The 136,065-nt window shown below is 36.9% G+C and overlaps 2 protein-coding genes, 1 non-coding gene and 1 pseudogene across 6 annotated transcripts; 1 reads left to right on the top strand and 3 right to left on the bottom strand.

The window, feature by feature from the left end:
- Nucleotides 1-5,832: 5,832 nt before the first annotated feature.
- LOC143655117 (integral membrane protein GPR180-like) lies at nucleotides 5,833-7,636 on the bottom strand (annotated as a pseudogene).
- Nucleotides 7,637-20,646: 13,010 nt separating this feature from the next.
- Nucleotides 20,647-119,612, bottom strand: KNL1 (kinetochore scaffold 1). 4 transcript variants are annotated; one of them, XM_077127463.1, is made up of 26 exons: nucleotides 119,455-119,612; nucleotides 105,022-105,075; nucleotides 103,998-104,037; nucleotides 102,984-103,043; nucleotides 100,839-100,900; nucleotides 73,427-73,479; nucleotides 72,965-72,995; nucleotides 67,349-67,386; nucleotides 64,525-64,577; nucleotides 59,772-63,677; nucleotides 56,379-56,517; nucleotides 55,919-55,986; nucleotides 55,508-55,606; nucleotides 39,177-39,292; nucleotides 37,766-37,856; nucleotides 37,085-37,201; nucleotides 35,347-35,434; nucleotides 30,835-30,912; nucleotides 30,602-30,641; nucleotides 29,472-29,573; nucleotides 26,009-26,109; nucleotides 23,073-23,141; nucleotides 22,294-22,403; nucleotides 21,967-22,085; nucleotides 21,612-21,734; nucleotides 20,647-20,890 (listed from the first exon to the last, which is right to left on the bottom strand). In XM_077127463.1, the coding sequence occupies exons 2-26, from the start codon at nucleotides 105,054-105,056 to the stop codon at nucleotides 20,776-20,778; spliced, it is 5,853 nt and encodes a 1,950-aa protein (XP_076983578.1). In that variant the 5' UTR covers nucleotides 105,057-105,075; nucleotides 119,455-119,612; the 3' UTR covers nucleotides 20,647-20,775. The 4 variants fall into 4 exon arrangements, with proteins under 4 accessions (XP_076983578.1, XP_076983577.1, XP_076983575.1 ...); XM_077127462.1 differs by lacking the exon at nucleotides 119,455-119,612 and adding an exon at nucleotides 110,322-110,703; XM_077127460.1 differs by lacking the exon at nucleotides 119,455-119,612 and adding an exon at nucleotides 110,326-110,703.
- Nucleotides 110,776-110,857, top strand: TRNAS-GCU (transfer RNA serine (anticodon GCU)). The gene has a single exon. It is a non-coding gene; the product is annotated as a tRNA-Ser (tRNA).
- Nucleotides 119,613-128,513: 8,901 nt separating the features above from the next.
- On the bottom strand, nucleotides 128,514-132,327 carry RPUSD2 (RNA pseudouridine synthase domain containing 2). The gene is made up of 3 exons (XM_077127459.1): nucleotides 131,709-132,327; nucleotides 130,131-130,427; nucleotides 128,514-129,447 (listed from the first exon to the last, which is right to left on the bottom strand). Exons 1-3 carry the CDS (start codon nucleotides 132,303-132,305, stop codon nucleotides 128,713-128,715), a joined length of 1,629 nt encoding a protein of 542 aa, XP_076983574.1. The 5' UTR covers nucleotides 132,306-132,327; the 3' UTR covers nucleotides 128,514-128,712.
- Between the last annotated feature and the right edge of the window lie 3,738 nt (nucleotides 132,328-136,065).

The following is a 136,065-nucleotide window of genomic DNA, read 5'->3' as shown; positions in this document are numbered from 1 at the left end:
TCTAGTGGTTTTAATTTAAAAATTCTTTACTGGTTAATGATGTTGAGTATCTGTTCAAATATTTTGCCTATTTTAAAAGAGTTGTTAATCTCATTATTAAATGGTAAGAGTTTTTCATTTATTCTGAATACAAGTCCTTTATCAGGTAAATGTTTTGTAAATATTTTCTCCCAGACTGTGGTTTGTCTTTACATTTTCTTAGCAGTGTCATTTGAAGGACAAAAGCACATTTGATAATTTAAATTTTTTTAAAATAGATAACATCAATTTTTGAGGAATTTTACTTTTTCTTTCCTTCTTAAAAAATCTTTGCCTAACCAAAGATCACTGAGATTTTTCTCCTACTTTTTCTTCTAGAAGTCTTATACATTTGGTTTATACATTTAAGTCTATGATCTATTTCAAGTTAATTTTTTTTTCAAGTTAATTTTTTATGATGTGTGAGGGGAAAGATCAACGTACAATTCTTTACATATATATCTCCAGTTGTTTCAGCACATTTGCTGAAAAGATTATTCTTTTCTATTGGAAATGTCTTGCCACCTTTGTTGAAAATTTATTAGTCATATAACTGTGGGTCTATTTTTGGAACCTTTATTCTGTTCCTTTGGTCCATAAGTTTATTTTCATGGCAATTTCATACTGTCTTGATTATCAAGGCTTTATAGTAAGTCCTGAGATCAGATAGTGTAAATTCTCCAACCTTGTTCTTTATAATTGCTTTGGCTATTCTAAGTTCGTTGCATTTCTATATAAATTTTAAAATTAGTTTGTAGGTTCTACAGAAAAGTGCCAGGGAATTTGATTTGGCTTTTGTATAATCTATAGATCAATTTGGGGAGAACTGACTTTAAAAAAAAACATTTTATTTAGAAACGGTTACAGACTCACAGGAAGTTGCAAAAATGAGAGAGTCCTTTGAACGTTCACCCAGCTCCCTCCAGTGGTAATATCTTATATAACTTTAGTACGGTGTCAAAACCAGGAAATTAACATCAATGCAACACTGTCAACTGGAATACAGACCTTATTCAGTTTCACCATTTTACATGCATTCATTTGTGTGTGTGTATATCCCATGTATAGATTAGTGTAACCACAACCACAATCAAGATACAGGACTCTTAGATAACCACAGAGTGATGATTCCATTGTGCTACAGCTTTACAGGCTTGTGCAGCCCACTGTTCCTTTCCCCTCACAAACAGCAGTCTGTTCTCCACCTCTATAATTTTGTCATATTTAGAACGTTATATAAATGGAATTATAAGGCATGTAAACTTTTTATATTGGCTTTTTTTTCACTCAGCATAATGCCCTTGAGACCCATCTGTGCTGCTGGATCGTAATTCCTTCCTTTTGATTGCTGAATAGTATTCCATTCTACGATGTACCACCACATTAAAGAAAAATTGAGCTGTTTTCAGTTTTTGGTCTTTTAAGAATAAAGCTACTATGAACATTTTTGTACTGATTTTTGTATGAACATCAATTTTTATTTCTCCGGGATATATGCCTAAGAGTGCATTTGCCGGATCAAATGACAAATGTTATATTTACTTTTATAAAAACCCACCAAACTATTTTCCAGAGTGGCTGGACCATTTTACATTCCAACCAGCAATGCATGAGAGACCCAGTTTCTCTGTAGCATCATCAACATTTGGCTTTAGCATTGTTTCTCATTTTACCCACTCTCATAGATGATAGTGATAGTTACGGTTTAATTTGCATTTCTCAACCAACTAATGGTGTTGAACATCTTTTCATGTGCTTATTTGACATCTGTATATCTTTGATAAAATGTCTGCTCATACTTTTTGCCAATTTTCTAATTGGATTGTTGTTTTTTTAACTGTTGAGTTTTAAGAACACTTCATATATCATAGATACAAGTTCTCTGTAAGATATGTGGTTTGCAAATATTTTTCTCCCAATCTGTAGCTTATCTTTTTATCCTCTTAACAGTGTCTTTTGCAGAATATACTTTCAAAATTTTGATGAAGTCTAATTTATCAAATTTTTTTCTTTTATGGATCTTGCTTTTGGTGTCATGTCTAAGAATTCTTCACTTAGCTCTGGTTCTCAAAGATTTTCTCCTATATTTTCTTCTAAATGTTTTATATTGCTATGCTTTACATTTAAATCTATAATCAACTTTGAATTATTTTATGTATAAGGTGTGAAGTTTAGGTTGAGATTCTTTTTTTTTTTTTTGCCTATGCCTGTCCAATTGCTGCAGCACCTTTTGCTGAAAAGACTATCTTTCTTCCATTGAATTACTTTTTTATTCCTTTGCAGAAAAAATAGTTGACTGTACTAGGGAGGGGGTAGTTTTATTTCTAGATTCTCTACTCTATCTCTCCACCAATAACGTGATCACTGTAACCATTTAGTAAGTTGGTTTTTGTTTGTTTGGTTTTTTTTGGTGCATGGTCTGTAAATTCAACCTGGGTCTCCCACATGGTTATAGTAAGTCTTAAAATTGGGTAGAGTGATTCCTCCAACTTTTTTTTTTTTTATTAGCTTTAGCTATTCTAGTTCCTTTGTCTTTCCATATAAATTTTAGAGTGAGCTTGCATGCATCTACAAAAAAACAATAGCGGGGCTAGATAAAGGGTATGGGGGAGTTTGGGTTTTATTTTTTACTCTTATTTCTGTTTTGGAGTAATGAAAATTTTCTAAAATGGATTATGGGGGTGTATGCACAACTGTGTGATGATACTGTGAGCTAGTGATTGTGTACTTTTGATGACTTGTGTGTTGTGTGAATATATTTCAATAAAATTGGGCAAAGATGTAAAGAACCTTAGGTAGGAATTGTATTAAACCTATAGATCTATTTGGGGAAAACTGACACCTTTACTTAATTGGGTATTCCGATCCATGAGCACATAATGACCCTCCATTTATTTAGATCTTATTTATTTCATCAACATTTTGTAATTTTCACCATATAGAGCCTATACAGGTTTTGTTAGGTTTATGTCTAAGTATTTTATTTTGGGGGAGCAATTGTAAATGGTATTATCTTAAATATTTGGTTTCCAGTTTTGTTGCTTCTGTATAGAAATATAATTGATCATATATGTTGATCTTGTATCCTGCAGCCTTGCCAATCTCACATATTAGTCCTAGAAGGATTTTTTTTGGATTTCTTGGGATTTTCTACATAGACATTATGTCATCTGTAAAAGGGAAAGTTTTTTTTGGGGGGGAATTTTTAAAAAATTTATTTATTAATTAAAAAAATAAAAAAACAAAATAAAACAACATATATAATCAGTAATTCACAATAGCATCACTTAGTTGCATATTCATCATTTCTTAGAACATTTGCATTAATTCAGAAAAAGAAATAAAAAGACAACAGAAAAAGAAATAAAATGAACACAGGAAAGAAAAAAAAAAGATTATACCTACCATACCCCTTACCCCTTGCTTTTATTGATCATTAGCATTTAAACTAAATTTATTTTAGCATTTGTTCCCCCTATTATTTATTTTTATTCCATATGTTCTACTCCTTTGTTGACAAGGAAGATAAAAGGAGCATCAGACGCAAGGTTTTCACAATCACACAGTCACTTCGTGACAGCTGTATCATTATTCGATCATCCTCAAGAAACATGGCTACTGGAACACAGCTCTACATTTTCAGGCAGTTCCTTCCAGCTTCTCCATAACATCTTGAATAACAAGATGATATCTACTTGATGCATAAAAAAGGGAAAGTTTTATTTCTTGTTTTCTAGTGCCTTTTATTTCCTTTTCTTGCTTTATTGTGCTGAGTTGTCTAGTACTATGTTGAATAAGACTGGCTAGAGCAGACATACTTGTCTTCTTCATTTTAAGAGGAAAGCATTCAATACTTCACCATTAAGTAAGATGCATTCTTTGGCTTTTTGGAGATACTCTTTGTCAACTTGAAATACTCCTTGTTTGCTGAGAGTTTTTAATCATAAATGGGTATTGAATGTTTTTCTGCATCAATTGACATGATCATATAATTTTTCATCTTTTCCGTATTGACATATTAGAATATATTGATTTATTTTCAAATATTGAACTAGCAATATCACAAATACTGTAGTTCTTACATAAATTTTGCTTTGCTGTGGTGTATAATTCTTTTCATAAATTACTGAATTCAATTTGCTAACATTTTGTGGAGGATATTTACATTTATGCTCATGAGGTATATTGGTCTATACTCTTGTATTTTAGATGTCATTGTCTTTGGAATCAGGATAAAACTAGCCTCGTAAAATGAATTGACAAATGTCCTAATTTCTGGAGGAGATTGTATAGAATTGGTGGTAATTCTTTAAATGTTTGGTAGAATTCTCTAGTGAAAACTTTTGGGCCTTTTTTGGGGGAAGTTTTAAACTATGAATAAACATCTCTAATAATTATGACTATTCAGAATATCTGTTTCACTTGGGATATTGGATAGCGTGCTAGTTTGAAATTGTTATGTACATCAAAAAGCCATGCTTTAACTAGGACTCAGTCTTGGGGGCGGGGGAGCAAACATTTCTTTTCAATCCTGATTCAATATAGAGTGGAAACCCTGATTAGATTATCTCCAGAGAGATGTGGCACACCCAATTGTGGGTGTGACATTTTATTAGATAGAGATGTGACTCTGCCCATTTAAGGTGGGCCTTGATTAATTTAATAGAGTCCTTTAAAATGGAAAAATTTTGGAGAAAGCTCAGAGCTGATGCAGACACTTGGAGAACAGTTGCTTCAGAGCTGACAGAGCCAACAAGAGACCCAGATGTTTGGAGATGCAGGGCCTAATGGACATCTCCATGTGTCTTCCCATGAGATACTAAGCAAGCCAGAACCCAGAGTTGTGTCTCGGAGGAGCTAAGTGAAGGCCCACAGATGCCAAGTGAGGAACCCTCACAGGATTAGGAGGCTGAAAGCAACAAAGCTTAGGAGCAAGGGACCAGCAGATGAAGCCACATGACTACCAGATTGACAGAGGTGTTCCAGATGGCATCAGACTTTCTTGAGTAAAGGTAACCTCTTGTTGGTACCTTAATTTGGATGTTTTCAGGACCTTAAAACTGCAAACTGGCAACTTAATAAATTTCCCTTGTAAAAGCCATTCTATTTCTGGTATATTGCATTTCAGCAGCTTTAACAAGTAGTTTGTGGGCTCTGAGGAATTGGTCCATTTACTCTAAGTTGTCAAATTTATGTATATAGAGTTGTTCATTGTATTCCCTTAATATCCGCTAATGTCTATAAGATCTGTAGCGATATCTCCTGTTTAATTCCTGATATTTGTAATTTGTGTGTGTCTGATTTTGTAAATCCTGCTAGAAGTTTATCAAATTTATTGATAAATTTGATATCAAACTGATTATTTGGAAGTGTATTTTGTTTCCTTGATTTTCTCCATTTTATTTTCAATTTCCTTGATTTATTCTCTTTATTATTTTTCTGTCTTTGCTTTGGGTTTATTTTGCATTTCTCTTTCTAGTTTCTTGAGGTGGGAACTTAGATTATTGAGAACTTTCCTCTTTTTTAAACAATTAGTGCTATAAACTTCCCTCACAGCACTGCTTTAAGTACATTCCATTTATTTTAGATATGCTGTATTTAAGATTCATTCTGATTAATGTATTTTTATTGTAATAAGTATATTTCAAAACATTTCATTTATTACCTTTCTTCAGTTTGGTACTTCTTAAATGCAATTATATTAAAAACATGCTCTTCTTTCTCTGTTCAATTTCATACAAATGTATGGAAAAGTCTATATTTGGTTCTTATTGTACTCTATTAATTCACTTTTCCTTGAAACAAAATCAAGTATCAGAAATAAGGCTGACTTTTATGTCCAGATGATATGGTCAGTGGTAGTGTGACTGAGGAAAGTGAAGAAACTTCCCAGTACAGACTGTGGGGTAGAAAGTCTGTAGAGAATAACCATGGAAACAGACGGGTAATGGATAACACCTATTATAATAACCTTATCTCTTCTGTAGTCACTAAAGATGAAGGAAAAAACCCAAAAACTAGAGAAATGCATGCAAGATCTAGATGGTATAAAACCGACAAGATACAGCCTCTGGCAAATGTGATGTAGAACTCCCTTTTTAGTGTACTTCTTTCCACTATGATGATCTGGTGGAGCCTACAGCCCAGTGATAATGCTAGGCTGTTTTAGTCTGCCAAAGCTGCCAGAATGCAACATACCAGAGATGGATTGGCTTTTAATAAAAGGGGATTTATTTAGTTAAAAACATATAGTTCTTCAGAGGAAAGGCAGTTAACTTTCAATTAAGGTTCTTTCTTACATGGGAAGGCACAGGGCGATCTTTGCTGACCTTCTCTCCAGGCCTCTGGGTTCCAACAACTTTCCCTGAGCTAATTCCTTTCTGCATCTCCAAAGGCCTGGGCTGAGCTGCGAGTGCTGAGATGAGGTATGCTGAGCTGCTTGGGCTGTGCTACGTAGACATCACTCATTTAGGCTTCCAGCCAATTAAATCTAACATTATTCATTACAGCAGGCACGCCCCCTAGCCAACTGCAGATGTAATCAGCAACAGATGAGCTTCACATGCCATTGGTTCATGTCCACAACACAAAACTAGACATCTTCACCTGGCCAAGTTGACACCTGAACCTAACTACCATATAGGCAAATTCTTAAAACAATTAGAAGGATCCCTGTTAAGTTGTTGTGTGAATAGTAGGTGTGATGACTACTATCTTCAAACTGTTCCCAAAGCAACAAAATACTGTGTTAGGACAATGAATACAGAAATGCTAATGGATGCAGTAGAATCCCACTGGAGAAGTCTTCTCTGAGACTTTTTTATTCTATTGTCCAACCCCATGCATAGACTCAGAAGTAGGTAAAGCATTTGAATTTGGGAAACAATGTCAAAAAATTCTGCCAAACTTCCTATAAAATTTACCCCTATTCCATCTTTGGAGTAACTGGTGAAACGAATGTAATTCGCTAAGGCTAAACCACCCCATAATAGCAATGCAATTGTCAGAACCTTTAAAACCATGTGCATGGGTTCTCCTTTCTTAATAGCCTGCTAAATTGATTGAGCATAAATGCAAGCAATCACAAAGTACAGTAGGACTAAAGGAAAAAAGAACTCATGTAACCCAGATTCTCCAACACTAAAATGATCAAATGGATTCTCTTCAGCATCTGGATTTAGTAACATCAGTTCAAATGAAATAGCTTCCACCTGAGAATTTTCAGTCGTCTTTGCATGTATATTTTTGTGCATAAAACATGTGCCATGTTTGTGGATATGGAATCTGGGACACTGTTAGATAATGTTTAGTGTGATTCATGGTCATTGCCAATTGAGTTTTGGATATTTTTTGCTACAACTATAGCCAGGACTACTTTCCTGCAGCTGTAGCCATTCCTGGGATGGAACAGGAAGAGTTTCACTCTTTTCCAACTGCTGCTGCTATGTTCTTGATTCTGACACACATGGTCACTGTGGAACTCGAAGAGGCCAATACTCCAGCTACGAGCAATTCGGACCTCAGTGCTGCTGAAGCTGCCCAGCAGGGATTTACCCTGGCAGCCTTGCAGCCACCAGCAGCACATGAGGGCCACAGCCAGCAACCGCAGTACCCCCATCCCGACCTCCCACCCCGCACCCATGCACCACCTCCAACCGCCTTCAGCCTCCAGACGGGCGCCAGTGACAGCAAAGGGTGATTAATGTATTTTTAAAAATTTCCCTTGAAACTTCTTCTTTGACCTATGGGTTACTTTGAAGAGTGTTGTTTAATATCCAAGTGTTTGGAGATTTTTTGTTTTTTTCTGTGCTTGATCTCTAGTTTGATTTCATTATAGTCAGAGAACAACTTGTCGTGGTTTTGCTTTATGGCCTAGGATATGCTTTCTGTTGGTACATGTTCCATGGGTACTTCAAAAGAATATTATTGGGTGGAATGCTTTATAAATGTCATTAGATCCTTTTGTTTGATGGTGTTGCTCAGTTCAGTTAGTAGTTGTGTTAATTGCTGAGAGGGATGTTGAAATCCCCAACTATAATCGTAGATTTATGTATTTCTTTTTTATAGTTCTATCAGTTTTTGCTTCGTGTACTTTTCAGCTCTGTTGTTACATATACATTTAATTTGGGATTGTCAACTTCTTGGTGGATTGATTTTTTTTTTTTTTTTTTTGCATGGGCAGGTACCGGGAAATGAACCCGGTTCTCCGGCTTGGCAGGCGAGAACTCTGCCTGCTGAGCCACCGTGGCCCGCCCTGGATTTTTAAAAAAATATATCATTGTAGAGAAATCTTCACACACATACATCCCACACGTGGTGTACAATCAGTGACTCACAGTATCATCACATAGTTGTGCATTCATCACCTGATATCTTTTGCATCACTCCAGAAAAAGAAATAAAAAAAGAAAAAACTCATACACACATCTTACCCCTGCCTCTCATTGACCAGTAGTATTTCCATCTACCCAGTTTATTTTACCCTTTATCCCCCCTATTATTTATATGTGTTTTTTCACTCATCTGTCCATACCCTGGATAAAAGGAGCATCAAATACAAGGTTTTCACAATCACACAGTGACACTGTAAAAGCTATATTTTTATTCAATCATCTTCAAAAATCAAGGCTACTGGAACACAGCCTGTTTCAGGTACTTCCCTCCAGCCACTCTAATACACTGTAAAGTAAAAAGGGATATCTGTATAATGTGTAAGAATAACCTCCAGGATAACCTCTCTACTGTCTGAAATTTCTCAGCCACTGAAACTTAATTCTACCTCATTTCTCTGTTCTTTTGGTCAAGAAGGCTTTTTCCAGTCCCCTGATGCCTGGTCCCGGCTCATCCCAGGATTTCTGTCCCATGTTGCCAAGTTGATTTACACTCCTGGGAGTCATATCCCATGTAGTGGAGAGGGCAGTGAGTTCACCTGCTGAGTTGGCTTAGAGAGAGAGGCCACCTCTAAGCAACAAAATACGTTCTCTGGGGGTGACTCTTAGGCCTAATTTTTTTTTCCCTTAGAATTCTTTCTTCTTTTTAATCACTGAATTTCCATTTTTACAAATACTCTTAGAACAATTCAGGTAACTAAGGTTTTTTTTTTTTGTGAGGGAATGTTCTAGTTTGCTGGCTGCCAGAATGCAATATACCAGAAACAGAATGGCTTTTAAAAAAGGGAATTTAATCAGATGCTAGTTTACAGTTCCAAGGCTGAGAAAATGTCCCAATTAAAACAAGTCTATAGAAATGTCTAGTTTAAGGCATCTTGGGAAAGATGCCTTGTTTCAAGAAGGCCGACGACATTCAACATTCTCTCTCAGCTGGAAGGGCACATGGCGAACATGGTGGCATCTGCTGGCTTTTTCTGGCTCTACCAAAAGGGTACTCTCTACAAAATTTTTCCTCTTTTAAAGGATTCCGGTAAGCAACTCCACCTTCAGTGGGTGGAGACACACCTCCATGGAAATCATCTAATCAAAAGTTACCACCCACAATTGGGCGGGCCATATCTTCATGGAAACAATCAAAATGTTCCCATCCAGCAATATTGAATGAGGATTAAAGAGCATGCCTTTTCTGGGGTCCACCACAGATTCAAACCAGCACAGGGAACAGTTCTTGTACATGAAGAACTCTATTACATACTCCATATTCCTGTAAATAATTCTATTGGCTAGATTAACAAATACTGCCAAAGAAAGTGTTTTTTGTTGTTAAGCCGTACATCAATGCATTTACATTTACAAAAAGCCATAAACAAACATACATTTCTTTTATTGGGAGGTCTTAGATGTTAGACTAATGTCTAACTAATGTTAGACTAATGTTAGAGGTCTTAAACATTAAGGCAGTGATGATTTACAATCATAATGAAATTCTAAGGCTTTGTTTTGAAACCCATATTAACAGGCAACTGTGATCAAAGCAGACTCTCTCCTATTTGGTTGAGTTCATCTAACCAGGATATATGCTATTTACTCACTGCCAATATGTCCTCTGCATCTGATGTATGGAATATGAATTATTAGCAATGCTGTTATTTTTAAGGAATTATTAGTCCTCTTGCAAGGTTTTCCTTTGAGGATAGCCTTCAGTAGCACGAGTGTGTATGATAGAAGAGACCAAGCATTTCTCTGTAAACTTAGAACACTTAACAGACTGCACCGATTCTTACTTTTCTGAAAGTTAGCCAACAATTAAGCAGGATCTCCTAAATACAGAAAACCCCAAAAGCACACATGACCATGCTCCCAACTCAAAACAAAAAAAAATGTTCTTGTTGATTGAAATAGGTCTTTGCCTTCTTTATTCTCTTTGAAGTAGACTGTTTGATATAACTTTCTAAAAAAGAAAGAAAAAGAAAAATGCAGACTACCATATTTTAGGTGGTTCTATTCTGTAATTGCTACCCTCAAGGCACAAATAATATCTTTGTTAGACTGATGTCTTTGAGAAATCATTCAAGGAAAAAAGATGAGTGGTGGATGAAGGAAGGTGGGTTACTTTAAAATAATTGTAGATTGCATTCTTGCCCTAGTAATCTTACTAGAAGTGTTACACATTGAAATTTAGGGGAAAGTATCCTTTTCTCCCCTCTCCCTTCTTTTTTAAACATATAACATGATAAAGCTCAGAGCCAGCTTGTGGGTGCACTTTGGGAAACAGCTCTGGGGCAGCACTCTGAACTATTGCTACTTGACAGCAGGGTGTGAGTAGGGCACACCCCAGTGTTTCCATGCTGTGGATGACTCACTGCTATTTCAATTGGGAGTATCACAATTTACACATAAGCCCTCACAATTATTCCTTTACACAGAATTTTACAGCCAAGAGCCTCTTGTGAATAAAATACTGTACACTTAACAATAGTATAGATAATAGCTCATGTAGAGAAGTTGACTGCATAAAACTATTTCAAAAGAGACAATTATAGTTTTCCTTCGTGTCTTCAAGTCAGAAGAGTAAGATGGCAAAGCAGATGAAGCTGTAGGTGGTATGAGTCTCAAGCCATGTAAGGGTTGTGGTTTAAATCCTCTTTACAGGTTACTATCAGGAAATAGAAACTTCTAACAAGCACTGTTAAAAATATATTGCAGCTGCAATTTAAGTATGTTACACTCCAACATACAACATTTAAAGATTTGGAAAGTTTGTACTTTTTTTTTCCCATTAGTTTGTACCTGCTAAGCTTGGCTTCAGCTAAATGGCTAACATGTTTTAAAGGCGTGAAATACGTTTATTTTTAAGAAGGAAAGATTAGCCTTGAAGGGACAATGGTAAGCAACACAAAAACAATCACTTTAAGAGCAGCGTCACACACTTTATAACACACTCACATTTATACACAAATTTCATGTTTACAAGTATAAAAGGCAAAGAACTGCAAAGAATCTAGACAACTGCAATCAATAGTTAATCCTGTTGTCCCCAATCCCCATTTTCTAAATCCAGAAAAAAACTAAATGCCACCCTGTACGCGGACTTCACTTTTAGAAGTTGGAGACTGGGTAGTTTTGCACATGTCTGGGTTTCCCCAGAACTGAACTGAGACTCCATCATGTTCCAGGCCAAATCAGCCAGAAGGAAATCATCCATGGCTGTTTGAGTTTTATTGCTGGTGTAAAACAAACTCCCCAGGGTTTCAAAACCAGAATTCAGGGTCTGTGTTTCTGTACTGTTCAACTGAACTTTGCTTTCTAGAGCAGGTAGGTTTAGAGTGGGCTGAGGAGTAGACTGTAGTAGGCACAAAGACAAACAAAGGAGAAAACTGCCTAACAGTTTAATCAAAGCCATTTTGGGCTTTGATGAAAGCAACTTTTGAGGATATCTTGGAGGTGTTGTAAGAGTCTGTTTTCTGGCATTAGAGCTGCAAGAGTCTTCAAAAGAAGCTGCTAGCTTTATTTCTGAAGTTTCTAGTTCTTGTGTGTCTGGTTATTGAGCAATGATTCAATGGTCTTTTTTGACAACTTCTGGTTGTTCATGGAGTTCTCCATTTTCTTTCTTACTAAATGAATCCCCGTGCTCAGCAGGGATCTCATGGCCACATGTGCATTGGAAGGTCTTGACACAATCATCTGCACATTTTTTCAAATCCCATTCAAGACCATAAGAATTGCTGCACTGACTACATTTATGATTCCTTTCAGCATGCATTTTCATAAAGTGCTGTTTTACAAAAGAGAATTGAGAACATGGTCTATCGGGGCCTCTAGGGCATCCTTCAAGTGGACAACAGTAGAATTTCAGTACAGTTTTCAAATCTTTCCTTATAATTGAATTTACTATGCCATCCTGCAGGCCATGGTCGGCTGCCCCTCAGGCGTCCCAGGGGACCCCACTGGCTGCCATGGCTCCTGCATTTTAAGAAGGCTTAGCCTACCCCTTGCAGGATTAAGTTTCATAGGGGCAACCCCCAAGGTTGAGAGCTCACCACCTATTGGGTTGTCCCCACTGCTTGAGAGAATATCAGAAATTCTCCAAATGGGGAAGTTAATATTTCCTCCTTTCTCCCCAGTCCCCCAAGGGGACTTTGCAAATACTTCTTTATTCACTACCCAATTACTCTGGGATAGATCAGGGCATTACACTAACCTGGACAAACCAACAAAATTTCATGCTCTATTCAAGATTACATGTATTTATGGTGTTCAACAAAACTGACCATACAAACGAAATTAGGAAATGCACTACCCACCAAATAAACATCTCTCCCTTAATCTCACACAGAAGTTGAAATTTTAAAATATGGACAATATCATCCTTTACTCAGTCTTCTGATATACCTTAGCCCTATCCAGATCAGCTTCATTCGTATCTCTACTCGATGTCTGATCACTTTTTCAACAGTTCATGTATGGGGTGTTGCTGACTTTCATAGTGTCAAAGCTCTAAATGACTCTTTCTGCTGTAAAGAGCTTACAATCTAGGACCAACCTGATAAGCCATGTTCTTGACTTCAATTCACTGAGTTTTTATATTATAGTTAGTCCATATGATTGAGGCATATTTGTTTTTGTTCCTAACAGTTCATTCACCTAGTTGTATATCTCACTTCATTCCTTCTTGAGGTTGCTCAGTAGTCCATTGTATGTATACACCATAGTTTTCCCTTCCATTTCTCAGTCATTGAACCTTTAGGCTGGGAACACTGCCGCCATAAACACCTGTGTGCAAATGTCCATTCCTGTCCCCACACTCTCTTCAGGTATATACTGGAGTTTCAGGATCATATGGCAATCCCACCCCTAGCTTCCTGTGGAACCACCACACCTCTGTTTCCCTACCGACAAAATATCAAAAATGGTTATTTTCATAAACTTTTAACCCAAATATATACCATTTCTGTTGCTCTTCAATCCTTTGTGTAAACCCCAAATCTATTCATATCATTTTTCTTCTACTTGAAACTTAGTATTTTTTTCTAACACAGGTCTACCAGTGACCAATTTTCTTACGTTTAAAAAAATACTACTTTTGCCTTAATTTAAAATATACATATTTTAATTACAGAAGTTGTACGATTCCCAGAAAATCATGCAGGAATACAGAGCTCCGAAATGCCCTGCCCCCATTAACAACTTGCAGAAGTAATACCCTTGTTACAATTGATGAGAGAATATTACTATAACTGTAGTAACTTTAGTCTATAGTCTACATTAGGGTTCACTGTGTTGTACAGTCCTATGTTGTTGTTTTTTAAAAAACCTTTATTCTAGTAATCTAAATTTTCCTTTTATCCACTTTCAAATACATAATTATGTGGTGTTAATTACATTCATAATGTTGTGCCATAATCACCACCGTCTATCACCAAAACTGTTCCATCACTCCAAACAGAAATTCTGTATTTACTAAGCATCATCTCCCTATTCCCTATTCCCACCCCAGCCTGTGGTACCCTATCTTCTAGTTCCTGACTCTGTGAATTTGGTTTTACTAATTATTTCATATGAATGAGAGCATACAATATTTGTCCTCTTGTGTCTGGTTTATTTCACTCAACATGATGTCTTCAAGGTTCATATATGTTGTCACATGTATAAGAACTTCATTCCTTTTTTTTTTTAACTTTTTTTTTTCTTTTTCCTCCAGTGACCTGCTAACCCCCTACCTGCCCCCCCCCCACCCCCATCCTGACTCTATAACCTTTGTGGGCAAAGCTGATCAATCATTAAGCCTCAACACAATCTGTTATGACAGCTTTTAAGGCATTCTTTCCACTATCATTCCTTCAGCAAATGTTTAATGAGTTCCTTCTGTAGGTCAGGCCCCACACCTATGACCACCCCTTCTAGGGACTCATCCTCCCTTGTGACCCACCACTGACCCTGGGACAATCTACAGACAATTTCTAATCTGGGTCCATCTTTCCAGACTTATTAACTTTTTTATTATATAGTATAACATATATACAAACCAAAGAAATAAAAAATGCAAGTTTTCAAAGCACTCTTCAACAAGTAGTTACAGGATAGATCCCAGAGTTTGCAATGGACTACCATACGATCCTCTCAGATTTTTTTTTTCTAGCTGTTCCAGAATATAGGAGGCTAGACAATCGACACTTTTTCCTTCTTTTTTTGTGAAAAATAACATATACACAAAAAAACAACAAATTTCAATGTACTGCAGCACAGTTAGTTGTAGAACATATATCAGAGTTTGACATGGGTTACAATTCCACAATTTTAGATTTTCACTTCTAATTGCACTAAGATATTGGAGACTATAAGACATGTCAATTTAATGATTCAACATTCATATTCATTTGTTAAATCCCATCTTCACTGTATAACTCCACCAACACCTTTGATCTTTCCATCCCTCTTTAGGGGTTCATTCTTTTTTATTGCTGAATATTCCATTATATGTATATACCACATTTTACCTATTTTTCTGTTGATGGGCATGTGGGCTGCTTCTATCTTTAGGCAATCGTGAATAATGCCACTATGAACATTAGTGCGCAGATATGTTTGAGTCCCTGCTTTCAATTATTTTGGGTATATACCTAAAAGTGGGATTGATGGGTCCTATTAGTAGTTCTATTGTTAACTTTCCGAGCAACTGCCAAATTGTCTTCCACAGGCTGCACCATTTTATATTCCCAGCAACAATGGATGAGTGGTCCTACTTCTAAAACCCACTCCAACGCTTTTTTTTTTTTTAATAGTAGCCATTCTAGTGGATGTGAAATGGTGTCTCGTGATTTTGATTTGCATTTCCCTGATGGCTAATTATGTAGGGTATCTTTTCATGTGTTTTCTGGAAATGTGTATATCTTCTTTTCAAGTCTTTTGCCCACAACTTTTTTTCAAAGCTAACATTATGTTTATTGAAATAGAATCACTATTATTTCTCAAGTACCTTTATTGTCAAATGAAATCTCATAACTCTTTCAACCTGTCTACTATAATCATTTGTGTTAGTATGTATCTTTCCAATATCAGTCTCTGGGAATTAGGACCTCACAAGAGGTGAACCCCACTCTACCCCATGCCCTAGGACTTAGGTAGAATTACCACACATGCGTTTGTGTTTTGTGCACAATTTAATTGGGGTGTTTGTCTTTAAATAATTGAATTGGATTTATTTATGCTGGATATTAAATCCTTATCAGAGCTTAGCTCTCCTATCAAGATCAGCCATAAGTGAATGTGAAAGGCAGGGTTCTTTCCACCTTATCTGAGCCTGAGTGGATGCTGCTTCTTGTCCTGTGTTTGTGTTTACATATGGCCTTAGGAATTTCCATTACAGAAATTCAAATGGCCCATCAACTCCCTATGAAGTAGGAACTCTATTGTTTGACTTAATGCAGGTAGTCCTTTTGTCCCAGACTGCTTTGGCTTATTTCTTACAGTGCTCTTAGCTGTTGGCAAGCTGCGTCTTTGCTTATTAGGGGAGTTTCCTTGTGCAGTAGTTATATTAGCACTAACATCCAGACAACCCAGTTTGCACACAGAGGTGTTTTAGTTTCTTAGGCTGCTCAAGGCAGATATCTTGAAATGGGTTTGTTTCTAACAATGGGAATTAATTTACTGTTTAGGCCATGAAACGTCATCAAAGCAATGCTTTCTTCCCAAAGACTGGCAGATAGTGATCCTTGGCTCCTGCCACATGGCAAGGCACATGGCGCATCTGCTGGTCTCTCCCTTCCCTTCTGGGTTTCGTTGATTTCAACTTCTTGTTCTTGCCTCATGGCTTTCTCTCTCTCTCTCTCTCTCTCTCTCTCTATATATATATATATATTCATTTTGTTTATAAAGGACTCTAGTAAGGATTAAGACCTATCCTGAATGAGGCAGGTCACACCTTAACTAAAGTAGTCACATCACAAGATCCTACTTACAATGGGTTTACACCCACAGAAAATGATTAAATTTAAGAACATCTTTTTGTGGGGTACATACAGCTTCAAACTACCACAGGGGTTACTCTGCTCCCTCTGGAACAAGACCAAGGACCCACAATGGAAGCACAGGCTGGCTTTGCATTGGACTGAGGAGAGGTTAGCAAGGGTGCCATGAACTTCACATGCCATTTGTGAAGTTGCATTTTCTTGATTTGATACTTGCCCAGTTACTGCAACTCTTTAATGATCTTCCAAGGTTTTGAGGAAGATGTGTCTGATAGTCTTTGCCAGTTGTTCAAAGATCATGTTGGGGAATGGCACCTTGGAGAATATTTCGTTGCCATCTTGGCTGACTGGAAGTCCCTTTGTTTTTGAAAGACATTGGTGTGGGTATAGAGTTGTAGGTTGACTTTATTGGTATTTCAAAGATCCTGCTCCACTATCACATGGATTGAAAGGTTTCTGATGAAAAGTCTGCTGCTGTTTTATCTTTGGTCCTCTGTACAGAATGTATCTCTTTTTTCTATGACTATTTTTCTCTTTATCACTGGTTTTCAGCAGTTTGATTATGATAGGTATTGGTAGATTTTCTTTGTGTTCCTTTTGCTTGAGTTTTGTTGACTATTTCATCAAATTTGGAAAAATTCTGGTCCTTTTTCAAATATCTTTTGTCTTTGTCTCTTTTCTCTAGGGGTCCTCCATGACATGTTAGATCACTTGAGATTGCCTTGTAATCCAATGATGCTCTGTTCATATTTTTGGTCTTTCTACTGTTTTTCATTTTTTAGGTAATTTATATCCCATGGGTGTTAAGTGGGTATTAAATTCTATATCCATTAAGCATGTACTCTAAATTCACTCCTATCCAGAGTCCCTGGCAACCACCAATCTGCTTTCTGTCCCCATGGATTTTCATTTAAGTAGAACCACACAATATGTGGCCTTTTGTGTTTGGTTCCTTCACTTACGGCATATTTTCAAGGCCCATCCATGTAGTAGCATTTTTATTTTTATGGCTGAAAAATACTACATTGTATGTATATAAGACAATTTTTTTTATCCATTCATTTCTTGATGGGTATTTGATTTTCACCCTTTGGCTATCATGAATAGTGTTGCTGTGAACATCTGTGTATGAGTTTTTGAGTACCTGTTTTAGAATCTTTTGTGTATATATCTAAGAGTGGAATTGCTGCATCATATAGTAATTCTGTTTAACTTTTTGAAAAACTATAAAACTTTTCCATAGCAGGTGCACCATTTACATTCTTACCAGCAACGTACAGCAGGTTCAATTTTTCTATATCCTTGCCAACAATTTTTTTTTTGAATTTATTATGTTCATCCGGGTGGGCATTAAATGGCCTCTCATGATGGTTTTGATTTGCATTTTTGCATTGGAAAACAGTCTGGCCATTCCTTAAAATGGTTAAATATAGAGTTATTATATGATCCAGCAATTCTACTCCTAGGTATAACCCCCAAATAAATTGTGATAGTTAGATTCAGTTGTCAACTTGGCCAGGTGAAGACACCTAGTTCTGTTGCTGTGGACATGAGCCAAAGGTATGTGAACCTCATCTGTTGCTGATTTACATCTGCAGTTGACTATGAGGCTTGCCTACTGCAATGAATGACGTTTGGCTTAACTGGCTGGTGCTTAAATGAGAGAGCACAACGTAGCACAGCCTAAGCAGCTCAGCATTCCTCATCTCAGCACTTGCAGCTCAGCCCAGGCCTTTGGAGATGCAGAAAGAAGTCACCCCAGGGAAAGTTGTTGGAACACAAGGGCCTGGAGAGAAGGCCAGCAGAGAGCATCCTGTGCCTTCCCATGTAAGAAAGAACCTCAGGGAAAGTTAGCTGCCTTTCCTCTGAAGAACTAACAAAATAAATCCCCTTTTATTAAAAGCCAATCCGTTTCTGGTGTGTTGCATTCCGGCAGCTAGCAAACTAGAACATAAATGAAAACCTATGTCTACATAAAAACTGGTATGCAGATGTTTATAGCAGCTTTATTTATAACAGCCAAAAAGTAGAAACCCAGATGTTCATCAACTGATGAATGTATAAACAAATGTGGTATAGCTATACAATGCAATATTATTTGGCCATCAAGAGGAATGAAGTACTTCATATGTGCTACAAAATGGAGGGAACTTGAAAACATTAAGTTAATGAGTCCAGTCACCAAAAGATCACATATAATTTGATTCTACTTACATGAAATGTCCAGACTTGGCTGATTTATAGAGACAGAAAGCAGACTGGTGGTTACTTTGGGATTGGAGTTAGGGAGGATAATGGAGTGATAACCAAAATGTGTGAGGTTTCTTTAAGACATGATGAAAATATTCTAAAATTGATTTTGGTGATTTGGTTTGTTCATATCTGAGTATATTAAAATCATCTAACTGTACAGTTTACATGGGTGACTTGTATGATATGCAAACTATGTATTACTAAATCTGTTAAATGAAAAAAAGAAAGTAAAACAAAAATAGATTGATACTCCCCATCCCTAGCATTTCTGATTCACAGCTTGGAAGTGAGACACCAGAATTCCTATTTCTAACCCAGGTGAGGGTGAAGCTGCTAGTCTCGAAACAATACTTTGAGAACCACTGCTAGAGTTCACAGAAATGATGGCTTCCTGAGGGATTTCAAAACAATTTTCTTTTACAGTTTTTCAGAAACATAGGGATAACTCTAATTTGCACACTCAGGTCCTCCCATAATTAAACTTATTTGTTTTCAAATAGGTGTTCCCAGAGGAAACGTTCTTTAGTATATTTTCAAAAGTCTACTGGATACATGGTAAAAACATTCTTTATCTCATAAAGAGACACTGCCTATCAAAGATTTCATGTAATAAACACATTTCAATAGTGCAAAAAATAAACTGCTTTCCAATCATTGAAGGGAAAACATCCAAATAATTTTAGTAAAAAATTTGAACAAATGCAAATAAAATAAGCCAGGTAAATATTACAATTATGTATTCCAAACACAAGAAAGGAGAGACCAACATTACAAGCCAAATCACTGAGAGCTAGTCATTCTAGATTACCAAAATGCATATGACAAAACACCTATTTTTTAGGTGTATAGAAAAGAGATAAATCTAATAAGCTAATTTTAGTCTCATTGTAAACAGATCATACTGATGACTAAAACTTTTTCAAGTAGTTCATGGAAATAGGGAACCTCTTGATTTTTAGGGCAAATGAGTCTTCCATTTACCTCTGAAGCTTAAAAGACCATGTGATCTTTTGACCTGTATCTCAGAAGTAAAAGCCAATCAAGAGGGAAGATAACTTTTCATGGAACCCACAGGACCTTAACCTGATCCTAAAGCATAAAACAAATTCTTAAGATGAATTCATTTAAAACTGCAAGTATATTTTAGTTTAGAATTAAGTATAAAATAATTTTAAAAATTATCATGATTAGGATTGACTAAGCAAAAGTTTTTTCGTATTTAAATACATCACAGATAATACTGGTAATTCGACACATAACGGATGTGCTTATTTTTGTGTATGAAGAGGATGTAGTTTCAGGAACTGATACTTAAATTAAGTTCATTACTTCTGTTGGAAATTGACAAAACTTGGATTTTATATGTGATATTTGTTATTATTTAATAAAAGGAGATTGAAAATCTTGTTGTAAAGCATCCTTCAGAAAGATGGCAACTTCCTAGGCAGAGGTCTATACATCTATGAATTTCTATATACATCTCTTTACTACATCATAAACACCAAAAATAACTTTAATATATTTACATATAGTATAATGGGCCAAAGTGAATTACCTTTTCCTAGAAGAAAAATACTTAGTATCTTAGAATACACTGATAGACACCGTTTAATAAAAGATGGCAAGACCCTAAAGTAAAGATGGCAACCATTCCAATAGCTGAAGGCTACTGCTTTCTCTAAATAGTCTTTCTGGATTGGAGAATAGGGAGGATGAATTGTTTGTAGACAGACATGTTTCTACTCTAGAAATACCTGCCAGGCAAAAACCAGGCTACCTAAAATCATAGCTTTATATATGAGGAAGTGGCTAATGTTTCTGTCAGTGGTAGCATCCTCTCTTACACTTAAATGTTGGTCCTTAGGGCTTATACTAAAGCAGAGAACAGAACTTTAGTTAGGAGAAATGTTCCCTAAATGACCTACCTTTAAAACCTTTGGTAGAAAGATTAGCAAGTTGACAGCAGGCTATTTGAGGCCTTTCCTCTGTTCTGACTGTGGAGATTTAAAAACTAAGCATCACCAGAAGGAATTTTATTAGGCTTCTTTTTTTCATACCTAAAGACAAACGGTTAAATGGCAATGGAGATCCTGACAGAATATCATTAAGCGCATCCTGCTTGGTTGTTACGGCTACTGTCCATGGGTCTAGTGATGGAAACAGCAGTCCTGAAGCAGATCTCGATGAATTTTCTTGACTATATTCTTCAGGTAGCTATTCTCCCGTGGCACATTAGACAGAATGTTAGCAATTTCACCTTGGCTGTAAGAATAAAAGGTTAGTTAATTTTTTCTGGAAACTTAAACTTGCCTCCAATTCAATGGAATTCTTTTGGGATACAGTTACTCAGTTTCTTAGGAAGCACAAATGATCATTTCTGGAAATAAAAGACTGTCAGTTTGAAATGAGATTCCAAAACAAAGCTTAAGAAACAGTTCTGTATGTAACCATAAATTATCTTGTCCTAGTTGCCTTCTGTAGCTCTACAAATCTAAACTATTGGTATTTAGCAGATGGATTTGAGGTGGGCAAATTCTAAGTTTTACCATCTCCCAATTTATTGGCAGTGCACCTAAAAAGTCACATAACATGTCATAGCCCTGTAGAATGAGATATTTTTAGGTCTGGTTTCACAGACTAATGGGAAAAAAGTATTATGACTGCAGTTTTTTAACATAATTATTCTGTTTTTAGGGCTATAAAAGTTGTTTAGATGTGATCTGGGCTAATCTTATACAGGATTTTTTCCTTTCTGTTTTAGATAGGAGTATTCAAAATGTGGACAAAGTATGAGTACAACAATGGTCCCCAGCAGCTACTGGAGAAAACAATGGAGGATACTGACTTTAAGAGATTAAACTTCAAGATAAAGTCAGAGAGAAGTGACCCAAAAGTATTTAGCTCTCACTACAGTTCATTAGTTTGTTGATTACTTTGAGAGAGCCTCCAAATGAAATAACAAACATGCTGGCCCTTCACTCACCTAATGTTTCCAAGATGATTCTGAATGGCGAAAGGTAATGGGACAGAGAGGTAATGGGCTGACAGAGAAAAAGTTATCTCAAACTTTGCAAATGCTGCAGAACTGGAAAATAAAAGCCTCAATCTGTAAAAGACAAGATCCGTAATTAAAAATACAAAACAAAAATAAACTGAAACACAAACATGTTTCCCTTTCACTCTGGCATGTAAAACCTAGGTACACATTATTTCTTGTTATCAAAAAAACAGAGGGCAAAATATCTGAAACAGTTATTATTAAAACTGTTCTTATACTATTAATCACAAAACACATTAATAAAATAATTATTTTAATAAGTTTTCAATTATGTACTTACTCAGTATTATTTATATCTAGGTTCATAAGATTATAATTTGGTCCCCATCTTTTCAAGAATTCAATTTCCTCTCCAAGGAGTCTGCAATGGCTCACCACTACTGAGATTTCTTGAAGCATCTGGGAAAAATAGGAAAAAAAAAAAAGCTGAAATTATGAAAACATATCAGTATATAGGGGTTCTTTTTATAAAGAACCTAAAGAAAGTTAAACAATAGAATGTATTTAATGTATTTATCATTTCAGGATCCATTGCTATAAAATTTCAGTTCTGTTTTTTGGGACAAAGAACAGAAATTTTCCTTTAAATATTTTTATCAGACTTTACCTTAGGTATCTGATGTTGTGTTGTACATTTTTTCTTCCAGTACTCCTGTTCCTCAACATACTGGAAAATAAGCTTATGAACCAAAAGGGAGGAAGGAGGAGCTTTATCCTCTGGGGAAGAAAAAAATAATCAAAGGAGGGTATTATTTATTGTTCACATTTTAAGCTAGATATACTATCCTATATAAGCTAGAAATATCCTCAAGCTACTAGGTGCATAAATATACTCATTTTTATTTTTAAATATACAAATCAACATATACGGTGAACATAACATATTCTTACAAGAACTCAAGTCCTTATCACATATGGAATTCAACTTGGTTAAGAGCTTGGGCTTAAATGTAACACAAACCTGAGTTTAAATTCTGTTTCCCTTACTAAACAAGCATAACACTTGTTTTTTTTAACCTGTAATTTCCTAATTTGCAAAACAGGGAATATGTCCTAGTATTTGTACAAATAATGTGCATCTTGCTACAGAATAACTACTCATAGTGGTAATTTTAAAATTATGGAAATACTGTTTTAGTCATTACTCAGGACCTAGTAATAATAATAAAAAAAGATAATTTCTTTTAAAACATATTCTTTTTAAAAGTCTACTATTTGGAGACTTTTCCTACTATTTAGACCCAAGGAATTTTATGTCTAACACACATTTCTAAGGACAAATTATTATTGTTTATATTTTACTTAATATGTAAAAGAGTTCTTAGGGAGCAATTTACACTTTAAATTATAAACAAATTTTTAGATGCTTAAATGTTTTGAACTTACCATCCAACAGAGACTGAAAATTCAGGTCAACAATCTTCCTAACAGCTTTGTTCAAGAAAGGTAGACCAACTAGGAAGAACCGAAATAGGACAGTATTTCTTTTACTATCTGATTTTAAGACACATAAAACTCAGTACTTCAGAATCCTACTCATTCTGGGTAGTGAGGGTTTTCACAGGTAGTTGAAAGTTTATCCTTGAATCTTTTGAGAATATCATTCTGTGCATGCAGTAAAGGCTTCCCTTTGTCTGAACTTTTAAAGAAATATAAGGCGTCTTATACAGCTATATATTTTAAGGCTTCCTAATGTGACTCCTATTTTGTGTGCAAAGATAATTTTATTTTCAGGAACCATATAAGGGAAATATAGATGGCTATGACCTCCCACCTCTACTATCCTTGTACAAATACAAATACAGCAAAGATGATTTATGCTTTTAGCAATAATATAGTACTGAGCAAGACAGCTGCTTGCTTATGTAGTCTATAGAATTATCTCCTATCTCTCAAATTCTGCTTTTTCTTTGTTGAATATTTTCTATGTTAGGCACTGTAGATACACCACTGAGAAAAACAGATGTGACTGACCTATATGTCCTTAAGCAGCTTATAGCTTAGAGGGACACTCAGATAATTGCACTAATAAGCCCACAGAAAACTACAAAGTATGAAAGTCCTATTAAGGAAAACTGGCAGAAGCAATGAGAATATATATCAGGAGCGCAAATAGCAGAGGGAGTGAGTAACAGGTAAACTCAAGGGAGATATTACTGAGAAAGTAATACTTGAGTTGAGCTTTAAAGGATTATTAGTAGGAATTTATTTAGTGAAGAGAGGGAAAGAGCTTCTAGGCATAAGAAACATCAGTATGAAGGTCCTGAGGTAGGATGGAATATGACTGAGTATGAAAGATCATAGTCATGTAAAGAATGAAAGAAATTGTGGCCAAGAACAAATGAGAACATAGAATAAGATGAGGAAGGAAAGGAAGGGAGACTTCAATTTATGGAGGGCTTTACAGGCTTTATTAAATATTTTGATCAGTAGTCTCAGAGCAGTAGGTCCATGATCAGATTTTCAATGATTCCTTTAGCTACAGGTGGAGAATGAAGTGGAGAGGGAAAGGAGAAAATCCAGACTAGTAAGAATGCCATTGTAGTCAAACAAATTAGAGATCACTCTTGATGGCAGAAAAGACAGAGAATAGTGGATGAATATTAAGAAATTAAAAATCAGTAAGTCTTACAATGAGATATCACCTCACACCTATAAAAAATGGCTGCTATTAGCGTTATTTACAATTGCAAAGAGATGGAAACAGCCAAAATGTCCATCAACAGACGAGTGGCTAAACAAACTGTGGTATATACATACGATGGAATATTATGCAGCTTTAAGACAGAATAAACTTATGAAGCATGTAATAACATGGATGGACCTAGAGAACATTATGCTGAGTGAGTCTAGCCAAAAACTAAAGGACAAATACTGTATGGTCCCACTGATGTGAACCGACATTCGAGAATAAACTTGGAATATGTCATTCGTAACAGAGACCAGCAGGAGTTAGAAACAGGGTAAGATAATGGGTAATTGGAGCTGAGGGGATACAGACTGTGCAACAGGACTAGATACAAAAACTCAAAAATGGAGAGCACAATAATACCTAATTGTAAAGTAATCATGTTAAAACACTGAATGAAGCTGCATCTGAGCTATAGGTTTTTTTTTTGTTTGTCTGTTTGTTTGTTTGTCTTTTTTTTTCTTTTTCCTTTTCTTTTTTTTTTACTATTATTATTATTTTTATTTTTTTCTCTATATTAACATTCTATATCTTTTTCTGTTGTTTTGCTAGTTCTTTTCCTAAATCGATGCAAATGAACTAAGAAATGATGATCATGCATCTATGTGATGATGTTAAGAATTACTGATTGCATATGTAGAATGGAATAATTTCTAAATGTTGTGTTAATTTCTTTTTTTTCTTTAATTAATAAAAAATGGCTGCTATTAAACAAACATGAAACTACAAATGTTGGAGAGGATGAGGAGAAATTGGGACACGTATGCACTGTTGGTGGGGATGTACAATGGTGCAGCTGCTATGGAAGATAGTTTGGTGGTTCCTTAGAAAACTAAATATTGAGTTGCCCTATGACCCAGCAATAGTGCTATTCGGTATATCCCAGAAGAACTGAAAGCAGTAACACAAACAGACATTTGCACACCGATGTTCATAGCAGCATCATTCACAATTGGCAAAAGATGGAAATAATCCAAGTGACCATCAACAAACATTAGGGACACCCAAATCAACAGATCAAGCCCTTGATCTTGAGGCTTGCTCTTGTGAAGCTTATGTAGGTAGTGGAGAAGCTTAGCCTATCTATAGGTATGACTAAGAGTTACTTCTGGAGGACCTCTTTTGTTGCTCAGATGTGGGCTCTCTCCTTCTAAGCCCAACTCTGTAAGTGAAATCATTGCTCTCCCCCCTGTGTGGGACATGACATCCAGGGGTGAATGTCTCCCTGGTGACGTGGGAGATGACGTGGGAGATGACATCCAGGGGTGAATGTCTCCCTGGTGACGTGGCCAGATGTGGGAGTCTGGCCCTGGTGCTGTGGGATCAACAATGCCATCCTGACCAAAAGGGGGAAAAGAAGTTTAACAAATAAGGTATCAGTGGCTGAGAGAGTTCTAAAATTCTATCATCTAATGTAATTTCTGTCATCCAATGCTATTCAACAATGGGCAGCTTTCATGCTCTCTAATAAAATAAAATTCTATAATCACTAAAGTGATCACCTCTTTTAAGATCTTCAGCAGTGCTTTCATTATGTCAATAGTGATTACTGTATTAAAATAAAGATTTGAATCTGTAGTTAGTTCAGCCATACATTTTTCTGCTCAGGAATTATTTTACTTTTGCAACTCACCTACTGGCTCTCCAAAGGTGATGGTGACTTCTATTGTGTCATAAAGAAAGGTGAATATGGCTTGATCATCACTCCATTCAATAACATCCCATTCAGATAAGCTGGAAAGGGAAAATAAGACAAGTATTTCTTTAGATAAAAAAGAGAGATAACCTCTGATCCCAGCCGGAGAGTATCAGCAACAACTGATAGCATTTTCTCGCTGGTTTGAGAGACAGTACTTCAATTCGTATATTGTGAATGTACAATCTTACGCTTTAAAAAATTTTTTTTAATTATAAAATATAATATATATACAAAGCAAAGAAAGAAAAAACAATAATTTTCAAAGCACACTTCAACAAGTAGTTACAGGACAGATCCAGAGTTTGAAACAGGCTACCATTCTGCCATCTCAGATTTTTCCTTCTTGATGCTCCAAAACACTGGAGGCTAGAAGGAATGTTAATATAGTGATTAAGCAGCCATATACATTTGTTAAATCCCATTTTCTCTGTTATACCTCCTCCTCTTCCTCCTTTAAGCCTTCTCCCAATCTATAGGGGATCTTTTGGCAGTGCCCTTTCTGACTTTTTCATGTTGAGGTGTCCACACTAAAGGACAGGGGGATGAAATTAATGGATAATCTTGGAGAGGCTGGCCCCTCTGAGTTTCAGGGTTTACCTGACTTAGGAATCCTCCAGGAATCAGAGGTTCCAGGAAACAAAACCCAGTGCATGAAACCTTTATAGAGTCTCTGTTCATACCCTAGATGTTCTTAAGAGTCAAAAGGAGTGATGTTGATCGGGGTTTAGCAAACCATGGCAATATCGGCACTATTTAACCAAAGCTTGCAATAGAGTAGGCTCCAGAATAGCTTCTTGACTCTGTTTGATCTCTCTTAGCCACTGATGCCTTATTTCATTACATATTCTTTCCTTCTTCTGGTCCAAAAGGTGCTGTCTATCCCACAGTGCCAGGGTCAATCTTCTGCTTTTGAAAGAAATAACTCTTTCAATTGAGCATTTTATATCTGGGAAAACCCAAATTAAGCAATAAAAACTGTTATATGTTTAAAGATTATAATTCCACAGTGTGCTGATGTGAAACTATTAAGAACCTGAGAAAAGCCATGTTTTCTGACTCAATCTTGGGGGATGGGGGGTAGCCATTTCTTTTAATCCTGATCTAATAACAGAGTTGAAACGTTTGATTAGATTATCCTTGACAGAGATGTGGCATACCCAATTATGGGTGTGACTTTTAATAAGATGTAGATGTGAGTCTGCGCATTCAAGGTGGGTCTTGATTAGTTTCCTAGAGTCCTTTAAAAGGGGAGACATTAAAAAAATTTTTTTTATTAATAAAACATACAAACATGCAAACATTCTTAACATACAAACATTCCACACATAATACAATCAATGGTTACAATATCATCACATGGTTGTGTATTCATCACCATGATCATTTTCTTGAACATTTGCATCACTCCAGAAAAAGAAGTAAAAAAGAAAAACCTCATATACACCATAATCCACACCCCTTCCTCTTATTGACCACTAGTATTTCCATCTACCCAATTTATTTTAATCTTTGTTCTGCCTATTATTTATTTTTATCCATATTTTTTTACTCATCTGTCCATACTCTGGATAAAAGGAGCATCAGACACAAGGTTTTCACAATCTCATAGTCACATTATAGAAGCTGTATCATTATACAATTATCTTCAAGAAACAAGGCTATTGAAACACAGCTCTACAGTTCAGGTACTTCCCTCCAACCACTCCAATACATCATAAACTAAAAAGGGGACATCTATATAAGATTAACATCATAAACTAAAAAGGGGATATCTATATAAGATTAACCTCCAGGATAATCTCTCAACTGTTTGAAATCTCTCAGCCACCGACACTTTGTCTTATTTCTCCCTTTCCCCTTTTGGTCAAAAGGTTTTCTCAATCCCCTGATGCCAGGTTCCCTCTCATCCTGGGATTTCTATCTCACGTGGCCAGGGAGGTTTCAATCCCTGGGAGTCATCTCCCATGTAGAGGGGGAAGGCAATGAGTTCACTTGCCATGTTGGCTTAGAGAGAGAGGCCACATCTGAGCAACAAAAGAGATTCTCTGAGGGTGACCCTTAGGTCTAATTTTAAGTAGGCTTGGCTTATCCTTTGCAGGAATAAGTTTCATAGGGGTGAACCCCAAGATTGAGGGCTTGGCCTATTGATTTGGTTGTCTCCACTGCTTGTTAGAATATCAGAAATTCTCCAAATGGGGAAGTTGAATATTGCCCCCTTTCTCCTCATTTTCCCAAGGACACTTTGCAAACACTTCTTTATTCACTGTCTAAATCTCTCTGGGATTTATCAGGGCATCACAGTAATCTGGACAAACCAGCAAAAGCTCATGCCCTAGTTAATAGTCAATGTACTTATGGTATTAACTAAACTGACCATACAAGTCAGAAAATGCACTACCCAAAATATAAATTTTGCACCAAATAAACATCTCTCTTTTTAGTTTCCCACAGAAGTTGAAGTTTTAAAACATGGATATCATTCTCTCTAGCACTTGTCATTTTCTTTTTGTTTTATTTTTATAACGGCCATTCTAGTGGGTGCCAGATGAACCTCTTTGTGGTTTTGATTTGTATTTCGCTAATAGCCAGTGAAGTTGAGCATCTTTTCATGTGCCTTTTAGCCATCTGTATTTCCTCTTCTAAGAAGTGTCTGTTCATGTCTTTTGCCCATTTTGTAAATGGGTTGTTTGTCTTTTTGTTGTTGAGTTCAAGAATCTCTTTGTATAATATTCTGGGTTCTAAACCAAAAGGGAAAATATTTTGAAGAAAGCTCAGAGCAGATGCAGATGCCTAGAGAACAGTTGTTTCAGAGCTGACAGAGCCAACACGAGATCCAGATGTTTGGAGATGCAGGGTGCAGCAGATGTCACCATGTGCCTTCCCATGCCAGAGCAAGCAAGCCAGAACCCAGAGTTGTGTCCCAGAGGAGCTAAGTGAAGGCTTACAGATGCCAAATGAGGAACTCCCACAGGAAACAGAGGTTGAAAGTAATGGAGCCCAAGAGCAAGGGACCAGAAGATACCAGTCATATGCCTTCCCAGCTGACAGAGGTATTCTGAACAGCATCCGCCTTTCATGAGTGAAGGTACCCTACATTGGCGCCTTAATTCGGACATTTTCAGGGTCTTAAAACTGTAAACTGGCAACTTAATAAATTCCTCTTTTAAAAGCTGTTCAATTTCTGGTATACTGCTTTCTGGCAGCTTTAGAAAACTAATACACATAGCTTTCCCACTATGAATATTTTCAGCTTAGTTTGGAGTACATTGACTCTTTTGTAGCTATACTGTACTATAGGTTAAAAAGTGGCACACAAAACCACATCAACAGCTCTAGGAGGGTCAGAAAACCATGAAAGCAGAGGATAAAACAAACTAATGAACTTGATTTTCTTTACCTCAACTGATCCAAGAGCTCTTCGGTTCTATTTGTTTGTTTTTGCACACAAGCTATTTGAGCAAGGGTTTGCTCTTTCTGTACCTCCAGTTCTAAGAGAGTCCTATAAATAAAGCCAGACATTCACAGAAAAGTAAGTCCTTTGTCAGAGAACTCAGACTCTATCAATATAAAACGTCTATGACAAGAATTCACATACTAGACAGCTCTCAAGTGAGGTAATAATACATGAATGATATCCATTTGTGCATTCTCAGGTTGTTGTTTTTAAAGCATTAATCTAGAATTGTGGGTCTACGCAGGAAAGTCCTAAATTAGTATCTCTCAAATTAGGATTCAAGAAAAAATTCTTGGGCATTCACTTATAATTTAAACATTATCACTAAGATTATTTTTAATCAGTTTTTCTTTTTTTTTTTTTTTGAGTGCATGGTCTGGGAATTGAACCTTCCACCACGCAGAAGGCGCACATTCTACCACTGAACTACCTGTGCACCCAGATTATTTTTAAATATTAAACTTTTATTTTGATGATAAAAATATTAATATGAGCATATTGGAGATCATATGATGCTCACCTCAATATGAGACATATCATACTTCCACTGCCAGCATTTGGTTTTGTATCTACTTTGTTATAGATTAAGAGAACCTATGCTTTGTACTCATTTTGCTAACATCAACTTAATTTTAGTCAAGATATTATCACCTGTGAAATTAATGTTGTTAATTGGAATATTTTTTATCATTATTTGTATTTAATGGTTTAGTCTTATAGTTGAATAAGATCCCTAAGTATAAAAAATATATATCTCATTTTATACATATTAAACACAATACAAAAACAGTTCAATCCTAGGTTTATTTTCTTTAAAAAGATCCTGATACATTATTCAAGCCTGAGAAATACTGTCTTGAATTAATGTCCTGTAAACAATACATATATATACTTAGAAAATAATGTTAACTTAGATGGCCTCCAGGGTCCAGTTCATAGTGGAACATAAGTCCTGAGTCAGCCTTAATCATGACTCACATCCCTAAACTGGTCAGTCTTTAGAGATAGGGCGTCATTTTCCTGGTAGAGTTTAGCATTATTTTCTATAATTTTTACTCAGATTGAAGGCTGACCTTTGAAGCTTTTCTTCTTCAGTTTTTAACTGTTCCAATTCTTAGAAAAGAAAAGAAAATCACAAAATTATAAGAATGAACACATTAGAATGTTGCCACAAAAATCATGCTTTATTGAAAATTCTATTTAATTTACTCTCACCTAAATAAAAAAGTATACATGTATATATCCCAGAACAGAAGGTTATACTCTTTTTTTTCAATCACTTTATCACTTTAATTAATTCAGTTACCTTTCTCTGCAGCTCTCATTTCAGAATCCCATTCTTCCATAGGATTGCTTTTTTCTTTATCCTCCAAATTCTTAGTTTCTAAAATAGACAAAATGCATTAGAATAACTTAGTCAAAAAATAAAACTTATTAAATAACCAGAGATCAAAAGAATACAGTCCAAAGTGAAATGTCAGTAATATTTCACAAACGCCTGCCTTTCCTTGCCAATAGAACACTGCAGTATAATTATAATTTCATACAGAGACTTGTTTCTAGTGGCATAAAGTTAGCTTTGAGCCATAGAGCAGTGATCTTCACTAGCATTTGTCTACTTTTGAGATGAACACTATTAACATATCGCTTACATATATCAAATAGTTATTGTTAGATAACTCCCATGGGTTACTAGGAACAGATACACAATTAAAAACACATGCACATGCATTTTAAATTTTAATTTGTTTTCAAAACATAGGAGTAATTCTTAAAACTGCCTGCTCTGCCCATATCCAAATCAGCAAGAAGTTTAAATTTTACCTCAAAGATACCTTTTGAATCCACTTCTTTTTTTTTTTACCACCACCATCCCTTGATACAATCAACTCTCCGTTCTTAACCGTCTCAGTCTAGTAACTACCTGACTTTTCAGGTTTATTCTTGATCTACTCAAATCAAATCTTTACATGGCAGCCAGTGTTTAACTCCTTTCAAATGGCTGTTTACTGTTCTTAGAAATGGTCACTAGTGGTCATCCTATGTCTGGTTCCCAAGGACATCTCTAGCTTCATCTCAGATCACATTCCCTTTGCTCTATTCCAGCCACATTGGCCTTATTGGTATATTCTCTCCCATAGCAAAGCTTCTGCATGTGTTTCTTCATACTGAACATTTTGCTCTCCCCTCCCTTTTCCCCTCCATTTTACCTCCTATTCATTCTTCTGATCTGACCTTAAATACCAATGCCTTGGAGGGAAGTCTCTTGATTGGGTCAAATTTCTGTTATGGGACCTCATCACACTCTCTTCTAGAGCACTCACCAGAAAATTATTTATAGTCTATATTCTCTCCTAGACTGGAAGGTCCAAAAGGATACAAATAGTGTTTATTTTATTTTATTTTTTTATATGCTGTGCAATAGGGGTCACACTTCATTCTTTTCCATGTGATTATCCTGTTATCACAGCACCATCTGTTTAATGTGTTTTTTTAAAGATCACATAGTTGTGTATTGATCACCATGATCATTTTTTTGAACATTTACATCTCTCCAGCAAAAGAAAGAAAAAAGAAAAAACTTATACATGCTATACCCCTTACCACTCCCTTTCATTGACCACTAGTATTTCAATCTACTTAGTTTATTTTAACTTTGTTCCCGCTATTATCTGTTTATTTATGATTTTTTTCCCATGGAAACATCAAGGAAATTTTATTTTTAAGGGAAACCCCAAAAAATCAAAAGATATGATCCATTAATCCACATATCCAAGTAGAATTCTTCCTGCTTCACTCTGGAACTATCCCTTCTGGCTGACTGCCTTTCTTCTTTCTTTCTTTTTTTTTTTTTAGTTTATTTTTTATTTTCAAACCTAAACAACATACAAACATGAACATTCTTAACACACAAACACTCCATGCATAGTATACAATCTATGGCTCACAATATCATCACATTGTAGTATATTCATGGCCATGATCATTTCTTAGAACATTTGCATCACTCCAGAAAAAGAAATAAAAAGAAAAAGGAAAAAGCTCATACATACCATGCCCCTTACCCCTCCCTCTCCTTGACCACTAGTATTTCCAATACTCAGTAGATTTTAACCTTTGTTCCCCCATTTTATTCTATACTCCTTACCACTCCTTTTCATTGTTCACTAGTATTTCAATCTACTCAATTTATTTTAACATTTGTTCCCCCTATTACTTATTTTTAATCCATATATTTTACTCATCAGTCAATATCATAGATAAAAGGAGCATCAGACACAAGGTTTTCACAATCGTACAGTCACATTACAAAACCTATATCATCTGTTCAATGTTTTTGGACTGCATGAGTCAGAAATCGAACCCGGGTCTCCTACATGGCAGGCAAGAATTCTACCACTGAACTACCCATGCACCTCCTGTAGTGTTTATTTTTGATGATCACTGTACTCACAGCATTGTAGGTACTCAGCAAATTTTCCCAACGAATAATGAAGGAACAAGAAATAAACTGGGAGCTGTTCAGTAGTAGTCAGAAAAGGAAGTGTGGTTGCTGGTATTTTGAAACTACTTTCATTCATGGAAGAAATGAATATATTCAGTGGTGGTAAGGAGGATGAATATACCAAAGAAAAGGGAAAATTAGTGGTATAAGATTCCTGAGAAACCAGAAGGTACGGAATTCAAAGTTTAGGTGAAAAGATATGGCATAGGCCCATATCAATAACTATATTCTAGTATTACTCAAGATGTCAGAATTTGTCACTTTTGATCAATTGAATCCTATTTCTCATGACCAATTGCAAGTTTTTGCCCAAATCTCATTAAATTTTCCTTACCCAAGAGGGTAAGGAAAGGAAGGAGGAAAAATGTATGTAGATACATGAAAATGTGGTTTGCTTGGCAGTAAGACATTCCATGGTAATGGCTTCCATTTTTTTCTGTTAAGTAAAAGTATTGTAATGAACAAAGGGGCTGGTGGTCTAAGAATTCATATATTCTTTGACATTTCAATGCAGAAAACATGTATTAAGCACCTATTCTATGCAAAGCATGGTGCCAAGGGCTTTGAAGGTTATGGAGAAATGAGAGCTGATATTTGCCCCCACAGAGCTTATAATTTAGTTAGGAAGATAAAACTGCACAAAAATAACTACAAAACAAGTAGATGGGATAGGTTCTATAAGAAGTAACAATAAACCAATCATGGTAGCTTAAGAGAGGTAAAGATTACTTCTTATTGGTGGAAAATAGCAGGAGAATGCATTAGCAAAGATAAAAGTGGCAGGGCTGAAGAGTGACAAGATTTGGCTTAAATATGTGATGTGTAAAGTAGTGGCACATCACGCAAGAAAGAAAACTCTGTGTATGATTGCAGAGAACGTTAAATACCAAGATGAAGAGGTTGGATTTTATTTTATACTAAATGGAGAGACTTAAAACTTTTTTTTCAAGGGAGTAAAATAATTAAAACTGTCTTTCATAATATTAATCTGGCAGCAATACGCACGCTGGACTGGAAGGAGATAGAACGAAGGTAAGCACGGAGAAAGATGAATTAGAAGATTTGAAATAGCACATTTCAGAATTAATAAGAATCTTAATAGGAATGGAAAAGAATATAAGAGATCTGAAGAAGCAGATATTCATGACAAAAACAATGACAGTTTTACAATATATAAGAAGGTTGATGTGATTAGAGACGAGAAATATAAGGGAGAACAAGCTTTTGGATTTTATTTTGGAGATGGGTGAAGATAATAAATTCTATTTTATTTACACCAAGTTTCAGGTACTTAAAGATATTTACGCAGAGATGTGCAGCATGCAGCTAGAAATATAAATTTGCAATGTAAGAGATAGAGGTTAAAGATGCCCTCACTCAAAAATGATTATAAGTTGCTTAAGGGCAAGATCTGTGTCTTTATATCTTTATGATTTTTCCAATGCTAAGCACACTATCTAGCATGTAGAAGTTGCTCAACAAATGCTGATGAATTTTATTGAATCTGGGAATCATTAACATAAACATGGCAAGGCTTGGGGTGCAAGGATAGCTCAGTGGCAGAATTCTTGCTGACATGCAGGAGACCTAGGTTTGATTTCCGGTACATACACTACCCCAACAAACAAACAAACAAGATTCAACAAATGGTGCTACAAAAACGGGTCACTCACACAGAAAAACAATGAACTGTGACCTCGCCATAAGCATACAAAAAACAAAACAAAATATGTCAAGGCAGATGGAAGCATTGGGGGGAGAACACAGAAAAAGAAAAGAGCAGATAATAAAATCTAAATGCATATACTAGGGCTTAGTTAGTGAAAGAGAGGCCAACAGGGGAGATGGAAGGAATAGCTAGGAGAAAATGAGAGGGTCAGGGTAGTGCAGTCTCATAAAGATTAAGGGAGAAAAAAATTTCAGGAGCAAATAATCAGCAATGTCAAATGCTAAAAAGAGGCCAAGATGACTAAGGACTAAGAAGTACTAAATTTTATGATTATGTTGAATTCTGAGATCTTTGAGAAAGCAGTTTTAGGACAGCAATACTAGCAAGTCAAGATTGTGGGAGGCCAAATTGAAAGGACAGACAATTTTTAGATGGAGATAAATGAAAAATACAAGATTATGGTCTAGGTAAAGAGGAGCTTTCTAAAGAGACTCATGGATTAGTAGAGGTGATTTAATTTGCTCTAATTTTATGTCTGAAGCTTCTAATACAATTCTCAAGCATAGAGAAACTAGCAATCTCTACTGTAGGGAAATATTTACATAAAATTAAATTTTGTTTTGAAACTTATTCGAGATACCTACCTATTTCCATCTCAGTGAGACAGTTTTTGATTTTCTTAAGTATGCTGTTCAACTCATCCATCCTTATCTGAAGTTTCTCTCTCTCACTCTAAACACAAAACATTACAGACTGTCAAGTTAACCTCCCCCAAATATCATAAATTGTTCAAAGTGCTGATTTAATAGCTATGTCTAAACATAAACAAACTTTAAAATCAAAGTCAAAGCTTCAAGCCTGGACTTAAAAAAAAAATTAAAAAACATAAATTTCGGTACTTTCTTTTATTCCACGTTTTCATGTATTCCATGAAATACTGATTGAATGGGCTCTTACTACGTATTACTTTTTTAAAAAAAAGAGCTCTTAAAAAATGTCTATGGTCAAATAAATATGGGAAACAATGGTCAAACAGAATTACAGTTTTTTTTTCCTTCAAAGACTTTATTTTAAAGGAGACTTTGACTTTATATTTTATATCCTAGATACTATATTTCTCCAAAAGTATGACAGCGCATGTAGTATTTCCCAGACTTATTTGCCAATGGAAATTTTTTTATGCAGAACATTTTATTAGAGCAGTTGTAGATTTAAAGAAAAATCATGCAGAAAGTACAGAGTTCCCATATATTCCCCCTGCACACATACAGTTCTACCTATTGACATTTTGCACTAGTGTGGTACTTTTGTTATAACTAATGAAAAAATATTATTATAATTATACTATTAACTATAGTCTATAGTTTACATTAGGGTTCACTGTATGTTGTACAGGTCTATGGTTTTAATTTTTTATTCAGGTGACATACAATCTCTTTCGGAGTGGTGGAAAATTTTCAGTAATGGGTAGTGTAATGGTTAAACTTATGTGTATGTGTCAACTTGGTTATGGCTTTCAGTTGTTTGGTCAAGCAAATGCTGTCTAATTGTTACTGTGAAGGTATTTCATGGATTCAAATCATTAGTCAGCTAATTGCATCTATGGCTGATTATATTCAAAACCAAAAAAAGAGACTGCCTTCAGTGAAGAGAGAAATCTCATCCAATCAGTTGAAGGCCTCAAAGGAAGAACTGATGATTTCAGCAGTCAGAAAGAATTCCTATCTCTACTTCAGCCAGTCAGCTTCTCCCAAGGAATTCATCAAAACCTTCACTGGAGTTCCCAACTTGAGGCATGAGCTACAAAATTCAGACTTGCCAACCCATGATCATGTGAGCCAATTCCTATAATAAATGTCATAATATTAATATACATACAATATATACATGTATGTGAGTGAGTGTGTATATATTTCCTGTCCGCTCTGTTTCCCTGGAGAACACTGACTAACACAGATGGTGGTGATGGTGGCTCAACATTGTGAATATAATTAACACCATTGTTGTGTATTTGAAAGTAGATAATATGTAGAGCATTTTAAACATACTGCTTTAAACATTCACTTTTGAACTATGAGAAAGATAACATTACAATATAGTCCTTAGCAATGGGAGGCCAGGAATCTTATATTGCTTCAATTCAAAATTGTAATGGATAACAAAATTTGCAATGAGACACATCATATCAGTAACTATATTCTAGTATTACTCAAGATGTCAGGATTTGTCACTTTTGATAAATTGAACCCCACTTCTTTTGATCAATTGTAAGTTTTTGCTCAAATTTCATTCGCATGCCCTCTAAGGAATATTCTTCATAGTATACAATTGCTACAAATTCATTTTATTGTTCTCTCTTTCTATGCTGTTGACTCAAATTACCTGAGCTGACTTTACAAGCTTACTGTAGAGAGCCACCTTTCCTTGATGAGTGAAGACTTTAGTCATCTTGGTAAAATGCGATTTTATTTTGTTCAGGTAAATTCCAAAGGCCTTCAGCTGTAAGGAGAATCAAAGTGTACACTGTACCAAAACACATGAGTCAGAAAAGGTAAGTGGTCTGGGAAGACTGGCTCAGCTGCCACATACTACGCTTTGCCCATATTAGACTCTGATTATCATCTGCAAATTTAATTACATATGATTGTTTAAGAACAGAACCAAAGATTTCAGTTTTGACTCCTGTCTTTAATTTACATACTCATCTGATGAATTAGAAAACAATTAGGCTCTTAATTTATATAAAAGCACATGTAAAATATTCTGTTTATTATTTAATTAATTAAAGGTAATCTTTTCCTCATCGAAATCTAAAAAAACAAACAAGAAAGATGGAACACTAAATAAATGTTAAATATATTTCATATATTAAATTGATCATTTGTTTTGAAAAGATTATATATTAACAATTACTTTGTTTAATTAAATAAAACCTTGGTAACATATTATACTGAGAAGTAAAAGAACTCATCACTAATTATTATGTAAGAGTTACTTATTTCATATTCAACACTGTTCAAAATGTTTGTACTGATTCCCATTCAGAAAATGAGATAAAAGTACCTCCTCATCAGAGCAGTGTCTCATTTTTTCCCACAGGTTCCTATTCACATCAGTCAGCAGTTTATCTTGGTTTACTGCAGAAAGCTTTAATCTAAAATATGGTTAAGTTAAATAGCAAAGTTTCAGAAGCCAGTTTGAATGAACCATCTCAGATCCACAAGCATACTTAATTTCAATTTACTGACAAATAGTGTCCAGGCTGATAATTTCAACACTTGAAGAAAAGTTCAAGAATGTAATCAATCTAAAAACTTCCCTCACAAATAAAATTCTAATCTTAGTGCATCGCCTTGTTCCAACATGAAAACATGTTGCTTAGAAAGAATCTTTAGGGCTTATCAATGCATAATTGCTGTGAAGTTGTAGGTATTATTTTAAATAGCTCCCAATTCAATTCAAAGTCATACCTCACCCTTACAGTATAGCAATTATAATAGTAGCAAAGTTATTATAATTTTAAGTTTTAGTCTCGGTTAATAAATTGGGAAAATAAATTTTTATCAAAGGTGGAAAAAGATAGGTAGGAATATAGGCACAAAATCAAATAATAGAGCACATCTAAAACAGACTGCTCTTGCGTACAAGATCCCATTTCTTTCAAAGTACAACGATTTCACACAGTTTAAACATTCTCAGAAAAACCCTGAAAAACATTAGGTAAGGACCCTGTCTGTTTTTCAGTGCTGTACATACTTAATACAGTGCCTGACACATAGTAGGTGCTCAGTAAATATTTGTTGAATGAACAAATTTGAATCAGGCAAATTCTGTTGGATAATCCTAGATAAGTATAACACAAACACTATTTGAGTTGTAAATCTGTATTAACTGGAAGGAATCTAGATATACATAATTTGTAAATGTCTGCAGCACTGATATATCCCAAGGTATTGAACTATATTCTGAGAAAAACCATGTTCTTTATGTTAATCAACACAAATTTATGATGTAAATCAAGGGCAAATGTGATAACATTATAAAACCAAAGATAATATTGATTTTAGCCATTACATATAAATCACTAAATCATATCTTTGAAGATGTTCTCTTAATCAACTCATATTAGAATCTAATAACTGCTATTTATCAAGGACCTACTTTTTGCTAAGAATAACAAAAAAACGCACTTTATATACACTATTTCTATTGCTCATTTCTTATCTGAGTATTATACCCATCTTTTAGACATGGGAATGATGATTAAATGACCTATCAAAGCTTACACCGCTGGTGTTGTAGCCAGCATTGAGCTTCAATCCAACTACAAAGCTGAAACTCTTTCCTCATATCACATTGCAGATTCATGTCATCAACTTTTTCCTGAAACGATATTATTCTAATCAAAACAGTACCACACAAACTACTGACCCACCCAACAACAAAACATGGAAAAAAATTAAAGCGTTAATACTCTTCAATTTTGTGGCGAAGAGCCTCACAATCTTCTTTGTAAATCTGTATCTTGGGTCGGTAAACATACTGACTTAACATCACGCCTTCTGGATTAGGTGGTGTGTTTACAGCAAACTGAAAAAAAAACCAACATTGGTATTTTGTGGACAAAACCATGTTCAAGAATCAATTCAGGTTTCAGTGTGCCTAATTTTAAAAGTTCGGTAGACTTCATATATTATGACTATCCTTTATCTGCTATGCATTTAAAAAAATCTTTCCGCTGTGACTTGTATTTTAACTTTGCTTTGCATTTTTAATGTGATCAAATCTCTTGGTGTTTTTCCTCTAAAGTTGTGTGTCTTGTTTAGGAATACCTTCTCTACTTAAACTCAATGGAAATATTTTTCTGTATTTTCTAATTTATTGTTATGATTTAATTAAATATATTTCTTTTTGTCATAGATGTATTTATAGATATCACAGATGATACTTATTTAGACTAAACAGAAAAACATGAAAGTTTACTTTTCTCTTCCTATCCCCTGCTCCCTACACACACACACACACACACACACACACACACACACACACACACACACACACACACACACACACACACACACTTCTACCACCCCCACCTCAAAACCAAAGTTTGTTTTCAATATCAGGCATCCAGGCTAATTATCTATGCATGTGCATCTCTGTATCTCATTGTAAGAACATAAATGAAATAATGATATATAGCTGGTTATTTTAATTGCTTTTTTCATGCAACAGTAGATCATGGAAATTTCAAATGTCAGTACAGATGAGTTTACCTTGTTCTTTCTAGTATCTGAAAGCTGTTGGATGATGTGTATGTTACAATTTATTTTACTATTCCTATCGTAGCAAACATACAGGCTTTTTCCAAAAAAAAAAAAAATTTCTGTAGAGAAGTTGGAATTTGAATTTAAGTCTGATTTCAAGGTCTATTTTATACAGGTGTAGAGGGGAACTGCAGATGTTCCACTCAAATGGGACTGAAAATGGTTGTGCATTCTTCTAAGAAAATCAATGCCTGAAAATTCAAATGTACCAGGAATGCAAGTTTTCCAGTTTATCCTTTTCCATTTCCATTGTCTAGCCCTGATACTTCTATCCCAAATTGAATTTAAACTTTACTGAACATTCCCTCCATTTGTAAAATAAGGCAGTGAAAATTTAGTTATTTTAAAATATTTTATAGATCTAATCCTATGACTTTTGGATATGCTTGACAGAGTTTTAGAAAAATAGTCAGTGCCTTACTTCACATTACTTATAAAAACAAAGCAAAACAAAACCCCACAACTGTCCAATATTCACAGGCAGTATGGCACTGATTAAATTATTTTAATACCCTGAGCTTGGCTCTCCTTATCTATAAAACAGGGCTAATACTAGCCAGTCTCTTTAGATTATAGAGTTTTTTACACTAAAGTAATCCAACAAATGTTAGTTTCTCTCATACTCCCTTTTTTAGTCTATTAAAAGTAATGAATGAGTTTTAATCTCCTTTTCCTGTTCCTAACACATCCTCTAGCAGATGTGCTGAGAAAGTGTAGGAAGGTGTTAATTACAATTCAAAGTTGATTCTCTTTCTTAAAAAATATTTTTAAGGCTAGAATTATAAATAAAAATCAAAGCTATATGTACTAACTCAAAAAGAAGTGGCAACACTAGAAACCAGATCGTGTTTTTTAAACACCATTTTCTCACTAAAAGAAATCAGGGTTCCCTGGAAAATGGTTGACTGCCCTTCATATGGTAACCAAATAGTTAATGAAGGAATATTTATCTTTATAGAAGTATAATATATCAATTATTTTTATAGAAGTATTTCAACAATAAATGAAGAATAAATGAAGAGGTAAGAGGGTTCCAGTGAGAAGGGACAGATGAGGTGATAAGAATAATGAGGTTGGGATATGACACTCCACTGCCACTGCTACTGGGACTTGGTCTGTGCACCAGCACCCCACCCGCTGCTGGCAACTCCTCCACCAATGGAAGACATGAATGAGTACAGCAATACACAGGAATTCATAGGGGGATCCAAAATTGACACAAGTAAGAATCAGCAGGATGACAATAAAACATTTATTGGAGGCTTGAGCTGGGACACAAGCAAGAAACAGATCTAGTCATTAGAAGATCAAGAGGATATGGATTTGTACTTTTCAAAGATGCTGCTAGTGTTGATAAGGGTTTGGAACTGAAAGAACACAAACTGGATGGCAAATTGATAGACTCCAAGAGTGAAGCCTTTAAAAAGAAAGAACCTTCCCCAAAAGTTTTTGTGGGTAGACCGAGCCCAGATACTTCTGAAGAGCAAATAAAAGAATATTTTGGTGCATTTGGAGAGACTGAAAATACCGAACTTCTCATGGATACAAAAACAAATGAAAGAGGATTTTGTTTTATCACATACACAGATGAAGAGCCAGTGAAGAAATTATTAGGAAGCAGATATCATCAAATTGGTTCTGGGAAGTACAAAATCAAAGTCACACAACCCAAAGAGGTATATAGACAGCAACAGCAACAAGAAAGGAGAAAAAGGAGCTACAGCTGCTAGATGAGGTGGTACTAGGAGTTGTGGACAAGGTCAGAGTCAAAATCGGAACCAAGGATTTAAATATTATGATCAAGGATATGGAAATTACAATAGGGCCTATGGTGGTGATCAGAACTATAGTAGCTATGGAGAATATCATTATACTGGTTATTAATATGGGAACTTTGGATATGGACAGGGATATGCAGACTACAATGGCCAACAGATCACATATGGAAAGGCATCTCTAGAGAGTGGCAGTCACCAAAACATTTACCTGCCATATTAAAGGAGGACCTTGGAAAAAACAGGAGGAAATGCTAAAGTAACCCATCTTGCAGGACAATGTTAAAGACTGGCCTTCTGTTGATTTAAGATGATTATTTTGTAGACTTTCTAGAGTACTAGACACAACTGTCCCACTGTATATAGCTGCCAATTGTTTTCTTTGCTTTTACTTTGTCCTTTGCTTTCTGCATTATGCTGCGATGTGGATTTGTGTTTATTCAAATTTTATTTGTATGATTTCATATTAAACCTTAAATAAATGTGTCCTTATATGAAAAACAAACAGACAAACAATAGTGAGGTTGGGAGCCCAAAGAGGTGTGTCCCTCTTCCTTCCATCTTGATTTACCTTTCACATTTAGGTATACAATCCTCCTGGAATTTCTTTTTTGTTTTTAACAATGGGGATTTATTAACTTAAAATTTACAGTTCCTAGGCCATGAAAATGCCCAATCAAGGTATCAACAAGATGATACCTGGACTCTGAAGAAAGGCAGCTGACATCTGGGATACCACTGTCACAGGGAAGGCACATGGCAGGCATGTGCTCGTCCTTCACTCCTGGGTTCCGCTGCTTTTAGCTTCTGATTCCAGTGGCTCTATCTTTTAGCTCCTCTAGGCACCTCTCTCTGTGCTTTCTCTGAGCTCTGTCTTTCATCCTCATCAAGGACTCAAGGAAAGGATCAAAGAGCCACCTTGAGATGGGTTACATCTCAATCAAAACAACCTAATCAAAAAGGTCCTACCCACACCCACAATAGGAATAACCTTTTCAGGGATACGTGATAGCTTCAAACCAGCACAGCATGAATGGCATAATCAAAGAAATCTTTCCTCAAATGATAGCTACTTTGATGGCTGCATCTATTTTGAGCCATTACAACATTGACATGAAAATCGTCATTTGGATTTACTTGTGAGAGGATATCTCTGGGGCATAATCCCAGGAATAAGAGAAGCATTGTGAGATGTATATACGCTTATTCATGGTGACAGTTAAAAATTACATCAATTCTCTATTTGTAGGAATTCATCCAAACTGTTGGTGTCCATAGTTTTTTTTACATGGACAGGCACTGGAAATCGAACCCAGGTCCTCTGGCATGGCAGGCAAGCGTTCTTGCCTGCTGAGCCACCGTGGCCCACCCTCCATAGTTTTTTTTTTTTTTTTTTAGGATATTTACATTTTTTATTATTTTAAATATTTCCTAAATTTTCTTCAATGTTTGCATATACTTTCTTCCATAATTTAATTCTATCATAATATTTTACTTTGCTCTCAGCCCAAATATTGAACTTCTCTTTTTCCTTTTTAGCTGTCAGCATATTTATGAATAAGATTAGCTAAAATTTATGAAACACCAGTGAATATTTTCATAACAAAATATAATCACATTTAAAATTTGCAAGAATGTAAACATTCTGATGATTTTAGTCAAAATTATTAACATTGCACTACATTCTTTCTAATTATCTTATTTTATCTGTAATGTAACTATAATTTTAGAATTATTATTCTTTTGCAGTTGAGGAGACTAGAACTAAATTTTCAGTGTCTTATAAACAGATATACAGCTATAAAGCTGGCAAATCTAGAATCAACAATTTAGATTAATCATTCCAAAGCAGCACTCTTTAAGACTCCTGCTATATTTCTGGTTGTGTTTTCCAAAATAAAATTCTCTGAAATCGAAATATGACTGGGGATTTCTACGATAGAACTTAGAGGATAGCACCATGTTTTTTGTTGTTTTTGCTGCTTTTTGTACATTAGTTGTCCTTAAAATCATATGTACTTAAATCACAGGTTTAAAACATATTTCATGGCTTACAATTACTATATGGATTTCTAAAAGCATATTCTTGGAAATGTTCCAGATCATGTGTGGTCTAATAGAGGAGTCCTCAGTAGAAGTTCAAACTAATTAAAGGATGTTACTCTATGGAGAGACCAAGTAAATACCTAAATAGGACAGAAATATGCCCTTAAACTTTCAGCATTACTGTTATTTCAACTGCCTACCTCTCTCTCTCTTCGGCATGACTCTAATGAGAGCAGTTTCACTTATTTGTTCCTAAGGCTATAAATGAGTGGATTCACCATGGGAACCACCATAGTATAAAACACAGAGGCCACTTGCTCCCTTTTCAAGAAGTAGGATTACTTTGGTTTTTAATAAATAAAAGATCATGGTGCCATTAAAGGTGGTGACACTCAGGAGGTGGGAACCACATGTAGAGAAGGTTTTGCACTTTCCTGATGTAGAATTAATTTTCAGTATAGTACACAGATGGATCTGTAGGACACAGAGATTATGATAAGAGACATTATTACATTTAAACTAATGAAAATGAATATTGCAATTTCAATGTTTTTGAGTTTCAGAATTAAATCTTGGAATGTTTGGTAGAATTCCCCTGTGAATCCTTCTGGTCCTGAGTTTTCATTTGTTGGGAGGTTTTGATGACTCATCCAAACTCTTACTAGTAATTATTTCATTGAGATCTTCCATTTCCTCTCAAGTCAATGTAGGTAGGTGCTGTGTTTCTAACAATCTGTCTGTTTCATCTCAGTTATCTAATTTATTAGCATATTGTTGTTCATAATATCATCATACACTTCCTTTTATTTCACCAGGGACAGTATTAATGCTTCTTTTTCATTTTGAATTCTAATTATTTGTGTCCTATCTTTGCTTCTGTATCAATGTAGTTATAGGTTTGTAAATTTTATTGATTTTCACAAAGAACCATATTTGGTTTTGTTGATTCTACTTTCTTTTTGCATTCTACTTCATTTTTCTCCATTCTAAACTTTGTTATTGTCTTTCCTTTGCCAACTATGGGTTTAGTTTGCTTTTCTTTTCTTGTACATCCAGTTTTGAGCTTATTTCTTTGATTTGAAGTCCGTTTTTCTTTTATCATGTATACATTTAGAGCTACAAATTTCCTTCTCAGCACTGACTTCAATGTATCACATAATAATTCTGATACTTTGTATTTTGATTTTCATTCATCTCAACATAATTCTTAATTTTACTTCCAATCTCCTCTTCAACTCTTTGTTTGTTTACATATATGTTGTTTAATTTGCACATATTGTTAATTTTCCATTTCTCCCCTGGATTTTTTTTTTTGCATTTAGAAGGGGGAATTTAATAAGTTGCAATTTTACAGTTCTAAGACCATGAAAATGTTCCAATTAAAGTAAGTCTATAAAAATGTCCACATGACATTGTTTTATGGTCTTAGACCTAATGTTTAGATCTTTGATCCATTTAGAGTTAACTTTTGTGTAGGGTGTGAGATATGAGTCTTCTTTCATTCTTTTGCATATGGATATCCAGTTCTCTAGGCACCATTTATTGAAGAGACTGTTCTGTCCCAGGTGAATTGGCTTGACTGCCTTATCAAAGATCAAACGTCCATAGATGAGAGGGTCTATATCTGAGCACTCTATTCAATTCCATTGGTCGATATATCTATCTTTATGCCAATACCATGCTGTTTTGACCACTGTGGCTTCATAATATGCCTTAAAGTCCGGCAGCTTGAGACCTCCAGCTTTGTTTTTTTTCCTCGAGATACTTTTAGTAATTCGGGGCACCCTGCCCTTCCAGGTAAATTTGCTTATTGGTTTTTCTAGTTCTGAAAAATAAGTTGTTGGGATTTTGATTGGTATTGCATTGAATCTGTAAATCAATTTAGGTAGGATTGACATCTTAACTATATTTAGTCTTCCAGTCCATGAACACAGTATGCCCTTCCATCTATTTAGGTCTTCTGTGATTTCTTTTAACAGTTTTTTGTAGTTTTCTTTGTATAGGTCTTTTGTCTCTTTAGTTAAATTTATTCCTAAGTACTTTATTCTTTTACTTGCAATTGTAAATGGGATTTGTTTCTTGATTTCCCCCTCAGCTTGTTCATTGCTAGTGTATAGAAACGTTACAGATTTTTGAATGTTGATCTTGTAACCTGCTACTTTGCTGTACACATTTATTAGCTCTAGTAGTTTTGTTGTGGATTTTTCCGGGTTTTCGACATATAGTATCATATCGTCTGCAAACAGTGATAGTTTTACTTCTTCCTTTCCAATTTTGATGCCTTGTATTTCTTTTTCTTGTCTAATTGCTCTGGATAGAACCTCCAACACGATGTTGAATAATAGTGGTGATAATGGACATCCTTGTCTTGTTCCTGATCTTAGGGGGAAAGTTTTCAATTTTTCCCCATTGAGGATGATATTAGCTGTGGGTTTTTCATATATTCCCTCTATCGTTTTAAGGAAGTTCCCTTGTATTCCTATCCTTTGAAGTGTTTTCAACAGGAAAGGATGTTGAATCTTGTCAAATGCCTTCTCTGCATCAATTGAGATGATCATGTGATTTTTCTGCTTTGATTTGTTCATATGGTGTATTACATTAATTGATTTTCTTATGTTGAACCATCCTTGCATACCTGGGATGAATCCTACTTGGTCATGATGTATAATTCTTTTAATGTGTTGCTGGATTCGATTTGCTAGAATTTTGTTGAGGATTTTTGCATCTATATTCATTAGAGAGATTGGACTGTACTTTTCTTTTTTTGTAATATCTTTGTCTGGTTTTGGTATGAGGGAATGTTGGCATCATAGAATGAATTAGGTAGCTTTCCCTCCATTTCGATTTTTTTGAAGAGTTTGAGCAGAGTTGGTACTAATTCTTTCTGGAATGCTTGGTAGAATTCACATGTGAAGCCGTCTGGTCCTGGACTTTTCGGGAAGCTTTTTAATGACTGATTCAATTTCTTTACTTGTGATTGGTTTGTTGAGGTCATCTATTTCTTCTTGAGTCAAAGTTGGTTGTTCATGTCTTTCTAGGAACCCGTCCATTTTATCTAAATTGTTTTATTTATTGGCATAAAGTTGTTCATAGCATCCTGTTATACCTCCTTTATTTCTGTGGGGTCAGTGGTTATGTATCCTCTTCCACTTCTGATCTTATTTATTTGTGTCCTCTCTCTTCTTCTTTTTGTCAATCTTGCTAAGGGCCCATCAATCTTATTGATTTTCTCATAGAACCAACTTCTGGTCTTATTGATTTTCTCTATTGTTTTCATGTTCTCAATTTCATTTATTTCTGCTGTGATCTTTGTTATTTCTTTCCTTTTGCTTGCTTTGGGTTCAGTTTGCTGTTCTTTCTCCAGTTCTTCCAAGTGGACAGTTAATTCCTGAATTTTTGCGTTTCTTCTTTTCTGATATAGGCATTTAGGGCAATAAATTTCCCTCTTAGCACTGCCTTTGCTGCGTCCCATAGGTTTTGATATGTTGTGTTTTCGTTTTCATTCGCCTTGAGATATTTACTAATTTCTCTTGTAATTTCTTCCTTGACCCACTCGTTGTTTAAGAGTGTGTTGTTGAAAAAAATGGGAGCTCCTCAAAATTAAACACTTTTGTGCAACAAAGAACTTCATCAAGAAAGTAGAAAGACAGCCTACACAATGGGAATCAATATTTGGAAATGACATATCAGATAAAAGTCTAGTATCCAGAATTTATAAAGAGATTGTCCAACTCAACAGTAAAAAGACAGCCAACCCAATTACAAAATGGGAAAAAGACTTGAACAGACACCTCTCAGAAGAGGAAATACAAATGGCCAAAAGGCACATGAAGAGATGCTCAATGTCCCTGGCCATTAGAGAAATGCAAATCAAAACCACAATGAGATATCATCTCACACCCACCAGAATGGCCATTATCAACAAAACAGAAAATGACAAGTGCTGGAGAGGATGCGGAGAAAGAGGCACACTTATCCACTGTTGGTGGGAATGTCAAATGGTACAACCACTGTGTAAGACAGTTTGGCGGTTCCTCAAAAAGCTGAATATAGAACTGCCATATGACCCAGCAATACCATTGCTGGGAATCTACTCAAAGGACTTAAAGGCAAAAACACAAACAGACATTTGCACACCTACGTTTATAGAAGCGTTATTTATAATTGCAAAGAGATGGAAACAGCCAAAATGTCCATCAACAGACGAGTGGCTAAACAAACTGTGGTATATACATACGATGGAATATTATGCAGCTTTAAGACAGAATAAACTTATGAAGCATGTAATAACATGGATGGACCTAGAGAACATTATGCTGAGTGAGTCTAGCCAAAAACTAAAGGACAAATACTGTACGGTCCCACTGATGTGAACCGACATTCGACAATAAACTTGTCATTGATAACAGAGTCTAGCAGGAGTTAGAAACAGAGTAAGATAATGCGTAATTGGAGCTGAAGGGATACAGACTGTGCAACAGGACTAGATACAAAAACTCAAAAATGGACAGCACAATAATACCTAAACTGTAAAGTGATCATGTTAAAACAATGAATGAAGCTGCATCTGAGCAACAGGTGTTTTTTTTTTGTCTGTCTGTTTGTTTGTTTGTCTTTTTTTTCTTTTTCCTCTTCTTTTTTTTTTACTATTATTATTTTTATTTTTTTCTCTATATTAACATTCTATATCTTTTTCTGTTGTTTTGCTAGTTCTTTTCCTAAATCGATGCAAATGTACTAAGAAATGATGATCATGCATCTATGTAATGATGTTAAGAATTACTGATTGCATATGTAGAATGGAATGATTTCTAAATGTTGTGCTAATTTATTTTTTTCTTTAATTAAAAAAAAAAGAAAAAGAGTGTGTTGTTGAGCCTCCACGTATTTGTGAATTTTCTGGCACTCTGCCTATTATTGATTTCCAACTTCATTCCTTTATGATCTGAGAAAGTGTTGTGTATGATTTTAATCTTTTTAAATTTGTTGAGACTTGCTTTGTGACCCAGCATATGGTCTACCTTTGAGAATGATCCATGAGCACTTGAGAAAAAGGTGTATCCTGCTGTTGTGGGGTGTAATGTCCTATAAATGTTTGTTAAGTCTAGCTCAGTTATTGTAATATTCAAATTCTCTGTTTCTTTATTGATCCTCTGTCTAGATATTCTGTCCATTGATGAGAGTGGCGAATTGAAGTCTCCAACTATTATGGTAGATGTGTCTATTTCCCTTTTCAGTGATTACAGTGTATTCCTCACGTATTTTGGGGCATTTTGATTCGGTGCATAAATATTTATGATTGTTATGTCTTCTTGTTTAATTGTTCCTTTTATTAGTAGATAGTATCCTTCTTTGTCTCTTTTAACTGTTTTACATTTGAAGTCTAATTTGTTGGATATTAGTATAGCTACTCCAGCTCTTTTCTGGTTGTTATTTGCATGAAATATCTTTTCCCAACCTTTCACTTTCAACCTATGTTTATCTTTGGGTCTAAGATGTTGTTCTAGTTTGCTAGCTGCTGGAATGCAATATACCAGAAACGGAATGGCTTTTAACAAGGGGAATTTAATAAGTTGCAAGTTTACAGTTCTAAGGCCGAGAAAATGTCCCCATTGCAACAAGTCTATAGTAATGTCCAACCAAAGGCATCCAGGGAAAGATACCTTGGTTCAAGAAGGCCGATGAAGTTCAGGGTTTCTCTCTCCTCTGGAAAGGCACATGGTGAACACAGTCAGGGCTCCTCTCTCAGCTGGAAGGGGACATGGCAAATACAGCATCATCTGCTAGCTTTCTCTCCTGGCTTCCTATTTCATGAATCTCCCTGGGAGGCACTTTCCTTCTTCATCTCCAAAGGTTGCTGGCTCGTGGACTCTGCATTGTGGTGCTGCAGCATTCTCTGCTCTCTCTGAGTCTCTCATTCTCCAAAATGTTTCCTCTTTTATAGGACTTCAGAAACTAATCAAGACCCACTCAGATGGGTGGAGACATGTCATCCCCTAATCCAGTTTAACAACCGTTCTTAACTAAATCTCATCAACCAGGGAGATGATCCCATCACAGTCCCAAATACACAGCATTGAATAGAGACTATTCTACCTTTAAGAAATGGGATCCATATTAAAACATGGCTTTTCTTAGGGGGCATACTTCCCTTCAAACCAGCACAGATGTGTTTCCTGTACACAGCATATAGAAGGATCCTGTTTTTTAATCCATTCGGCCAGTCTATGTCTTTTGATTGGGGAGTTCAATCCATTAACATTTAGTGTTATTACTGTTTGGGTAATACTTTCCTCTACTATTTTGCCTTTTGTATTATATATATCATATCTGATTTTCCTTCTTTCTACACTCTTCTCCACACCTCTCTCTTCTGTCTTTTTGTTTCTGACTCTAGTGCTCCCTTTAGTATTTCTTGCAGAGCTCGTCTCTTGGTCACAAATTCTCTCAGTGACTTTTGTTTGAAAATGTTTTAATTTCTCCCTGATTTTTGAAGGACAATTTTGCTGGATATAGAATTCTTGGTTGGCAGTTTTTCTGTTTTAGTAATTTAAATATATCATCCCACTGTCTTCTCGCCTCCATGGTTTCTGCTGAGAAATCTCTTAGTCTTATTGGGTTTCCCTTGTATGTGATGGATTTTTTTTCTCTTGCTGCTTTCAAGATCCTCTCTTTCTCTTTGACCTCTGACATTCTAACTGGTAAGTGTCTTGGAGAACGCCTATTTGGGTCTAATCTCTTTGGGGTACGCTGCACTTCTTGGATCTGTAATTTTAGGTCTTTCATAAGAGTTGGGAAATTTTCAGTGATAATTTCTTCCATTAGTTTTTCTCCTCCTTTTCCCTTCTCTTCTCCTTCTGGGACACCCACAACACGTATATTTGTGCCCTTCATATTATCATTCAATTCCCTGAGCCCCTGCTCAAATTTTTCCATTCTTTTCCCTATAGTTTCTATTTCTTTTTGGATTTCAGATGTTCCATCCTCCGGTTCACTAATTCTATCCTCTGTCTCTTTAAATCTACCATTGTAGGTTTCCATTGTTTTTTTCATCTCTTCTACTGTGTTTTTCAATCCCATAAGTTCTGTGATTTGTTTTTTCAGACTTTCCATTTCTTATTTTTGTTGATCCCATGCCTTCTTCATGTCCTCCCGCAATTTATTGATTTGGTTTTTGAAGAGGTTTTCCATTTCTGTTCGTATATTCCGAATTAGTTGTCTCAGCTCCTGTATCTCATTTGAGCTATTGGTTTGTTCCTTTGACTGGGCCGTATCTTCAATTTTCCTGGTGTGATTTGTTATTTTTTGCTGGCATCTGGGCATTTAATCAGATTTCCCTGAGTGTGGGAGCCAGCAGGTTGAAAGACTTTCCTGTGAAGTCTCTGGGCTCTGTTTTTCTTATCCTGCCCAGTATGTGGTGCTTGTCTGTCTGCGGGTCCCACCAGCAAAAGATGTTGCGGCTCCGTTAACTTTGGAAGACTCTCGCTGCTGGGTGTGTGGTGGAGACAGAGGAAAGGTTGTAGGTTGGTTTCAATGGCTTCAAATTGTGAAGCCCTGGGATCTGAATTCCTTGAGAGAGGGATTCCACCTCAGTTGCGTTTCACCCCTCCCGCGGGGAAGGTTCAGGTGGTAGAGAGCCCTGAAAGCAGTCTGTTTCTGCGTTCAGGGCAGTTGTAACCTATGTAATCCCAGCGCTGAGCCCAGAGGCAATGAAGCCTCCGTAGAAACAGCCACAGAAGGCTCTGTTTCGCCCCCTTTCCTCTTTTTCAGTTAGCCCAATCGGCGACTTCTGCCATGATCAGTTTCGCCTGAGCTGAGGGCCTATTTTTAGTAGTCAGAAGTTGTTCCTTAATGCCACTATTGGTGTTAGGTTGGGCTCAGTCTCTACTACTGTTGGAGACTCTTTCCTTTCCCTCCGGGAAGTCGCCTGTGGGGGAGGGTCGCCAGCCGCCGCGGCTTGGGGAACCGCTGTTCCGATGCTCCCAGCCGGCCAGGGAAGCCGCGTGTGTGGAAGGGGCTGTGGTCGCCGGCCACCGCGGCTTGGGGGACCGCTGTTCCGAGGCTACCAGCCGTCCCGGGAAGCCACGCGTGGGGGAGGGTCATCGGCCGCCGCTGCTTGGGGAACCGCCAATCCAAAGCTCCCAGCCGGCCCGGGAAGCCGCGTGTGGGAGGGCCGCCGCGGCTTGGGGAACTGCCGATCGAAGGTTCCCAGCCGGCCCGGGAAGCCACGTGTGTGGAAGGGGCTCCGGTCGCTGCGGCTTGGGGAACCCGATCCAGAGCTCCCAGCCGGCCCGGGGAAGGAGGGAGGGAGGGGCTCTGGCCGTCAGCCGCCGTGGCCCGGGGAAGCGCACGCCTCTCGGGGACCTCACCGCAGCAGAGTCTCTTAGCTGGTCCAGCCGTTTCGGAATGGGGTACGCTGTGTGTATGGTCTCTGTCGTGGCTCCGGGAGCTGTTCTGTACTGTTTCTAGTTCTTTAGTAGTTGTTCTGGAGGAGGAACTAAGACCCGCACGCCTTACTAAGCCGCAATCTTCTCCGCCTCCATAGTTTTTTTAACGCTTTTTTTAAACTGTGAAAAATAACAATAAATTTCCAAGTACATTTTAATAAGTAGTTATACAATAGATTTTAAGTTTGGTATGGGTTACAGTTCCACGATATTCTAGTTTGATAGCTGCCAGAATGCAACACACCAGATTGGCTTTTAATAAAAGGGGATTTGTTTAGTTAAAAACGTATAGTTCTTCAGAGGAAAGCTGCCAACTTTCAACTGAGGTTCTATCTTACGTGGAAGGCACAGGATGGTCTCTGCTGGCCTTCTCTCCAGGCCTCTGGGTTCCAACAACTTTCCCTAGGGTGATTCCTTTCTGCATCTCCAAAAGCCTGGGCTGAGCTGCCAGTGCTGAGATGAGGTATGCTCAGCTGCTTTAGCTGTGCTAGGTTGATCTCTCTCATTTAAGCACCAGACAATTAAATCAAACATCATTCATTGTAGCAGGCACGCCTCCTAGCCGACCACAGATGCAATCAGCAACAGATGAGGTTCACATGCCATAGGCTAGTGACCACAGCAACAGAACTAGGCACCTTCACCTAGCCAAGTTGACACCTGAATCTAACTACCACACATGATTTTTCATTTTTTCTTCTAGCTGCTGCAAGACACTGGAGACCAAAAGAAATATCAATATATTGATTCAGCAGTCATGTTCATTTGTTAAATCCTATCTTCTCTATTATATTCTTCCTTTTTATTCTTTTTTGTGAAAAACAACATATACAAAAAGTAATACATTTCAAAGTACACCGCAACAATGAGTTGTAGAACAGATTTCAGAGTCCAACATGGCTCACAATTCCAGAACTCCAAGCTCTTATTTCTAGCTGCTCTAAAGTACTGGAGACTATAAGAAACATCAATACACTGATTCAGCACTCATACTCCTTTGTTAAACCCAATCTTCTCTGTATATCACCCCTGTGGAATTTTTTTAAGTGGATTCATTGGTACATAATTCACATGTCATATAATTCACCCATTTAAGTAAATAAATGTTTTCTTTAGTATACTCACAGGGTTGTACAACTATCACCACAATCTAACTTTAGAACATTTTTGTCTCCCCAAAAGAAACATTAAACCTACTAGCTGCCATTCTCCATCTGTTCCACCTCCATCCCAGCCCTAAGTAAGTACAAATAGTCTATTCTGCTATGAACATTTTGCATCCAAGTTTTTGTGTGGACCTATGTATTTCTTTTGGGTATATAATCTAGGAGTACATTGCTGGGTCATATAATTCTATGTTTAAATATTTTTATTTTTTATTTTTGACTTTTTTTTTTTAGAGGGGGGGCAGTAATGGTCTAGGAATCAAACCCAGGTCTCCGGCGTGACAGGCAAGCATTCTACTACTGAACCACCCGTGCACCCTATTTTTTTATTTTTTATTTTTTTCCATGGGTAGGCACCAGGAATTGAACCCAGGTCTCTGGCCAGGCAGGCAAGAATTCTGCCACTGAGCCACCATTGCACCACCCTCTATGTTTAAATTTTTGAGGATCTGCCAAAATGCTTTACACAGCAGTGGCACTATTTTACATTTATACCAACAACGTATGATGGTTCCAATTTTTCAACATCTTTGCCAACACTTGCTATTTTCTACCTTTTTTCATTGTAGCTATCTAGTGAGTATGGTTTCAATTTGTATTTTTCTAATGACTAATCACACTGAGCATCTTTTCATGTGCTTACTGGCTGTTTGCACATCTTCTTTGGAAAAATGTTTATTTAAGTCCTTTGCCATTTTAAAAATATTTGTCTTTTCATTATTGAATTGTAAGAGTTCTTTATATATTCTGGATATAAGTCCCTTATCAGATGTATGACTTGAAAATGTTTCCTCCCATTTTGTAGTTTGTCTTTTCACTTTCATGATGGTATCATTTGTAGCACCTGTTTTTAATTTTGATGACTTTAACATATAGCTATTTTGAATTTTGTCACTGGTGCTTTCGGTATTTCATGGAATTGAATTTGTGTATGGTGTGAGGTAAGAGTCAAGGTCCACTTTTTTCCTATGGGTATTCAACTGATACAACAATCTTTTATAGATAAGATGCTCTTTCTCCACTGTTTCACAGTGGCACCTTTCTCATAATCAAATGTCCATATCCATTCTTTAAAAGTTAGACAGAACTCTTTGGTCCTAGTGAAAATTTTAATGGTAAATTTATAAACAAATTTTTCAATGGTAATTTAAGTTTTTGAAATATTAGCTTAATTTTGGTAATTTGTATTTTGCTAAAAATATCAGCTGTTCTTAAAATCTATTGTCAAGAGCTGATGGATTTTAAAAAATTCTTGTGGGTACAGACCTATTATGGGCAGGACTGTTTGATTAGGTTGTTCCCAAGGAGATGTGAGCCACCCAATTCAAGGCAGGTCTTAATCCTTTACTGGAGCCCTTTAGGAGAGGACACAGATTGCTCAGAAAGATCTGGAGACAGCGAAAGAAACACCCTGGGAGAAACAAGCAGGGACCCACAGGAACGTAGAGAGAAAACACCCAGAGAGTCATTGAAACCAGGACCGAGAAAAAAAGGACCAGCAAACATTGTCATGTGTCTTTCTATGTGACAGAGGAAACCAGATGCCATCAGCCTTTCTTCAGAATGATGATGGTATCTTTCCCTGGATGCCTTAATTTGGGCAATTTCATGGCCTTAGAATTGTACACTTGTAACCTAATAAATCCCCTTTGAAAAAGCCCCCCTCCCCACCAAAAACGGGCATGTTACTTTGGTAATCAGGAAAAAATATCAAAAACAAATAGATTACAGGGCGGCCACAGTGGCTCAGCAGGCAAGAGTGCTCGCCTGCCATGCCAGAGGACCCAGGTTCGATTCCTGGTGCCTGCCCATGTGAAAAAAAAAAAAATAGATTACAAAGAAAGAGAAAAAGCAAATTTCACCTTATCAAAATCCATGATTTTATGCTAACTACAAATGTACCTGCTATAAGAAAACTTTCTACAGAAAAATTTGGTTCTTGATTCTTTTTCTGCTTTGGATAAATGCTTGCTTTGATACAGTTCAGTAAAAAAGTATAATACTTCTTACTAAGATAACTACTTTGCTAAGAAATTTTACTTACTTTGGCTGGAAGACTGCTTTGTCTGGGTTTCTGTATCAAGATGTGGACCTGAAGAAGTATAAAAAACTCCCTTACTGTTATTCTCCCAACCTTGAGTTTCTGAGGAAAGAAAAAAAGTTTGCATGATCACTCAAAGGGAGCTCAGTCTTTCATTGTAACTACTTCATTTGTTTCTAAATAGCTTAAAGTTGTTGGTAAATCATATGCAGATTTTTCTTAGGGTTTTCTTTAATAGTAGAGTTAGAAGAAAGATAAGTTTCAAAATGACTTCTCCTCAGTATAGTTAATTGTCATGTTGGATCCTTAAAGAAAACAAGTCTTCTGTATTTTTTTTAAACATTTCATAATTTTTAAAGGATTGAAAAAAGCACACATGGTAATTAGTTACATTAGAAAGAAATATTCATATACCTCTCTTAAGCTCTCTTCACAAATTGTGTCTCTGAGAAACTGTGATTCCATTTGACTATTGCGGTGTGCTAGAAATAAAGCAAAATTAGATGATGAACAATTCAAAACTAAGTTGTAAACTTAATTTTAGTTATCTTTCAGGTTTATGTGTAGTTCATATTCCTGAAGATATCCATTGGGATCTTTCTGAGAAAAAAGTAATTTGGCAGGGCAAAGTTTATTATTGTTTTAAAATTCCATTCAACTCTTTTAATGCTTCTTTAATTACAGATCTCTGAAGGAAATTGCTCTATTCCTCTATGGTATATCACTTTCAATTCATTAAAATAACTAAGAATTTTTAAAAACCTGAAAATTACTTATCAACTATTAACAACATTCAAATATCTCCTAAACCGAAATACATTTATTTTCAAGTAAGCAGATTACTGCTATTATTTAGCCTTTATGAAGCTCTTACTGCTGAAGTCCAGAGAAGTCCCATCAGCCTTGATCGAATCGAGAGAGCTGCTGCAACTAGATGGGCTCCTGCTCAGGCTTTTCATCAGTTCACTGTTAGCATTTTTACCTATATCTCCTTCAGTCTGATGATCAAAAAGCTGAAATTATTAATTAAGTAATATCAGGATAAAGTTATGACATTGTATACTTACGATGATTAAATATTTGTTGAACACTAACAGAAATACTACTTCTAACATAAAATTTATCTAAAATTCATATGAAATATCTTAGAAAAGAAATAGAATACATTAAAGACTTTAGGCCTTTAATGAGACTTATAACAAAAGTCATTTTATTTAAAAATACATAGAAACAACTTTATGCATTTTATTAAGCTAATTGGTTTTCAGCTGTATCTAAGTTATAGGCATATTTTATGTACTACCAAATTTTGACCTGTCCAGTTATTCAACTACTGGCCGCCAGGGTCACAGCCACCATAATACACAAAACCAGGGTTCCATTTATGTAGAATATTGGCTACAAATGGTGGCCCTGGCTAGAGTGCAGAGAATAAATTTATTTCCAGGCTTTAGTACTTCTTTCCCCAGCTGATCAAGTCTCCTTTAGCTGAAGCCAAGTAAGTGATATGGTCTTGCCTTTACCATTTTGTTTTTTTGTATGCTGTATAGCGGGGTCACATTTCATTCTTTTTCCATGTGAGTATCGCATTATTGCAGCACCATTTGTTGAATTTTTATTTGCTTTTGTTGGTTTATTTGTTCGTTTTTTGGGAAGCGCATGGGCCGGTGATCAAACCTGGGTCTCCTGCATGGCAGACAAGAATTCTACTACTGAATTACCCTCGCACCCCTCAATCTTTATCATTTTAAACTTTTGACTTCACAGCTTTAAATCTCATCATTATCTATGTACTTACATGTTTTTGTTTTTTAAAACTTTTTTATTGTATATTATAACATATATATAAAGCAAAGAAATAAAAAAGCAATAGTTTTCAAAGCATTCTTCAAAAAGTAGTTATAGGATAGATCCTACAGTTTGTCATGGGTTACCATACAATCCTCTCATATTTTTCATTCTAGCTGCTTCAGAGTATAGGAGGCTAGAGGGCTTAAATACTTTTTTATCATCACAATCGCCTTTTTTTTTTGTGAATAACATATATAATAAATTTCCAAGCACAACACCACAATTAGTTGTAGAACATATTTCAGACTTTGACATGGGTTACAATTTCACAATTTTAAGTTTTTACTTCTAGTTGCTCTAAAATATTGGAGACTAAAAGATATATCAATTTAATGATTCAGAATTCATATTCATTTGTTAAGTCCTATCTTCTACATATATTTCCACCATCACCTTTGATCTTTCCATACCTGTCACTGGGGTTGTTTGGGCTATGGCAATTCTATGTACTTACATGTTTTTGAGGACAACATATTCTTGGTCTAAATCCAAGAATGTAAGCTCTATGAGAGCAGACTTTTGACTACATATTTTCACTGATGCATTCCCAGCACCTAAAACAGTGGCTGGGGCAGGCCACAGTGGCTCAGCAGGCAAGAACGCTCCCCTGCCATGCCAGAGGACCTGGGTTAGTTTCCCGGTGCCTGCCCATGTAAAAAAAAAAAAAAAAACAGTGCCTGGGACACAACAGACATTCAATGAATATTTATTGAACAAATTAATGAAATACTAATTTTCAGAGACTGTACTGTTAGATTTAAATTTTATGGGTGGGCCACGGTGGCTCAGCAGGCAAGAATGCTTGCCTGCCATGCCAGAGGACCGGGGTTTAATTCCCGGTGCCTGCCCATGTTAAAAAAAAAAAATTTATATTACTATTACTACTTTCTCTAAAGCTTCATAGACTAATAAATTATTTTCTAATGACTCCACTTTATAAAACCACTGTGAACATTTCATCAGAACCTCATCTTATATGAACCACTGAAATCATCTACTAAGCTTATTTAGATTTCTTAACAGTTTAACGTTTGTTTTCCATTTGTTTTTCATGAACCTGATACTTTCTAATATTTTTCTACTAACAAAACTTCGGTTTGAGTGACAGGTTTTGTTACCCAAGTCAGTGTTTCTCAACTTTAAAAAAAAAATCTATGACCTCTGTCGATAAGTTCAAAATATTACTCACTTCGAGATACTAGCCTTGTTTTAGGCATTCTCCTACCCACCACAAAGATGGACCCTCAGCTTCTACATATGCTCATTAGCCAAGAAAATTAAGTCAGGCTTTTCTTTATACAGTTTGCGTAACAGAAAGGCTTTTGTCCCACCCACTCTCCCCAAAATATTTATGATACTGAAGATGACTTTTCAAACTACATTTATTCTGCCTGAAGATTCTCAAATGCAAATTCACTTAAGAATCACCAGAGGTAACATATATTACAGAGTAAATTATATAATTTTAACATTGGTGAATTTTTAAACTTCTTTCCATTTCAGTTTTGTACGACTGTCACTTCAAGTTGGTTTTTTTTCTTAAAGGGAAACAAGCTTTCCTTATTATTCTGTAATGTTTACTTTTATTTAACAATATGTTGAGGATATTCTCTGAGATTAAATGTACATATTTACTCCCCCCCTTTTTAAACTTTTTTTATTGTGAAATATAACATATATACAAAAAAGCAATAAATATCCAAGTATGGAGGGTGCACAGGTACTTCAGTGGTAAAATTCTCGCCTGCCGTGCAGGAGACCTGGGTTCGATTTCTGGTCCATGTACTCCCCAAAAACAAACAAGCAAGCAAACAAAGAAAAAACCAAACAAACAAAAATTTGCCAAATGGTGCTGTAATAACGGGATACTCACATGGAAAAAGAATGAAATGTGACCCCTGCCATACAGCATCCAAAAAAAACCGACAGTTTCCAAGTATGTTTAACAAGTAGTTACAGAACAGATTTTAAAGTTTCGTATGGGTTACAGTTCCATGATTTTTCGTTTTTTAATTCTAGCTTCTCCAAGACACTGGAGACCAAAAGAAATATCAATATAATGATTCAGCAGTCATACTCATTTGTTAAATCCTGGTTTCTCTGTTACACTCCTCCTTCTCTTTTTATTTCTTTTTTTGTGAAAAATTACATATATACAAAAAAAAGGGAATAAATTTCAAAATACATCACAACACTTAGTTGTAGAACAGATTTCAGATTTTGATTTGGGTTACAATTTCACAATTTTAGGTTTTTACTTCTAGTTGCTCTATTCAAATAGTTTTTAAGAATAGCTATTTAGTCAATTAATTCCTGAAGGTTCTATATGGGAACATTTCTCTAATCCTTTAATTGGAAATAATTTGTTTACCCCAGAATAAAATTAAGAACCTTCCTTGTTTCAAACAGAGCTCACCTGCTGATCTTGTGCACTAAGCCGCGTCTCGTTTTTCCTGATTTTTTTCTCATTCTGAATATCATCATCTTCTTGTACCCAAGTTCTTTTTTGGCTACTGCAGGTGTCTTCCACCTTATTTTCAGACTGGGAAATCTCTCTTTGGGATGTTTCAGTCAGAGCTGGTCCATCAGTTTCTATGCTAATAGAGTCTGAGGAATTAATCTCACCAGGATATATGGGAAGATTTTCCTCATTTATATACTGAGATGGACTTAAATCTAGCTTAGCAGCAACAAATCCAACACCTGAATCCTTGCTGCAAACTGGTTGAGTTTCTAAGTAATTTAAATCAGTTGTGTCTGTTGAAATCTGCTCCTGGTCATCTATACCAGTTACACTGCAATTTCTCTTGTTTGGCAATCTGGGCAAAAAGATTCCCAAAGAACATCTCCTCGCTTTGTTTTTATCTCTTATGACTGTCATTAATGGAATGGAATTGGTTTCACCTCCATTATGAGACTTTCTTTCTTCATCATCTCTATTGTCTTTAACACTATTGGACTCCATATTGATATTATTTATTTCTGTGGCTTGGACTACACTCATATCATCATGTGCCTTATTTGCTTTAAGTAGGTGTTTTGGAAGAGATGGTATATGAACAATTTGAAAACCTAAAAAATCTTTAGTTTTTCCATTCAAATTATTCAGATTTGGTTTCATACTACTTAAAACTGGAGCATTAGAAGCAATCACAGGATCTGTTGGTTCTCCAGGATGAACCTGATTGGCTTGCTTAGTTAAGTCTAAGTTACTGTAGCTATCTCCAACTGTACCACATCGAGATATTTGCATAGTTTCCTTCAGTTCTTTTTTAGAGGCTACAGTAATCTGTTTATTAAGCATTTTTGACTCATTTTCATATGTGGGTATAGAAGAATTTCCTACAAAAATATTTAAATTCCTATTTCCAGCTTTAGACAATATTGTTTCATCTTTATTGACAATATTTTGTTCTTTTTGAGGTAGTTCAATCGAGAGATGAGGCTGAGAAGCAACAAAATCATCAAGAAAGGTCTTCTTTAAACTGTATTCTCCATTATTTCCAGAGGCCTCCACTGGACCTTCTGGAAGCTTAGAAGATACTCTCTTTAAATTAAGTTTAGTCATCTCCCCCATGTCTTGACTATATACTAAAGTTTGATTAGCTAATGGATTTTGGGGTTCTTTAATCAGATTATCTTGATCTTTGAGAAGTGTTATGACATACTCTAACTGCCCTTTGGTATTGGTTTGAATGTTTTCTGCTTTCTCTAACAAAGGACAAGGAGCAGACATAGGCCGTCCCTCAGGTTTCAAGTAGTATACACTGGCTAAATCATTTGCAGAAGCAAGATCATTTTGCTTTGGGTAATTACTGGTTTTTTCCTTATCTTTATCATATAAGGACATGATATTCCCCTCCAAATTATCAAAACAGGAAATTACATTTGGTAAACAGGAATATTTATTATTGGATCCGCAAATATCAGTTGCATGACTGCTTGCAAAATCCTCATTTCTTCTACCGGTACAATTTAACTGACAGCTTTCGATTTTTGCTTTTTCTAACATATAGGACTGATCCACAACTTTCTCCATGACCTCTTCATCCATAGCAGTACTATGGAATTTACTGATTTCCATCTCATCTTGATCCCTAGACAATGTGTTAGTAGGAACAAAAGGTATCATATGATGCTGTTGCTCAGTGTGAAGAACAATTTTGTTTTCTATGGTCATTGCTTGTTTTTTAGTGACTTCTTTAGCAGAGCCACCATCCACAGAAAAAGAAACACCCAAGTTTTTTCCTTTTGCTATTCCAAATTCAGGGTCCTTTTCAAGTACTTTCTCCATGACTTGACAATCAATGAAAACAGTATGGGACTTGGTAACTTCTAGATCATTGTGATTATCTACAAACATTACAGTTTTATCCACAGACTTAGTAGTTACTTCATCTGGTAAGACAGTTTTACATTCTAAAGCAACTGTGTGACTCCTAGTGATTTCCATGTCATCTTGCCCAGAGGTATACAAAACTGTTTTAGAAGTTTCTGCCAAAGGCATCAAATGGGAGTCCTCTCTATCTTCTAGGACACTTTTGTTATTTATTTCTACAGTACAACTCTGGGTGATATCCATACCATTTTTTTCATTTTTCCAATTGGTCAATTGGGATACTTCCATGTTATCAGGAGTTATATATGCTACAGCTTTCTCTATAGGACCCCTATTAGACCATCCCCTCTGTAGTGTTAGCTGGCTGTCTTTTGCTGCTGGATGGTCACTTTTACTATCTTCTGGAAAGAAAATACTCTCTGCATCAGTAGTAGATGTTATTTTTGGTTTTCCTAGGATGTTTTTAGATACCACCTTTTGTCGTGGGGATGGCTCAATGTGACTTTTGGTAATTTCTTCCCATACACCTGAAGGGCCTTTACTGTGAAAGTGAGATTTACTGGTATTCTCAGGTACAAGACTAGAAGCTGAAAGAGGAGGATGACTTCCTAAGTTACTCATGTGACTTTTGGTCAAATCCATATCTTCATCTGCGAAAAGTTCAGTCTTTTTATCACTCGATGAAATAGAAAAAGAATTTGTCAGGCTCTGCTGCAGTCTTTCCTTAGATACATGAATAATTGAGCTATAATTTACATCCATTTTCCCATCCTCTGACACAGTTATGTGGTTTTGCAGCACCATTTCTTTTTCAGCTATTGGTGAAGCTGCTATTTTTACATCTATCTGATCGTGTTTAAAAATTTGATGATCTATGGCAACTGTGTGACTCTTGGTAATGTCCATGCTATCCTCTCCTGAATAAGTAGTTTTCTCTATGAGAGAAGTGATATCATCTGGATTGGGATATATTTTAGAAGAATTATTGTATTGTTTTAGAAAATTTTTCTCCTCTTTCATACTTGAGAGACAATTGGTCAGTTCCATGGCATCATGACAATCAGGATAGAAAATTGTCCTACAATCTTGAGCAGTTGGACTGGCACAAATAGAATCTGGGATCATGGGCAATGTTTTGCCATCCTGGTCAGAAGTCTCTGTGACTGTGTGTGTTTCTGTCCCTATAATATGACTTCTGGTAAAGTATATTTTGTCTTTGGGATTTAAAACAGAGTCTTGAAATGCAGCATTTGGTTTATTGTTGAAGATTTTCTTCTTTCCTGAAACTTCAGTCACAGAATCTCTTGTAATATCCATCACGATATTCTGAGTTTGATTTTCTAATCCAGGTGAATTATCTGCTGAGGGTAAAATCTGACTAGTGTGGTTAATGGTCAAGTCCATAAAGTCATTGCCACAGATTATAGTATCACCACCTTTAAATTCTCTAAAGCTGGACTCACAGGATGTGGGAATCAAAGTCTGAATATTGGCTGTATGACACTGGGTGAAATTCATCTCATCATCTTGTTCTCTGAAGATTCTAGTCATATTACCGTTATTCTCATCTGCATTAAGAGATACATGCATCTGATGTATAGCAGGAGCATTATTTAATTCTTCAGAATGAACTGGTATTTCACAATTTTCTTTATCCAGCTCTTCAGGAGAAGCATTGGATTTTTCCATTTTTAATCTTTTTATGAAATCATTAAAATTTATTTTCTTTTCTGGAGAAGTATTTTGATCCATGGAAAAATTTAATTCTTTTTTCATTCTTGAATCTTCAGTGTGGAGCTTTAAGTTAGCCAGAAATGATTTAGTATCTATTTTGACGGACTTTTCACTTTTGGTACAATCTAAAAGGCCTTTGGTAATCATCACAGTATGACTTGCTGTTAGGTCCATCTGATTTTCATCTGAAAAGATGATTGTCTGGTCATGTCCATGTTTCCTTTCATGGCTATGCTCTATAATTGAAAACTATAATGAAAGCAAAAAATAAGAGATCAGATCAAGGCATATTTTTTTTAAAGATATTTTAAGACATGTACTATATAGAGAGTAGTATTTAAATAAACAATCTTCAATGATGGTTTCACGGTACATTAGTTTGTTTCAATCAGTGGTGTGGTTTGTAGAAGTAATTTGTTATTAGTAAATTTGCTAAAGTCTGTGAATAAATTACTTTTTAGTGTTTTTAGACAAATTAAAAATTCAATGTTAATTACTTACATACCCACTAGAATGACTAAAAATAAAAAAGACTATGAACACCAAATGAAGCCATACTGAAAATTCTAATTACTGTATAGACTAGAAGGTTATTTTCAACTTACATAAAAAAGACTTGGAAAGGGATAAGTGCATGATGGCTACTTCATATTATACTCTATTTTGGGGAGTTAGGTTGTCTTTGAGCCTTAATGCAATGGTTTTATTTGTAAGGACATACACTAAATCCTTGCTTATCAAAGTGTGGTCCATGGACTAGTCTGGCACACCAGTATCACATAGCAGATTAGATATATAGGCTCAGAAATCCTGGATAAGAATCTGTATTTTAAAAGAAGTCCTCAGGTGATTCATATGCTCACTAAAGTTTGAGAAATCCTAATATGACTAATACATGCCATAATGTCTAATTGGTAGTGAGTGATTAAACTCTCCTTAACTAAAGGATAGGAAATTTTCCAGTCCATACTGGTCCGTTTTGGTAGGTCACCCTAAATCATGTCATTACCATTAAATTTGTTGTGTTTTTTTAAACTACATTTTGATTCTCAAGAGAGTTTAAAATATAAATGAAGTCACTTCCATGAACTCATACCTCTCTCTGTTGCATCTGAGTCTGAATGGGAGCACAAAGCAATGTGTTCATCCCTATTGAGAAAAAAAGATAAAAACTTTAGTCAATGACTTAAATATTAGAATCACCAAGGGCCCTTGATTTTCCTTTTCTTGGATTCCTCACCAATTATAAGTATTTACTGAGGTTTTACCACTTACTAAGCCCTTCATACAGAGATGCACTACAGTTCATTAAGACTTTTAATGGTCCTAGTTTAGTGTCAGAGTTATCAGCGATAATTGTATCCTCTGTATGACTGAAATCTTTTTGATTGTGGTGAAGACTTTAAAGGCTGTGGCTGGTAGAAAACTCAGACTAATTATTTTTCATTTCATTTTTATTTCATAGATAATGGAGATTACATGGTAAACAATATCAATTAATGAGACTGAAAGGTTAGGTTCAAGATTTTAAAGGTCTATTACTGTATGTATGTTAAAGAATCTAAACATTCCCATTATGCTATATGCATTTTATAAAAATAATTCCAGAGAAGGAGAAGACAGTAGACACAAGAAAGGATGAACCAATAAGGAAATTACTACGATATGCAGATAAACATGGTGAGAATTTATGTTAGGGCAATAAACAATGAAAACGGCAATAAGGGCTTAGACTCAAGATGTTTTAGAATTCAAATAAAGATTTAGGTAACAAACTGAACTTTGGAATTAAGGAAGAAATTGAAAATGCTTAGGTTTAAAGGTAACTCTTTAGAACATTTTAAAAAGTATATGGAACCCTCAAGTGCACTAAATTAAAGACTTTTTTACTAAATGTCTTGTTTATATATAAGATTTCTATTTGTTTACTCAACAAATATATATTCAGAACTTATCATGAGTCAAAAACTTAACTACTAAGGCACAATGAAAAACAAAACAAGATAAAATTTCTGGCCTCAAAGAGAGCAAAAAGTAAACATCTAAAATATAATGCATTCTCTAAAACTCTATGATCATCTCCTTCAAACTCATTCTAACTGGACTTCCCTTTTGGCAATACTCAGTGACTTACACAACCACACGAAGATAGCTTTGACAACCTCTCCCTGACATAACAGTGATCTTTTATTATCGATAAAGATAATAAAGGCATTAAACCTTTTCTATTTGTGAATAAACTGTAGGTTGTTTCAGTTAGCATATACTCTGCCTTCATTTCTAAACTACTGCAAGAGTCTTCAAAGGCTTCCTTACACAAAATGTGAATATTTTCTGCTCAATAGGTTCCACTGGAGGCCCCCTGTTTTTAAAAGGAAAAAAAAAGGCTAAAACCTTAACCTGGCATTCAAATACTCCACAGTTTGTCTACTACACATCTCTATAACCTAACCAATTATCAGATTAATTCTATTCACTGCTACCAGAAAATATTATGTATCCCTATGTCTCTACTTTTGATTATAATATCCCTGTCTTTATCTTTAAAACTTGCCATTCTTTCAAGATTTCTTTGTATTTCCGTTTCTCTAGTATGCCTTCCTGATTGATACAGTGCAGAGTGATCCTTCCTCCTATTTTCAAATCTTATTGGTTAATCACATATATCAACAAAACCTTAAATTGTTATTTGTTTTTGAGCAGTACATTTTCTCATCCATACTACGACAAACTTTGAGGACATGAAACATGTTCATTTGCCTGGCATAATAGCTCATACTTTCAGTGTACAATTGAAGCTTGTTGTTAAAACAATAAAAAAAAAGCCTAGTATAAAAAAAAATACAGTGTGATAAATTCCTTGAGAAAAAAAATGAGAAATAAAAGGGGTGCTGCAGGAGCACAGAACAATGGCTAACTCACTCCTTAGTTTTGTTACCGAAGGCTCCATTTAAGCCAGTGCTATTTAAATATGGTGCCAGTTTGTAAGCTACTTGTTATCAATTTATGATGAGATAAAAAGCTTGTAGCAATTATAAATCACGTACTTTTTCCTTCATCAAGAAAGCCTTGCTAAGAAATGTCAGCTGAATTAAACAGTGACTTAGTGCCATAGTAGTGTTACATTTTGGTGTGGACTGTAAGCTTGTGGACTGGCTACTTTAAGAGCACTGAAAATGAACCTGGAAAACTCAGAAGACTACGAGGCAAATTAGAGTAGGAAGAGCACCTTAGGTAGAGGAACTAGCTTTTACAAATGCATAGCAGAAAAAAAAAATGCTCATATGAAGAACTGCAATAGTTCATCGTGAGCTAGAGCATACAATACCTATAAAGGGCAGAAGATAAGGCCAGAAAAGAAGATAGACCAAATTGTAAAGGGATTTCTAAGTCAGTGCTAAGAAGTGTGGGCTTTATCCTGCAAGCCAAAAAGTGCCATTAACCAATTTTAAGCTGGGAAGTAATATGATCAAAATTTGAAATATGTAAAATGGAATGAAAGAGTAAGAAACTAAATACAATAGTACAACAAAGAATATACTACGGACTTGAATTAAAACAGTGACAAAAGGATTAGAATATAGGTAACAGATTTGCAAAATATTTAGGTTATTTAGGATATCTAAAAATAAGGGCCAAACAGATGTGAGGAATAAAGAGTTCAAAATGACTCCTTGCTTCCTGATTTGGGGGAATGACTGAGAATGGGTGGGAATCTAAGATAAGGAAAAGGAACATCGAGTTTGAGAGAAATAATAGTGTATTTTGGAAATTTTAATTTAAAGACTTTATGCAAAGAACAAAGCTCTCTTCAAATACTTTATTATTTTCATGGTTGTTTTATATACTGCTTTACTAATAAAGGTATCTGGATGAAGAGAAAGGTATATAGTAAGAAAAGTATTCTGGTTCATACTCACCAGTAATCTCACAGGAATTTTCTTCTGAATTTTTATCCCTAAAAATTAAAAGCTGTTTTCATAAACTATACCTTAAACAATTATCATGAATCAGAATAGTTGAAAGAATACAGAAGGTGAAGGATATTTAGGGTGACTAGCGGAAAATACAAAGACATCTTTTTAAAAATACTCATCTAATACTGGCAGCAAAAATTATGAGGCAATTAAAAAAATCCTTTTCAAACTGATTTTAGTGGTTTCTTAATTCAAGATTATTGTTAAAAAATCTGGACAGTCTTTATTTTTATAGTCTTTTAAAAAAATGTAAAAAAAAAAAACCAACCCAGTTCCCTTCCTTGTGGGTAATCAATCTTACCAGTTTCTTTGATCCTTCCAGAGGTATTTTATGCATCTATTAAGTTAATACATATATACACATGCATACACATATATACACTATTAAGCCAATACACATGTGTAATTATAAACATACAAACACACACTTTTCTTCTTTCCCCCTTTTTTTCACAGGAGGTAATATCCACGTACCTGAACCCCATCATCTGCCCCTCCTCCCTGTGTTACAAGTGCCCCCGCCTGGCCACTGCCCCCCCCATGCATACCTACCCCACACCTCCATCCCAAGTGCACGCACACCTGCTCCAACCCAACCGACATCTCCTGTGAAGAGCCCCACCCCTCCCAAGACCCACCTCCCCCTCCCTGCTCACCAGTGCACAAAGGCAGCGGGCACGTACCTTCACACCCAGGCTACACCCTCCTCCAGCCCATACAGTCGTGCAAGCTCACTCTCCCCCGCCCCTGAGCCCTGCGCATGTGTACATCACTTTACGGCCCTCCCAGATCCTCACATGCCTATGACCCCTAGTCACACAGCCCCAGCTCTGGGCAAGTACTGACCTGCACATCCGGGCCACCCCACAGACACGACCCCAGCCTGCTGCCACTGAGCTCTGTGCACCGGCACATAAGAATTCTGCCCCCTAGACCAGTGCACACCTAGACCCCGCCTCCCAGATCCACACACCCACATAGCCACATTCTCCCCATCGCCAGGCACCCACGTATTTGTGCATGGATTTCTTGACCTCTGCACCCCAACCTCCTGTCCTACAAATGTGCACATCTGCCTCACCCCCCAGCAAAAGCACCCTGCTCCTACGCTTGGCAGGTGTTTCCATGAGCATCTATGCTACACAGCCCTGCCCTGCACACATGCACAACTGCTCCAACCCCCTCTACACCTGCGCATCCATGCCATGGCACAGCCCACCCAACACCACCCCCCATGTCCCTCAACCCCTGTGTCCTGTGCCCGCCCCTACACACTCCCACATCTGCATCCAGAGATCTCTGGATCCTCCCCCCATGCACAAGGCACACCCACATCCTGTCCCCCCATGCCCCGACCTCTGAGTCAACTACTCTATGCTCTGATACCCACGAACCCCATGCTACATGCACCAACCCACATCCTACTTGCACACCAGCTCCCGTGCATCCACACAGCCTCCCCATCCGCCTCCCACAGTGCTCTATGTCTGTGTTCCCCACGCTGCACCCTGCTCCTATGCTACAAGGATTGCCTGAGCTGTACCACATACCCACAGCCCCCACACAGCACCTCTACAACCTCGCAACCAAACCTCATGCTCATAAGCACAAACATAGAGTCCCCAACCTGTGTCTATACCTGCGCTGAAACACATCACTACACTGTTGTCCCGCACCATGAGCCCTGCATCCTGCTCCACATCCATCCTGCAAATACAAAGCTTTAGACTACTGAAGGAAATCAACTTCCAAAGTAAAATTATCAAGGTATTTACATGCCATAAGACAATCAAAGATCATTGAACAGACCAAAATGCAGACAGATACAGCCCAGCCTTATGACCAAATTAAAACATCAGAGGAGACACAGACTTTGGGATAATTAATCAAAGATGTTCATATAATTCTACTAAATAAAGTAAATGGGATGGCTAATGATATAAAAGGAGATCAAGAAGACACTAGAAGAGCATATAGAGGAATTTGAAAGAATAAATTAAAAAATAGCAGATATCACAGAGATTAAAGATGCTGTAGACCAAATAAAAAATATACTCAAGACACACAACAGCATATTTGAAGAGGCAGAAGAAAGAATAAGTGAACTAGAAGACAGGACAACTGATTTTGAATACTCAAAACAACAAATGGCAAAAACATGGAAAATTTTGAACTGGATATCAGGGAAATGATGGACAAAACAAAGTGTACAAATATAAGAATCATTGGTGTCCCAGAAAGAGAAGAGAAGAGTAAAGGGCTCTGAAGATTAATTGGGGAAAACTTCCCAGCCCTTATAAAGGACACAAAAATGCAAATCAAAGAAGCCCAACGAACTACAAATAGGCTAACTCCAAGACACATACTAATCAGTCTGTCAAAAGTTGAAGAGAAGCAGAAAATCCTGAAAGCAGCAAGAGAAAAACAATCTACTACATACAAGGGAAACCACATAAGACTGAGTTCAGACTACTCAACAGGCACTATGGAGGCAAGAAGGCAGTGGTATGATTTATTTAAGATCCTGAAAGAGAAAGACTTCCAGCCAAGAATTCTGTACCCAGCCAAACCGTCCTTCAAAACCAAGAAAGAGATTAAAATTTTCACAGACAAACAAATCCTGAAAACATCTGTCAATAAGAGACCAGCCCTACAAGAAATACTAAAGGGAGTTCTGTCAGTTGAAAAAAAAAAAAGTCAGGAGAGGGAGGTCTGGAGGAGGGCACAAAATTGAAGAGTACCAGTAAGGGTAATTTAAAGGATAAAAAGAGATAAAAGGAAAAGAATATATAGATCTGACAAACAAAACCTAAAGTATAAGATGGTGAATTCAGAAACACCTTTTCAGTAATAATTTTGAATGTTAATGGACTAAACTTACCAACTAAAAGATAAAGATTGGCAGACTGGATTAAGAAATATGATCCAGCTACATGCTGCTTACAAGAGACTCATCTTAGACATGAGGATACAAATAGACTGAAAGTAAAAGGATGGAAAAAGATGTTCCACACAAATTATAATAAAAAGCAGGAGTAGCTATACTAATATTGGACAAAATAGACTAAAAATGCCAAGAATCATAAGAGACTTGACATTATATATTAATAAAAGGGACAATTCACCAAGAAGAAATAGCAATCATAAATGTTTATGCTCCCAATCAAGGAGCTCCAAAGTACATGAGATAGACTAAAGGGAGTGATACATGTTTCAACAATAATAGAGGAGACTTCAATACACCGCTCTCCTCTACAGATAGAACAACTAGACAGAGATCAACAAGGAAATAGAGAAGTTAAACAACTTGATAAATGAATTAGACCTAACAGACAGACATAAATCAATACACCCCCAAAGACCAGGATATAGATTCTTCTCTAGTGCTCTTGGAACATTCTCCAGGACAGATCATATGTTGGGGCACAAAACAGGTCATTATAAATTTAAAAACATTGAAATTACTCAAAGCACCTTCTCTGATCGCAAAGGAATGAAGATGGATTTCAATAACCAAATAATTAGAACTTTCACAAATATATGGAAATTAAATAGCACACTCTTAAACAATCAATGGGTCAATGAAAAAATTGCTAAAGAAACCAGTAGCCATCTGGAGATGAATGAAAACAAGGATATAACATTTCAGCACTTATGGAATGCAGCAAAGGCCGTGTGCTGAGAGGGAAATTTATCCTAAATGTCTATATTAACAAACAAGAAAGAGCAAAAATCAAGGACTTAACTGCTTACTTGGAGGAACTTGAGAAAGAACAGCAAAGTAACGCCAAAACAAACAGAAGAGAAGAAATAACAAAGATTAAAGCAGAGTTAAATGAATGGAAGAATAAAAGAATAGAAAGAATCAATAAAACCAAAAGTTGGTTCTTTGAGAAAATCAATAAAATCAATGGGCCACTAGTAAGGATGACAAAGAAAAAAAGAGAGAGGACGCAAATAAACAAAATCTGAAATGACAGGGGGGTCATTACCACAGACCTTGAAGAAACAAAAGAAAAAAAAAGAAAAAAGAAAAAAAGAAAAAAAGAAATTATAAGGTGATAATATGAACAGCTATTTGTCAATAAACTAGAAAATTTAGATAAAATGGACAAACTTCTGGAAGCACACAAACAAGTTACACTGACTGAGGAAGATACAGAAGATCTCAACAAACCAAATACAGGTTAAAAGATTCAATCAGGCATCAAAAGTATTCCTATGGGTGTGGACCTTCCTGGCAACGTGGGACAGAGATCCTGGAATGAGCTGAGAAATAACATCAAGGGATTGAGAGAACCTTCTCGACCAAAAGGGGGAAGAGTGAAACAAGACTAAATGTCAATGGCTGAGAGATTCCAAACAGAGTTGAGAGGTTATCCTGGAGGTTATTCTTACGCATTAAGTAGATATCACCTTGTTGTTCAAGATGTAGTGGAGAGGCTGGAGGGAACTGCCTGAAAATGTAGAGCTGTGTTCCAGTAGCCATGTTTCTTGATGATGATTGAACAATGATATAGCTTTCACAATGTGATTCTGTGAATGTGAAAACCTTGTGTCTGATGCTTCTTTTATCTACCATATCAACAAAAGAGTACAACATATGGAATAAAAATAAATAATAGGGGGAACAAATGTTAAAATAAATTTAGTTTGAAATGCTAGTGGTAAATGAAAGCAAGGGGTAAGCAGTATGGTATGTATAACTTTTTTTCTCTATTATCGTTTTATTTCTTTTTCTGTAGTCTTTTTATTTCTTTTTCTAAATTGATGCAAGTGTTCTAAGAAATGATGAATATGCAACTATGTGATGATATTAAGAATTACTGATTATATATGTAGAATGGAATGATATCTTATTGTTTTGTTTGTTGTTAATTTTTTTAATTAATAAAAAATATATACATATATATATATATATATTCCTACGAAGAAAAGCTCAGGACCAGATGGTTTCACAAGGGAATTTTATTAAACAATCCAAAAAGAACTAACACCTATCCTGCTCAAAACCCACTACCTAACTCATTTTATGAAGCTAACGTCACTTTAATACCAAAACCAGATAAAGATGCTACAAGAAAGGAAAACTGCAGGCCAATCTCCCTAATGCCAAAATTCTCAACAAAATACTAGCAAATAGAATCAAAAACACATTAAAAGAATTATACACCATGACCAAGTGGGGTTTATACCAGGAATCCAAGGATGGTTCAACATAAAGACAAGCATCTTTTCATTTCATAAGGAGCTACCGGTATTTACTTTTCTATGTATTAATATTATAATAAAGATTAACGAAAGCATCTAAAGGCTTTGGTGTTTATTGTTTTGTACTAGCTAAGGTATATTAAGGACGAATGTTTCACCACTTTTAAAACTATGAGTGGTACAATACAACTATTTATCAGACAAAGTAGTATTCCAAATTCTGCAAAAATTGGTTTTCTGAATTAATCCCAAGTAACCACAAAAGTGGCATAAAAATTTTTAAAAAATAATGTAAAAAGTTTAAGAGGAATAAACAACTTAATATATCTTGAACATTTTCTTACTTACAACATAAGCAAAACATTTTCTTCTCCCGTATCTAAAAATAAAAATTAAATGTGTTTAAGCAAAGACTGATAAAGCATTAGAAAAATTACATAAAGATACTAACAATTTAAGAAAAGAAATCGAGCAACTAGTAGTAAAAACCTAAAAATGTGGAAATGTAACCCATACCAAACTCTAAAATCTGTTCTACAACTAATTGTTGCAATCTGCTTTGAAATTTATTGCTTTTTTGTATATACATTATTTTTCACAAAAAGATGAAAAAGTTGACTGTGATGATAAAAAAATAAAATTTAATTTAAAAATTTTAAAATAAGAAAAGAAATTACTCTCTCCTTTCTGCCCTTATAACTCATTTTAAGCAATAAGATAAATAATAAGTTACATCAATTATCTGGGAAGATAGCCACAGTAAGTTTTAAAAGAAAACAGGTTTAGCTGGTATGGCAGTGACATATTTACCTGTAATGTCTGACTTTCTCACTGTTTTCATATGAGATTCTGTCTGGAATACCCTAGAAAAGAAAATAAAGATTATGGGAAATCTGCAATTTCTAATGATAACCATTTGATGTTAATTTACAGTCTGTTTCGTTAGGTAAAAATACACTTTGATTTCAGTTTCCTGTTTGTTGTATCATGTACTATTTTCAAATATCAATTAGTTTACCACATTAAATCTGTAATGGTTTTCTAATGAACTCTGACCTAATTATACTTTTATCTTTGTCAATAATTTAAAATATTCATTTTATTGTACATTTATTATTAAGCACCCACTGTATGTCTGGTTCTATATATCAGTGTTATAGATGAGACAACCACATAATCCTTGACTTCAAAGGGTTTCCACTGTACAAAGAAAGCTGGGATAAGAACATGATATTAAATCATTATCTCATTGTTTTTATTAGAATAGCCGTAAGTTAACAGAAAAAATCCTGAATAAAATAGAGTTCCCTTACCCTACCCTATTATTAACATATTGCATTAGTGTGGTACATTTGCTGCAATTATTAAAAGAACCTATATTTCAGTGCTGTTAATTATGTTCACAATACTATGCTATCACCACCACCATCCATTTCCAAAACTTTTCCATCATCCCAAACAGAAATTATGTAATTTAAGCTTTAACTCTCCATTCCCTAACCCCACCACACCCCTTGGTAACCTGTATTCTAGTTTCTGACTCTAAAAGCTATTAGGAAAACAGTGAATGAACAATATGAGACTCTCAATAAAGAGACAGAAATTTTACAAAGGAGCCAAACAGAACTATGGGAATTGAAGACAACAATAAGAGAAATGAAAATTCCCAGATGGTTTTCAATAGTAGATTGGAGACAACAGAAGAAAGTGCACTTGAAACCAAGACAAGTGAAATGGACTCCGGCTGAGGAGCAGACAGAAAAAAGAATAAAAAAAGCAAACAGATCCTAAGAGACCTGTGGTACTTCATCAAACGTATCAATATACTCATTATGGGAGCCCCGGAAAGAGGAAAAGAGAAAGGGGTAGAAGGAATATTCAAAGAAATAATGATAGAAAACTTTTCAAACTGAGCAAAAGATGTGAATATGATCATGCAAAAAGCCCAGAGATCATCAAACAGGCTAAACTCGGAGAAATACACTCTAATATATTGGTCAAATAGTCAAATGCATAGGACGAGGAGAGAGTTCTGAAAGCTGCAAGAGAAAAGCAATGTTTTAGGTACAAGGGAGTACCAATCAGGCTGTTGATTGCTCATAGAGAACTACGTAAGCAAGAAGGCAATGGGCTAAAGTACTCAATGTGCAGAGAGAAAACTATTGCTATCTAGGAATTTCATATTCAGTGAAACTTTCAAAAGCAAGATATTAAGACATTCCCAAATAAATAAAAGCTGAGAGAGACCGTTACCACTAGACAGGCCTCCTCTAAGAGCAATGCTAAAGGGGTTCTTCAAACTGAGGGAAAGGACACTAGACTGTGGTTCAAAGGAGCATAAATAAAGACCTCTGTAAAGGTAATGATATGGGCAATTATTGTATAAATGCTAGTATTGTATTTTGTGGTATATATAACTCCACTTCTCAATTCTTAATTCAAGTGCTGCAAGAACTCTTACAGGTGCTGTTTCCCGATATCCTTTAGAGTCAGAAACTAGAACGCATAAAAAATAATGATAAATCTATGGTTTGGATATATAATGTACAAAAAATTTAATTTGTAACAAGTACAAAAAATGGGGAGAAGGAAGGTTATAGAAACAGTGTATGTGTGTGCTCTTGAAGTCAAGGTAGTATCTAATCAAATATGATTACTATATATATTTAGGATGTTACATTTTTGTGGCAATTTTATTGAGATATATCCACATACCGTATGAACTATCCAAAGTATACAATCAATGGCTCACAGTATCATCACATAGTTGTGCATACATCCCCATGATCAATTTTAGAACATTTTCATTACTCCAGAAAAAAAAAAGAAAAAAGAAAAACCAAAACCTCCTATACCCCTTTATCAGCCCCTACTAATGATCCATAGCATTGATATATTTATTATTGTTAACTGCAGTCCATAGTTTGCAATAGGTACTGTGCTAGTTTCAAACCTTACATACCCCAGAAAAGCCTTGTTCTTCTAATCTGGAGTCAATATCGTAGAGTGGGACCTTTTGATTAGGTTGTTTCCATGAAGACGTGACGCACCCAATTGCAGGTGTGAACTTTTGATTAAATTTGATTAAATTACTTCCATGGAGATGTGGCACACCCAATTGAGGGTGTGATCTTTTGATTAGATGGAGATGTGACTCTGCTCATTCAAGATGGATCTTTATTAGTTTATTGGGGTCCTTAAAAGAGCTGACACAGGGAAACATTTAGGAGAAAGCTTAAATGCAGAAACCCCAGGAGATGCCAGAAGCTGAGACAGCACACAGAAGCTATGCAGGAACCACAGCAGAGCAGATGTCACCATGTGTCTTTCCATGGGATGCTAAGCCAAGAGGTACAACCCAGAATTTTACCCTGGAGCAGCTAAGTCAGGACTCACAGACGCCTAAAGAGAAAGCTGCTGGAATCAGAAGCTTAGAAGCAACAGAACTGGGAACAAGGATCTTCCCATGTGACATAGGCCTTTCTTTGGATGCCTTAGTTTGGGCATTTGTAAGGCTTTAGAACTGTAAACTTGCAACAACAAATCCCCTTTATAAAAGCCAGTCCATTTCTGCTATATTGCATTCCAGCAGCTTTAGCAAACTAAAACAGGTGTATTTTTCCCCCATATATCTCTCTACTATCAACTCTCTGTAATAGTATTGCACATTTGCTCTAGTTCATGAAATAACTTTTTAAAATATTTGTACAATTAATCGCACTCACTGTCTACCACAAGGTTCCCAGCATTATACACTGCCATACTTTAACCTCCAGCTTTCCTTCTGGTGACACACAAGACTCTAAACTTCCCCTTTCCACCGAAGTCGCCCACTAATCAGCACTATTAATTATTCTCACAATAATATGCTACCATCACCTCTAACCATTTCCAAATGTTTAAGTTTGACCTAAACATGTAACAGTTATTCACCAACTGCTCCCCATTTTCTAGCCTCATCCTATATCCCAGTAACCCATATTCTCTATTTTATGTCTATGAGTTTACATGTTATAATTAGTTCATATTAGTGACACCATACAATATTTGTCCTTTTTGTTACTTATTTCACTTAACATAATGCCCTCAAGTTTCATCCACGTTGTTGCATGATTCAGGACTCCATTTCTTCTAACTGGTGAATAACATTCCATTGACTGTCTATACCAGATTTTGTTTATCCATTCATCTGTTGATAGACACCTCAGTTGTTTCCATCTCTTGGCAACTATGAATAACGTTGCTATTAAAACCAGTGTTCAAATGCTGAGCATGTTTTCATGAGCTTTTTAGCCATTTGTATTTCCCCTTTGGAAAATGCCTATTCATGTCTTTTGTTCATTTTTAAATTCAGTTGTTCACCTTTTTATTGTTCAGTTGTAGAATTATATATACTTTGGATATTGTTTTAGTTTGCTAATGCTGCTGGAATGCAATACACCAGAAATGGTGTATTCAAGCTTACTACTCTTCAGAGAAAGGTAGCTGGCTTTCCTCTGGCATTTTCTGTCACATGGGAAGGCACATGGCAATATCTGCTGGCCTTTCCTCCCAGCTTCTGGGTTCAAATGGCTTTCCTGGGTGATTACTTTCTGTTCTCCAAACATGTGGGTCTGAGCTGGCTCTGAGCTCCTCTCTTCTGACCACTCCTTTAAAACCTCATTCACTGCAGAAAGTACTCTGCTTAGCCCATGGCAGATGTAATAAGCCATAGATGAAATTCACATGCTGATGATTTAAGTCCACAGCAACAGAACTGGGTACCATCATCTGGCCAAGTTGACAACCTGAACCTAAAAGATATCAAACTCTTATCAGATATGTGTTTTCCAAATATTTCCTCCCTTTGAGTCAGTTGCCTTTTCACCCTCTTGACAAAATCCTTTGCAGCACTGAAGTATTTGATTTTGAGGAGGTCCCATTTATTGTTTTATTTTTCTTTTGTTGTTCGTGCTTTGGATGTACAGTCTTAGAAACTACTGCATATCACTAGATCTTGAAGATGTTACCCTACATTTTCTTCTAGGAGTTTTATGGCACTGGTTCTTATATTTAGGTGTCTGATCCATTTTGAGTGAATTTTTGTATAGGATGTGAGAAAGGGGTCCTCATTCATTCTTTTGGTAATGGATATCCAGTTCATCCAACACCAATTATTAAAGAGACTGTTCTGTCCCAGTTGAGTGTACTTGGGAGCCCTGTCAAAAATCAAATGACCAAAGATCTGAGGGTCTATTTCTGAACTCTCAATTCAATTCCATTGATGGATATGTCTGTCTTTATGCCAGTACCATACCGTGTTGACAACTGTGGCTTTATCATATCCTTTAAATTCAGGAAGCATGAGTCCTACCACTTCATTCTTCTCTGTCACGATGTTTCTGGCTATTCGAGGCACCTTTACAAATAAATTTGATAATTAGCTTTTCCATTTACACAAAGTAGGTTGCTGGTATTTCGGATGGCACTGCATTGAATCTATAGATCAATTTAACTTTTAAAAATAACTTAAAAGTTAAAAGGTAAAAATTTAACTTTTAAAAGTTAAAAGGTAAAAAGTTAAAAGGTAGAAATTTTATATCCTAATGACATTTAGCCTTCCAATTCATGAGCATGGGATGTCTTTCCATTTATTTAGGTCATCTTTGATTTCTTTTAGCAATGTTTTGTAGTTTTCTGTGTACAAGACCTTTACATCTTTGGTTAAGTTTATTCCTAGATATTTGCTTATTTCAATTACTATTGTAAATGGAACTTCTATTTCTGATTAGCTCCTCAGATAGCCATTTACTAGTGTATTGAAACACCACTGAGTTTTCATGTTGATCTTGTAACCTGCCACTTTGCTGAACTGGTTTATTAACTCAAGTAGCTTTATTACGATTTTTTTTAAGGAAATTTCTAAATATAGGATCATATTGTCTGCAAACAGTGAAAAAAATTTTTACTTCTTCCTTTCCAATTTGGATGGCTTTTATTTCTTTTTCTTGTCTACTTGCTTAAGCTAGTACTTCTAGCACAATGGTAAATAAGAGTGGTGACAGTAGGCATCCTTGTCTTGTTCCCAGTCACAGTGGGAAAGCTTTCAGTATCTCACCATTGAATAGATGTTAGCTGTGGGTTTTTCATATGTGCCCTTTATCATGTTGAGGACGTTTCCTTTAATTTCTACCTTTTGAAGTGTTTCTATCATGAAAGATGCTGAACTTTGTGAAATATCTTTTCTGAGTCAATCAAGAGGATCATGTGGTTTTTCCCTTTTGATTTATTTATGTAGTGCATTACATTGATTTCCATGTGTTGAAACACCCTTGCATATCTGGAATAAAACCTCCTTCATCAAAATACACCTGGCCTTCTTCTGGGAAGATGGCTGAGTAGGGTAGGCTGGATTCTCCCCCACTCAGTAGAACAAAATAGGGGATGGGGAAAAAAATGACTGGAACTGCAGGTCAAGGCATGAGTGATTGAAGAGGGTCTTCAATATTTCATACTGAGGACAGCAGCAGGGAGATTGGGGGGTGGAGGGCAGGGTGGGTCTACCACAGCCATGACCCTCACCAGGAGCACGCGGTAGTATACGGGGAAGTGCAGATTCAAGGAATTTGATCATCCTTGCATTCCAGCCTGCCCTAAGTGCTGACTGGGGAAATCTCCCTGCATGGGGTCTACAGCCAGCAGTGCCTATGGGGAGCCCAGGGGGTGCCCAACAATCCACAATGAAAAGCCATGCCATTGGATGCTGGGATCAATTACCCAGATGGGCACCTCAAATAGCTGTCCTGTTCGGTGCAGTGAATGGGTAGATCTATCAGGTGCTGCAATCAGCTGTTACCCCAGGTGTGGTGATCGGCTACCCTGTACTGCATGTTGGGTGCAGCTGTCCCATCACATATGCCAGGAGCAGCCCTCCAGCCATGCCCATAATATTTTTAGTGGGGCCTCTGCAGTTGGGGAGAAGTAGGTTTAAGTGGAGGAGGTACCTGCTGGGAAGAAGCAGGAAGTGCAGTATGGCAAATTCCCTATCAGCCTAGGTTTTGAAATATATATATATATATTTTTTCTATATTTTAAAATTAGCATTATTTTTATTTTATTTAAATATCTATATTTAGTGATTTAATTATTATTATTATTTTTTCTCACCATTCTGTGGACACAAGTCTGAATTTATTTCCAATATATCTTGGGGTGTCTCCTTTTGATTTCGGGGCCTACTATTGCTGAGCTATGTTGTTTTTGTTTTTGTTTTAAGGATGCCTACCCCAAAACTTTAATTCAAGAATATGGAAGCCACAACAGTAGACAGGTATATTCCCCCTCTTAAAAATCTAGATGGCTATTTGGTTCACAAGCTCTACATAAAAACTTTTAAAGCATTAGTTGCTTAGTACAGTACACATGTTAAGTAGCCTTGAAAAGAGACCCAACATCTTAAATGGGATAAGCAATCATTTATAACTATCTTCACAGAACATGGTCAATACTGGGTTTTCTGTGATATCTGAGGTTAAACATGGTACCAAATTGTACATTTCACTCAACACAAAACCAAATTGCAAGTATGTCCATAGGTTTAGGCAAAAGCCCTGATATAGCTATTTTTGACCCTTCAGTGAAAGTACTTAGGGCCACTGGCTCAGCCTGTATATTCCAAAAGGACAAAAGCAGCAACTTTTCTATTTCAGTAAAAATACAGGCAAAAATCATATGACGTGAAATAGAGGTCCTTCCATAAAGTTTAAGAAGCAAGACAAAAACATAGAATTCCCATGAACCCAAAATAATTGCACGTTGGTCTTGAACTCCGTGAAACCCTGAGATGACTGTAGCCCCTAAACATGTGTACTCGAAGCCAGGTTCACCAAGGCACTTCAGCATGCTTCAAACAGACTCATCATCAACTTCCTGCTGTATTCATAGGCCAAAAACTGAGCCCCATTGGCCAGGAACGCATGAACCACAGTTGGCTTCAGTCCAGAATACAGGGCTGCTATTCCTTCATTCTTCACAACACTCACAAAGGTTCCCAGAACTGTTTGCCAGCCATGGAAAGAACCTGAATTCTGGATTTGATACAATCCACTGGGTATATGACCAGCCAGAGGCAAATTCCACCAACTCCACCACTCAACATCAAAGGAACAGGACCTAGTTCATCTTTCGATCTCCCTGATGCGAAAATGACCAGCTCAATTCATAGCCACCAAAGAAGCAGAAATAGCCCGGTACTTCTCGTAGTAAAGTGCTGGTTTTTGTTTGTTTTAATTATTGTTATTTTTTCTTGGGTGTATAGGCTGGGAATCAAGCTCAGGCTTCCCACATGGTGGGTGGGCATTCTTCAACAGAACTACCAGTGAACCCTTGCCTAGCTTAAAAGAAACGCTCATGTAGAACTATATCCCCTACATGAGCTCTGGGCCTTGGTTTGGTAGGGAATTACTGACAACCCAGGTGCAAAAGGGAACTTTCAACACAAAACCAAGTAAACACAAAACTTTGGATGAGTAGGGTAACCAACTTCCAAATAACCTTATTAAGATAACCCAAACACAACAGAAAATCACAAAGAACGTGAAAATACAGGCAGAAATGGCCCAGCCAAATGATGAAATAAAAACACTGGACGGAAAACAGAATACGGAACAACTGCTCAAGAATATTTATAAAGAAATAAAAGATATCAAGAAGACCTAGATGAGCATAAAGAAGAATTTGAAAGACTTAATAGAAAAAATAGCAGATCCTACAGAGATGAAAGATACAGTAGACCAAATAAGAATATATTAGAGACACACAAAAACAGAGAGATTTCAGAGTCACGAGGTTATCCTAGACCAAATAAGAATATACAAGAGACACACAAAAACAGAGCAATTTTAGAGTCAAGAACTTATGCACTGTGTGTTGAAAATAGATGGCAATTAATATTTTAAAATTTTAACTTATGTGTGAGACTAAAGCAAAAAAATGTTTATTTGGTACAAAATTCATATTTTGACTAGTGCAGTTCCTGATATAATTTATGAGGACAGCTTAACTGAACACCATAAGTACATGGAACCTTGAGCAGAACATAAGATTTTGTAGGTTTGTCCAGAGTGATGCCCCAATAAATCCCAGAGTGATCTGAACAGTGAATAAAAAAGTATTTGCAAAGTCCACTTGAGGGAATGGTGAGAAAAGAGGAAAACTCAACAAGCAGTGGAGACAATACAAAGCAATAGGCTGGGCCCCCAATCCTGGGGTTTGTGCATATGAAATTTAATCCCACAAAGCATAGGTTAAGCCTACTTAAAACTAAGCCTAAGAGTCACCCTGAAGAGAACCTCTTTTGTTGCTCAGATGTGGCCTCTATCTCCCAGCCAACACAACAAGCAAACTCACTGCCCTCCCCGCTGTCTACATGGGACATGACTCCCAAGGGTGTGGACCTTCCTCGCAACATGGGAGAGAAATCCTAGAATGAGCTGGGACTCAACATCAAGGGACTGAGAAAATCTTCTTGACCAAAAGGGGGAAGAGCAAAATGAGAAAAGTAAAGTGTCAATGACTGAGAGATTCCAAACAGAGCTGAGAGGTTATCCTGGAAGTTATTTTTATGCATTAAATAGATATCACCTTGTTAGTCAAGATGTAATGGAGAGGCTGGAGGGAAGCACCTGAAAATGTAGAGCTGTGTTCCAGTAGCCATGTTTCTCAAAGATAATTGTATAATGACATAGCTTTCGCAATATGACTGTGTGATTGTGAAAACCTTGTATCTGATGCTCCTTTTATCTACCTTATTGACAGACAAATACAACATACAGAATAAAAATAAATAACAGAGGGCACAAATGTTAAAAATAAATTTAGTAGATTGAAATGCTAGTGATCAATGAAAGGAAGGGCTAAGGGGTATGGTATGTATGAATTTTTTTACTGTTGCCTTTTTATTTCTTTTTCCGAATTTATATAAATGTTCAAAGAAATGATCATGATGGTGAATATACAACTATGTGATGGTATATGAATTACTGATTATATACGTAGAAGGGAATCATAATATGTTAAGAAAGTTTGTGTTTATTTGTTGTTATATTTTTTAAAAATTAAAAAATTAATAAGAAAAAAAGAGCTTATGCATTGTATAGATATCACTTTTTCATTTACAAGGTATTGGAGTGGCTAGAGGGAAGTACCTGAAACTGCTGAACTGTGTTCCTGTAGCTTTGATTCTTGAAGAAGACTGTGTAACTCAATAGTTTTTAAAATGTGACTGTGTGATTGGGAAAAACTTTGTGTTTCATGTTCCTTTTATACAGGGTATGGACAGATGAGTAAAAAAAAAACAGTGGTGTGATGGTGGCTCAGTGGGAGAATTCTTCCCTGCCATGTTGGAGACCTTTCGATTGCTGGTGCCTGCCCATGCAAGAAAAAAAAAGATAAAAACCAAATTAATACTGGGGGGAGATAAAGGGAAAAATTGGATAGATTGAAATACTGAAGGTCAATGAGAGGGAGGGGTAAGATGTTTTTTTTTCTTTTTATTTCTTTTAAAAATGATTAGGGTGAAGAATACACAAATCTGTGATGATATTGTGAGCCAAGGATTATATAATATGGTTAGACTGTATGTGTGTGGGTATTCTTAAGGAACATATTAAAAACAAAAACAAAAACAATCACTGATATCCCAGAAGGAGAAGAGAACACTAAAGCGCTAGGAAGATTAGTTGAAGATATATTGAGGGAAAACTTCCCAACCCTTACAAAAGACATAAATGTGCAAATCGAAGGGGCCCAACAAACCCAAACTAAAATAAATTCAAGTAGGTCTACTCAAAGACACACACTAATTAAACTGTCAAATGTTGAAGAGAAGCAGAAAGTCCTGAAAGCAGCACAAGAAAAGCAATCTACAACATACAAGGAAACCACATAAGAATGAGTTCAGATTACTCAACAGACAGTATGGAATGAGGAATTCTTTATCCAGTCAAGTTGTCCTTCAAAACTGAAGATGCAGGCAGGCCATCGTGGCTCAGCAGGCAGAGTTCTCGCCTACCATACCAGAGACCCAGGTTCATTTCCTGGTGCCTGCCCATGCAAAAAAAAAATTGAAGATGAGATTAAAATCTTCGAAGACAAGCAAAGATTGAGAGAACCAGTCAACAGGAAACTTGCCCTACAAGAAATACTACAGCATGTCCTGTCAGCTGAGAATAAAAGCAGGGAAGGGACTTCCGGAGAAGATGGCAGCTTAGTAAGATGCGCGGATCTTAGTTCCTCCTCCAGAACAGCTACTAGGGGAGTAGAAACGATACAGAACAGCTCCCAGACCCACGACAGAGATCAAAAAGACAGCGTACCCCATCCTGGAACGGCTGACTGGCTGAGAGAACCCGCTCCGGTGAGATCGCTGAGGGGTGCGGGCTTCACCGGGTGGGGCGGCAAGCGGCCGGAGTCCCTCCCTTCCCCCTTCCCGGGCCGGCTGGGAGAATTGAACAGGCAGTCCCCTCAAGCTGCAGTGGCTGGTGCCCACACAACGCACGGCCCCCTGGACCAACTGAGAGAATTGGAACGGAAATCCCCAGGCCACGGAGAATGGTGACGGGGGGGGGGGGTCCTTCTAAACACATGACTCCCCGGGAACGGTGCACTCTCCCGGGCGGGCAGCAGCGGCTGGCGCCCTCCCGCTGTACTTGGTGCCCCGGGCCGACTAGGAAATTCGGTCTGGTGCTCTCCCGGGCTGCAGCAGCCGGCGACCCTCCCCACGTTCGGACCTCGGGCCGGCTGGCACTCTTTCAAGCCGCTTCGGCTGGCGAACCTCTCTGACGGCGTGAGTTTTCCAAAGTTAAAGGACCAACAGCACCTTTTACAGGTTGGACCCGCAGTCAAACGTGTGCCACGAGCGCCACCTACTGGGAAAAATAAGAAAAACAGAACCCAGAGATTTCACAGAAAAATCCTCCAAACTGTTGGGTCCAACACCCAGGGAAATCTGACTAAATGACCAGACGCCAGTAGAAGATAACGGATCACGCTCAAAAAATTTAAAATATGGCCCAGTCAAAGGAACAAACCAATAGTTCAAATGAGATACAGGAGCTGAGACAACTAATGCTGAATATACGAACAGAAATGGAAAACCTCTTCAAAAACGAAATCGATAAATTCAGGGAGGACATGAAGAAGACATGGGCTGAACAAAAAGAAGAAATAGAAAAACTGAAAAAACAAATCACAGAACTTTGGAAGTGAAGGACAAAGTAGAAAAGATGGAAAAAACAATGGATACCTACAATGATAGATTTAAAGAGACAGAAGATAGAATTAGTGATTAGGAGGATGGAACATCTGAATTCCAAAAAGAAACAGAAACTATAGGGAAAAGAATGGAAAAATTTGAACAGGGTATCAGGGAACTCAAGGACAATATGAACCGCACAAATATACGTGTTGTGGGTGTCCCAGAAGGAGAAGAGAAGGGAAAAGGAGGAGAAAAACTAATGGAAGAAATTATCACTGAAAATTTCCCAACTCTTATGAAAGACCTAAAATTACAGATCCAAGAAGTGCAGCACACCCCAAAGAGATTAGACCCAAATAGGCGTTCTCCAAGACACTTACCAGTTAGAATGTCAGAGGTCAAAGAGAAAGAGAGGATCTTGAAAGCAGCAAGAGAAAAAAAATCCATCACATACAAGGGAAACCCAATAAGACTATGTGTAGATTTCTCAGCAGAAACCATGGAGGCGAGAAGACAGTGGGATGATATATTTAAGTTACTAAAAGAGAAAAACTACCAAACAAGACTCCTATATCCAGCAAAATTGTCCTTCAAAAATGAGGGAAAAATTAAAACATTCTCAGACAAAAAGTCACTGAGAGAATTTGTGACCAAGAGACCAGCTCTGCAAGAAATACTAAAGGGAGCACTAGAGTCAGAAATGAAAAGACAGAAGAGAGAGGTATGGAGAAGAGTGTAGAAAGAAGGAAAGTCAGATATGATATATATAATACAAAAGGCAAAATGGCAGAGGAAAATATTATCCAAACAGTAATAACACTAAATGTTAATGGACTGAATTCCCCAATCAAAAGACATAGACTGGCAGAATGGATTAAAAAAACAGGATCCTTCTATATGCTGTCTACAGGAAACACATCTTAGGCCCAAAGATAAACATAGGTTGAAAGTGAAAGCTTGGGAAAAGATATTTCATGCAAATACAACCAGAAAAGAGCAGGAGTGGCTATACTAATATCCAACAAGTTAGACTTCAAATGTAAAACAGTTAAAAGAGACAAAGAAGGACACTATATACTAATAAAAGGAACAATTAAACAAGAAGACATAACAATCATAAATATTTACGCACCGAATCAGAATGCCCCAAAATACGTGAGGAATACACTGCAAACACTGAAAAGGGAAATAGACACAAATACCATAATAGTTGGAGACTTCAATTCCCCACTCTCATCAATGGACAGAACATCTAGACAGAGGATCAATAAAGAAATAGAGAATCTGAATATTACTATAAATGAGCTAGACTTAACAGACATTTATAGGACATTACATCCCACAATAGCAGCATACACCTTTTTCTCAAGTGCTCATGGATCATTCTCAAAGACAGACCATATGCTGGGTCACAAAGCAAGTCTTAAATTTAAAAAGATTGAAATCATACACAACACTTTCTCGGATCATAAAGGAATGAAGTTGGAAATCAATAATAGGCAGAGTGCCGGAAAATTCACAAATACGTGTAGGCTCAACAACACACTCTTAAACAACGAGTGGGTCAAAGAAGAAATTGCAAGAGAAATTAGTAAATACCTCGAGGTGAATGAAAATGAAAACACAACATACCAAAACTTATGGGACGCAGCAAAGGTAGTGCTAAGAGGGAAATTTATTGCCCTAAATGCCTATATCAGAAAAGAAGAAAGGGCAAAAATGCAGGAATTAACTGTCCACTTGGAAGAACTGGAGAAAGAACAGCAAACTAATCCCAAAGCAAGCAAAAGGAAAGAAATAACAAAGATCAGAGCAGAAATAAATGAAATTGAAAACATGAAAACAATAGAGAAAATCAATAAGACCAGAAGTTGGTTCTATGAGAAAATCAATAAGATTGATGGGCCCTTAGCAAGATTGACAAAAAGAAGAAGAGAGAGGATGCAAATAAATAAGATCAGAAATGGAAGAGGAGACATAACTACTGACCTCACAGAAATAAAGGAGGTAATAACAGGATACTATGAACAACTTTATGCTAATAAATACAACAATTTAGATGAAATGGACGGATTCCTGGAAAGACATGAACAACCAACTTTGACTCAAGAAGAAATAGATGACCTCAACAAACCAATCACAAGTAAAGAAATTGAATCAGTCATTCAAAAGCTCCCTAAAAAGAAAAGTCCAGGACCAGACGGCTTCACAGGTGAATTCTATCAAACATTCCAGAAAGAATTAGTACCAACTCTCCTCAAACTCTTCAAAATAATCGAAGCAGAGGGAAAACTACCTAATTCATTCTATGAAGCCAACATCACCCTCATACCAAAACCAGGCAAAGATATTACAAAAAAAGAAAACTACAGACCAATCTCTCTAATGAATATAGATGCATTCGTATCCAACAACACATTAAAAGAATTATACATCATGACCAAGTAGGATTCATCCCAGGTATGCAAGGATGGTTCAACATAAGAAAATCAATTAATGTAATACACCATATCAACAAATCAAAGCAGAAAAATCACATGATCATCTCAATTGATGCAGAGAAGGCATTTGACAAGATTCAACATCCTTTCCTGTTGAAAACACTTCAAAAGATAGGAATACAAGGGAACTTCCTTAAAATGATAGAGGGAATATATGAAAAACCCACAGCTAATATCATCCTCAATGGGGAAAAATTGAAAACTTTCCCCCTAAGACCAGGAACAAGACAAGGATGTCCACTAACACCACTGTTATTCAACATTGTGTTGGAAGTTCTAGCCAGAGCAATTAGACAAGAAAAAGAAATAGAAGGCATCAAAAGTGGAAAGGAAGAAGTAAAATTATTACTGTTTGCAGATGATATGATACTATATGTAGAAAACCCTGAAAAATCCACAGCAAAACTACTAGAGTTAAGAAACAAGTACAGCAAAGTGGCAAGTTACAAGATCAACATTCAAAAATTTGTAGTGTTTCTATACACTAGTAATGAACAATCTGAGGGGGAAATCAAGAAACGAATTCCATTTACAATTGCAACTAAAAGAATAAAATACTTAAGAATAAATTTAACTAAAGAGACAAAAGACCTATACAAAGAAAACTACAAGAAACTGTTAAAAGAAATCACAGAAGACCTAAATAGATGGAAGGGCATAGCATGTTCGTGGATTGGAAGACTAAATATAGTTAAGATGTCAATTCTACCTAAATTGATTTACAGATTCAATGCAATACCAATCAAAATCCCAACAACTTACTTTTCAGAAACAGAAAAACCAATAAGCAAATTTATCTGGAATGGCAGGGTGTTCCGAATTGCTAAAAGTATCTTGAAGAAAAAAAACGAAGCTGGAAGTCTCACGCTGCCTGACTTTAAGGCATATTATGAAGCCACAGTGGTCAAAGCAGCATGGTGGGCGGGCCACGGTGGCTCAGCAGGTAAGAAAGCTTAGCTGCCAAGCCCGAGGACCCGGGTTCGATTCCCGGTGCCTGCCTATGTTAAAACAAAGAAAAGAACAGCATTGTAATGGCATAAAGATAGATATATTCACCAATGGAATCGAATAAAGTGTTCAGATATAGACCCTCTCATCTATGGACATTTGATCTTTGATAAGGCAGTCAAGTCAACTCACCTGGAACAGAACAGTCTCTTCAATAAATGGTGCCTAGAGAACTGGATATCCATATGCAAAAGAATGAAAGAGGACGCGTATCTCACACCCTATACAAAAGTTAACTCAAAATGGATCAAAGATCTAAACATCAGGTCTAAGACCATAAAACAGTTAGAGGAAAATGTAGGGAAACATCTTATAAATCTTATAATTGGAGGCGGTTTTATACACCTTACACCCAAAGCAAGAGCACTGAAGAAAGAAAGAAAGAAATGGGGACTCCTCAAAATTAAACACTTTTGTGCATCAAAGAACTTCATCAAGAAAGTAAAAAGACAGCCTACACAATGGGAGACAATATTTGGAAGTGACATAACAGATAAAGGTCTAGTATCCAGAATTTATAAAGAGATTGATCAACTCAACAACAAAAAGACAGCCAACCCAAATACAAAATGGGAAAAAGACTTGAACAGACACTTCTCAGAAGAGAAAATACAAATGGCCAAAAGGCACATGAAGAGATGCTCAACTTTCCTGGCTATTGGAGAAATGCAAATCAAAACCACAATGAGATATCATTTCACACCTACCAGAATGGCCATTATCAATAAAACAGAAAATGACAAGTGCTGGAGAGGATGTGGAGAAAGAGGAACACTTATCCACTGTTGGTGGGAATGTCAAATGGTACAACCGCTGTGGAAGGCAGTCTGGTGGTTCCTCAAAAAGCTAAATATAGAATTGCCATATGACCCAGCAATACTACTGCTAGGTATCTACTCAGAGGACATGAGGGCAAGGACACAAACAGACATTTGCATAACAATGTTTATAGCAACATTATTTACAATTGCAAAGAGATGGAAACAGCCAAAATGTCCATTGACATATGAGTGGTTAAACGAACCATGGTATATACATACAATGGAATATTATGCAGCTGTAAGACAGAATAAAGTTATGAAGCATATATCAACATGGATAGACCTTAAGGACATTATGCTGAGTGAGATTAGCCAGAAACAAAAGGATAAATATTGTATGGTCTCACTGATATGAACTGACATTAGTGAATAAACTTGGGAGAATTTCGTTGGTAACAGAGACAATCAGGAGATAGAAACAGGGTAAGATATTGGGTAATTGGAGCTGAAGGGATACAGATTGTGCAAGAGGACTGAACGTAAAACTCAGAAATGGACAACACAATATTACCTAACTGTAATACAATTCTGTTAAAACACTGAATGAAGCTGAATTTGAGAATGATAAGAGGGAGGAGGGCTGGGGGCACAAATGAAACCAGAAAGAATGATAGATGTTATAGATTGAGATGGTATAATCTAGGAATGCCTAGAGTATATAATGATAGTGACTAAATGCACAAATTTAAAAGCTGTTTTTGCATGAGGAAGAACAAAGGAATGTCATTACTGCAGGGAGCTGAAAATAGATGGTAATTCATATTTTTAAATTTCAGCTTATGTGTGAGACTAAAGCAAAAAATGTGTATTTGGTACAAAATTTATATTTTGACTAGAGCATTTCCTAATATAACTTATGTAGACAGCTTAACTGAACACCATAAGTACATGGAACCTTGAGTAGGGCATGAGATTTTGTTGGTCTGTCCAGAGTGATGCCCTGATAAATCCCAGAGTGATTTGATCGTGAATAAAAAAGTATTTGCAGAGTCCCCTTTGGGGAATGGTGAGAACGGGGTAAAATTCAGCCTCCCGAAGTTGAATTTTTGATATTCTCACAAGCAGTGTAGACAACCAAAGCTATAGGCTGAGCCCCCAGTCTTAGGGTTTGTTCATATGAAACTTAACCCCACAAAGGATAGGTCAAGCCTACTTAAAATTAGGCCTAAGAGTCACCCCCAAGAGAACCTCTTTTGTTGCTCAGATGTGGCCTCTCTCTCTTCAGCCAACACAACAAGCAAACTCACCACCCTCCCCCTGTCTACGTGGGACATGACACCTTCCTGGCAATGTGGGACAGAAATCCTAGAATAAGCTGGGACTCAGCGTCAAGGGATTGAGAAAATTCTAGAATGAGCCAAAACTCAGTATCAAGGGATTGAGAAAACCTTCTCGACCAAAAGGGGGAAGAGTGAAATGAGACAAAGTGTCAATGGCTGAGAGATTCCAAACAGAGTCGAGAGGAGGTTATCCTGGAGGTTATTGTTATACATTAATTAGATATCACCTTGTTATCCAAGATGTAATGGAGTGGCTGGGGGGAACTGCCTGAAAATGTAGAGCTCTGTTCCATTAGCCATGTTTCTTGATGATGACGGAATAATGATATAGCTTTCACAGTGTGACTGTGTGATTGTGAAAACCTTGTGTCTGATGCTCCTTTTATCTACCTTGTCAACAGATGAGTAGAATATATGGAATAAAAATAAATAATAGGGGGAAATGTTAAAATAAATTTAGTTTCAAATGCTAATGATCAGTGAAAGGAAGGGTAAGGAGTATGGTATGTATAAATTTTTTTTCTGTTTTCGTTTTATTTCTTTTTCTGAATAGATGCAAATCTTCCAAGATAATATCATGATGATGAATATGCAACTATGTGATGATATTGTGAATTACTGATTATATATGTAGAACGGAATGATCAAAATAGGAATGTTTGCATTTATTTGGTGTTTTATTGTATTTAAAAAAAAAAAAGGTACTTGGCCTATAAAAAAAACTATGGTATAACCATAATGTTAAAAAAATGATTTGGTTAAAAAAATGATTTGCAAAGTTACCCATTTATTAATATGGAAACATTTCCATGATATACAGTTAAGGTAGGGGGGGAAGCAAGTACAGAAGACTAGATAATATGTTACTATTTATAAACAAAAAGTTAAAAAATATTTATATACATAAAAATATATCTGTATTAGCTTGTATACGTTAAAAGTTTTCTAAAGAACAACAAGCTACTTCTACCTGGGGGTTTAGCAGTTAATAACAAGGCACAGGAGTGGAAAGGCGACTAATCAGTTTTGGGGTCAGTTCAAATAAGCTTATACAAAGGTTACAGAACACAGAAAACGATTTTTAAAAAAACTTACTGATCCATTTTATAAGACTTATAGAACCCCAATAGTAAAACCAGATAACAAAAGCACACATATAGAAAAATCTACAGGCCAGTTTCATATACAAATATACACGCTAAAATCCCGCCAATATTTAGAAACTGAAGCCAATGTTCAATGTTTTAAAAGAATGTTTGATGAGCAAGTAGAATTCATCCCAGGAATGCAGAGATAATTCAACATCCATAAAGCTATTTTATCATACTAAACATTAAAGTAGGTAAAACCATATTGCTATCTTAATAGGGTCTCTAAAAGTATTTGGTAAGATCCAATACCCATTATTGATTTTTTTTTAAAGTTTTAGCAAATTTAGAACAAAGGAGGGTATGTACTAGAAACTTCGTTCAAAGGCCAACATAGAAATCATATTAAAAAAGACCAAAAAAATCATACAATAAATTTAAAATTGCCCAATAATGAAGGAAAAATAGGTGTACTAATTTTAACAATAAATGTAAATAGGCTGAAGATTAGTTATTAATTAAAATTAAAAAATTAAGATCCAAGTGCCATTAATAGATGAATGAATAAATAAATTGTGGTACATACATACACAGAATGAAATATTATTCAGCATTAAAAAGGAACAAAATCTGATACATGTGACAACATGCATGAACCTTGAAGACATAATGATGAGTGAAATAAGCCAGAAACAAAAGAACAAATATTGTTTGGTCTCACTGCTATGAAATAATTAGAATAAGAAAATTCAGAGTCAGAAACTAGAATGCAGTTTACCAGGGGCTGGGGTGGGGGTAGGGAATGGGGGTTAATGCTTAATTGTAACAGAAACTGTTTGGGGTGATAGAAAAGTTTTGTTAATGGATGATGGTAATGGTAGCAAAACATTATGAATGTAATTAACAACAATGAATTCTATGTTTGAATGTGGTTAAAAGAGAACAGTTGAGGTTCTATGTGTAACTAAAATAAAAATTTTTTTAAAAAAATCAATCTTATGGGTGCAAGGGCAGTTTAGTGGTAGAATTCTCGCCTGACATGTGGGAGACCCAGGTTCCATTCCTGGTCCATGCACTCCACCCCCTCAAAACAAATAAACAAACAGAAAGCAAAACAAACAAAACATTTCAACAAAATGGTGATGCAATTAACAGGATGCTCACATAGAAAAATAATGAAATGTGACCCTGCCATACAGCATACCAAACAAACAAAAAAAAATCTATCTGTAACCTATACAGTATTAACAAAAAATTTTCAATTAGGAAATTATCTTTGGACAATTAAGGTCTATACAAACACAGGAAAAGTGAAGAGAATTATTAAGTTAACGAATACATTAGGTTTTGTAGCAAAATGTATTAGAATTAGAAAAGGTTGCTATCATACTACAAAATGAAAGTTAAACAATGAAAACTAACAGTGACCCAAAGTATGAAGCAAACAGAAAACACCAGAGGACAAAAGTTAACAAGTGTGAAGAAAAGCAAAAACAGAGTTAGATGCCTCAAAATTCAAATTTTCTTTGATTACATAATCAAAGAAAAAGTTGCAGACCAGTATAGTACAATTAACAAAGCATATTTAGCAAACATGTGGAAAGAACTACACAGAAGGCCAAAATAATTCTTTACTCCATTTTCCTGTAAATTTATCTTAATTATAGTTCCTTACTCTCTCTTTTTACTTACATGGTATCTATGATACAAGGGAAGCTTTCAAAGATATAATATAGAGGGCATCGCCATGTAACTTGAGGCAGGAATGCAAGCTAAGGAATCATAAGAACTGCCAGCAGCCAGCACCAGAATGTTAGACTCTGGAGAGAAATCAACATCTGCAGATGGCCTCAATTTTGGACATTGCTGAGCTTAATAGCAGACTGTAAATTCTCATGCAATTGCATGAAATAATACTGAGAGAGAGCAGAGAGAGAAGGAGAGGTCCTGGAGGAATTAAGAGAGGATCCACAGAGAAAACTGTTGGAACCAGAGCTGAAAGCAATGCAACCCAAGAGCAAAGGACCAGCAGACACCAGCCTTGTGCCTTTGCATGTGACAGTGGTATCCCAGATGCTGGCAGCCTTTCGTCAGCGTACAGGATCACTGAGCTGAGATGTCCTGCCAGGAAAACCAACAGAAGGGTCAGCTCCGTCCACAAAATGCCTAACCTAGACTTAAAACCTCCAGATTGGTCCAATAGCACATAAGCTCTGAAACCCAGAAAGACCAGTCTCTCAGAGTACAGCAACCAGTTTCATCCCTTTGCCCCTTAATAAGAACACCCCTTTTCAGCCTTGAAGAAGTCAGAAGAGTCATCACCCAGATATTCCTGAAGAGTGAGAGAGAGGAACCAAGGACTTCCGGGTCAAGATGGCGGCTTAACAACATGCACATTTTAGTTCGTCCTCCAGAACAACTACTAAATAACCAGAAACAGTACAGAACAGCTCCTGGGGCCACATCAGTGACCGGACACACAGCGTACCCCAGTCTGGACCAGCTGGACCAGCTGCAAGCACCCCCCAGAACCGTGAGTTCCCAAAGCTGCGGGGGCCAGTGCCCCTCCCCCACAGGCCGCTTCCCAGAGGGGAAAGGAAAGGACTTTACCAGCAGCAGGGACTGGGCACAATCAAACGCCAACTTGGAACTAATGAACAAATTCTGACTACTAATAGGCCCCCAGCTTAGGTGAACCTGATCAAAGCAGAGCTTGCTCATTTTTGCCCCGGTGCCAAGGGGGCAGGACTGACAGAAAAAGGGGGAAAAAAAAAGAAGGAAACAGAGATTTTTGTGCCTGTGTATCTACAAAGGTTTGACTGCCTCTGGATACAGCGGCAGGACTTTTCAGGCTGCAACTGCCCCAGACATAGGCAGAAGTGAGCTCTTTTGGGTGCTTATTTGGAGTCTGTGCCTTCCCCAGGGGAGGGGTGAAGCCCCACCCAGGTGGAATCCCTCCATTAAGGAATTCAGACACCAAGACTTGGTAATTTGATGCCATTAAAACTAGCCTACAACCTCTCCTCTGTCTCCACCACGCCCCCAGCAGGGAGAGTCTGCAAAAGTTAAAGGTACTGCATCATCTTATGCGGGTGGGACCTGCAGTCAGACAAGTGCCACATACTGGGCAGCATAAGAAAAACAGAGTCCAGAGATTTCACAGGAAAGTCTTTCAACCTGCTGGGTCTCACCCTCAGGGAAAACCAATGCAGGTGACTCTTTCCTCCTGATAGAAGGCCAGTTTGGTCTGGGAAAATCTGGCTGGGGTCTATAATATCTAAGCAGACCCTCCTAAGTGTGGCGGGGGGAAAGGCACCACACAAGCAGGGCAAGAAACAAGAAAACAAGAACTGAAAATTTCTCCTCTGTTAAACAAAACTTCAGCTAAAGGTACAGATAAAGCTGAACAGAATGTCAAAGAACAGATAGACAACAAATTCATCCAGCAAGAAAACCCTAGATAAAAGAAGTGAAAGCAATCTCCAGAATAAACTAATTAAGGTAATTAAATGCCTAGACGCCAGCAAAAAATAACAACTCACACTAGCAAAACTGAAGATATGGCCCAGTCAAAGGAACAAACCAACAATTCAAATGACATACAGGAGCTGAAACAATTGATTCAGAATATACGAACAGACATGGAAAACCTCATCAAAAACCAAATCAATGAATTGAGGGAGGATATAAAGAAGGCAAGGAAAGAACAAAAAGAAGAAACTGAAAGTCTGAAAAAACAAATCACAGAACTTATGGGAATGAAAGACACAGTAGAAGAGACAAAAAAAACAATGGAAACCTAAAATGGTAGATTTTGAGAGACAGAACATAGGATTTCTGAACTGGAGGACGGATCATCTGAAATCCGACAAGAAACAGAAACTATAGGGAAAAAAAATGGAAAAACATGAGCAGGGACTCAGGGAATTGAAAGACAATATGAAGCACACGAATATACATGTTGTGGGTGTCCCAGAAGGAGAAGAGAAGGGAAAAGGAGGAGAAAAACTAATGGAGGAAATTATCACTGAAAATATCCCAACTCTTATGAAAGACTTAAAATTACAGATCCAAGAAGTGCAGCGTACCCCAAAGAGAATAGATCCAAATAGACATACTCCAAGACATTTAATAATCAGAATGTCAGAGGTCAAAGAGAAAGAGAGGATCTTGAAAGCAGCAAGAGAAAAGCAATCCATCACATACAAGGGAAGCCCAATAAGACTATGTGCAGATCTCTCAGCAGAAACCATAAAGGCGAGAAGACAGTGGGATAATATATTTAAATTATTAAAAGAGAAAAACTGCCAACCAAGAATTCTATATTCAGCAAAACTGTCCTTCAAAAATGAGGGAGAAAATAAAACATTTTCAGACAAAAATTCACTGAGAGAATTTGTGACCAAGAGACCAGCTCTGCAAGAAATACTAAAGGGAACACTAGAGACAGATATGAAGACAGAAGAGAGAGGTGTGGAAAAGAGTGTAGAAAGGAAGACTATGAGTAAAGGTAAAAAGAAGGAAAATTAGATATGACATATAAAATCCAGAAGGCAAAATAGTAGAGAAAATACTACCCATGCAGTAATAACACTGAATGTTAATGGATTAAACTCCCCAATCAAAAGACATAGTCTGGCAGAATGGATTAAAAAACAGGACCCATCTATATGCTGTCTCTACTCAAAGGACATGAGGCCAAGGGCACAAATGGACATTTACACACCAATGTTTATAGCAGCATTATTAACAATTACCAAGAGATGGAAACAGACAAAATGTCCATCAACAGACAGTTGGCTAAACAAACTGTGACATTTACATAAGATGGAATATTATGCAGCTGTAAGACAGAATAAAGTTATGAAGTATGTAACAACATGAATGGACCTTAAGGACATTATGCTGAGTGTGATTAGCCAGAAACAAAAGGACAAATACTGTATGGTCTCACTGATATGAACTGACATTAGTGAATAAACTTGGAATATTTCCTTGGTAACAGAGACCATCAGGAGATAGAAATAGGGTAAGATATTGGGTGATTGGAGCTGAAGGGATACAGATTGTGCAACAGGACTGAACATAAAAACTCAGAAATGGACAGCACAATATTACCTAACTGTAATACAATTCTGTTAAAACACTGAGTGAAGCTGCATATGAGAATGATAAAGGGAGGAGGGCTGGGGGCACAAATGAAACCAGAAAGAAAGATACTTGTTAAAGATTGAGATGGTATAATCTAGGAATGCCTAGAATATATAATGATAGTGACTAAATGCACAAATTTAAAAACTGTTTTTGCATGAGGAAGAACAAAGGAATGTCATTACTGCAGGGAGCTGGAAATAGATGGTACTTAATATTTTAAAATTTCAACTAATGTGTGAGACTAAAGCAAAAAATGTTTATTCGGTACAAATCTATACTTTGACTAGTGCCATCTCCTAATATAACTTATGTAGATAGTTGATTGAACACCTTAAGTACATGGAACTTTGTATAGGACATGAGATTTTGTTGGTTTGTCCAGGTGATGCCCTGATGAATCCCAGAGTGATTGGATCAGTAAGTGGAAAAGTATTTGCAAAGTCCCCTTTGGGGAATGGTGAGAATGGGGGAAAACTCAACTTCCCCAAGTTGAATTCTTGATATTCTCATAAGCAATGTGGACAACCAAAGCTATAGGCTGAGCCTCCAGTCTTGGGGTTTGTTCATATGAAACTTAACCCCACAGGGGATAGGTCAAGCCTACTTAAAATTAAGTTTAAGAGTCACCCCCAAGAGAACCTCTTTTGTTGCTCATATGTGGCCTCTCTTTCCAGCCAACACAGCAAGCAGACTCACCACCCTCCCCCTGTCTATGTGGGACATGACTACCAGGGATGTGGATCTTCCTGGCAGCGTGGGACAGAAATCCTAGAATGAGCTGAGATTCAGCATCAAGGGATTGAGAAAAAACTCTAGAATGAGCTGAGACCCAGCATCAAGGGATTGAGAAAACCTTCTCAACCAAAAGGGGGAAGACTGAAATGAGACGAAGTGTCAATGGCTGAGAGATTCCAAACACAGTCAAGAGGAGGTTATACTGGAGGTTATTCTTATGCATTAAGTAGATATCACCTTGTTATCCAAGATGTAATGGAGAGGCTGGAGGGAACTGCCTGAAAATGTAGAGCTGTGTTCCAGTAGCCATGTTTCTTGATGATGATTGTATAATGATATAGCTTTCACAATGTGACTGTGTGATTGTGATAACCTTGTGTCTGATGCTCCTTTTATCTACCTTGTCAACAGATGAGTAGAATATATGGAATAAAAATAAATAATAGGGGGAACAAATGTTAAAATAGATTTTTAAAAAAATGAGAGAGAATTATCACATGAGAGAGTTGTAACCAAGAAATTGGGATTAAAGGGATGATTTTGATTACTGAATTACTGTATAGATGTTACTTTTTGCTTTCTGGTATATTAGAATAGACAGAGGGAAATACATGAAATCTCTGAACTGTAATCCAGCTGCCCTGATCTCCGATAATGACTGTATTTATCCTGTGCCCTTGTGATTATAAAACCCTTGTGACTAACCTTCACTTGTACCCATTTATCCAGTTTTTCAACTTTAGAGGTTTGTAACCATTAAAGATAACCTTTAGTGTTTATTAATGAAGGGTCCTGGGTCGGTCCAGAACTAACCCACTCTAGGTCCAAAGTTATCTTTACAATGGAGACTGGATCTAACCAAAATGGGCCCACCTAACATGTGCAGTATCTCAGATTTTAACCTATAAATCACCTATACCTCATTATAATACCAAAGATTATGCCCATCATCATATTAAGGCTGCTATTTTCTTACACACATCCCATGACTAAGCATGTAATCAGTCTGCCAATGCTCAGTAATTTAATCACCTCTGATTACATCATCTGGGGCCACTGTGCTCATTATCCTAAAACCTGCCCATCTTTTAATTAGGCTTTGTTTATAGAAAATCTGCTACACCAGAATACTAGTGCATCCCTTTCCTCTGACAGGGATGTCTTATTAAGAGCTGATTTCAGAAAACTCAACCCATTCAATGATGAGTAAAAGCATAGCCTCTATAAAGACACCATACCATCTGACGCCAGAAGACACCACCACCACATTAACAAGCTCCTTAGGGAAAGACAGTGTAAACTGAATGTATAATTTGTCCAATGGAACCTTTCTTCAAGTATAAAGACTAACAGTTTTGAACATCTGAGAACTCAGGGAATATTGCTTCAATGAGTCCTTCTTGGGGAAACAAAAAGAGGACAAACTTTAGCCAACCAAGAGATAATTTGGGAAACAATAGCAATGGAACTTATAGTGAATATTTAAATATATATAATAGAACTAAGCCTTAGACAAATGTTACAGATGTCCTAATGTTAAATACTCTTCAAAAAGAGAAAGAGAGTGAGAAACGGTACAACTGAAAAAATGGGATGGGAATGAGGAGGTGGGGAAGAGCAGAGGAAAGGCGGAAGGTAGAAGAAATGCTAATTGCCTCATCTGTCAAAACTGCCAAAGGATACTGTATAAAGTTGAGGAAATTTTAATAGAAGTAAAAGCACATTTAATAGCACAAAGGTATATCATTGACTAAAATTGGGTTGGGGAGAGGAAGTAGACTAATTTTATCATCATATTCATCCATGGTCAACACACAAAGTTATATCACACAAATAAAAACAAAAATATGACAGAAGAGAAATCTTAATATCAATCTAGGTAGAATTTGGGTAAAAAAACAATAAACAAAGCAAAAATGAGTATTTAATGATGCTACAAAGTGCAATTCACAATGTAGACATAACAATAATGACTACGCACCAATTAACGTAGCATCAACATTCATAAAGAAAAGCTACTGGAAATTCAAAGAAAGAGACAGTGAAACACACCAGCAAAAAGAGACTAATGAACTTTTATAACACATGGCAGTAAAACTACATAAGAGTATAGAAATACCCATTTAGCATTAATCATAAGGTGGAGCTAACTAATATATATATAACAAACTCTACACCCTGAAAATACAAAACACACCTTCTTTTCAACTGCCTTTGGAACATCTGCACAAATTAATCACAAAGATCACAAAGAAAAGTTCACTAAAAATCAAAATAGAACAGATTAACATTCTCTGACTATAACTGAAAACTAACAACAATAACTAAGTGCTCTTACTACCTAGACATTTTTAAATTGTATATTAAACTCTTGAATCTAAGAGGAAATAAACACACTGCTGAACATCAAGAAAATAATCATGAAAACACTATACATAAGAGTTATATTTAATTAATAAATTGATTTAAGGAGAATTGACACTTTTATGATGCTGAATCTTTTTATTCAGGAACATGGTATGTCTTCATTTGTTCAACTCTTCCTTAGTGTTCTTCAATAGTGTTTTTCTTAATGCCAGCATCATTTTTTTTTAATTAGAGAATTTGTAGCCTTACAGAACAATCACGCATTAAATATAGGACTGCCCATATACCACCCCTTGCATTGATATGAAACATTTGTTACAACTGATGACAGCACAATTTTTATAACTGTACTATTAAATAAACTTCACGGTTTAACTTAGGGTTTACTGTTCTGTAGTGTACTTCCGCGGATTTAAAAAAAAATTTTTGTTACCATATATACAATCTAACATTTCCCCTTTAAATCGTATTCAGATATATATTTCAGTGTTGCTAACTGTACTATCTTCAATATTATTTTATTGTTCATATAGGTCTTATATGTTTTTAATTTTTAGTTTACAACAACAAAAGATAACATAGTAGAAAGAAAGGAGCCATTTTTATTATATCTGGTATTATTTGTATATAAGAAATCTATTGATTTCCATATATTAAGCTTGTATCCTCTACCTATTGTCTGGAGTAGTATTTGAGTAGATACTCTTGGATTTTCCTAATATATAGTCACTTAATCTATAAAATATGATAGATTTACCATCTTCTTTCCAATTTTTAGAATCCTGATTTCCTTCTCTAGTTTATTTGTGTTGGTTAATATCTCTAGTACAATGTTAAAACACAGTGGTGATAGAAATTTTTTGTTTTGTCCCTGACTTTAGAGGGAACACTTTCACTGTTTATTAAGTATAATGCTAAATTCTCTAATGCTTACCTAATTGAAACGTGGATTATCCAAGTCAGTTATTAACACTGTATCTGGTTTGACACATAAAAAAGCATTACCTGTAAAATCCTATTTATTTGAACTTACTTTATAGTATCTGCAAAGCTGACTCGACGGGAGCTTTTCTTATTTCTCAAAGCATTAGATTCCTAAGGGTAGAGAATACATGGTGTAGTTCTTAATAAAATCAATGTAAATCACGTCTCTCGAGTACTATGGACAGAGATTAAGTCTTTTTCTGAATTAATTTGACATATGATTCTCCAAAATATCTCAATCTAGAAGCACTTAAATATGAATATAATTTCCAATGTGAGTTCTGATTAGCATAGGGGCACAAACATCACACATTTAAGAAAGGTGATTATTTTCCTTTGCCTTTTCTTGTACCTTTTAAATGAATTGTTATTTGGCTATCAAGAAAAAAGAAAAGGGAGAAAACAAGTGATATGTTGACTGTTACGGTAACCTTACTATGATATACTATTTTTATTTTCCCTCCTCACCTTCCTACTTAACAGGAGCAAACATTTCTATTCATACAGATACTAAACACAAAACACAGCAGACAGATAAACAAACAAAATTAAAAGAGAATTTAATTCTGAATATCTGAACCTAAGTCTTATAGCAATAAAGTATCAGAGACAGTCATCTCCTCTGCATTCAGCAGTATAAGTGGGTAAAGTCCTATCAGGCACTTTAAGTTGCCTTGAGTCTAACATAACAATGATAATACTGACATGGTAAATACTGGGACGGACAGAGACTAATATATTTCTTACTAAAAAAAGAAAGAAAAAACTGAAATTTGTGTGGCATATTGGAAAGAGCACTGAGCTAGAAATTATGAGATTAGAGTTCCAATTTGAGGTCTACCACTAACTAGCTGTGGGGGGGCTTAGACAAAATACTAACTTATTTGGACCTCAGATTTCTTATCTATAAAATGAAGGAAATAAATTCATGATTACTGGTAAGATCCTTTTGAATCTGTCATTTACTCAGTCAACATTCAATTAATTAAAAAATACATATACACACACACACACACAAATATACATGCCAGATCCTGTGTCATGCAGTGATAAAGACAACAGTGGTAAAGGGACAGATACACTCACTACCTGCTCCAGTGAGGATTAGATTAATCAATGGTAGGGCAGATGGTAATATGAAAATTAACACAAATATAGAATTCTAAGTGTGATAAGTGCTATGAAGGAAAACTACATTAAAAAATGAATTTAGCCTGGAAATCAGGGAAGATTTTTTTGAGGAAGTACGTTTAATTTGAGACCCAAAGGATTTGTTAGAAATTAGCCAGATGAAGAGTTGGGTGGGAGGAAGGTATTCTAGGTAGAATGTGTGTAGAGGCCCTGAAGCAGAAAAAACTTTGATGCATTTGAGAAATAGAAAAATTAGAGGCCAAAGCAGAATGAACACTCGGAATTTTAGCTCTCCGAAACTATATGCATTCCACCAATCATCAAAATGTACTGAAAGCCAATCATATACCACGAACTATAAATATAAAAACACATGATAAAAGTTCCTGACCTCAAGTAGTTCTCAATTTAGCATGGACAGAAATAAACAATTATAACAGAAAATGTTAAGGGGTGATTTTCTGAAAAGTCTTAAAGGACAAGAAGGAATTAACCAAATAAAGAAGAGGGAGTACAAATTTATAATAAGGCAAGTATGGTAAAATATTAATTGTAGAATATAGGTGATGCATATACGAATGTTCTAAGTGTGGGAAAATATTAATTGTAAAATATAGGTGATGCATATATGAATGTTCTCTGCAAAATTCTTTCTACTTTTCTATGTTTGAAAATTTTTTAAATAAAATGTTGAGGCAAGGTGGAAGAAAAGAATAAGACACTAGCCTTCTAGATAGAGGAAATAGCATATATAAATATTTGCAGGGTTGACAGCTCATATCTTTGTTTGGGAAATAGTAAGCAATTCCAAATGACAGGATACATATATGTACAAGACTGGCAAGAAAGAAGGCTAGAGAAGTAAACAGACGGTTAACAATCATGAATGTCAGCCATGTTAAAGTGTTTGGGTTTTAACCTGAAGGGCATGTGATACTTATTAGCACATATTCAACTGGGAATCATTTATAATGTTCTTTCTTCATATAGCTAATAAAGTTCCTGGCTAATAAAAATGTAACTGAAAATAGTCATCTATAAAGCATTTGTACTACATGCTTACCTGAACAGTTTCATTTCCATTTCTGAGGTCCTGAAGAGGACTCCTTGGGGGTTTCAAAATCTAGAGGTAATAGAATTATTCAAGAAAATCTGACATATTTATTGGTCATCAGTTTGTTTCAAGTTATACCTTTACTAGAAAGGTAGAAATGCTAAAATCCCTGCGAACCTCTAAAATTCCTCAAATTCACATTGCTCAGGGCTATGCCTTATGGCAGGTTTAAATATAAGGCATCTATTCTCTTCTCCTTGCCGATTCTACCCTATTAATTTGGAGAGTCACTCTGTATTCTCATTCCCTGTAGGCTAGGGGAAACTCCCACCCCAGTTCTAGGATGCAGCTTTGATCCTGACTGGTCTGCACATGATATTCTCCTGTCAAGACTGGTTGCCTCAGGAATGAGGATTTGACCCACATCAGGATAATCAGGGCCAACATAGTCAACCTTGAGTATTCTGTATTTCTATTTGGAGGAAACACTGTTCTTCAGGTAGGAAAATCTAGATGTACTGAAGTAATCGTGGAATCACAGGGAAAGCCCGTCTCATAAACGAGATTACTCGGAGAAAACAGGATGAGAGCAGAAAAAGAGAAAGGAAATCCTAATGCTGGTGAAATTTCTGGAACCTCTAGTCGGTACACTATATCTAAAAGAATTCCTACCTTTGGCTTTTCAATTTCATAAGCCAAAAAACTTTTTGCTTAAATCAGTTAATGTTGGATTTTTCTGTGTCTTGCAACAAACAGCTTTGTATAACAGGTTAAATATATTTCTTAAACAGCTTTATTGTAGTATAATTTATATATCATAAAATTTACCATTTTAACTGTTCAATCCAATGACTCTTTTAAATTAACAGAACTGTATAAACACGTTAAATATTTCAGTCTCTAGTCTCTATTCTATATGGCAATAGGAAGTCAGTCGGGGTGGAACAGGGATGACACAATCAAAATTACTATGGTATATTGACATCATCCAATAAAAGCGAGCAATTGTTAATTGTTTCTTACCGAGGAATGCCGTCTTCTAGCAGGTCTCTCTATATTGTCACTGAAAGAAACACATATTTTATGTATATATCAGTAAAAGACTGAATTTCCAAAAGCCATCATCACAACACCTCTTGTAGGTTTCTATACTGGCAGCACTTTCACTTCACTCTGGGAGGCAAAATTTATATTACAAGATTTTAAATTCAGAATTTAGGAAGTCAATATTTTAAATACATTACACTACAACACTATCTTTTTTTTCTGTACAATAAGCACTTTATTGGTAGTTAGAATTGCACTTACAGACAGGGGCGTGCAGACAGAATAGGGAACAGCAGGCACAGGAAACGGGGGACTATAGGAAACGGGGGACAAATACTATCTTTTGAACAACAGTGCAGTACAACGTAGCTTATCATACCTACTGAGGTATAATTATAAGATAAATGGACTATAAATCTAGCTCTGGGCGAAGTCTTGAAAATTTAAATGCCTATGGAAGCCAAACAGATACTTAAAAAACTGTGCATATTGAAACTGTAATGATCTGGATAGTTGTTGCCTGGTCTAAAGGTCACAGTCATTTTTTGCTCCAGTTACCTACTGCCTAGCAAGAATATGAGCCTAGTGTTGCTGCACTTGATTTTTTTAAGAAAAGCTAAAAATCTAATTGTGAGAATCTTGAGATTTTTTAATTTTGACATCTATTTCAAAAATTTTTAAATATTGTGTAGGCCAAAAAAATTACATCTGTAGACCACAAAAAGGCCACCAGCTTGTGATGTCAACTTTAGACAAATCATTTCATCTTCCTGGGCCTCAATTTCCTCATCTTTAAATTGAAGAAATTCAAGATAGCCTTTAAAGTCCCTTTTAGTCTTGTGTTTCTAGAAGAAAAGATATAGCAAGGAATGCTTTGGTTTCTTTCCCTTGGAACAGAAGGAAAAAAGATTTCAGGAATCATTGATCAGTCTTACTAGTTGGAAAATTATCTTTCTTTGATAAAGAATATAACATTTTTAGCTTCATTGAATAAACTTACCTTTTTTCATTAGTCTCTGAATACATCCTATCCATTTTTGAAGAAAAACTTTTTCTGTAACAAATAATAATATTAGAAAAGGTGAGAAAGGAGGAGAAGAAACTATAATCTATAAAGAGATTAAGAGCACAGCTGTGATTTCAGGGTTACTTTCTGAGGGAAGAAAGTATGGGTTATAAAATGAGAAATTTCAAGATGCTTAAACCACTCAGTTATAATTAATAACTCTGGAAAATTCTCATGTTTGAGATAAAATCAGTGACTGATGCTCTGATTGGGACTTTGCTGGTTCAAACAAAAAAATCTGGCCTAGTTTGTAAAAGCTTATGAATTACATAATAATTCAGTACCAAAATGGAGGTTAATTAGTTATCAAAGTACAATGGATTCGCATGATATATATATTTATCAAATGAAAATTCAACTATAAGATTTAGCAAAAAAATATTAAGACATAAATATAACATTTTAAATAGTACAGCTGATTGTGCTCGAAATTCCATTCAATGACTATCTGACCTGGGAAGAGCATGAAGTAAGCAGCATAATCTTAGTTCCTACCTACATCTCAAACTACAAATATCTCACCTCAAAATTTTATGTGTAAAGATAAATTTTTCTTGTAATGGTCCTAAACGGTTCATCTAATGTTCAACTAAAGAAACAGGAAATTTGTTACAATCCTGGAAGACAAACTAGCTGGATTTATTGAAAGGTGGTATACCAGATTCCAGCATACCTTTCCTATACTGCTTTACAAGTAATAGTTTAATTAAACTCGATTTTCAACTTATACGTTTACTTTAGAATCTTACCCTGGGCAAGATTTTATAAAACAGAATAGTTAGAGATTTTGACTCTCCCATATTAGCATTTCTACCACACATTAAATTAATACCATATATATAACTGGTAGAATCAATGTTCTTACTCATAGCAATAATATAAAGAGAACTGGTATCTAAAAGATAATTTTTCATCATATATAACAAAAGCCAAATTAGTAGACAATACTTCATAATGAACCTGAACTTCAAAGTGAAATAAAAGTCTGCTTATTTTTTAGCAGCATTGTATCTAATTAGCTGTCAGTATAGACAGGATGATGGGTGCCTTCTAGGATTTGATCTGTAACCTTCTTTTGTTCTTAAACACTTTCCCTGAATGCTTATCTGTTCTTCTGTTTTCATTTTCCTGTTCACAAATAACACCCATATGTACTTAAAATAATCTTTAGTTTTTTTAATTTTAACTTTTATATTTTCAAAGTTATATATGAATATAGTATAAGGAGTCAATTCTACAAGATAAGCTATATAAAACAGCAGCTTCCTCACACTCCAGTGTCCTCTTTCTACAATTATTTTTGTATTTACCCCGTTAATCTAGATAACTTGTTTGAATTGCTATTTTTAAATTTTTCTAGTTTTAGGTATTAAAGAGTTGTCCCATTATGGGAGATGAAAAGTAAGCTGTCTTTCCTGCAACCACCTCCATCACACAAAATCAGATAAAAGTACAAAAAAAGGAAAGATTATAGGTCAATTTTACTCACTATCATAAATACAAAAATTCTAAATAAAATATGAATTAACAAAGAGACTCCCACAATTTTTAAAAAGTATTATGGTCAAGTTGGTTTTATTCCAGAAATGCAAAACTGGATTAATCTTTTAAAATCAACCAATTGATTATATATGTTAATATTTTATTTGGTTTGTTAATTTTTTAATTAATAAATAAAAATTTTTTAAAAAAAGAAAAGCTAAAAAAAAAATCAACCTTGTAATTTACCATATTGACAGTAAAAGAGAAAAATCATATGATCATCTCAACAGATGAAGAAGACATGGTGAACTTTAACATCCATTTGTGGTATTAAAAAAAAGCAAACTAGGAATAGAAGATAAATGCCTTAATCTAACAAACTATCTATAAAAAACAATAATCATCAACTTAAACTTTGAACTTTCCCTTTGAGATCAGAATCAAAGAAAAGATGAGTTATTTCTATTTCAATCCATCAAGTCTTAGTAATTCTATTTCCAATATACGTCCCAAATCCATTCACTTCTATTTTCAGTGCCACCACCATAGTTCAGGTTAACAATATCCATGATGCGCAACACTGCAATAGTCTCCTCACCTGTCTCCCTGCTTTCACTCTCATCCCCCTACAATATTTTCTCCACACAACAGTTATCTTCCTAATATATAAATAACATTTAAGACATTCCTCTAATTTAAAACCTTCCAGTAGCTTCCCATCAAACTGAGAATAAACTCTTACCTACAAAGCCCTACAAAATCTGGTCCCTGCCTCTCCAACTTCATATTTTTCTCAATACAACTCTTTTCCTCAACTCATTAAGCTGGCCACTTTGGCCTTTCTATCTGTGTGTACCCAAAGTGCTTTCCCAAGTCAATGCATTTATATTTGCTTTTCTGTCTTGGCAAAAAAGCCAAGAAAGTGCTCTTTGCAAAAGTACTGTATATATCTCCCCTACAGTATTACCACAACTGTAATTTAAAAGTCTGTTATGCAAATTAATTATTCCTGTTATCTCCCCAAACTACCCCTGATGTAACAGTAAGCTCTAAGAGAATAGGGCTGGTATCCCTAAGGTTCACTGTTATATGTATCTGAGAGTCTAGCAGAGTGTAAAAGTAGGAGCTCCACAAATATTTCCCCATTAAGTTAATTTAGAAACAAATATTTCGAGTTACCTTGATGATTACAGGTTTGCATATTCCTGTTATTTTAAAGGTTATATCAATCCTATTCCATTTGGCCATATTTTCAAACTCACTGCATTAAGTATTCAAAATCCACAGATAAAAATATTAAACACTATCAACTCAAGATTACCTACATGACTCCCCTGTTTCAAAGTCATTGAGCATCATTCCTTCTAAGATGCAAGAGATTCAAAGCTCATCAAAAAAATCCTATTTATCACATAAGGTCTCATCTTCATCAAAAATAGGAGCCCTCAGACACTCATGTTAAGCCTCATTTATCAGATGCCATTATGGTTGAACTCCTCATTACTGTCACATTAATAGATTGGTTCAAAAACTGCAGTTGGCACCTAGGGGAATGGCAGCAAAACACAGATTTATTCTGCAATATCTTAAGTTTTTGAGAGAAACAGCAATTCTCAACATCTCTCCGGCACTGTGTAAACTACTAGCTCAAAATTGTACCCTTCTGCAAATCTACAATTTCTGTATTATAAAAAAATTGCACCCATTTACATACATTTTTTTGATGACTATATTGTGACGCTGGATTTTCAGCAGTTGCTATAATAAAAAGCAAGTACTTTTACCAATGTAGTACAGAAAATGAGGGTGGCAATGTCCAATCCAAGATGTAAAGAAACTGTAGTATTCAAAGGTCTATATATCCCATTAGTTAAGTAATTGTGATTAAGAATGAAATTAAAATATATCTTCTTTCAATTATGTTTTCTCAAATGGCCATTAAGTGGTTAGGACATAACTATTTCAGTTACATATATATATATAAATGGAAACGTTAAATATCTCTTTTGGTCTAATGGTGCTATGCACCAAGAAAGTTTGGGAACCTTGGATCTAAATAATCCAGGGGTCTGCAAACTACGCTCTTATCAGCCCTTGAGTGAAGAATGGTTCTTGCGTTTTTAAAAGATCGTAAAAGAAGAAAACAAACAAAAAGAAAAATATGTGACAGAGACCACGTAGTCAGTAAAGCCTGAAATATTTAGTATCTGGCTCTTTACCCACTCTTACATTTAGTTTACCAATATCTAAAGTTAATATTTGCCATGGTGTCCTTTGAAATAGGCTCCAGACCTGTGCTGTCTAATATGGGAGCTATTTAAATTTAAATTAACTAAAATGAAATAAAATTAAAAATTCATTTCCTCAGACACAACAGACATATTTCAGGCACTCAAACACATGAGGGAGGCTATGGTTTCCGTGTTGGTCAGAGCAGATATAAAGCATTTCCATTCTCACAGAAAGTTCTTTTGGACAGCACTATCCTACTATCAATACTTAGAGTCAGTATTTTCTATAGTTTTTTATTTTGCACTAAACACATCATTAATAATACCATTCTGAACATTTTTACTCAAGTTACATCTAATCGTCACCTTATAAACATTTCCAGTCATTCACACAGCAGGGATTATACTGTTTTGAACCCAACCAACAATTACCAAAACCTTACAAAACATAAAACTTTCCATCTCTGTAATTCAAACCTTCAAGTTCCACCTCAAATGCCACCTTCTCCACGAAGCCTTTTTAAGTCTCTATTGCCAAAAACATCAAAGAAACTGTCCCTTCTCTTTGCTCCCATACTTTTTAGAATGTCTTATTCTCCTTTACCTTGTATTATAGCTGGTTGTGTATATTAATTATTTCCCTTTCTGGACTGTAAACTCCTCTAGGATAGGGACAGTATTACATTAATCTCTGGATTATCCACTCTCAACCATAGCACAAAACAATGAACCTAGTATCTGTGAAATTCGATTGATCCAGTGAAAATTTCAATTTTAATATCTACAGTAAATTTGTGCTTTGATCATTATCCATATCCTTTATGTCTCTGTTAAAGCCTAATAAACCTAATAAAGCCTTAATCTTGAAAATTCTCATCGGTAATACTTTTTTGTCAAACTCTAGTATTGAGATAAAGCCAGCAAGAAAAGGAGAGGGTTTTAATTCTGAACTTGAATAATGGACAGAGAAAGACTAAAAAACAAAAAACAAAAAAACCAAAACAAAACAAAAAAGAAGTTGCGGCTTACTAACACTGGCTCTATTTGTTAATGCTACAACAGCTGCAGAGAACTGAAAACCTTTTAAGTGACGCTAAGCACTCGGATCAGACAGACATTGTAAAGAAACCATGACCAGCCGAGAGTTTAAAATGACTACGGCTGTCATTTCTAAGAAAAGTTGGGTCAGAAATACAAAAGGGAAGCAAGTTAGAGCCTAGGAGCGGGTCGAGCCGGGAGGCTGAGAGGGCGATGGACAAGCACTCCCAGCCGGCCCGGAGAGGCCCAGGTGTGCGTGGAGAAGTGCTAGGTAGAGGTAAACAACCGGCAGGCCGAGGTGACGGAAGAAAGCCCAACAAAGGGTGCAGGGGAGCCTGCTGTGGGCCCCGCGCTTTCGGAAGCCGCCTAGTTAAGGGGGCGTCCTCGACCTCCGGCAGGGCCTTCAGGAAACTCAAATAAGACCCAAAGCCCTCCCAGGAGCCCAAGACTAAAGGGTCTTTCTTCTTGCCTGCCGTGGCCCACCTACTTGACAAATTGTCCTCAGACTTGTTCGGGGTCCGTGCGCTCCTCACCAAAGCAGTTCACAGCGGCCTCTCGACGTGACCCGACAACGCCCGGACTGCCTCAGTAAAGCATTCAAATGTAACCGCCTAGCTAAGACGCATGCGCAGAGCCGCTTACGTTCGGCCCCGCCCACTAGGCTCCGGAAAAAAAACTATTCCTGACCCTTAAACTACTTTTCCAGCCTGTAGGTCGATTTCATTTCCCTAAAATTTATCTCATTTTCTACTCAGTTTTCCTTTGCCTTTTCTCTTTGCCGACTCCAACTTCATGGGAGCGGCCATTGTCTGTTGATCGCCTACTATAAAAATGGTCAGATCTTTGCTTCCGTACAAAATGGCGATCTCCATAATAATTGCGTCATATCCTCCTAGTATTACCCCCCTATAGGTATCAGGAAAGAGTAAATTTTCAGGACGAGGTGGCCGAGTGGTTAAGGCGATGGACTGCTAATCCATTGTGCTCTGCACGCGTGGGTTCGAATCCCATCCTCGTCGTAAGTGCGAATTGTTTTTAACTTTCGGCCTCAGATTGAACAAATGAAAACTTATTTGCAGAGTACAAGCACTTGAATATTAGACTGCAATTTACTAGTCAATTTCATCCAACAGGTTAATCTCAGCTTTGAAGAATATGAAAGACAGCTTTTGAAGCTTCCTGATTTTACAGATAAAGGGGAAAAGAGACGTTTTCCTGGGAATCGTAAACTGTCCTGGGTTTAATTTCTTTTTTTATGTAGTAAAGAACAATGCATAGAATTCCACCGTTATTATCATTCCCATATCTCCCAGTGCTGGTCTCTCTGATCCAACCTGAAGTAATCTAGCAACTGACTGATGGGCTTTAATTATTATGGGCTCTAACCCCGGGCTTTATTGCTGTTATTTCTTTTTCTGTTTTACTCTGGGGTTTTTAATACCTGTCCTGATTACGAAATCTCAGGTTTCACTTCGAAAACTACTGCCAGACACAGTGTTCAGGATTCTCTTCCAGCCCCTATCAGATTTCAGGTGCTCAAGAAATGCATGCACGGGGAAACCTTTTTTAAAAGATACTGACATTTCCACTACCCCAAATAGAAACCCAATACTAATTAAGTATTTTTTGGTAACGGATAGTGTGATGGATGCACATTTTGAAAGTTATTAACACCACTGAATTGTATATTTGAAAGTGGTTAAAATGAGAAATTTTAGGTTATTGATTTGTTTCCAAAAAAAAAAAATTTAAGCATACAACTGAACAATACAGTTGTAATATAAACTATGAACTATAATTAATAGTACAATTACAATATTGTGTCATCAATTGTAACAAAATTATCACATTAACACAAAGTGCTAATAATAGGGAAACATTGTTTTTGGAGGGGGCGTGAGAGGTATATGGGAAATCTGGAGAGATTCCCCTCTTGAAAGCTCATTTGGCAGGTTCATTCAACTTACATTTAAGAACCTTTATTTATCCAGTATTGATTATCTACAGGCACCACATCACTTTAACCTCATCATAATTCTGTGATCATGATAGATATTTTTATTATTCCATTTTACAGATGAGGAAACTGAAAGATTAATTTGTCCAAGGATGTTCAGCTCCTAAATTGCAAGGACAATGGAATCTAAGTCTGTAGGACACTCGTGGCTCTTCACCACCATCCTGCACCATGTAGGAGACTTATACATAGCTCTCATGAAGCCCCCCTTGCAGTAGACAGGCTATGAGTCCTGCCCTGGATCATCACCTGAACCCTGCCCCTGGCCTATGCACAGGTGAGGTTGTGACATGGAAGGCATGACTCCTGCTTGGCTGGCTCCACTGGCTCCTCCTTCTTGGATCCAAGTCCTTTGGGAGTGCTGATACCTCCCTCGGACTAAGCTTTTGGATTCCCCAAACACCTGATTTCGATCTTGCTAGTCCATTTTACACCCTGCTGCTAGGATATATACTCTGGATACATCCCAGAGTATATTAAGCAGACCCCAAGAGATTGGTCGGCAGAATTCAGGGGGTTATTTGGTTGGGGGAAAACATTACATCTATATTTTCACTAATCTCGAATTGAAATTTAGCATTTCCTTCAATGAAAATTGAAGTGATGCAATTCATGTAAAATGTGTGGTGCCCGTAGATAATAAATACTTGATACCTAAAGGTTTGTCACCCACAGAAATCACAAATTTGAAAAAATTATTTTTTCTTGTTATATATTATATATTCACATACCAAGTAATCATGAAAAGTGTACAGTGGTTCGCAATATCATCATTGTACAGGCATTATATCACAAGAGACCTTTTTCTTCTTTTTTGTGAAAAAAAATAACATGCAAAAAGCAATACATTTCACAGCACAACAGTTAGTTGTAGAACAGATTTTCAGAGTTTGGGATGGGTTACAATTCCACAATTTTAGGATTTTACTTCTAGCTGCTCTAAGATTCTGGAGAATAAAAGATCTATATAATGACAATCATACTCATTTGTTAAGCCCTACCTTCTCTGTATAATTCCACCATCAACTTTGATCTTTCTCCCACTCTTTAGGGGTATTTGGGCTATGCCCATTCTAACTTTCCATGTTGGAAGAGGCTATCAATAACATGGGGTAGGGAGATGGAACTATGTGATGTTTTGGAGAGGCTGGGCCCTCTGCATTTCAGAATTTCTCTGGTCCAGGGTCCCATCTGGAGGTTGTAGGTTTCTGGAAAGTTACCCTACTGCATGGAACCTTTGTAGAATCTTGTATATTGTTCTAGATGTTGTTTAGGATTGGCAGCAATGGTTTTGGTTGGGGGTTGGCAAGTTATGATACGTGGCAATGTCTACCTGAAGCTTGCATAAGAGTGACCTTCAGAGTAGCCTCTTGATTCTATTTGAACTCTCTCTGCCACTGATACCTTATTTGTTACACTTCTTTCCCCCGTTTGGTCAGATTGGCATTGCTGATCCCATGGTGCCAGGGACAGGCTCATTCCTGGGAGTCATCTCCTATGCAGTCAGAGAAATCCTTATCCCTAATGCCATGTCCCACATAGGGGGAAGGGCAGTGATTTCACTTGCAGAGTTGGGCTTAAAAGGAGGGAGGCCACATCTGAGCAACAAAAGAGGTCCTCCAGAAGTAACTTAGGTATACTTACAGGTAGGCTAAGCATCTCTGCTGCATACATAAGCTTCACAAGAGTAAGCCTCAAGATCCAGTGCTTGGATATCCCTGATGTTTGACACAGTATCTGGTTTCTCCAGTGGTAAGGTTTAATAGTTTCATATTTTTTCTCCCATCCCTCAAGGGACTTTGCCAATACTTTTTTGTTATCTGCTTAAAATACTCTCGGATGTATCCAGGCATTACATTAAGCTATACAGAGAACCACAGATATTTTTATGTCACATTGCCAGTATTGCTTTAAGCTCAACAATACCTCAAAATTGTGATAGTTTATTAGATATGCCACTAGATCTTGTAATGTTATGCATTTGTGAAGAAGTACACATTATTATATCACAGATTTAAAATATTTTGGTAACTGTATTTCCAACATAATTGGTTGCCTTTGTATTCCAACATACTTAATTTTAGGCATTTAAAACAATATTCTGGGAAGGGGTCCATAGACTTCACCAGACGGCCAGAAGTGTCCATGTCACAAAAAAGGGACAGTTCTAAAGCACTCTTGAGATGCTGATCTTACCTTTCCCTGGACTTAGCCCTGCTTTCTCTGCCCAGTACCTTTGCAAATGCTGTTCCTACTCCTCTGCCCAGAGCATGCCCCTTCCTAGCCCTGAAGCCCGCACCCATTTCTCATCCAGCCCGTCAGGCTTGCTCGTGTTCCTCCTTCAGATCTCAACTTGAATGTCATCCTCATCCAAAACCTCCAAGCCTGTAGCAACTTCTTCCTTTTCCCTTAACTAGTCCCTGCACTGTCTCTTGCTTGGTCTTTACACCCTTCTGACATGCTCTTATAGCCCCTGGATTTCCCCCAGCAGTTACCAGGCAGTATTTATATTGTCCATTAGTACAGCAGCCTCCCTAGCGATTGACAGAAAAATGCATCATTTTCCTGAATTTTGCCTAATTATTGCAGTTCTGAGTTTCTTTGGAAAATTGATAGGCCCTATCAATGTGTCCAGACTCTAAAAAAAAAAAAAAATCTTCAGCTGTAGAAGTACTGAAAATGCAAAGCAGTGGAAGAGTTTAGTGATAAAAGAAGAGAGATATTGAGTTGGAAGCTTACTTTCCTCAGTTGTTTACCTGTTTTCATGCTTAGTGGTTCACTTGTGGTTTCTTTCCTATGAAATTGCAATGAGACTTGTTACAACAGGCCCAATTTTTTGCATTTTTTTTTGTCTTCTGATTATAAGAACTATGCTTATTTTCCCTTTTCCTAAGAGAATCAAAAGAATTAACAATGTGCCATTTAATTTAAAAGCCCGGGGGGGGGAAAAATACCTGGAAGTAGTAATAAAAAAAGAAATTTGTGGGGACAACCAAATCAATAGGTCTAGCCCTCAATCTTGGGGTTTGCTCCTACAAAACATATCCCTGCAAAGGATAGGTTAAGCCTTTTAAAAATTAAGCCTAAGAATCACTCCCAGAGAACCTCTTTTATTGCTCAGATGTGGCCTCTCTCTCTCTCTCTCTCAGCCAACATGGCAAGTGAACTCACTGCCCTTCCCGCTCTACGTGAGACATAACTCCCAGGGTTGTGGACCTCCCTGCAATGTGGGTCAGAAATCCTAGAATGAGCTGGGACTCAGCATCAAGGGATTGAGAAAACCTCGACCAAAAGGGGGAAGAAAGAAATGCGACAAAATAAAGTGTCAATGGCTGAGGGATTCCAAACAGAGTTTAGAGGTTATCCTGGAGGTTGTTCTTGTGCGGTATATAGATATCCCCTTTATAGTTTATGGTGTATTAGAATGGCTAGAGGGAAGTACCTGAAACTGTAGAGCTGTGTTCCAGTAGCCATGTTTCTTCAAGATGATTGTACAACGACATAGCTTTTGCAATGTGACTGTGATTATAAAAAACTTTGTCTGATGCTCCTTTTATCTATGGTATGGACAGATGAATAAAAAAATATGGATAAGGAATAAACAAATAATAGGGGGAACAAAGGTTAAAATAGAATAGATTGAAATACTAGTGGTCAATGGGGAGGTAAGGGATACGGTATGTATCAGTTTTTTCTTTTTTCTTTCTTTTGCTGGAGAGATGTAAATGTTCACAGAAATGATCATGGTGATGAACACACAACTATGTGATGACATTGCAAGTCACTGATTTTAACCTTGTCAAGAATGTTTATATGTTGTAGTTTACAATTACAAAAAAAAATTTATAAGAAGCTAAGGCATTAAAAGAGTTAGAGGCGCCATCTACTGGAGCAGTTGCAACTTGCAGTATTTATACAAAAGATAAATATTTCTACAGGAATAAATTTTTTTAGTTGTTAATTTTGAAATAATTCCAACTTACAGGACAGTTGCAAAAATAATACAAAACCCACACAGAGAACTGCAACATATACTCCACCCAGATATTTCAACATTTTGCCACATCATTATATCCATCCATTCATCCATCCATCCATCCATCCGCCTATCTACCTACATATTTTGTAAACATTTGAGGGTAGGTTTTAGACATTATGCTCCTTCAACACTTAATACTTCTATATACATTTCCTTAGAACAAAAATATTCACTTTTAAACCCCCTTAAGTTGAGTTATCAAGTTCAAGCAATTTAACATTGATATAAAGCTTAGTTTATATTCCAGTTTTTTCATGTCCCAAAAATGTCCTTTTGGGCCTTTTCTCCTTCTTTATTAGTTCCAGTCCAGAATCATGTATTGCATTTAAGTGCCATTGTCTATCTCTCTCTCTCTCTCTCTCTCTTTTTAATGTTTATTTTAATAACATATATTTAACCTAAAACTTCCCTTTTTAACCACATTCAGATATGTAATTCATTACTGTTAATTACATTCACAATGCTGTACTACCTTCACCATTATTCATTACCAAAACTTTTCCATCACCCCAAACAGAAATTCTGTACCAGTTAAGCATTAATTCCCCATTCCCTACACCCACCTCAGTCCCTGGTAAGCTGTATTCTAGTTTCTGACTCGATGAATATGCTTGTTCTAATTATTTCATATCACTGAGATCACACAATATTTGTCCTTTTCTGCCTTGCTTTTTTCAATCAACAAAATGTCTTCAAGGTTCTTCTTTGATCCATTTTGAGTTAATTTTTGTATGTAGTAAATTTAATTTAATTTCGTGAGATAGGGATCCCCCTTTATTATTTTGCATGTGGCTATCCAGTTTTCCCAGCACTCTATGTTGAAGAGACTGTTCTTTCCAAATTGAATGGACGTGGCAGCCTTGTCAAAAACCAATTGGTGGACAGGCCATGGTGGCTCAGCAGGCAGAGTACTCGCCTGCCATACCGGAGACCTAGATTCGATTCCCAGTGCCTGCCCATGCAAAACAAAACAAAAAAAACCCAACTGGCTATTTATTTAGATTGAATACCCAGAGCATAGAATAGGGAATGAGATCTGGTGATTCTGTATAGCTCTATGTAATGATTGATATGTTCCAGAGTATTTTGTGCAGATAATAAAAAAGCATTGGGGATTTCCTATGTAATAAGCCAAGCCCTCGATCTTGAGGCTGGCTCTCATGGAAGTTATTTCTGTAATGGTTAAGCTAAGACTACTTATAAACACACCTAAGAGCCACCCCCAGAGAACCTCTTTTCTGTTCAAATGTGGCCTCTCTCTCTCTAGAGAGTCACACTCTGCAAATAAACTCTTTATGCACTCCCCTACATGGGACATGACTTTCAGGGGTGTGAGTATCCCTGGCAACACCACACGTGACTCTCAGGGATGATCCTGGCCCTGGCATAATGGGATGGAGAATACCTTCTTGACCAAAAGAGGGGAAAGAAATGGGACAAAATAAAGTTAGAAATAGAAGCAATAATTCCTGTTTTGACTGTGATACTACAGACTAGTAATGTTTTCATAGTTCTCCTTGTGCTAAATAAAAATCATTGACTGAGCACTTCCCCCCCTCTGGTTTTCCCAAAGATTCTAACTTTCTTGACTATACTTATCTGAACGTTTTGATTTATGTCTATCAATTCTAGGTCAGACTCCTTCAGTGAGACCTAGTAGTGTTACTGGTGGATAAAGAGGAGTGTGTTTGTTTTGCACCATGACGCATAGTGATTAAATCAGACCATTAAAAAAGACCAAGTCATTTCAACTATCAGCTTTCTGTATAATAACAGCTATGGACTAAGGCTTCTAATTTTTAAGTTCCCAAGTGATATCTGAAAAAAAAATCTTTTTTTTAGCTTTTGAAAAATGAAATAGCTCCTTGACAATGGTTTCTGAGTACTCACTGAAAGGATCACTTCCAGTCAAGTCTCTTCAATGAATAACAGTAATCATTTTGGTATAACTTAGCAAGTAACAGAGGCAGACTTTATTTTAGGCTGATGTAGGATGCAAGACTTTAAAATTCTTAACCCTTACAATTTCACCTCAAGTCTTATTCTGGAAGATTTATATTTAGGATGAGATATAACACTTTCCTTTTATAATTTTTAACCTACAAAGTTCAAATTTTGGAATGTTAGAAAATTTATAAGAAAATAGAACTAGAAGCAATTGCATCATTTATTTCTTCAACTTACTGAAGTATTTTCAAGAACCTTGTATCTAGATGCCACGGTGATGGAGTGTTAGAAAATTTAAGACACAAAGCTGAGTTTGTATTTGAGAACATGGTAGGTCTGGAAAACCAAAACCATGAGCTGCTTTTAGATCCCTCAGTTCTCTTATGATAAACAAGCAGTATTTGAATCTACTGATGCATATTAAATTGGTTAATAACATTTTCAAATTACGATGTATTGCTTATCATTATAGTCTCCAAAATACCAGGTAATAGGTGTTCTCTTTCCATCCCTGGTGAAATAGACCCATGGCCTAGGCATGTGGGAGTAGTTTCCAACAACCATATGAAGGGCAAATAAACCTTGGGAGTTGTAGAGTGGGAGACTAAAGAAGAGAGTGGCTATTTCAGAGATAACCCAAGGGGAAACAAAAATAAGGAAAAAGGGGGTGTATGTGGGAGCTCTGTACTTTCTGCATGATTTTTTTATGAACCTACAACTGTTCAAAAAAAGTTTTTAATGAGGAAAGAGACCTTTTAACACTTTTTATACAAAATATCTTATTTTGAAAGATGTATATACAATGATACATACATACATATATATTAGGTATGTACAGTTTAAAGAACAGTAATAAAACCATGCCATGTATACCCCACTCAGCTTAAGAAACAAAATATTATCAGCACCTTTGAAACTTTCTGTGTGCCTCTTCTGCTGGTATCCTCCAGAGGCAACCATTTTTCTGAATCTCATGTTAATCACCCTCTTATTGTTTGCTATCAAATATGTATGTATGAATCCCTAAAAAATGTATTTTTTAAAAATTTTATATAAATGGAATCATACTATATATATTAATCTATGGCTTCTTTCACTCAATGTTGTTTTTTTAATCCATATAATTCATTTTCTCTGCTATTTAGCATACAATTGTTTGAATATACAATGATGTATCCTTCCTCTTCTTGATGGGTATTTTGGTTGTCTCCAGTTTTTTCATAATCAGATATGCTGCTGTGAACCTTCTTATTCATGTCTCCTGGTGTACATGTGCAAATGTTTTTCCAGGGTATATGGCTAGAAGTGTAACAATTGGTTGTGAGCATGTTCAATGTTACTAAGCAATTCCTAGCTGTTTTGATGTGTTAAGGCTGATGTAAATATTGCAGTTTGGGAAACATGGGGGAGTTTCAAATGAGAACAAAAGAATAGAGTACACAGAGGGTTTGGTGAGTGTTCTAGTTTGCTAGCTACCAGAATGTGATATACCAGAAACGGACTGGCTTTTATAAAGGGGAATTTATTAAGTTGTAAGTTCTAAAGTAAGGAAAATGTCCAAATTAAAGTAAGTCTATAGAAATGTCCAAATTAAGGCACCAATAAGAGGTTACCTTCACTCACGAAAGGCCGATGAAGTTCAGGGTTCATCGGAAAGGCACATGATGAACATGGCAGTTTCTACTAGCTTTCTCTCCATCTTTCTTGTTTCGTGAAGCTCTCCTGGAGGCATTTTCCTTCTTCATCTCCAAAGGTCCCTGGCTGCTGTAGGCTCTGTAGTTTTTCCAAAATGGTTCCCTCTGAAAGGGCTCTAGCAAGCAACCCCACCTTGAATGGGTGGAGTCACACCTCCATGGACACTATCTAATCAAAAGTTACCACCCACAACTGGGTTGGTCACATCTCCATGGGAACTATCAAAAAGTTCCCAGCCAGCAATACTGAGTGAAGATCAAAGTACATGGCTTTTCTGGGGTCCACCACAGATTCAAAGTTTTACAGTAAAGAAGAAAATAATAATCATAAATCAATAGAAAATATTGTTTACTATGTACAAGGCAGTATTTTAAGAAGAATAAGTGCCTTGGTGGTGACACTCTAACTACAGTAATTCACTTATCCAAAACTTAGTTGTATTTATCAAACTGGTCTCCTTCCATTTTTAGTTTTCAAAAATCCTGTGTTCTAGAAAACCCTCTGCTTCAGTTAGACATTGTTAGCTATCATAACTTGCCAAACCCCAACCAGAACCATTTCTGCCAATCCTAAAGAATACCTAGGGCATTATATAAGATTCTACAAAGGTTCCATGCACTAGGGTAACTCTTAAAAACTTACTACCTCTAGATGGGTCCCTGGACCAGATAAGTCCTGAAATGCAGAGGGGCCAGCCTTTCCAGAACATCAATTAGTTCTATCCCCCTATCCCATATTATCGATAGCCCCTTCCAGCATAAAAAAGTTAGAATGGGCATAGCTCTAAGACTCCTAACGAGTTGGAGAAAGATAAAGGTGATGGTGGAGTTGTACAGAGAAGGTCGGGTTTAACAAATGAGTATGAGAGCTGAATCATTATATTGATATTTCTTTTGGTCTCTAGTGTCTTGGAGTAGCTAGAAAAAGTGAAAAATCATGGAACTGTAAACCATACTGAACTTTAAAATCTGTTCTATAACTACTTCTTAAAATGTACTTGGAAATTTATTACTTTTTTGTATATATGTTATATTTCACAATAAAAAATGTTAGAGAAACTACAAATTAAATAAAGTTCTCAAAAATTACCTCGTTTGCATTAATTTCACAATATTGTTACCTTTGATCCACAATTTAAAAGAATATACTAATCAAACCATGTAATATAAAGAGGTGTTTTGTTTTAAACAGAATATAGCATCTATTTTTTTGCTTATCTTTTAATTTTCTGCTTTACTGTAAGCTCACTAAAAATTGATATAAAAAAGTACTTGCATTTACAGATTTCATGTTAGGGGAATAAACATAAAATAGTAGTTGGGAGAGGGAATAAAAAAAAGTTACATTGTTTAATGTTGAAAATGCTTTTCTGCCAAATGATTCTATAAAGATTGGCATTATAAAAGATAATTGAATCACTAAAAATAAAGTACTTGGAAATTTATTGCTTTTTTGTATATATGTTATATTTCACAATTTAAAAATTCGTAAAGAAAAGAAAACCCTCTGCAGTGAGGACCAGTGACCCAAACCCTAATAAGGCTCTGAAATGACCCCATTTTTCTTTAAGGCCTTTGGATGAAAGATTGACCGAAGCAAATCTAGGCCATTCATTGAGACATTCAGACATTACACGACACCCATGGCTCCAACTCATATCTGGAATCAAAGCCGACCTTAGCAATGCAGCTGCCTGAACAGCAGTTTCCATCACTGCATTCAGCTGCCTCTGCCTCTCGCAGTGCTGGAAGGAATGTAAATTGGTATAATCTTTTTGGAGGGCAGTTTGCTATTACCTCTCAATCAGTGTTTAAAGCTATTGGCTCCATACACTTAAAAATTGTTCTACAGAAACATTGATACACTGTGGAAGGATATAAGGATGTTCATTACAGTTTGTAATAATAAAAAACTGTAAACTTCTAAAATTCTACAGTTGGAGATGGGTTAAATTATAGTATAGTCACACAGTGCAGCACACTGCAGATGTTTTAAAAAAAGAAAGATGTCCTAGAGAAAATCAAGTTGCAGAACAATTAGTAGAGCGTGATCCCATTTTAATTTTTAAAATGTATATATATGCATATATACACACACACATTTATGCATCTATGAATAGAAAAAAGTCAGTAAGGACATCACTGAATTATTAATAGTGACTACTATGCATAGGATCAAGAAAGGGGAGGCTATAATAAGAATTAAATTCTTAAAAGGAAGATTTTATTTTCTAGGGGGAGAAAAAGCACATTTAAGCCCAACCAACTGTTAACTAAAGAAAAGATCACCTGAGTTCTGGCTGAGCTCCTAAAATGCGGGTAGCAGTATGTTTTTCACAGGTTATGTATAAATATCCCAGCACCTAGCACAGCATTTGACTGGCAGAGAGACCAATTACTCAACTAGTATGTGCAAGAAGGAAGAACAGGCGTGTGCACGTGCACACACACGGCCCCATTTTTAACGTTTTTATTGTAAACTATATATACAAAGAAAGAAAAAATGATAATTTCAAAGTACACTTTAACAAGAGTTCCAGAGCAAATTTCAGAGTTCGGTATGGGTTACCATTCAACTATTTCAGATTTTCCCTTCTAGCTGCTCCAAAACACTGGAGGCTAAAAGAAATATCAATATAGTGATTTAGCAGTCATATTTGTTTATTAAATCCTATTTTCTCTGTTAAAACTCCTCCTTCTCCTTTGATGCTTCTCCTAATCTATAAGGATCTTTGGGCAATGCCCATTCTAACTTTTTCATGTTGATAAGGAGTGTCAATGATAAGGGAGAGGGGGATGTAATTAGTTTATTGGAGCGGCTGGTTCCTGTGTGTTTCAAGATTTATCTGGCCTAGGAACCCTCTGGAGGTTATAGGTTTCAGGAAAATAATCTTAGTGCAAGAAACTTTTATAGTCTTAGAGCTCTAAGGTGTTCTTAAAATTAACAGGCATGCTGTTGGTTGGGGTTTGACAAACCATAGGAATTAGCCATATCTAGCCTCCAGAGCAGCCACTTGTCTATTTGATCGCTCTTAATCACTAATCCCTCAATTTGTTACACTTCTTTCCCCACTTTTGGTCAGGAAGACATTATTGACCCCATGGTGTCAGAACCAGACTCATTGCTGGGAGTCATGTTCCATGTTGTCAGTGAGATTTTCACCCATGAATGCTGTGTTCCATGTAGTGGAGTGGGTAATGATTTTCCTTACATTGTTGGGCTTAGAGAGGCCACATCTAAGCAACAAAAAAGGTTTCCTGGAAGCAACTCTCAGGCCTCATTATAGGTAATCTTTGCTTTTCCCTACAGAAATAAGTTTCATAAGGGCAAGCCTTAAAATTGAGGGCTTGGTGTATTTTCTTGGGAGTCCCCAGTGTTTGAGAGGGTCCCAGGGTTTTCCAGATGGGGAAGTTTAATAGTTCCATATTTTCTTCTTCAATCCCTCAAGGGACTCTACCAATGCTTTTTAGTTATCAGCCCACCATAGTCTGAGATGTATCTGGATATTGCTTTAAGCTATACAGAATTACAAGGTTTCATTCCTCTTCTGGGCTCTGTGAGTTTTGGGTTGTTTAAATGAGCTATTCAGACAGGTTGTTTTAGATTATGTGTTACAGAAAATTTAGGTTCTAGACATAAAAACCTCTCTGCCTTTTGGTCTCATACAGTAGGTGAAACTCTAGAGTACATACGCTATCATCTTTTACCCTGTATTCTGATTTACCTTAGTCTCAGCCAGAATGGCTTTGTTTTATCTCTAACTGAAACCTAATCTTGTTTTTGGTTAGTTTAACTGTTATTATATGTAGCAATGTTAACTTCAGGGCTGCAGAACTCCATTTCTGAGTCTTAGGTATCACAAAGGTTCACAAAGTTCCAGGGAAATACCAGCTGATACACATATAGCTCAGTATCTCAGAATCTAGAAATACACTTACAACTTTGGACTAAGTGTGGCTGCTATAAGAGCTTACAATTTAGGCTCCAATTTTCTGATAGGTGTTTCCTGAAAGAGAGCATAGCATATTTGTTCTTTTGTTTCTGCTTATTTTTCATAACACATTGTCCCCAAGTTCATTCAGTTCATTGCATGCCTCACGACATCCTTCCTTTTTGTAGCCTCACCATATTCCATCACATATATATGAAACATAGTTCGCCTTTTGGCTTCTCAATGTACCTTTCAGCCTCCTCCATTCTTTTGGCATCATAGATAATGTCCAAAATAAGCAAACCATGTCTTACAGTGTCCTTACTTGGCTGTATAATCAATAGCACTCTCAATTTTAAGCAATTTTCATTGGTTCAAAGAGACAAAAAACTGATAAACACAGCCTCACCCAACAGGAAACCAAAACTTCCCCTAGTCTTGTCTCCTTCCCCACCCTAGTTATTTACCCCTGGTTATGCTGTGGTACTGTTGATGTCTTCCTGTTAACTACTGACCATTACTGACTCTTTGTACAAGATCAGACTTTTGAAGTTGTTCATGTGAGAACTTATTTATGTAGAGTTAATTGGTAGGATACGTGACATTATACATCCCCTTTCAATCATATTCACCTTCAATATGGCAATGTTACTTATAATTCCAATAGTTACCATCACTTCTGTCTGTTCCTTTACATTTGAGTTCAACCTCATTAAGTAACCTCTCCCGATCTCTAGCTTCTATGTACCTTTCGGTCCCCTATATTCTACAGTGTAAACCTCTGAGATTGCCTTTACCAGAGTCATCATAGTGAAACCATATGTTCTAGTTTGCTAGCTGCCAGAATGCAATATACCACAAACAGAATGGCTTTTAAAAGGGGAATTTAATAAGTTGCTAGTTTATAGTTCTAAGGCCAAGAAAATGTCCCAATTAAACAAGTCTACAGAAATGTCCAATTTAAGGCATCCAGGGAAAGATACCTTGGTTCAAGAAGGCCGATGAAGTTCAGGGTTTCTCTCTCAAGTGAGAAGGCACATGGTGAACACCGTCAGGGCTTCTCTTTCATCTGAAAGGGCACATGGCAAACATGGCACCATCTGCTAGCTTTCTCTCCTAGCTTCCAGTTTAATGAAGCTCCCCGGGAGGCGTTTTCCTTCTTCATCTCCAAAGGTTGCTGGCTCATGGACTCTCTGCTTCGTGGTGCTGCAGCATTCTCTGCTCTCTCCGAATCTCTTTTATTCTCCAAAATGTTTCCTCTTTTATAGGACTCCAGAAGTTTATCAAGACCCACCCGAATGGGTGAAGACAAGTCTTTAGCTAATCCAGTTTAACAATCACTCTCGATTATATCTCGTCTCCAGGGAGATGATCTGATTACAGTTTCAAACATACAATACTGAATAAGGACAAGAAGAAGTGGCTGACTTTACAAAATGGGATTGGGATTAAAACATGGCTTTTCTAGGGTCCATATATCCTTTCAACCCAGCACACCATACAGTATCCTTATGTGTGATTTATTTCATTCATCACCTGTCATATGCTTCAGGACCTCATTTCATCTTACTGTGGCATAATGTTACACACCCCATCTTTAACGTGTCTGTAGACTAATGGAGTTAGGGACTCAACTTTTTTGAGCAGACCCTTTGGAGTAATCCTGTCCAACAGAATTTCCGTGGTGATGGAAATGTTTTATATCTGTGCTATCCAATATCGCAGCCACTAGACCAGGTGGCTATTGAACATATGAAATGTGGCTAGTGCAAATGAGGAAATGCATTGTTAATTTTATTTCATTTTAATTAATTTAAATTTACACATGGGGCTAGTATTGGACAATGCAACTTTGGAAAATCTGATGAAGTATATTCTTTTCTCAGAAAAATACACATATACACAAAACTTTGCATAAAATTTCAAGAGATCCAGGGACCCTCTTATGCACACCCATGTGTCTCTAGATCAAGAACCTGAGGCTGACTAAAAGAATGAGAAAAGGATAAACAGGGCTAGAGAGGGAAAGAATAAAGAACTGAAGAGCTAAGATGGAAAATGAACAAAGGCTAATGCTCTCATTCAGAACCTTGGAAGGCACCAGACTAGCCTCTACCTCTCTCTTCTCACCACACAGAACTGTACGGTAACTGATTATTGGTCTTTGACTGTACTGTGCACTGTACTGTTTGAGTGTGAGGGCCACATCTATCTAGTACACCACTGAACACTCAGAGCCTAGTGTAAACCTAGCATACAGTTGGCACTCAAATGTGCACTAAATGAATGTTACCTGGCATGATTCTTCCCATTCCTGAGTCCAGAGCTTCTGAATTGAGGAGGGTCTCAGTGAAAAGGGGAGCTCCCTGACTCATGAGGTAGAGATAGGGTTTCCACAAAGTTGACAGATACTCAAAACCATGAGAATCCTGTCACTCAGGGTGTTCCTATGCCTCACAGTTCAAGAGTTTCTTCTGATACACAAGCCATGCAAAGGTTTCAACAGTTCATGACAGTGAGCCATATGCTAAGACCAGAGGGCCAAATATCCCCAAAGCATCTCTCCATGGGTATCTCCTGCTCTCCCTTTTCTTGCTCTGAAATATGTCTGCTTTCTCTCATATTGCTTCTCTATCTGAAATCCTTCTCTTAAGTCTTCACTGGGCACCTCTAATTCATTGTTAAATGTCTCTTCCTAAGAATCTGTGCCGATGCTTCCAGACAATTATGCCATATCACCACTGGTTCCCTTTGCATTTTGCACATTGCATCATGTGTGCTCCACCAAGGAAGGGACCAGTCATTCTTCTCTGTATCCCAACATTAAATGTTTCTGCAAATAGATGCTTAACAATGATCATGAAACACTAAAAGAATATACACAGTTGCTTTTCCCCACTCACATTACGACTGCTCAATATGGGCTGGTCAAAGGCTATGGACTAGCTGTTGTGAGCCTATCTCATTTACCCTGAAAACAAAATCCATGGTTCTCAACATGGGTGTGTTAGTTTGCAGCCTGCCAGAATGTGATATACCAGAATTGGAATGCCTTTTTAATTTTGAGGAGTTCCCATTTATCTATTTCTTTCTTCAATGCTCATGCTCTGGGTGTAAAGTCTAGGAAACCACCTCCTATTATGATTGATAAGATATTTCTCTGCATTTTCTTCTAAAAGTTTTACGGTCTTAGATCTAATATTTAGGTCTTTGATCCGTTTTGAGTTAATTTTTATATAGGGTTTGAGATATGGATCCTCTTTCATTCTTTTGCATGTGGATATCCAGTTCTCTAGGCACCATTTATTGAAGAGACTGTTCTGTCCCAGGTGAGTTGGCTTGACTGCCTTATCAAAGATCAAATGTCCATGGATGAGGGAGTCTATATCTGAACACTCTATTCGATTCCATTGGTCAGTGTATCTATCTTTATGCGAGTACCATGGTGTTTTGACCACTGTAGCTTCGTAATACGCCTTAAAGGGATAAATATTTTTGAACTTGAATTGGCAATGCATTCTTAGACACAACAACAAAAGCACAAGAAGCAAAAGAAAACATAAACTGGACTTCGTCAAATTGAAAAACTTTTGTACATCCAAGGACACTATTGATAAAAGTGAAAAGAAACCCTACAAAATGGGAGATATGTGCAAAAAAAAATCTGATAAGGGTCTAGTATCCAGACTATATAAATTTTTACATGTTGACAACAAAAAGACAAATAACAACCAACCCAAAAATAGTCAAAGGACTGGAACAGACATTTCTCCAAAGATATACAAATGGCCAATAAGCACACATTATCAGTCATAAGGAAAATGCAAATCAAAACCACAAAGAAAGACCACTTCGCACCCACTAAGATGACTATAATTAAAAAAAAAAAACAAGAAATAAATGCTGGCAGGATGTGGGAAAATTAGAATTGTATGTGGTAGCTAGGTTCAGGCGTCAGTTTGGCCAGGTGATGATGCCCCCTTCTTGTTTCTGTGGACTTACATCATTAGTATGTGAAATTCTTCTATGGCTGATTACATTTGTGGTTGGCTAATGGGAGCGCCTTCCACAATAAGTGAGGTTTAATTTAATTAGCTGGGGGCTTAAGAAGTCAGAAGGAAACTCAACACAGCCCAGCCAAGCAGCTCAGGGTACCTCAGCTCAGCACTCGCAGCTCAGCCTAGATAGTTTGGAGATACTGAAAGGAATTGCACCAAGGAAAGCTGTTGGAACACAGAAACCAGGAGAGAAGGCCAGCAGACATCACCATGTGCTTTCCCACGCAACAGAGAACCTCAGATGAAAGCTAGCTGCCTTTCCTCTGAAGAACCATACATTTTTAACTAAATAAATCCCCTTATTGACAGCAGATCTATTTCTGGTGTGTTACATTCTGGCAGCTTTAGCAAACTAAAACACCTTGTACGTTGCTCATGGTTATGTAAAATAGTGCAGCCACTATGAAAGTTTCCTCAAAAAGTTCAACAGAATTACCCTATGACCTGGCAATTCCACTTTTAGGTATATATATCCAAAAGAAGAAAAACAGGGATTCAAACAAAAACTTGTACACAAATGTTCACAGCAGCACTATCCAAAACGTAGAAACAACCCAAATGCCCATCACTGATGAATGGATATACAAAAGGTGATATGTACATACAGTGGAATGTTATTCAGTCATAAAAAGGAAGCACTGACTCTTGCAAGGATGAACCTTGAAAACATTATGCTAAGTGGAAGTAGCCAGACACAAAAGGTCACATATTATGATTCCATTTATATGAAATGTCTAGAATTGTAAGTCCATTAAGAAAGCAGATTAGGGATTGTGAGGGACTGGGGGAGAGAGGGGAAGGAGAGTGACTCTTAATGGGTATGAGTGTTTTGTAACTAGATAGAAGTGACAGTACCATAACATTGGAATATACTAAATGTCACTGAATTGTATACTTTCAAGTGGTTAATTTTATGTTGCATGAATCTTACCTCAATTAAAAAAAAAGAAACAAGCAGTAAAAAAATCAGACAACACAAGGTGTCAGAAAGAAGGGATGTATTTACAAACCCCAAAGTCCCAAACTCTGAGGGAAAGGAAGGAAGGAGGTAGCAAGTATGAATAGATCCCTTTTGAGCCCATCCCCCTTCCTGTTGAGACCGAGTGGCAGCCCATGGTTCCAGTCTCTGCTCCTATGGTCCATCTCTGTCCCAACCCAAGAATTAATCCCTTCAATGGCCACAGCCCTCAGTCTTCTTGCCAGTCATCTTGTGCCCATGCAGGCAAAGGTGAAAAGTACTCAAAGCCTGGCCCTTTATAACGTCGGGCATGCAAGAACATCACGAGTTCCTGGGGTAAGGGATCCTGTCGTACCAGCCGACACTCAGCACAGAGGGGGTCTGTCTCTTGATTCACAACATCTGCTTCAGCTGCCTCCCCTGGTGCAACTGCCACTCTGTCCAGATCCTGAGGGACTTTCTCAATTGCTCCGTTCATCTTCTGGGCAGCTGAAGCCAACTCTTCCAAACTATTCTTGTCCAGCTCTGAGGAAGGGGCCGTAGAGTCTATGAGTCCTGGGGACAGGTCACTCTCACAGAGTTCCAGTACATCCAGGCTCTGTTTAGCCTGATGCTCTGCCACCAGGTCCTGCAGCAGTTCCTCATCTGTCTTAGGAATGTGGCCACCTCGGCCACGGGAGGGGCCCCATGCAACTGAGTTGTAGATGGGGTCATTGATGATGGGGTGGCCCAAGAACTGGAGGTGAACTCGGATCTGGTGGGTACGGCCTGTGAGTGGCCGACACTGTACCACACTGGAATGGCCGCTATAGCTTAGCCTTTGGAACACTGTCTCACAGGGTTTGCCCCGGGGATCCACACGGCACACCCCCACCTTGTAAGACACCACCAGGATGGGTTCCTTGCACGTCACTTCCTCAGCAGGGAACTCCCCCTCTACCCGGCACACATACTCCTTTTCCAGCTGCAGAGGAGAGAAGGAGAAAGTCAGCACAAGGCCTAAACTCCTGGAGCCCGGAGCCCAGACCCCCTCTCTGGAGTGATAAGGAATGTACCAGTGTCAGAAGATTCAAACCCTAGCTCCACCATTTGCCAGTTGTGTGATCCTGGAACATCATTTAATTTCTTTAAGTTCCATTAACTCATCTAGAAAATGTGAAATTAGAAAAGCATTTACCTCATAAGACTGTTGTAAAGATTTAATAAGTTAAATTCTAATGTGCTTGACAACAAGACTGGTATACAGTAAGAGCTCAATTACTGTATTATATTCCAAATCTAGTATTACAAGTCTCAAGACCACAATCAAGACTATTAATTTCTTCTACACAGGCTTTTTCCAACTTCACCCAGAATCTTCACACTAAGCAGGCTCTCCCCACACTCTTAAAAACCTTGCTTGGCCTGCCAACACTTTAAACTTACAATTTTTACAAGGTACCCAGAGAGGCAGCGTATGCCATCTTTAAAGGTCTTGTGAAGCATAAGAAGTAATAATAACCTGCCTTTGACACTTCAGGTGCTGCCTTTCCTGCAGGCCCAGTGATCATGAAGATTCACTCAAATCCTGAACTCAGTGATTCCCTTTTAACTCAGAGCATTCTAGAGTACAGGAAGTGGCCTGCAGCAGACAAGAGTATAGCTCACCTGCCGGTCTCGAACCTGTTCATGAATTCTCTCAGAGACAGCAGCTGTCTTGGCAAACATGAGCACCCCAGAGGTCAGGCGGTCGAGCCGATGTAACGGGTGGAGCTCCTTAAGTTGGTGCTCTTTACCCAGGATGAAGATAACCGTATTGTGTCGGAAACGGCCGCAGGGGTGGACAGGAATGGAAGAAGGTTTGTCTACAACTACTACCTCTTCGTTCTCAGCTAGAAGGCGGATAGGCTCTGCTGTAACTGGTGGCTCATGCCTGTGTACGGTGTTCCGCAAGAAGTCATTGTCCTGCCAAACATACAGGCAACCAGTCAGCCCAGGGGCCAGGAGCATGCAATCGGTCAACTTCACACCCAGCTTCCCCTGTTTCTGGCCTAAATTTTAAAGAAATACACCAATTAAGCAGCCAAACGATGTCACAGAGGTACACTTTTACTGACAGTATATCCTTAAATAGAAAAAGCAATATGCATAATATGATTTCATTCTGTAAAAATGCACGCATATACATAATTAGATAGCAGGCACTGAAAAAGTTCCGGAAGGATGTATCTGTTATCTCTGGATAAGAGAACTGTGGATTTTTTGGTTTTGCTTATTTGTATTTTTTCTACAACAAAAATTATACATTAAAAGTAATTTTTTTTAAATGGAGGAAAAATCTCCATAAATTATCATTTTACATGATCTTAAACAAAGAAAGCTGAGCTGTAAATCCAGAAATCTGGACTCTAGACCTGGATTTGCCACAGGTTCACAGCATGCTCTCCAGCAAGTCGCTTCACCTTTCTGGACCTCAGTTTTGTTATCTGTAAATTACGAAGTTTAGACCAGACCTGTGCTTCTCAAAAACGAGAAGGTATTCAAACCATCCATTCCCCCAAATCTCCTTGTCTCCCCTCACAACCATGGGGAGCCAGTGTTACTGACAGGAGAGTATAGTATCTCTTATCTGTGATGGAATTAAAAAAGGGGAAGGGGGCATATCAGTGAGTTAGACAATTCTAGTCTCTATCCCTGACATTTCACAATTCTGTTACATATCAGGCTCTTAAAAAAAAATTTAAGCAGTAGTTATCAGAACACAGGTTTTGGAGATGGCCCTCACCTCTGTGAGCCTCAATTTCCTCACAGTAAAATGGGGTGGCAATACCCAACCCAGAAGGTTGTCAGAATTAATGTGCATAAAATATTTTGCACAGACATAAATGATAACCGCTATCATTACTAACTGTACGGAGATCTACAACGTAAGGTAGAAGTATTCAGTGCCATAAGAAAGGACATAAAAAAGAGCTATGAGAATTCCAAGGGGAAAAGATGACTTCTGTCCCTTGGAAACAAGGAAGCCACCCTGACAGAGGAGCTAAATTGGTTGGGTTATGAAGCATAGCGGCTGTTTACTTGAGGAGATGGAGGGGGGAGGGGTGGGCCAAGAGGCTAAAGGCGTGTTCCTAGTGAAAGCAAGAACGCTTAGAATTCCCACGATTTTACTCTAGTAAGTATCTGTAATTCGGGGGCGAGAGGGGGAACAACTTCCTTTTCCTCCCCAGCTCCTGACCACCGTACCTTAAGCACGATAGCGAGGTCCTGTACCGGCTCCCCGTTGAGGTGCAGGCGGCCAGCCCGGACGGCAGCTTCGTAGTATGCCAGAGGCTGGGCTCGGAACTCGGTTCTAAAGACGTGCAGCAAGCTGTGGCCCACCCAGCGGCCTTTGCAGTAGGTGCGGAAGTCGAAGTAATACGGCCGCACCTTGCGCAGGCCGCCCTCAAAGTAGTAGCTAGTTTCTGCAAAGTGCTCATCGGTGAAACTCACGCCAGTCCGCCGTTTCTTCGGGGGCGGCACGATGCGCTCCCGGGTCGCGCCCCGCCTTTTCTTCCGCTTGCCTGGGTCCGGAACTGCAGCCGAGGCCTGCTCCGCGCTCCCAGGAGCCAGCTCCACTTCGGAGCCCACCGGCGCCGGGAGCCGTTCACCCCTCGCCTCATCACTCGCGTCTCCGTTCTGCTGAGCCGGAGCCCTCAGCGCGTCCGCTGCCTGAGCCTCAGTCGAGAGTGTTTCCGCCATCAGGCCTTTACAACCACCCCAAGTCCTGGGAAAGACGAGGCGCCCAACCATGAAGCGCCACTGCCCAAGTACTAGAAGACATGCGCACCTGCCCAGCCACATAACCGCGCGGTCGCTGCTCCTGGGTCTCAGTCGAATGACGTCACTGAGCGCCAGCCAATCAGTGAGGCTGCGTGCCTGGGCGCGGACTGCCGCCCAGCAAGCAAGCGAGCGAGTGCCGGGAGTGTAGAGAGTGAGCTGAGTGAGGTGAATGGTGAGTTGAGAGGGTGTAAGGATGACTCAGAAAAAGTCCATCCTTTTCTATTCCAACAGTTTTACGCAAGCGTCCTCTTATCAGGGGATTAGTGTTAAAGCTGCACTTATCGGACTTTACTGTAAAAAGGATATCTTTTGGATTGCTCTGTGTAAAAGGCATGGCAGGGGTTGGTTGTGTAGATCCCATGTAGATATGCCCAGAGTCCTTCGAATCTGGAGAAACTCTTGAAAAGAACTTTATTTTAAAACAAGTAAGTACAGAATGAGGATAGCACAACTATGAATAAACTAAAAATCACGAATTGTACACTTTAGAAGGGTGAATATGTGGTATCTGATCTCAATAAAGCTGAGATTACGTGTATATATTTTAAAACCAGAAGCAATGCCTTCATATCTGTCCTTCCTGCTAACAGTATGAGAAGGATTAGAGACCTCTTATTTACTTTCCCTTATGCTCCTATTCCTAAATTGAAACTGCAAATCGATCAGAGAATGCACCTGTCAGGATTCTTAAATACAAAATATTGGACCAATTCTTTTTTAATTTTTTTTAAATACCAAAAAACACCAACAAACGCAAACATTCTTAACTTTTGATCATTCTGTTCTACATATATAATCAGTAATTCACAATATCATCACATAGTTGCATATTCATCATCATGATCATTTACATCTATTCAGAAAAAGAAATAAAAAGAAAACAGAAAAAAAGTTCATACATACCATACCCCCACCCCTCCCTCTCATTGATCACCAGCACTTCAATCTAAATTTATTTTAACATTTGTTCCTCCTATTATTTATTTTTATTCCGTATGTTTTACTCATCCGTTGATAAGGCAGATAAAAGGAGCATCAGACACAAGGTTTTCACAATCACGGTCACATTGTGAAAGCTACATCACTATACGATCATCTCAAAGAAACATGGCCACTGGAACACAGCTCTACATTTTCAGGCAGTTCCCTCCAGCCTCTCCATTACATCTTGAATGACAAGGTGATATCTATTTAATGTGTAAAAATAACCTCCAGGATAACCTCTGGACTCTGTTTGGAATCTCTCAGCCATTGACACTTTGTCTCATTTCACTCTTCCCCTTTTGGTCAAGAAGGTTTTCTCAATCTCTTGATGCTGAGTCTCAGCTCATTCTAGGGGTTTTCTCAATCCCTTGATGCTGAGTCTCAGCTCATTCTAGGGGTTTTCTCAATCCCTTGATGCTGAGTTTCAGCTCATTCCAGGATTTCTGTCCCATGTTGCCAGGAAGGTCCACACCCCTGGGAATCATGTCCCACGTAGACAGGGGGAGGGTGGTGAGTTTGCTTGCTGTGTTGGCTGGAGAGAGAGGCCACATCTGAGCGACAAAAGAGGTTCTCTTGGGGGTGACTCTTAGGCCTAGTTTTAAGTAGGCTTGACTATGAGACCAATTCTTGTTTTCTTTATTGGAGAGGGAATTATTGAAAGGATATTAGTGCCTCATAGATATCAAAACAGGGCTGTTAAACAGTTCAAAAGAGGACCAAATCAAGGGAAGCCAAGGCCTTCAAGAATCAGAATCAATGAGAAGACCAGAGGAAAAGAGCTTAATTGGTATGCTGTAGCTACCAGACATTCTTCTGTGCCATAGGACTCTATCCTGAGTCCTATCACCCCTTAGAAATCCCTAAATCCTGAGTCCTATCACCCCTTAGAAATCCCTAAATCCCCCTGCGTCTCTGTGTCCGGCTCTCAAGGTTCAGAGTCCTGGCCTTCTGTCAGCCAAACCTGCATCACAAGCTTAAGCCCTCACTCCTAGGGTTCTTGGAGATACATAACTCTATCCCTCTTTAGTTTTCAAATTGGGAGTCCTCTAAATAGGAAAGCATTTGAATGCTGGGGTGCCACAGAAGGGGCAAATGTTCAGACTAATTTGGTAGACCTGTGCATCAGCCTTCACTGGGACTTTGTGATATCAAGTGTTAGTGTTAATTTAGAGCATTGTTACCGTTTGTGTTGCCACTCTGGATATGAGAAAGGGAAGTCTTTTCTAACTAAGTTCCTTCTGCAAGTCATCGGTACTGAGACTGAGACTGAGAATCATCATACTGAGAGATTATAGCTGCCAATTTTACTCCAGAGTGGTTTTAAGTATTCACAGCCATAGAACTCCATATGCTGAAAGCTCTGATTCTCAATCTGATTTAGGGGTACATAAAAACCAAATTTTCTCAAAGGAGAGACATCATCTAGAAGTCAATCACCTTATGAAGAAATTCACAATGAAGGTAGTATTCTTAGTTGTCCCAGTTTCTCCACATCCTTGCCAGCAATCGTTATTTTCCATTTTTTAAAATAAGGGTGGGCCACAGTGGCTCAGCAGGCAGGAATGCTTGTCTGCGATGCTAGAGGACCCGGGTTCGATTCCCAGTGCCTGCCCATGTAAAAAAAAAATAATAATAATAATAATAATAATAATGGTCATCTTAGTGGGTCTGAAGTGGTACATTATTGTGGTTTTGATTTGTATCACCCTAATGTCTAATAGTATTGAGGATCTCTTCATATACTTGTCTGCCATTTGTATATCTCCTATGCAAGTCCTTTGCCTATTTTTCACTAGGTTATCTTTTTGTCATTGAGTTGTAAGAGTTTTTTATTTATTCTGTATTCTAAACCCTTCACAGATATATGATTTGCAAATGTTATCTCCTATTCTTTAGGAAGGGCAAAGGCCCTCCCTAGGTGAGAGGATGCTTGGATGTACATTAGAAGAACACTGAGGAGCCCAGTGTGGCTGGGATATAGTGAGTGATGGGAGAGCAGTAGGAGAAGAGGACAGAAATACCAGGGGGCACTTTTAGTTTATAAGAGCATTAGCTTTTACTTTAAAAGGGTTGGGAAGCCATTGGAGAGCTTTCAGTGGAGGAGTAACATAATATGACTTCTGTTTTAACAGGATCACTCTAGCTGCTGTGTTGAGAATAGATAGCCAAGGGGCAAGGTTGAAAGCAGAGACATCAGATCACCATAGACCCGGTGAAAGACGAGAGTGGCTTGGTTCAGGGTAGAGATGGTAAGAAAAGCATGGATTCTGGATGTATTTTGATTATAAAACCAACAGGATTTGCTGACAGATTGGATTGTGGAGAATGAAAGAAATAAATCAGTCGAAAATGAGTCCAGTGTTTGGGCCTGAGCAAATGAAAAGGTAGGGTGTCTTTTAACTGCAATGGGGATGGCTATGGGTGCAACAGGTTTGGGAAGCAAAATCAAGAGAAGGGTGTCGAACCTAGTAAGTCCAAAATGTCTTTTAGATAACCAAGCAGACATGTTGTGTAGGTCGATAGATATATGAGACTGTGATTCAGGGGAGAGCTCTGAGCTAACAATATAAATCTGGTAACTTCTGCATGGAGATGGTGTTTAAAGCTGTTGGACTACATGAAACAGAGAGTCCCTGCCTCTTGGTGCTCGTAGTCCAGTGGAAAGACTGGCTGAGAAATAGACAATAAAAATTAAGTGTGCGATAAGTGCTGTTAGGGAAAGTATCTGTTGCGTGGCAGCTCACTCAGGGCCTGCCACTGAGTGTAGAGGAGGACAACTTCTTTGTTAGATTGAAAG

This window comes from Tamandua tetradactyla, chromosome 14 (genome assembly GCF_023851605.1).
Source record: "Tamandua tetradactyla isolate mTamTet1 chromosome 14, mTamTet1.pri, whole genome shotgun sequence".
In the NCBI taxonomy this organism is placed as follows: Eukaryota; Metazoa; Chordata; class Mammalia; order Pilosa; family Myrmecophagidae; genus Tamandua; species Tamandua tetradactyla.
Note: the sequence above shows the minus strand (reverse complement) of the source record. Positions and strands in the feature narration are given on the sequence as shown.

Excerpts from the sequence above, each read along its gene's own strand:
- KNL1 (XM_077127463.1), bottom strand. The coding sequence starts at position 105,056 with ATGGATAGGATGTATTCAGAGACTAATGAAAAAAG. Across the intron at positions 103,044-103,997 it reads CTAGAAGACGGCATTCCTCG|ATTTTGAAACCCCCAAGGAG; the intron begins GTAAGAAACAAT and ends TATTACCTCTAG. Across the intron at positions 20,891-21,611 it reads AATCATCTTGGAAACATTAG|CCAAGGTGAAATTGCTAACA; the intron begins GTGAGTGAAGGG and ends TTATTCTTACAG.
- RPUSD2 (XM_077127459.1), bottom strand. The coding sequence starts at position 132,305 with ATGTGGCTGGGCAGGTGCGCATGTCTTCTAGTACTTGGGCAGTGGCGC. Across the intron at positions 130,428-131,708 it reads ACCTCGCTATCGTGCTTAAG|GACAATGACTTCTTGCGGAA; the intron begins GTACGGTGGTCA and ends TATGTTTGGCAG. Across the intron at positions 129,448-130,130 it reads AACAGGTTCGAGACCGGCAG|CTGGAAAAGGAGTATGTGTG; the intron begins GTGAGCTATACT and ends TCTCCTCTGCAG.